General features: G+C 55.7%; 5 protein-coding genes and 1 non-coding gene across 23 annotated transcripts; all 6 read right to left on the bottom strand.

The window, feature by feature from the left end:
• Positions 1 to 8,528: 8,528 nt before the first annotated feature.
• LOC119564251 (cathepsin S-like) lies at positions 8,529 to 17,704 on the bottom strand. Of its 3 annotated transcripts, none has more exons than XM_037883572.2 (8): positions 17,287 to 17,704; positions 16,148 to 16,285; positions 14,830 to 14,952; positions 13,784 to 13,933; positions 13,478 to 13,702; positions 11,920 to 12,085; positions 9,913 to 10,015; positions 8,529 to 9,672 (listed from the first exon to the last, which is right to left on the bottom strand). In XM_037883572.2, exons 2-8 carry the CDS (start codon positions 16,277 to 16,279, stop codon positions 9,573 to 9,575), a joined length of 999 nt encoding a protein of 332 aa, XP_037739500.1. In that variant the 5' UTR covers positions 16,280 to 16,285; positions 17,287 to 17,704; the 3' UTR covers positions 8,529 to 9,572. The 3 variants fall into 3 exon arrangements, with proteins under 3 accessions (XP_037739500.1, XP_037739499.1, XP_037739501.1); XM_037883571.2 differs by having other exon boundaries at positions 16,148 to 16,288; positions 17,287 to 17,699; XM_037883573.2 differs by lacking the exon at positions 16,148 to 16,285.
• A 3,460-nt stretch (positions 17,705 to 21,164) lies between these two features.
• Positions 21,165 to 33,893, bottom strand: LOC102947704 (cathepsin S). Of its 4 annotated transcripts, none has more exons than XM_037883578.2 (8): positions 32,118 to 33,893; positions 29,428 to 29,568; positions 28,097 to 28,219; positions 26,350 to 26,499; positions 26,045 to 26,269; positions 24,443 to 24,608; positions 22,795 to 22,897; positions 21,165 to 22,585 (listed from the first exon to the last, which is right to left on the bottom strand). In XM_037883578.2, exons 2-8 carry the CDS (start codon positions 29,557 to 29,559, stop codon positions 22,486 to 22,488), a joined length of 999 nt encoding a protein of 332 aa, XP_037739506.1. In that variant the 5' UTR covers positions 29,560 to 29,568; positions 32,118 to 33,893; the 3' UTR covers positions 21,165 to 22,485. The 4 variants fall into 4 exon arrangements, with proteins under 4 accessions (XP_037739506.1, XP_037739505.1, XP_037739507.1 ...); XM_037883577.2 differs by having other exon boundaries at positions 29,428 to 29,565; positions 32,118 to 33,892; XM_037883579.2 differs by lacking the exon at positions 29,428 to 29,568 and having other exon boundaries at positions 32,118 to 33,887.
• Positions 33,894 to 43,731: 9,838 nt separating this feature from the next.
• Positions 43,732 to 48,259, bottom strand: LOC119564253 (carcinoembryonic antigen-related cell adhesion molecule 3). Of its 3 annotated transcripts, none has more exons than XM_043534988.1 (6): positions 47,539 to 48,259; positions 46,370 to 46,738; positions 45,563 to 45,577; positions 45,413 to 45,496; positions 45,098 to 45,189; positions 43,732 to 44,498 (listed from the first exon to the last, which is right to left on the bottom strand). In XM_043534988.1, exons 1-6 carry the CDS (start codon positions 47,591 to 47,593, stop codon positions 44,484 to 44,486), a joined length of 630 nt encoding a protein of 209 aa, XP_043390923.1. In that variant the 5' UTR covers positions 47,594 to 48,259; the 3' UTR covers positions 43,732 to 44,483. The 3 variants fall into 3 exon arrangements, with proteins under 3 accessions (XP_043390923.1, XP_037739514.1, XP_037739512.1); XM_037883586.2 differs by having other exon boundaries at positions 45,413 to 45,529; XM_037883584.2 differs by having other exon boundaries at positions 45,413 to 45,577; positions 47,539 to 48,036.
• Positions 48,260 to 51,388: 3,129 nt separating this feature from the next.
• Positions 51,389 to 76,347, bottom strand: LOC119564254 (carcinoembryonic antigen-related cell adhesion molecule 3-like). Of its 7 annotated transcripts, XM_043534983.1 has the most exons (9): positions 76,149 to 76,343; positions 74,979 to 75,347; positions 67,784 to 68,152; positions 60,630 to 60,998; positions 53,476 to 53,844; positions 52,669 to 52,683; positions 52,552 to 52,635; positions 52,238 to 52,329; positions 51,389 to 51,638 (listed from the first exon to the last, which is right to left on the bottom strand). In XM_043534983.1, the coding sequence occupies exons 1-9, from the start codon at positions 76,201 to 76,203 to the stop codon at positions 51,624 to 51,626; spliced, it is 1,737 nt and encodes a 578-aa protein (XP_043390918.1). In that variant the 5' UTR covers positions 76,204 to 76,343; the 3' UTR covers positions 51,389 to 51,623. The 7 variants fall into 7 exon arrangements, with proteins under 7 accessions (XP_043390918.1, XP_043390916.1, XP_043390917.1 ...); XM_043534981.1 differs by lacking the exon at positions 52,238 to 52,329 and having other exon boundaries at positions 76,149 to 76,347; XM_043534982.1 differs by having other exon boundaries at positions 52,552 to 52,683; positions 76,149 to 76,336.
• Positions 72,345 to 74,093, bottom strand: LOC119564252. Its single transcript, XR_006287292.1, has 3 exons — positions 74,021 to 74,093; positions 73,706 to 73,797; positions 72,345 to 73,106 (listed from the first exon to the last, which is right to left on the bottom strand). It is a non-coding gene; the product is annotated as an uncharacterized LOC119564252 (transcript).
• A 1,934-nt stretch (positions 76,348 to 78,281) lies between the features above and the next one.
• On the bottom strand, positions 78,282 to 101,914 carry LOC102947924 (cathepsin S-like). Of its 5 annotated transcripts, XR_006287291.1 has the most exons (10): positions 101,703 to 101,889; positions 100,531 to 100,673; positions 99,213 to 99,335; positions 97,393 to 97,542; positions 97,088 to 97,312; positions 94,878 to 95,043; positions 83,107 to 83,209; positions 79,269 to 82,867; positions 78,946 to 79,037; positions 78,282 to 78,344 (listed from the first exon to the last, which is right to left on the bottom strand). XR_006287291.1 is itself a non-coding variant. In XM_027830327.3 (8 exons), the coding sequence occupies exons 2-8, from the start codon at positions 100,660 to 100,662 to the stop codon at positions 82,768 to 82,770; spliced, it is 999 nt and encodes a 332-aa protein (XP_027686128.2). In that variant the 5' UTR covers positions 100,663 to 100,673; positions 101,703 to 101,914; the 3' UTR covers positions 78,282 to 82,767. The 5 variants fall into 5 exon arrangements, 3 of the variants coding, with proteins under 3 accessions (XP_027686128.2, XP_037739503.1, XP_037739504.1); XR_006287290.1 differs by having other exon boundaries at positions 78,946 to 82,867; XM_027830327.3 differs by having other exon boundaries at positions 78,282 to 82,867; positions 101,703 to 101,914.
• Positions 101,915 to 103,301: the final 1,387 nt, after the last annotated feature.

Raw genomic sequence — 103,301 nt, forward strand, 5'->3', positions numbered from 1 at the left:
CGAATTCTCAGTGAAGAGGCATTTTTAAATGAAATCAAACTAATCTACATTTTGAGGTGATTAATGCAGATAAGTTGATAATTTCACAGATTTCCATTTGCAAGCAGTTTACCGGAGTGGGCAGACGATCCTTAGCAATGCAAGGACGGGGGTAGGAGATTTGCATAGCTCAGTAAACATGGTCATTTCAGTTTTTATTTTCCACCTGCTTTAATTTCCAACTTTGCATTCACAGCATGTATTTTACTTTGGTGACATAACCTTTCCTCTTTTGTTCCAGGCTGGGTGCTGAATAGTTTCTTCAGGTCAATAGTCTGTAAGGTTATTCATTTCTGAGTCAGAGATCTTGAGCCTGATGATCATAGAAGCTACTTCCTCCAAAGTCTACTTAAAAAAGAAAGAAAGAAAAAAAGAAGCGAATACAGAAAAAAATTACCAGTAATTACCAGTGTGCGACGGCAACATGAGTCAATGGATCTGCTTTCTTTTAGTATCCGGAGTTTAAATGTGCTGATTTTAGTGACAAAATGAAAGTGCTTTATTCTCCTATTGGCCCTAAAGATCAAACACAGCTAAGTGAGCCGGATTCTGTTCTGGTTTGTATCAATAGAACTGTTAACTAAGTTCCAGTCGCAGGAACTAAGTTACGTCTGCAATTCCATCAGAGACATGGAGTCAGACTGGGATAGCTGGGGGCATAATTTTAAGACAATGAGGTTGCGGAGGTGTAAGTGAGGGCAGAGTTTGGTGAGCAAGTTCTTTATTCTTGGTGATCAAGAAGTACCCAGCTTGAATTTCAGATCCCAAGTCCAGTGTGCAGTGGCAGCTAGGAAAAAAAATCTTTTTATTTGTAAACTGATCAGATTTGCTCTGTAGTTAACATGGAGAGCCACAATGCCATTTTTAACATGACTTATCAGCCACACTTCAAGCCCTTGATCCTGCAACAAAGGTTGTTGTGTTCCATTGCAAGTCTGAACGGAGGCTATGCATGAGCACAAAGAGGGTTAACTGCTCGACATAGGCCTCCACGGTGAGAGAAAATCAATCTCAAGTTTCTTGCACACCTACTCCCTGAGACCAGGTGTACACTACAGACCTACGCTGGTATAACTACATTGCTCAGAGTGTGAAAAATCCACCCCCCTGAGCAACATAGTTATACCAACCTTAACCCCCACATGCAGACAACACTGTGTCCGTGGGAGAGCTTCTCCGGTCAACATAGCTACCACCTCTCACGAAGGTGGATTAACTCTGCCGACGGGAGATCACTAAAGCACTATAGCAACACAGCAGCATCGGTGCAGCTGCGCCAATGCAGCCTTTTTTGCATAGACCTGCCCTTACTCTGAAGAGTGCAACCTTGAATGAGATTTTAGGGCCTTTTTCGTAGTTACGTTAAGGCTCACTTACATTGCTCTGGCAGCCTAAAGTGCCTTAAAGTGGGTACAAATGTATTTTATACCTACGGTGAACCCTCTTTCAACGGCCAGAGTGGTGCAAAAGGGGCTTAGCAAAACTGAGAATTAGACCCATGGTCTTTTGTTGTCTGATCATGCAAGAAAATTATCTTCACGAACAGGAGAAATGGTTGAGAAACTAAATAGGATGAAATTCAAAAAGAACAAATGCAAAATGCTATACTTAGGAAGGAATAATCAGTTGCACAAATAAAAATGGGAAATGACTGCATAGGAAGGAGTTCTGCAGAAAAGGATTTGGGCATTATAGTGGATCACAACCTAAATATGAGTCAACAATGTAATACTGTTGCAAAAAAAAGCAAACATCATTCTGGGATGTATTAGCAGAAGCGTTGTAAGCAAAAATACGAGAAGTAATTCTTCCACTCTACTCAGCACTAAAGCCTCAACTGAAGGATTGTGTGCAGTTTTAGGCACCAGACTTTGGGAAAGATGTGGGCAAACTGGAGAAAGTTGAGAGGAGAGCAACAAAAATGATTAAAAGTCTAGAAAACATGGCCTAACAGGAAAGATTGGAAAAACTGGGTTTGTTTAGTTGAGAGAAGAGAAGACCCACAGCGAGGCCATGGCTGACCTGAGTTGTCTGACTCAGGCTCATGGGGCTTGGGCTGTGGGGCTATAAAATTGCAGTGTAGACATTCAGGCTCGGGCTGGAGCCCGGGCTCTGAGACTCGGTGCAGTGTGTCTTTTATCACACTGTAGACATACCCTTCGTCACTGCTTCAGCTCTTGCTCACCATTCTCTGCTAGCACAGGCAGGTGAAGGTGCAGACACTATTATCCAAGTCTGCCTGCTCCACGGACTTTATCACTGATTTAGGGCTACCACCTTTTCTTATCTGTCCTGGAGGATAAACTAATCCCATTGTGATGATGCCTTCATGTGATTTCACCGAACTTTGCAGTTCACTTCCCAGTTGCACTGATGGGTTGGTGGGGTTGTTGTGTTGTAATGGAGGGTTGCATTTTGGCGCAAACTAATCCCATTGTGATGATGGCTTCATGTGATTTCACTGAACGTTGCAACGTTTTCACTTTCACAACGGAGGGTTGCATTTTGGCGCAATGGTACCCTGTGTGGAAATCACACAAGCCAGTGGGTGGCTGCTATCTCATGACAGAACATCACATCATAATGCCAAAAGGATACTAGTGACTCAAACTGCCTGCGAATGACAGGGCATCATAAGGCCCCATGAAAAGTAAGGCTAATCCAGTGGATAATTATGAAAATTCAGCACCTATGACTTTCAAATCGACCCCAGCTTTCCCAAAATGTATTCTTGTCATCCCTACTGTTGTTTCATTGTCATGCAAGAGCAAAGAAGTCCTGTTATTTCACATAATTTTGGTTTAGAGTACAGTAAATTTAACTAGATGAGAGCATGATTATTAAAATTTTCAGTTTTAATCCCTTTAAGTTACTTCTAAGCATATTGTTTCCTTCAGATTTAGCAACCGTTAAAACAAACTAATGCTCTGTCCAAACTCACATTTTGCTTATTACTCTCCAGTAATAATTGCCCTTCCACCATCCGACTTTGGCTTACCTCACCTGGTACTGTAGTGGATAGACTGCCGAAGTAGGAGTCAGGAGCTTTGGGTTCTATTCCCACCTCTGACAGTAGCCTGCTGGGTGAGCTTGGGCATGTCACTTCCCCGTTCTGGTTTCAGTTCCCCCAGCTGTAAAATAGGGTTAATGATACTGACGTTTGCAAAGTGCTTTGAGATCTACTGATGAAAAGCAATAAATAAAAGCTAGGGATTATTAGTATTCCCCAATTACTTCTCTCAGAAAAGGCCTGTAGGCATGAGGCCACTGACCTACCAACTTCAGTAATAAGTAATAATACATAATACCCAGTACAATAGTAATAATAATGCATAGCATACTTATAATGCATAGTATTTATATAGTACCATCCATCCAAATACTTCAAAGCACTTTACAAAATTGAGTCGATAGCAGTGTCACCATTTTAGAGGTGAGGAAACTGAGGCACAGAGCATAACCAATTTATCTAAAGTCAGTACAGGCAGGCCTTTTTCTCACTGGCATTAAAGCCATTATAATTATTTCAAAGGCATAAAAAAGACCCGCGGCTCAGCGCCCGAGCCCGAATGTCTACTCCAATATTTTTAATCAGTTGACCTGAGCTCTGAGACTTGCCGCCGTGGGTTTGTTTGGTTTTGGTTTGGTTTTTTTTTGGCTGCGTAGATGTACCCTGAGATGAAAGGTTCTATAGCAGTGCAAAGGCTAATCGGGCCAGATCTTCAGTAGCTATAAATCAGCATAGCTCCTATTATGAATAACCCTCGGAACACAAAAAGAAAAGGAGGACTTGTGGCACCTTAGAGACGAACAAATTTATTTGAACATAAGCTTTCGTGAGCTACAGCTCACTTCATCGGATGCATTCAGTGGAAAATACAGTGAGGAGATTTACATACACAGAGAACATGAAACAATGGGTGTTACCATACACACTTTAATGAGAGTGATCAGGTAAGGTGAGCTATTATCTGCAGGAGAGCGGGGGGTGGGGGGCAGGGACGGACCTTTGGTAGTGATAATCAAGGTGGGCCATTTCCAGCAGTTGACAAGAATGTCTGAGGAACAGTGGTGGGGGGGTGGGGGGGAGAAATAAACATGGGGAAACAGTTTTACCTTGTGTAATGACCCATCCACTCCCAGTCTTTATTCAAGCCTAAATTAATTGTATCCAGTTTACAAATTAATTCCAATTCAGCAGTCTCTCATTGGAGTCTGTTTTTGAAGTTTTTTTGTTGAAGAATTGCCACTTTTAGGTCTGTAATCGAGTGACCAGAGAGATTGAAGTGTTCTCCGACTGGTTTTTGAATGTCATAGTTCTTGACGTCTGATTTGTGTCCATTTATTCTTTTACGTAGAGACTGTCCAGTTTGGCCAATGTACATGGCAGAGGGGCATTGCTGGCACATATCACATTGGTAGATATGCAGGTGAATGAGCCTCTGATAGTGTGGCTGCAAAAGGTTTCCCCCCTGTCCCCGCTCCTGCTGATAATAGCTCACCTTACCTGATCACTCTCGTTACAGTGTGTATGGTAACACCCATTGTTTCATGTTCTCTGTGTATATAAATCTCCCCACTGTATTTTCCACTGAATGCATCTGATGAAGTGAGCTGTAGCCCACGAAAGCTTGTGCTCAGATAAATTTGTTAGTCTCTAAGGTGCCACAAGTCCTCCTTTTCTTTTTGCGGATACAGACTAACATGGCTGCTACTCTGAAACCTCGGAACACAGACTGCATAGCAATTAAATGCTTGCGAGGATGAATATATTTGCCTGCTGCAGCCTCTGAAGTGTCACATATCAGTTTCCTGCATTTTTGTGCCTGCTTATTCACCACAAAACAATGACTGAGCAAGCTGGGAAGTTCAGAGAAATAATAACCCATGTTCTTATGGTAAACGACTGAAGAAATGAAAAGGAAACTTCTGCATTGGGAATTTTGCCAGCTGGATTTCTGGCTTGATAGCGCACCTGGGTTACCCTCGCTACGTCCAGACTCTGTACGCCCAGCATGTGCTCTGCACTCCTGTTGTCCTCAGCCTTAGATAAAGGAAAAAAGTTTCTTGTAGTGCAGCGATACAGTTGTGTCTGGGGATCACGGCACTGGAAAAGGCAATTTTCATCCAGGCTGCTTGGAAACGTCTTTCATCTGATTTTCTCTGCTTCTTTCTCTCCATTCTCCCTCTGCCTGCTTTTGCTGAATGAATGTGGAGGGTGCACAATTCACTGGATAGCCCAGGTTGCTAGTGTTTGCTTTGCAGCCTTTGGGTTAAAAAAAAGATAATCTACACACGTGGACAGGGCAGACACATGTTGATCCATCGACGTGGCCCTTGCTGCCATGCAGCTGCACCAAGGGAGTGAGGTGTTTTTCCCATCATAGGCACCAACTCTGTAGGTGCTTCGGGGCTCAAGCACCTGTAGACAAAAAATTGTGGGTGCTCAGCACCCACCCACCAACCACAGCTGTTTGGCAACACTTCCGATGAGCCGTTCCAGGGTGCCACCGATCGGCTGTTTGGCGACTGGGGGAGGCGCTTGGGGGAGGGCAGAGAGCAGGGAGCAAGCAGGGGCCTTGAGGAGGAGTTGGAGCTGGGGGGCGGGAAGAGGCGGAGCAAGGGTGGGGCCTCAAAGCCGGGCCGGAATGGGGTAGGGCCTTGGGGCAGAACGTGTGTGAAGCACTTCCGGGGAAAAATAAAAGTCAGCACCTATGTTTCACACCCGACACAGCCTTCGTTCCAACCCACTTTGAGACAGCAACAATGCCAATGAGCACCATGATCAAAGCAGTGTAGACAGAAAGCAATTAAGGCTCACAACGTCCTGGGGAGGCTTGTGGATAGCGAACTAAAAATACCCTCCTCCTTGGTGAGGCCTGCTGCAATAAGTTCTAATTTCTGAGGCTTGTCTCAGATCCACAAGATAGATCAGTTGTGGGGATTTTCCCCTCAGAGACTCTACAACGTTCTTACACAAAGCAATTAGATTAAAACGTGCCTAAGGTTAGCATCGTGTGTAGGGCTAGGGTAGAACCCCTTTAAATAGACCAGTGAGTGCTTCTCGAGGGCTCGCAAACTATTTAAAGGCTTGCATAGCTGTTGGTATTTTAACAGGCCACATTTCCAGCTCTCAACAGACCATTCTGGAGTACAGAGATCTATATTTGTGGCTGGCAATGCTGCAGTGGTTCTCTTGTTCTCATTCTGCATATACACTCTTGGTCACTAAAATATGCACCCCAGGCTTTGGAAGGAGAAAGAACCTAGAATTAGTTTTAAGAAAAATAAAATATTGTTAATTATCTTCTGATTTTTACATGAAATTCCAGGGTTCCTGGGGCTCTAGACAGGTGCCTTTGGAGGTGGAAGTCTTCAGAGACCAGCAATGAAAGAAGTAAAATAAAATATCTGTGGTAGACCTGATTCCCCATTGCCATGCCCTTTGTGTGGCCACTTACAACACCTCAAAGTGGGCAGAAAGTGCTACCAGAACATTGCTCCTGAAGAGTTTTTCACCCACTTTGCACTGGTGCAAATGACTGAACAGTTATAGAATCCTCCCTTTGCCCCTCAGATCAGAAAGGACGCTGATGCAGCCATAGCTAGTCTGAATTACCCCTCTCAAACCCCCTGTCCTGGTCTCTCTCCTCCCAATTCTCCCCGTGCTGCGGCCACAGCACCCACTAGAAGGGCCAGGGGCTGTCCATATTAGAGCCATATACTGGGCTGTGGGCCTGCCCCCTCACTTCCCAGCTCAGTTGTCAGCTGGGCTGGCATCCATCCGGGGCTTGATCCTCCCCCCCACAAGTAACAGACTGATCCTCACTGCTCTACCCAGTGCAAAGAGGCCATAATACAAACGGGAGCCAGGCCCGTATTGTGACTGGGTCCACCCTGCAGAGCTCTGCGTGCGTATGTGTGCAAGTGAGAAAGAGAGAGAGATCCCCAGTGATCTTCCAGCAAAACCATGAGATGGCAGCACTGAGGGCCCTTTCTGCACCTCGGCCAGAGGGGCATCATAGCAATTCCACACCCCACCCCACCTTTCAATGGTTGATGGAACTGAAGCTTAAAATCTATGAGCACAGCCCCTGCTCTCCCAGGCCTCCCCCTTCTTGCTCGACCCCCACCCCCATTCCATCTACCCCATCATCCATTTATTTCCTCTGCTTCCTTCCTACCCCCCTCTCCACCACTCCCTTTCACCCCTTCGCTCTGCAAGACAAAGGAGAGAGGGAAATGGTGAGATGGAGCAGTGGAGGGGATCCCATGCTGGGGTAGTGGGAGCTGGGGCACCCCATCTTTTTTGAGGGCTTAGTTGGGATGTGAGTAGGGTTGCCAACTTGGTAATATTTAAAAAACAGACACTCCAGCAGGAGTGCCAGAGCCTCCCCTGCCGCGCCCATTCCCCTGAGGCCCTGACCCATCCACTCCTCTTCCCTCCTTCCCCCGTCGCTTGCTGCTTTTCCCCTTACACTCTCCTCCACCCAGGTCAGGAGGGACTCGCCTGCGGAGCCAGGGCTGGGAGCTGCAGCCACCCAACGAAGGTAGGAGGCGGCCCCAGCTGAGCAGAGGCTGGTGCAGGTGATGACCCGGCGCCTCTCCACTTCCCTCACCCGCAGTAACCAGACTTTGAGTGTCCAATAGATCTGACCGGACACAATCTGGTCCCCTTTAAAACCGGACTTTCCAGTCGAAAACTGGGCACCTGATCACCTTAGAGTGGTGTCTTGACCTTGTGCTGGCCCTCTACACAGGGTGAATTTCACCCTAAAAGTTCAGGTAACATACAGTACAGAATCAGATATTGCCTAGCAACAGGGGCTTCCCAAGATCCATCAGTCACTCACCTGGCGCTCCCCCCAAACGTGGGGAAGCAGTGACACAAAACAGCCTCATGGAACCACCCAAGTACAACTGAAAATTTAGCCCAGGACAAGAAATGCTTTGGTGGTTGTTGCAAATCTCATGAAATTTCACCATGAGGCGATGTTGCTCAGTTGTTCACATTCATCCATTGGTGGGGTTTTTTGTGGGTTTGTCAGGGGTGGTTTTTTTTGTTTTCGGGTTTTTTTTGCAACTGACAGATTATATTTTGCTAAAACAAGCCACAAAAATGAGGAAATAATTGGGGACAACTCCCCAAATGGTTACATTTTCACAAAGATGTGATTTCTCACTCCTGTCCCACTGGTGACCATTTTTCCACCTGGCCCTGCAACACACTAATGGATCCCACAATTTTGCCAGCTTCCCTTTGATTAACTCAGGCCCTAACCTTCTAACCTGATTAATTCAAGTGGACCCATGAGCATATATGGAGCCATCTTGGGGCTTTGCAGAGATTCAGGGCTCCACCCTCATGAATCAGATTTTGCAGCATCAGGGCCTGAGAGTTTGTTTCATCTGTAATCTGTGTGGTTTTGCATTTCTGTCACTCGCTAAGTATCCCACACCTGGCCCCGCTGAACAGACTGAGCCTAAACTTCTCAGACAATTGAATATATTTTTTTCCTTTCAGAAGAGGATGTGTAATTTATTTTACATGCATTGCTTACAGATGAGATTAGATCTGGAGCATCATAGCAACCTCACTGCTGAATTGGAGAGAAGAGAATGCATTTCATGTGCTGTAGAGATGTGTGACGTCACTCTGAAACTGTATCCCGCAAGGATTCGATCAATAGGTGTCTGCAAATCATATCTCGAAGTAGGGCACAGTAGGTCAGATCCAGAAGCAGGGAGGCCCTGGCCCGCAGCCTGTGGAGTAGAGCAGGGCAGCAGATGTGATTCCCGGTGCTGTGCTGGCATTTGCAGCTGGGAGTGTGGATTCCAGGTTCACCCTTTCCCTGCTTTCTTGCTCATGGTTCCATGGCTGGGCTTCTCCACGGCACAAGGCGATCTCAGGTCGTTTCTGATGGCTGGTGTGTAATGGCTTCGCAAAGACTTATGGGAGCAGCATTGCAAGATACCAACCCAATTTTGTGTGGCCATGGGAAACATGTTCCCTCCTCCAAGGAATGTCCATAGTTTGCTTGATCTCCTAGGTTGCTAATGATTGCTTTGTGACCTGTATTGGGGAAAATCCATACATGTGGCTAGGGATGTGCTGATCCATCTACTTCGCCTCTCCACCTCTGACGTGGCTTCGGCAACTCCACCACGTGGAGTAGCTTTATCCGTGCGACATGGCCTTCAGCCAATACATTTTGAGACAGTGGCAGTGACAATACTTAGCACTGAAATAGCACTTCACATGCGCAAAGCAATGTATAGACATTAATCAATTGAAAACACCCCTGTGGGATAGGGAGAGTGAGCTACAAGTGCCCAAATTCTGGACCAGACCAACCACGATCATTCATCATTTTGGCTACTTATCTCAGGTCCGTCAGATGGATCTGATGGGAGGATTTTGCCACTACAGCCCGTACATTGTTCTCAAACAGAGCAGTTAGATTACAGCAAGGCTAAGATTCGCAATTTAACAGACCACATCTCCAGAGTGCATTCTGAAGCAGAGCGTCCCTCTATATTTGTGGATAAGAGCCATAACTGGCAATCCCACAGTGGTTTCCTTTGTTCCTGGACATTCGAATGTACCCTTTGTCACCGAAATATTCACCCCAGCTGTTGGAAGGAGAAAAAGCACAGAATTAAACATTAAGAGAATAAAACACCTTTCTTTATAGGCAGGGTTCCCCTCCCCCATTTTCTCATGTGTTTCAAGCTGTTTAAAAAGAGCATCCAATTCACATCAGTACAGACACATACGTGCACAGCTCTACACAGCTCACTTATACCCCACGCATATCCCAGGAGCATGTTATTCTATAGATAAATACAGCTCAGTGATGGATTTTCTTTTACCTGTTTTTCACAAGCCAAAAGTCCTTCCCATCCAGGGTGCCATAGCCGATAACTAGAACCCCATGATTCACATCATCAGTGCAGCGTGGATCATCGTAGACTCCTGGAAGGAAAGAATACGCAATCACATGGGAGGAAAAAAAGCCAGTAGTGACTTCTCTGCTCAGTAAAGTTGTTGTGAGTAACCCACATGGTACCAACATGCCTCTAACCTGATCCCCTGTAAAGGGGGGGGGGTAATAATAACAATCCCTCACTCTTTTCATCAGTAGATCACAAAGCAGGTCAGTCTTATTATCTCCATTGTGCAGATGGGGAAACTGAGGCACAGAGCAGGCAATGACTTGCCCTGGGAATAGAACTCAGCTCTCGTAAACCCCTGGGCTGAGTTTGAAGCTACACAAATTTGCAGCCAAAATATCTGACAATGCCTGGAATACAACCCAGTGAAAACTAATAAAAAAAAGCACAGGTTAATGTAAGCCTTGCCCACTTTGAGGGGCATTCTGTCCCCCTCTAGTGGTGGCTGGGCCACAGAAAGGTTGATGAGCCTCCCACAGCCTTGGTTAGAAGAGGTTGGGTCTTACAGATCAAGCAGGAAAGGCTCATGTGTTAAGATTCAGAAGTCCCACGTTCCTTCCCCGCTGCTCACCCCGGCGCACTGGCATTACATTAACATGAGTGAAGGGTCCACCCTGGGGTGCTATTTTAATGACACCCTGTAAGACACCAGCAGGAACTGAACCCGGGGTCGTTAACCCTTGAAGCACCTTTCGAGCTAAAGGAGCATCTCCGGTCATTTGTTGTTATTATTAATCTGTGTCACAGGAGCACCTGCCAGCCCCAGACATAGACCAGGGCCCCCTAGGCGCTGTACAAACGCAGAACAAAAGGATCGTCCCTGCCCCAAAGAGCTTCCAATGTAAGAGTACGTCCACACTGCACACTCCTTATTGCAGCGTGTAGACTGTATACACTACACACACACCCCGCATAAACAGCAGGGTAGACGGCTTAGGGGAGTAAAGACTTACTTGAACCCTTAGGGTATATGCCCTACACGGTTTCTACATGGCCAAGCAGGGCCTCCCCCATCTGCACTGCTCATTTTAGCAGTGTCATACGTCGCTACCTCCCCGCTGCTGGGGCCTTTTTCTGCCACAGGGAAAGACTCCAGCAGCGGGAGGTAGTGGGGAAAAACTCTGACAGCTCCCACTGCCTCCAGCGCCAGAACCTTCCAGTGCTGTGGGTAGCTACACAGCGCAGTGCCTTTAACAGCCATGTGTAGCTACATCTACCCTACAGGCCACCACCACCGGTATGCAGTAGAGATATATCCTAGGTGTAAGACAAGAGACATTAGCTTCTAGCAGTAGTAGGCTTTTATCCTCTTGCCAGCTGCTAGAGGGGCTGGAGCACCCATGGGGGAAAAATAGTGGGTGCTCAGCACCCACCAGCCACAGATGATGGGCGGCACCACCAAAGGCACCGCTGATCAGCTGTTCGGCAGCTAGGGGAGGCACTTGGGGAAGGCAGAGAGCAGTGAGCGGGGAGGGGGCTTTGGGGTAGAGGTTGGAGCGGGAAGAGGTGGAGCAAGGGCGGGGCCTCAGGGGAAGGGGTGGAGTGGGGGTGGGGCCTCGGGGCGGAGCGGGGGTGGAGCATCCCTGGGGAAAAGTAAAAGTCAGCTCCTATGAACCAAGGGGTAACAGGATGGTGTCATTCACAAACAGCAAAACATGCATTCAGCTGCCTGTGACCTTTGTTTGATAATGACTGTAACTTATTGCGGGGTCAAAAGATTCCAGGAAATAACAAGAAAACAAAAGCCAGGTCTCCATGGGAAGAGCACAATGTGCACGTCTCCTCAGTAACAAGCTGCAGAACAAATAGCAACTTCCTCCACATTCCCCTTTACATTTAAAGAGACAGTCCACAGAAAGCAAAGGCATCAGTGCTTCAAACTATGTACAGCACCGGGCACGAGGTGTTCTAGCTTAGAGAACGTACCTGATCTGTACAGGAAAAACGAAGGCTGTTTCGCATCTATGGCGACAGACACAGGTCCGATATTGGCTACAGCATCCTTCAGGGCTGCTTCATCGGCATGCGGGAGCTCAACGAACTTGGAGCAGGTGGCGGCTCGTGTGGCAGGGTTATAGTGACATGTTCCGTTCTGGCAGTGGCAAAGAGCAGATGAAACGGACATTTCAGCCTCTGGCATGAACATCTGACCCACTCGCAACATTTGTTTATCTCCCTTCTATTCCCCTCTGTTGTCTGAATTCCTCTGGAGCATTCCTTCTGCCTCTGGGCATCGAGATCAGAGCTGAGGGACTAATTCATTTTTCAGTTCAGTGACTTACCCAGAAAAAAAAAAAAAAAAAAAAATAAGAAAACAAAACAAAAACATAAAAAAACCCACTGGTTTGTTTCAAACCAATATTGCATTTTTCCAGGTTTTTTTGCTGAAACAAAAAATCAAAAAAATTTCATTTGGTTCAAATGAAACATTTCGAATGTTATTTCATTTCCAAATGAGCTGTCAAAATGGTTCCTTTTGACATTTCCGGGGGGAAAAAATCAGGGGAGGTTTTGGCCCAAAAATATTTGCCAAATTTAGGTCAAATTCACAAATAGTTTTGGATGTCCTGAAAAGAGCATTTTCAGCCAATTTTAATTCACTCAGTGTTAATCTCTCTCCTTTCCCATCACTCAGGTAAGGAGAAATATGAGGATTCAGCTTTCAATGACAGCAGTGAACATTTGCAGCACGCATTTCACCGATGGATTTATGAGACTCCATGCCTCTGGGACAGAGGGAAGTGTGATTAGCTGGGTTTCACAGAGAAGTCAGAGGAACAAACAGAGCTAAGATTACAACCCAAGTGACCTGAGCACAAGTCCCTCTGCTCTAGCCATTAGGCACCACTCTCCACCCAACATTGGGAGTGGACGTCAGGAATACTGACGCCAAGTTTTACTGCTCTAACGACTGCCTGCAGACCTCTTCTCTTGTTCTTTGTGCTGACACAAACAGCACAGGAAGACCCAGCAAAACAGGCCACAAAGAACAGAATGCTACACACTCGCCAGAAGAGATGCCAGCAACAGACTACAAAAAGGACTAGGGAGTCTCTGTGTTTTGGGGGGATGTCTACACGGCATTCTTCAACCTGGGTCTCTGGGATCCAGGCTTGCAGACTCAGTGTTTCCAAGACCACTCTTCAGCATCCACACTGCACTGTAAACCTGGGTTTACAATTGCTGGGCCCAGGTCTCACAGCTGTGCTAATGTGTCCATACTGCCCTGCACAGACCTTCTGACTCAGGTCTGCAGCTTTTGCTGCACCCACTCTGCAAAATGACAAGGCTTGGACGCAAGTCAGCAGGACTCGGACTCTGACCTACCCTTCTAGCAGAGTCCTAGGACCTTGGGCCTGAGCGCTTGCTGACCTGAGTCAGGCTGATTTGTGTGTGGATGGAAGGGGAGCCTTAATCAGAACCCGAGCTTTGCGTGCAGTGTAGACAGACCCTCTCTGTGTCTGTCTGAAATCTGGATACCAACCTGAGCTGTGTACGGATAGGAAGCGTCCGAATCAATGCCATCATTATCAATGATGTACTGGAAGGCGTAGGTCATAAATCCACCGCTGCAGCCGTGGTTCCAATACATAGTGGAACAGTCAACTAGGTTCTGTGCGCTAAGAGACACCAGGTTTCCAGTTTTCAGTTTCACCTGGGCTTCTAGGGCACCGACAGCACTGAAAGCCCAGCAGGCGCCACAGGGCCCCTGAAAAAGCCAGAGAGATGCACTGAGCCACTGCTGTGATGGGCACCCATGTCAGCAAAGGGAACAGATTGAGCCTCCCACCTGATTCTTCACATCAGTAACACATCCTTTGTCCCTCCAGTCCATGGAGTCCGGCACTTGGCTGCCCGGGCGTGGCTTGTAGGTGGAATTCCGGTCAGGTCGGTGGGGAATTTTCACTCCAGTTAACAAAGCAGCCACTTCCTCGCTGGTCTAGTTAAAAGAACACACACACCCCTTCAGACTGACATCCCCAAGGAGTTGTGAGATTGCACAAGAATTTCAGCCTTTTTTTTTTTTTTTTTTAAGTTTCCATCTCTCGTGTAGCTGTGGAGACCTGCAGGAAAACATAACCCTTAAAAGCGCAAAACCCAGAGGCAAATAAAAAGAATCCCCAGACTTAGACTTTTTTTTTAATGCCAGGATTTTTAAGCCCCCCATGATTTTAGGGGCCTGACTCCTGAGTTCTGAATGCTTGGCGTTGGCTGTAACGGGATCTGAAGCACAAGCCCCTGCAATTTCAGTTAAAGGAGCAACTTCTTTAACCCGCAATGGCCTAGCAGACAGGTTGTGTGTTATTCCACACGTGACATTCCTCATGGGGCTAAGGGAGGGTGGCAGACACAGTAAGGTAGAGAAGCAGGAACCTGCGGGAATGGGATTCCAAAACTTTTGACCTCACATGCACTGTATGTGCAAGGTCAGACTCACACAGCTTGGAGGATGCCATTTGATACAGAAACATTCTGGGGGGAGGGGAGGGATCACACCAGCAGCGGGCTAGCAGGGGTGGAGTCCCTGCACTTAAAAAATCAGGACTACCCCCCTGATGGCAGATTTCCCACACACACCCCTGACCCAAGCAAGTAGAACAAAGATCTGCACAGCTCTCGGGAGCGGTGATGGGGGCAGGTTTGCTGCTGGAGGACGCACAGGGGTGGTGTGGTTTGTGGACCTACCTCTGCACTGCTCATACTGACACAGGATTGGCTGGAGCTTATTCTGCCCCCGATTCAGTTACATTCTCTGTCCACAGCACTCCCAGGGAAATACAGATAATTCCCAGATGCCCGGTCACTTGGTCTGTAGCGATATTTTTTTAAACTTACCATGTCTGCCAGGTGGTTCATGCCCAACTCATAGGAATGCAGCCCCAGTGAGTGCTCAAGGTTATGCAGCATAACGAGCTTGAGGTTCTTTTCCCAGATCACGCGCCGTTCCCCTTCCTCTTTCTGGAACAAAAGCACAGCCCCCACAATACTATCAATAGCCCAGAGGAAACCATCTGCAGTATAAATGAGTTATAGTTCTACAGTGCTTTTTTATCCCCCACGAACCTGAGTGCTTTGCAAAAATCTTGCCCAGATCCTACAACACTCACTCAAGCAAAACTTCCTAGGAAATCAAGGGGAGTCTTAACAAGTTAAGCGTGGCAAGATTGAGTCCTTCCCCACCCTCGAAATGCAGCCAGTTCTGGAGTAGTGTACAGCAGCTTTTTAACAGCACATAGCAACACTACACAACAGGGTAGGACAATAAGAGAAGAATCACATAGTATCCACTTAAATCATCAGGGGGAATTATAGGGAGGCAGAATGTAATTGCCACCAGGACAGTGATGATACCCTGTAATTTAGGAGGAAAGTACTGTAGGATTCGCTAATGACCCCAAGCAGTCGGGGCCTTCAACTAAGCCAAAGTAATTAAGGAGCGGAACATACAGTTAGGATGCAAAACAATATCAAGAATCAAACATTCACAATACAGCTTACAGCTGTACAAATCACTGACTTTTTGGTTTGGCAGCCAAACCAAACAATGTTTTAAAAATCACTTGAAGATTTTTGGATTTGGGTCAAACGTTTTGCTTCATTTTGGAGCTTTTTAAACCTTTTTATTTAGTTATTGTGAATAGAACAGAGGGAAATTCCAACACGAAATGGCTTTCCAAAAGAAAAGACAAAACAGTTCATTTATTAAACTCTGAAATGAACCATTTTTTCCCACCTTTCCATCTTATTTTTTTTAATTTGATTAAAACAATTTGCCAAAATCGAGCGGAATTCCCCAGTTGTTTCTGTCAACCCAAGTCTGCATTTTTCCACACACACAAAAAAAGAGTTGTGTGAAAAACGTCACCTGGTTCTATATCCCAAATAAAACACGCTTTAAGAAATCAGCTAACCCCCTGGGATGGTTTTGGCAAGGTGGAGGGTACATACAGGGCCCAATGCTCATTGAAGCTGAATGCACTTCTGAAAGCAGAGAGAGCTTTACAGTCTCCAGGAGAGGAGCAGGAGGCACCAATCTCAGTGAGAGCTGCCAGAGGGCTGGCATGCCAAGGTCCTGGATACCTGCTGACCGGAGGGGAGATGGTGATGGAAATCCCCCTCCCCCACTTCGAACCCACAGCTGCACAGACCCCACCTTGTGGCTGTATTGCTTGCCATAGGTTTTCTTCCAGAGCTCCCAGTGGTTGTCCAGCGTCGGGTCTGAGTGTAGATGTGCAGTAGCAGCAGAAGCAAGAGAGGCCAGGAAGATACAAAGCAACAGCTTCATTCTGGTCAGCTAGGAAAAAAAAAAAAAAAAAAAGAGCAGGCTGGTGAAAGATAATATCTGCATGGTTAAGTCAAGTGTCTCAATTTCCTCCACTCAGTGATGGTGCAAAAGATCCAACACTGACTTGCTGAGATTTCTCCGCTCTCTCTGCCAGGAGCAAAGTGTCAAGAAGCAAACCCTGACCCTGCAGCAGCTCTCACACTTGTACCTCTTGGGGGCGAAGGGGCAGGGGAAGGGGCTTCCTGGAACCCCATACGACAACAACGGACTTGAAAGGAAAACAGAGCTAGGTGAATGGATAATATCCCCCGGGTACTTCCACAGCTCCTGAACTGGATCTTGGACCTGGACCTGGGCATCAGAGCCTGGTATAAGGGATACAGCGGGGCGGGAGGGATAGAGCTAGCGAAAGTCAGAGACATTCCCAGCTGGGGTGGGAATTGATGTAGCTTCACTGAGGTCAATGAGTTTGATCCCTAGGTGGTGTAAACTGGTGTCACTCCATTCTGGTCACTGCAGCAAAGCTGATTTACACCTGCTGAGGATCTGGCCCAGAGAGATTTGGGTGAAGAGGGCTTGGATTTTCAAAGGAGCCCAAACAATTTTCAAGGGAGTTAGGCAACCATATCCCATTAACTCTCACCTAACTCCCCTAGGTTCCTTTGAACACTCCAGCCAAGATAGGAAGATGGAGAGGTTTATGGAGCTAGAGAGACAGAGAGAGAGACAGAGCAGGTGTATGAGAATAGATAGATAGATAGAGAGGGTGTATGGCAAGTGAGAGAGAGGGTGTTGAATAGATAGATAGAGGGGGTTATTGGAAGAGAGAGACTTTTATATGGGGATAGAAAGACAAGACTGATACACGCTGGTGTCTGCAGATGCAAACTCTCTACAAGCAAAATACAAAACATCATTTCTTGATTTTACTTCCTCAAACACATTCTTCCAAACATGACGAAGAGGAGATTTAAAGTACAAGGGGAAAAATAAAAAGCCAAACATACCTGACGGGAGTTCGCCCAGTGGAGATTTCTAGGCAGGAATCCTGAACTGATCAGCAGGCAGCAAGAATTCCCGCAAATTCTCCTCCCAAGGTTGGCTCCTGAGTGAACCCTAACACCCTTCCTGCTCTGACTGCATGCCTAGAAGAAGGAGTTCGGTTTGCTCTCCCAGGCTCGTCACATGGGACTGTGAATGAGGAAATGGCAGGACCTCTGCTTTCACTTTTACTGTGACTGTATCAAAATAGGGATGTTCACTATGGCTGCAGGCTGATTTTCAGTCCCCAGCGCCGGAAGACTAAAATCAGATGTTTTTCCTTCCCTTCTCAGACCCTACAGCACATGATTTGGAGAGTTATAAAATAAACTAGTAGGGTCAACATTTTCAAAAGCTCAGACAGGTGCAAACAGTCGCTGGGACCTCCCTTTTGGGGTTTAAGTTATCATCCGTATTATGGTAAAACCTAGAGATCCCGGTTGAGATCAGGACTCAGTTGCACCGGGTTCTTCATGAACACAGAGGGAAACACAGAGCCTGCCTCCCTGAGTTCACAAGCTAAATAGATAAAGACAGACAAAGGGCAGGGGAAAACTGAGGCACAGATCAGGGAAGCAATTTGCCCAAGGTCACACAGCAGGGCAGGGCTAGTGCAGGGACTAGAATGCAGGTCTCCTGAGTTGCAGTCCAGTGCCTGCTTCACTGGGCATTTAGGCACCCAGCACGCTCTCCGAGCCGGTGTTTGGTTTAGCCTCAACTGCCTGAGCACCCAGCATTGACTGGGATTTTCAGAGCACCCAGGCACTTTCCTGAGTGCACAGGGCTGAGCAGAAATGCCCTCTAGGTGCAGATTTTTTATTCCTTACGCCACCCGTTCCTAAACTGAACTTCGCACCCCTTATTCCCTGATAACCAGAAACTTCTATGCTTAAACTCTGTACCGTTTTCTTTTTATTTTAACATCTTAATAAAATTATTAAATCTGAATGCAGGGTGGAGAATGCTGTTATCAATGTGTTGTCATTATGGTATGAATGAAGGGCTTAACCCTGTCCCAAATTAGGGGGGGTCTGGGGATCAGGACTGGTTTAACCTGTTCTTTCCCACTGCTGCACCCACTTCGGGGGCACCTGTTTCCAGGGGGTGGCATCTCTCCCCGGGGCACTCCTGCTCTCAGCGGGTGGGCATAGCAATTCCCCACCCCACGGTCCAATGGTTGATGGAAATGAAGCTTAAAATCTGTGAGCACAGCCCCTGCTCTCCCAGGCCTCCCCCTTCTTGCTCCAACCCCATCCCCATTCCATCTACCCCATCATCCATTTATTTCCTCTGCTTCCTTCTTGCCTTCCAGCCCCCCCTCCCCCACCACTCCCTTTCACCCCTTCACTCTGGAAGGCAAAGGAGAGAGGGAACTGGTGAGATGGAGCAGTGGAGGGGATCCCATGCTGGGGTAGTGGGAGCTGGGGCGCCCCGTCTTTTCTGAGGGCTTAGGTGGGATGTGAGTAGGGTTGCCAACTTGGTAATACAGTAACTCCTCACTTAAAGTCATTCCGGTTAACGTTGTTACGTGACTGATCAATTAGGGAACATGCTTGGTTAAAGTTGTGCAATGCTCCCCTATAAAGTCGTTTGGCAGCCGCCTGCTTTGTCCACTGCTTGCAGTAAGAGCAGCCCGCTGGAGCTAGCTGGTGGGGGCTTGGGACCAGGGTGGGCCGGCAGCCCCCCATCCGCTCCCAGCTCCCCTAAGTTCCCTGTGCGGCAGCCGCCCAGCAGGCTACCAATTGCCGGCAGTTCAGCTGTCCCTCCCCCCACTGCCATGTGCTGCTCCTGCCCTCTGCCTCGGAGCTGCTCCCAGGAGCCTCCTGCTTGCTGTGCAGGGGCGGGAGAGAGGGGGGCTAATGTCAGGGTGTCCCCCTCCCCCCTGCTCCTGCACCCCACTTACCCCATCTCCATGAGAGGAGAGGGGTGGACACAACAGGGCTCAGGATGGAGGGAGCTTCCTGGGAGCAGCTGCTGTCTCAACTTGCTGATCTACTTAAAAGGCAGTGTACTTAGGATGTGGTCAGTGTGCGTCTCTCTCTCACACACAGGGTATGTGTCTCTGTCTCTGTCTGCCATGCTGTCTCCCCTCCCTCCATTCGTGCTGTCTTGTAGAGTGTGAGGCTACATTAACAACAATGGCTTAACCCTTGAGGGCTCAGCCAAAAGCTAGTTCATCATTTAGCAGTAAGGCATTCCCTGGGAAATATCCCACCCTCTGACTTCACCACCTCAACCAAGCTTCACAATCATCATCACTGTGTACAGTATTAAATTGTTTATTTAAAATTTATACTGTGTGTATATATATATATATATATATATATATAGTCTTTTGTCTGGTGAAAAAAATTTCCCTGGAACGTAACCCCCCCCATTTACATTAATTCTTATGGGGAAATTGGATTCGCTTAACATTGTTTTGCTTAAAGTCGCATTTTTCAGGAACAGAACTACAATGTTAAGTGAGGAGTTACTGTATTTAAAAACCGGACACTCCAGCAGGAGTACCAGAACCTGCCCTGCCCCGCCCATACCCCTGAGGCCCCGCCCCATCCACTCCTCTTCCCTCCTCCGCCTGTTGCTTGCTGCTTTTCCCTTTACATCCCCCACCGCCCTGCTCTACCCAGTGCAAATAGGCCATAGTGCAAACAGGAGCCAGGCCCATAATGTGGCTGGGTCCCTCCTACAGAGAGCTCTATATGTGTGTGCGTGTGTGTCTGCATGCCAGAATCTCCCCTTCCCTGCCTATTTCCCCCAAAAGCCCCGCCTCTGCCCCGACTCTTCCCCTGAGGCCCAGCCCCATCCACTCCTCTTCCCTCCTCCCCCTGTTGCTCACTGCTTTTCTCCTTCCATCCCTCGCCACCTGGGTCAGGAGGGATTTGCCTGTGGAACCAGGGCTGGGAGCTACAGCCACTCAACAAAGGTAGGAGGCGGCCCCGGCTGAGTAGAGGTTGGTGTGGGTGATGATCCAGTGTCTCCCTCGCCCGCAGTAACCAGACGTTGAATGTCCGGTCAGTAAATCTGATTGGACACTGTCTGGTCCCTTTTAAAACCGGACTTTCCAGGCAAAAACTGGGCACCTGATCAAATGGCGTCTAGACCTTGTGCTGGCACTCTGCACAGGGTGAATTGCATCCTAAACGTTCAGGTAACAAACAGCACACAGTCAGACATTGCCTAACAACAGGGGCTGCCCAAGATCCATCAGTCACTCACCTGGCGCTCCCCGCAAACGAGGGGAAGCAGTGACCCAAGACAGCCTCATGGAACCACCCAAGTACAACTGAAAATTTAGCTAAGGGCAAGAAATGCTTTGGTGGTTCTTGAAAATCTCATGAAATTTCACCATGAGGCGATGTTGCTCAGTTGTTCACATTCATCCATTGATGGGGTTTTTTGTGGGTTTGTCGGGGATTTTTTTTTTGCAACTGACAGATTATATTTTGCTAAAACCAGCCACAAAGATAAAGAAATAACTGGGGACAAGCTCCCCAAATGGTTACATTTTGACAAAGATGTGATTTCTCACTACTGTCCCACTGGTGATCATTTTTCTACCTGGCCCCTGCAATACACTGATGGATCCCACATTTTTACTGGCTTCCCTTTGATTAACTAAAGCCCTGAGGTTGTAACCTGATTAATTCAAGCAGACCCTTGTGCCCATATGGAGCCGTCTTGGGGCTTTGCAGAGATTCAGGGCTCCACCCTCATGAATTAGATTTTGCAGCATCAGGGCCTGAGAGTTTGTTTCGTCTGTAATCGGTGTGGCTTTGCATTTCTGTCGCTCGCTAAGTAACCCACACCTGGCCCTGCTAAACAGACTGAGCCTAAACTTCTCAGACAATTGAATATTTTTTTTTTCCTTTCAGAAGAGGATATGTAATTTCTATTACATGCATTGTTTACAAATGAGATTACATCTGGATCGTCATAGCAACCTCACGGCTGAATTGGAGAGATGAGAATGCATTTCACGTGCTGTAGAGATGTGTGACGTCACTGTGAAACTGTATCCCGCAAGGATTCGGTCAATAGGTGTCTGCAAATCATATCTCGAAGTAGGGCACAGGAGGTCAGATCCAGAAGCAGGGAGCCCCCGGCCGGCAGCCTGTGGAGTAGAGCAGGGCAGCAGATGTGTGATTCCCGGTGCTGTGCTGGCACTTGCAGCTGGGGGTGTGGATTCCAGGTTCACCCTTTCCCTGCTTTCTTGCTCATTCAATCACTAGCCCTCTACCTGCAGCTAGATTTACAGCCTTTGGGCCTGACTCCCCGCTACTGTGCATCACGTGCAGTCATTTATACCTCGGATGAAAACTGCTGCTATTCTGATTCAGCAACATTATACACCTACTTTGCACAGAGGGGTAAATGGCTGTGCAGTGGCAGAGAGAATCAGGCCCTTCATCTCTGCACCGTGTCCTTGGTCCAAGCGCTGCGGGTGGCAAAGGCTGGCTTCACTCTGTAGGTCACATTTTATAACAGCAGAAGCACTTTGTTCCATGGCTGGGCTTCTCCACGGCACAAGGCGATCTCAGGTCGTTTCTGACAGCTGGTGTGTAATGGCTTCGCATAAGACTTATGGGAGCAGCATTGCAAGATACCAACCCAATTTTGTGTGGCCATGGGAAACACATTCCCCCCTCCAAGGAATGTCCATGGTTTGCTTGATCTCCTAGGTTGCTAATGATTGCTTTGTGGCCTGTATTGGGGAAAATCCATACATGTGGCTAGGGATGTGCTGATCCATCTACTTCGCCTCTCTACCTCTGTCGTGGCTTCGGCAACTCCACCACGTGGAGTAGCTTTATCCGTGCGACATGGCCTTCAGCCAATACGTTTTGAGACAGTGGCAGTGACAATACTTAGCACTGAAATAGCACTTCACATGCGCAAAGGAATGTATAGACATTAATCAATTGAAAACACCCCTGCGGGATAGGGAGAGTGAGCTACAAGTGCCCAAATTCTGGACCAGACCAACCACGATCATTCATCATTTTGGCTACTTATCTCAGGTCCGTCAGATGGATCTGATGGGAGGATTTTGCCACTACAGCCCGTACATTGTTCTCAAACAGAGCAGTTAGATTACAGCAAGGCTAAGATTCGCACTTTAACAGACCACATCTCCAGAGTGCATTCTGAAGCAGAGCGTCCCTCTATATTTGTGGATAAGAGCCATAACTGGCAATCCCACAGTGGTTTCCTTTGTTCCTGGACATTCGAATGTACCCTTTGTCACCGAAATATTCACCCCAGCTGTTGGAAGGAGAAAAAACACAGAATTAAACATTAAGAGAATAAAACACCTTTCTCATGTGTTTCAAGCTGTTTAAAAAGGGCATCCAATTCACATCAGTACAGACACATACATGCACAGCTCTACACAGCTCACTTATACCCCACGCATATCCCAGGAGCACGTTATTCTATAGATAAATAAAGCTTAGTAATGGATTTTCTTTTACCTGTTTTTCACAAGCCAAAAGTCCTTCCCATCCAGGGTGCCATAGCCGATAACTAGAACCCCATGATTCACATCATCAGTGCAAAGTGGATCATCGTAGACTCCTGGAAGGAAAGAATGCGCAATCACAAGGGAGAATAAAAGCCAGCAAAGACTTCTCTGCTCAATAAAATTGTTGTGAGCAACAGCACCCAAATGGTGCCAACATGCCTCTAACCTGGTCCCCTGTAAGGGGGTTAATAATAACAATCCCTCACGCTTTTCATCAGTAGATCACAAAGCGGCTCAGTCTCATTATCTCCATTGCACAGATGGGGAAACTGAGGCACAGTGCAGGCAGTGACTTGCCCTTGGAATCAAACCCAGCTCTCCTAAGCCCCAGTCCAGCGTGCTGTCCACTGGGAAGTTTAATTTCCATGGCCTGTACAAACATTGAAAGGCTCCATTACCTTACACATCCCGTGAGTTATTTCAGTATCCCAATTCCCATAAGCACCGGGAGGGAATCTTCCTCCCACTATGGTCTCCTCACAGTGTTCTCTTAGAAGCCCTACATCCAGAATTCCCCCAGCACAGGAACCGAGTAAGACAGCCACAAGCTGTCTTAGGAGGCGCCCTTCCAAAAGCTCCGGCGTAGGGGGCATGCCAGCCAGGGTTAGGATCTACAGCAATTCTGTGTGGTGCTTGGGAGCTTGCCATAACTTATGCAACATCCAAGTGTGTACCCCAGTGTGGACCCTTCTCTCATGCTATTGTAATGCCAGTGTGCCAGGATGGGCAGCGGGGACCGAACGTGGGACTTCTGAATTAACGCATGAGCCTTTCCTGCTTGCTCTGTAAGACCCAGCCTCTTCTAACCAAGGCTGTGGCAGGCTCCTCAACCTTTCTGTGGCCCAGCCACCACTAGAGGGGGACAGAACACCCCACTGAGTGGGTGTGGCTTACATTAACCTGTGCTTTTTTTTAATTAGTTTTGACTGGGTTGTATTCCAGGCACTGTCAGATATTGTGGCTGCAATTTTGTGCTGCACCAAACTCAGCCCAGGGCGGCTCTAAAATGGCCTTTCAGCCCAGTTCTGGGGTTGAGACGGCTCCTGGGGTAATGTAGGCAGCCACAGATGATGGGCGGCACTGCCAAAGGTGCCACTGATCAGCTGTTTGGAGGCACCGCAGATCAGCTGTTTGGCAGCTAGGAGAGGCGCTTGGGGAAGGCAGAGAGCAGTAAGCAGGGCAGGAGCCTCGGGGGAGCTGGGAGTGGGAAGAGGCGGAGTGAGGGTGGGGCCTCAGGGGAAGGGGTGGAGCACCCCTGGGGAAAAATAAAAGTCAGCTCCTATGAACCAAGGGGTAACAGGATGGTGTCACTCACAAACAGCAAAACATGCATTCAGCTGCCTGTGGCCTTTGTTTGATAATGACTGTAATTTATAGAGGGATCAAAAGATTCCAGGAAATAACAAGAAAACAAAAGCCAGGTCTCCATGGGAAGAGCACAATGTGCACGTCTCCTCAGTAACAAGCTGCAGAACAAATAGCAACTTCCTCCACATTCCCCTTTACATTTAAAGAGACAGTCCACAGAAAGCAAAGGCATCACGGCTTCAAACTATGTACAGCACCGGGCGCGAGGTGTTCTAGATTAGAGAACATACCTGATCTGTACAGGAAAAACGAAGGCTGTTTCGCATCTATGGCGACAGACACAGGTCCGATATTGGCTACAGCATCCTTCAGGGCTGCTTCATTGGCATACGGAAGCTCAGCGAACTTGGAGCAGGTAGCGGCTCGCGTGGCAGGGTTATAGTGACACGTTCCGTTCTGGCAGTGGCAAAGAGCAGATGAAGCAGGGACATTTCAGCCTCTGGCATGAACATCTGACCCACTCACAATATTTTTTTTTATCTCCTTTGTATTCCCCTCCGTTGTCTGAATCCCTCACATTTCTTAAACCACTGCTGCTCCCTCTGGAGCATTCCCTCTGCCTCTGGGCATCGAGATCAGAGCTGAGGGACTAATTGATTTTTCAGTTCAGGGACTTACCCGGAAAAACAAACAAATGAAAGAAAACAAAACAAAACAAAAATCTAAAAAAACCCACTGGTTTGTTTCAAACCAAAATTGCATTTTTTCCAGGGTTTTTTGCTGAAACAAAAAATCGAAAAAAATTTGATTTGGCTCAAATGAAACATTTCGAATGTCATTTCATGTCCGAATGAGCTGTCAAAATGGTTCCTTTTGACATTTCCGGGGGGAAAAAATCAGGGGAGGTTTTGGGCCAAAAATATTCGCCAAATTTAGGTCAAATTCACAAATAGTTTTGGTGCCCTGAAAAGAGCATTTTCAGCCAATTTTAATTCACTCAGTGTTAATCTCTCTCCTTTCCCATCACTCAGGTAAGGAGAAATATGAGGATTCAGCTTTCAATGACAGCAGTGAACATTTGCAGCACGCATTTCACCGATGGATTTATGAGCCTCCATGCCTCTGGGACAGAGGGAAGTGTGATTAGCTGGGTTTCACAGAGAAGTCAGAGGAACAAACAGAGCTAAGATTACAACCCAAGTGACCTGAGCACAAGTCCCTCTGCTCTAGCCATTAGGCACCACTCTCCACCCAACATTGGGAGTGGACGTCAGGAATACTGACGCCAAGTTTTACTGCTCTAACGGCTGCCTGCAGACCTCTTCTCTTGTTCTTTGTGCTGACACAAACAGCACAGGAAGACCCAGCAAAACATGCCACAAAGAACAGAATGCTACACACTCGCCAGAAGAGATGCCAGCAACAGACTACAAAAAGGACTAGGGAGTCTCTGTGTTTTGGGGGGATGTCTACACGGCATTCTTAAACCTGGGTCTCTGGGACCCGGGCTTGTGGACTCAGTGTTTCCAAGCCCACTCTTCAGCATCCACACTGCACTGTAAACCTGGGTTTACAATTGCTGGGCCCAGGTCTCACAGCTGTGCTAATGTGTCCATACTGCCCTGCACAGACCTTCTGACTCAGGTCTGCAGCTTTTGCTGCACCCACTCTGCAAAATGACAAGGCTTGGACGCAAGTCAGCAGGACTCGGACTCTGACCTACCCCTCTAGCAGAGTCCTAGGACCTTGGGCCTGAGCGCTTGCTGTCCTGAGTCAGGCTGATTTGTGTATGGATGGAAGGGGAGCCTGGGATCAAACCTGAGTCAGAACCCGGGCTTAGTGTGCAGTGTAGACAGACACTCTCTGTGTCTATCTCAAACCTGGATACCAACCCGAGCTGTGTACGGATAGGAAGCGTCCGAATCAATGCCGTCATTATCAATGATGTACTGGAAGGCGTAGGTCATAAATCCACCGCTGCAGCCGTGGTTCCCGTACATACTGGTACAGTCGACTAGGTTCTGTGCGCTGAGAGACACCAGGTTTCCAGTTTTCAGTTTCACCTGGGCTTCTAGGGCACCGACAGCACTGAAAGCCCAGCAGGCGCCACAGGGCCCCTGAAAAAGCCAGAGAGATGCACTGAGCCACTGCTGTGATGGGCACCCATGTCAGCAAGGGAACAGATTGAGCCTCCCACCTGATTTTTCACATCAGTAACACATCCTTTGTCCCTCCAGTCCATGGAGTCAGGCACTTGGCTGCCAGGGCTTGGCCTGTAGGTGGAATTCCGGTCAGGTGGGTGGGGAATTTTCACTCCAGTTAACAAAGCAGCCACTTCCTCGCTGGTCTAGTTAAAAGAACACACACACCCCTTCAGACTGACGTCCCCTTCGATGTACAGGCTGGCCCCGAACACTGGGGGAATTCCGATACAAACTCTGCAGCTCAGGTTCAACTCATGTTCATTGACACAGTGTTTTCCTTTATGCACTGAAAAATATGAGCAGGACTGAATGCTGGGGATCAGCCTGGCTGACACAATAGCCTATGCTATAGCTTTGTTTGCCGGGAACTCTGGATTCTGTGATTCTTCATGTGCTAATCCTCCCCCAGGACATTGCTGGGGAGAGAACCCAGAACTAGCGCTGTCGGAAAGTTTTCAGACAAAAACAATATTTTTTTTGGGTTGAAAACTGCATCTTTGGGTGGACCGAAACAATGCGTGAACTCACCTTGAATTTGCAAAATTGTCTCAGCCGGGGGGGAAAAATTCAAAACTCGTCAAAATGACTTTTCAGTTCAAATTTTACTTCCATTTTATTTATTTATTTCTAAAAAATAAATAATCTAGAAAACTAAACAAAATGCGTTGTCCAATCCTAGATGAATTGTTTTCATCTTTTTTTCATTTCACCATTGCTATTTCAGGTCCACCTGAAACTAACTTTTGATTTATTGATTTTTCAGCCACCAAACCAAAAAAATCTCTTCTTCACAAAGCTCTACCCAGGAGCATCAGCATTGCCAAGTCTCTTGATTTTATTGAGAGTGTCAGTATATCTGGTGTTTTCCTTAAAGCACCAATGTGGCGGGGAAGGAGTTGTGAGATTGCACAAGAATTTCAGCCTTTTTTTTTTTTTTAATTTCCATCTCTCGTGTAGCTGTGGAGACCTGCAGGAAAACATAACCCTTAAAAGCGCAAAACCCAGAGGCAAATAAAAAGAGCCCCCAGACTTAGACTTTCTTCAAATCCCAGGATTTTTAAGCCACCATAATTTTAGGGGCCTGACTCCTGAGTTCTGAATGCTTGGCGGTGGCAGTAACGGGATCTGAAGCACAAGCCCCTGCAATTTCAGTTAAAGGAGCAACTTCTTTAACCCGCAATGGCCTAGCAGACAGGCTGTGTGTTATTCCACACGTGGCATTCCTCATGGGGGTAAGGGAGGGTGGCAGACACAATAACGTAGACAAACAGGAACCTGAAGAAATGGGATTCTCTCAGTTTTGATCTCATGTGCACTCTATGTGCAAGGTGACACTGCTTGGAGGATGCCATTTGATACAGAAACATTCGGGGGGGTGGGGGGGGAAGGGAAGGGTCACACCAGCAGCGGGCTAGCAGGGGGTGGAGTACCTGCACTTAAAAAATCAGGACTACCCCACTGATGGCAGATTTCCCACACACACCCCTGACACGAGCATGTAGGACAAAGATTTGCACAGCTCTCGGGAGCGGTAAAGGGGGCAGGTTGCTGCTGGAGGACACATAGGGGTGCTGTGTTTTGTGGGCCTACCTCTGCACTGCTCATACTGACCCTGGATTGGCTGCAGCTTATTCTACCCCGATTCAGTTACATTCTCTGGCCACGGCACCCCCTGAGAAATACAGATAATTCCCAGATGCCCGGTCACTTGGTCTGAAGTGATATTTTTTTTAAACTTACCATGTCTGCCAGGTGGTTCATGCCCAACTCATAGGAATGCAGCCCCAGTGAGTGCTCGAGGTTATGCAGCATAACGAGCTTGAGGTTCTTTTCCCAGGTCACGCGCCGTTCCCCTTCCTCTTTCTGGAACCAAAGCACAGTCCCCACGTTATTATGCAGTAGTCCAGAGGAAACCATCTGCAGTATAAATGAGTTATAGTTCTACAGTGCTTTTTTATCCCCCACGAACCTGAGTGCTTTGCAAAAATCTTGCCCAGATCCTACAACACTCACTCAAGCAAAACGTCCTAGGAAATCAAGGGGAGTCTTAACAAGCTAAGCGTGGCAAGATTGAGTCCTACCGCAGCCCCAAAATGCAGCCAGTTCTGGAGTGGTCTGGTTTAACAGCACACAGCAACACTAAACAACAGGGTGGGACAAGAAGAGAAGAATCACACTGTATCCACTTAAATCATCAGGGGGAACTATAGGAAGGCAGAATGTAATTGCCACCAGGACAGTGATGATACCTTGTAATTTAGGAGGAAAGTACTGTAGGATTCACTAATGACCCCAAGCAGTCGGGGCCTTCAACTAAGCCAAAGTAATTAAGAAGCTGAACATACAGTTAGGATGCAAAACAATATTAAGAATCAAACATTCACAATACAGCTTACAGCTGTCCAAATCACTGACTTTTTGGTTTGGCAGCCAAACCGAACAATGTTTTAAAAATCACTTGAAGACTTTTGGACTTGAGTCAAACATTTTGTTTCAATTTGGGGCTTTTTAAACCTTTTTATTTAGTTATTGTTAATAGAACGGAGGGAAATTCCGAGACAAAATGGCTTTCCAAAAGGAAAAGTCAAAACGGTTCATTTATTAAACGCTGAAATGAATCACTTTTTCCCACCTTCCCATTTTATTTTTTTTAATTTGACAGAAACAATCTGCCAAAATCTAGCCAAATTCCCCAATTGTTTCTGTCAACCCGAATATGCATTTTGCCACCAAAAAAAAAAAAGGAAAGAAAGAAAAAAGAGGTGGGTGAAATATGTCACCTGGCTCTAATATATCCGTAACAAAACACGCTTTAAGAAATCAGCTAACCCCCTGCGATGGTTTCGGCAAGGTGGAGGGTACATACAGGGCCCAATGCTCATTGAAGCTGAATGCACTTCTGAAAGCAGAGAGAGCTTTACAGTCTCCAGGAGAGGAGCAGGAGGCACCGATCTCAGTGAGAGCTGCCGGAGGGCTGGCATGCCAAGGTCCTGGATACCTGCTGACCGGAGGGGAGATGGTGATGGAAATCCCCCTCCCCCACTTCGAACCCATAGCTGCACAGACCCCACCTTGTGGCTGTATTGCTTGCCATAGGTTTTCTTCCAGAGCTCCCAGTGGTTGTCCAGCGTCGGGTCTGAGTGTAGATGTGCAGTAGCAGCAGAAGCAAGAGAGGCCAGGAAGATACAAAGCAACAGCTTCATTCTGGTCTGCTAGAAAAAAAAAAAAAAAAGAGCAGGCTGGTGAAAGATAATATCTGCATGGTTAAGTCAAGTGTCTCAATTTCCTCCACTCAGTGATGGTGCAAAAGATCCAACACTGACTTGCTGAGATTTCTCCGCTCTCTCTGCCAGGAGCAAAGTGTCAAGAAGCAAACCCTGACCCTGCAGCAGCTCTCACACTTGTACCTCTAGGGGGCGAGGGGGCAGGGGAAGGGGCTTCCTGGAACCCCATACGACAACAACAGACGTGAAAGGAAAACAGAGCTAGGTGAATGGATAATATCCCCCGGGTACTTCCACAGCTCCTGAACTGGATCTTGGACCTGGACCTGGGCATCAGAGCCTGGTATAAGGGATACAGCGGGGCGGGAGGGATAGAGCTAGCGAAAGTCAGAGACATTCCCAGCTGGGGTGGGAATTGATGTAGCTTCACTGAGGTCAATGAGTTTGATCCCTAGGTGGTGAAACTGGTGTCGCTCCATTGTGGTCACTGGAGCAAAGCTGATTTACACCGGCTGAGGATCTGGCCCAGAGAGATTTGGGTGAAGAGGGCTTGGATTTTCAAAGAAGCCCAAGCGATTTTCAAGGGAGTTAGGCACCCAAATCCCATTAACTCTCACCTAACTCCCCTAGGTTCCTTTGAACACTCCAGCCTAAATAGGAAGATGGAGGGGTGTACGGGGCTAGAAAGACAGAGAGACAGAGCGGGTGTATGAGAATAGATAGATAGGGTGTATGGCAAGTGAGAGAGACGGTGTTGAATGGATAGATAGAGGCAGTGGTGAGCTGGAGCCGGTTCGCCCGAACCGGTTGTTAAATTTTGAAGCAGATTTAGAACCGGTTGTTAACCCGCTTCCCTGCAGGGGGCGCCGAGGCCTTGATGGGCTCCGGCTGGGAAGTGATGAAATTCCTCCTCCGGCCGCCGGGGGCGCTGCACTGCGGGAGCCATGTGGGCTGCTGCCTGGCCCTGGGCACAAGCCCTGTTGCTGCTGCTCCCCCGACCCCTGGCCCTGGGGCTCCCGCTGCTGCCTGGTGGGTCCCCGGCTGCTCTGCTGGGCCTGGGCTGCGTCCTACTGCTCTCCCCATGAGCGCCCCTCACCCTGCCCTCAGCCAGCCCCTGCCTCCAGCCACCCCCTGCACCCCCTGCCCTGCCTCCAGCCACCCCCGCACCCCTTGCCCTGCCTCCAGCCACCCCCTGCACCCCCTGCCCTGCCTCCAGCCACCCCCGCACACCCTGCCCTGCCTCCAGCCACCCCCGCACACCCTGCCCTGCCTCCAGCCACCCCCGCACCCCTTGCCCTGCCTCCAGCCAGCCCCTGCCGCACCCCCTGCACTGCCTCCAGCCACCCCCGCACCCCCTGCCCTGCCTCCAGCCACCCCCTGCACCCCCTGCCTGCACCAGCCCCTGCCTCCAGCCACCCCCGCACCCCCTGCCCTGCCTCCAGACACCCCCACATCCCCTGCCTCCAGCCACCCCCTGCCTGCAGCCAGCCTCTGCCACACCCCCTGCCCTGCCTCCAGGCACCCCCTGCACCCCCTGCCCGCACCAGCCCCTGCCTCCAGCCACCTCTGCACCCCCTGCCCACACCAGCCTCTCGCATACCCCCTGCCCTGCCCGCAGCCAGCCCCTGTCTCCAGCCAGCCCTGCACCCCCATGCCCTGCCTGCAGCCAGCCCCTACTTCCAGTCAGCTCCTGCCCTGTCTCCAGCCAGCCCCTTGCCTCCAGCCAACCCCGCACCCTCCTGTCTCCAGCCAGCTCCACACCCCCTGCCCTGCCCGCAGCCAGCCCCGCACCCCCTGCTTCCAGCTAGTCCTGCCCCACGCCCCTGTCTGCAGCTGGCCCCACGTCCACTGGTGCCCTGCAGTTCCCAGGGCAGTAACCCTGCACACCTGCTTCAATGAGGGGGGCATGGAGCAGCTGGGACCCACACATGTGCACACCCTAGGGTGACCAAACAGCAAGAGTGAAAAATCAGGACGGGGTGGGGGGTAATAGGAGCCTATATAAGGAAAAAGACCCCAAAATTGGGACTGTCCCTATAAAATCGGGACATCTGGTCCCCCTAGCACACCCCCAGGGCGTGGCGGGGACCCACACATGTGAAACGGAGCTCGTTTCTAGTTCAGGCCCATCTTTTTAAAAAAGAACTTGAGGCAGGGTTAACACACATCCGTATTTTCCCGGACAGGTCAGGCTTTTTGGTTCTTAAATCGCCTTCCGGGAAAATACGGACATATGGTAACCCTGCTGGTACAAAAAATACATACTGGGGCACATCCCTTAAATCAGAACTTTTTATAGGGAACCAGTTGTTAAGATTTTGGCAGCTCATCACTGGATAGAGGGGGTTACTGGAAGAGAGAGAGTTTTATATGGGGATAGAAAGACAAGACTGATACACGCCGGTGTCTGCAGATGCAAACTCTCTACAAGCAAAATACAAAACATCATTTCTTGATTTTACTTCCTCAAACACATGGTTCCAAACATGACGAAGAGGAGATTTAAAGTACAGGGGGGAAAAGAAAACCAAACATACCTGACGGGAGTTCGCCCAGTGGAGATTTCTAGGCAGGAATCCTGAACTGATCAGCAGGCAGCAAGAATTCCCCCAAATTCTCCTCCCAAGGTTGGCTCCTAAGTGAACCCTAACACCCTTCCTGCTGTGACTGCATGCTGAGAACAACAACTTCTGTTGCCCTGCCAGGCTCACCACAGGGGACTGTGAATGGGGAAATGGCAGGACCTCTGGTTTCACTATTACTGTGGCTGTATCAAAATAGGGATGTTCACTACAGCTGCAGGCTGATTTTCAGTCCCCAGCGCCGGAAGACTAAAATCAGATGTTTTTCCTTCCCTTCTCAGACCCTACAACCCATGATTTGGAGAGTTAAAAAATAAACTAGTAGGGTCAACATTTTCAAAAGCTCAGACAGGTGCAAACAGTCGCTGGGACCTCCCTTTTGGGGTTTAAGTTACCATCAGTATTATGGTAAAACCTAGAGATAACAGCTGAAATCAGGACCCAGGTGCACCGGGTTCTTCATGAACACAGAGGGAAAGACAGAGCCTGCCTCCCTGAGCTCACAAGCTAAATAGATAGAGTCAGACGAAGGGCAGGGGGAAACTGAGGCACAGATCAGGGAAGCAATTTGCCCAAGGTCACACAGCAGGGCAGGGCTAGTGCGGGGACTAGAACGCAGGTCTCCTGAGTTGCAGTCCAGTGGCTGCTTCACTGGCATTTGGGCACCCAGCACGCTCTCCGAGCCGGTGTTTGGTTTAGCCTCAACTGCCTGAGCACCCAGCATTGACTGGGATTTTCAGAGCACCCGGGCACTTTCCTGGGTGCACAGGGCTGAGCAGAAATGCCCTCTAGGTGCACATTAGCATATGGATATTGGCACTTTGAATATGCTAATGAGGCCTAGAATCCCAAACACAGGCTGGCAGATGTTCCTCTCCACCCCCTCACCCCTTTCAAACAGCAGGCAGGGCCTTGGGAGGGAAGAGGCCAAGTGCGAGTGGGGCCACGGGGTGGAGCGCGGACGGGGCCTCTGGGGGAAGAGGCCGGGTGGAGCGGGGTGTCGGAATGGAGCAGTGGACAGAGCAGGGGGGCGGAGCGACGGTCCTGGCGCCGTGGCCCACAAAAGATTAATCCAGTCCTGCAGGTGCTGAGATGGACCCTGAGATCCACAGATGAAAGGTTCTATAGCAGTGCAAAGGCTAATCAGGCCAGATCTTCAGCTGCTAGAAATCAGCATAGCTCCTATTCTGAATAACCCTCGGAACACAGACTGCATAGCAATGAAATGCTTTCGGAGATGAATATTTGCCTGCTGCAGCCTCTAAAACAGGTTACACATGTAAGCAGGGTCTGAATGAACTCTGTGAATGAGAGTAAGAGACTTCAGGAGCAAACTGTATTTACATGAACGTACCTACTCTGCTGAGCTATCCAGCAGATAGAGCGGTGTTGCTCAAAATAATCAACTTTGGCTGGTGTTGGGTTACAAATCACTTTGGTACTGAAGTATGTTCCAGTGTGTGATATTTTCATTATAGTACGAAAGATCTATATCTAATTCTGCAATAGGGAACAATGGAAATGAGAATAGAGGGGCTGCGGTTCGTGAGTGAGGGCCACCGGCAGAGCTGTGGGAGGGGAGCTCAGGGCTGGGAGAGCAGGGCCTGAGGGGTGGGATCTGAGATTGGGGGCCCCCACTGTGCCAGGCTGCCCAGATCCCGACCCATAGCAAGGCCCCTTGCTGTCTTGCTCATTTCCTATTCATCCCTCTCTGTCCCGCCCCAGCCGAATGGGGGCACCAGCCCCCCATAACCCACGCTCTGACCCACCCTGTGTCCAGGGATCTCAGAGCCATCTGGGGGGGGTGGGGGGGTTCATGTGTTTGAATCCTCCAGCAGCTTTTGGGAAACCCTGTCTCCATGCAGCCATCGGCAGCACCTGCCTGCCACCCTGCCCTCTGCTCTGCGACTGGGGAGTGACATCCAACGCTGGGTCCCCAGACACCCGCACCCCTGACACAGAACGGAGACACTAGACACACATGTGTGCACAGAGACACACACAAACATGCAATACCCACACAGACACCGCTAATGCACGTACACAGACACACACACAAAGATACACACAGCCGCAGAGATACCGCTGTGCACACACACAGCTAAACACACACACACACACCCCGCCCAGGCTGGGGTCCCTTGGGGAAGGTGACGGTCAATGGGGAGACATTCCTGGGGTGGTGAGATCCTGGGACAGAGAGAACTGTTGTCAGACCCCTGGTGGTGCAGCCTCAGATGCTGAGGGGCTGTGTGAGCTGGGTGAGGGTCCCAGGGACGAAGGCCCTCGCCCTGCCTATGGCCCAGATCCCTGTGCAGACCCAGGAGGGGTGGGGCTGGCTGGCCGGTGGGGTTCTCCGGGATATCGGCTGTGAGACCCTGTTGTGGGGTGACTGTGTCTCTTTGGGACAGGATCCAGGCCCTGCTCCGGTAACTGCCAAGGGTTTGAATTTGAATCCAGGGAACCAATCGGCGGAGAGAAAAATGGTCCATGAAAATGCAAAAAGAAAAGGAGGACTTGTGGCACCTTAGAGACTAACCAATTTATTTGAGCATAAGCTTTCGTGAGCTACAGCAGATGACCTGGCTGGCAGCAGGGAGGAGCTTCTAGGCTCAGGATACCTGCCTGCCTGTAACCAGACCCCTGGGGCTGGGTGGGACAGAGAGACGCTCCCCGCCCCCTTGCACACCAGAGAGGGGGGCTCAGGGGGCTCACGCTGGCTCTGATGCAGTGAGGAAAGCAGCGAGCTCGATGCCTACCCCACTGGGACAGCCAGGGCAGTGCTGAGCACAGTGGGAGCTGAGACCCCAGCTAAGTGGGGGGAGACACAGGCAGGGCAGGGGATCTGTTGGGAGTGGCAAGGTGCTTGGTAAGGAAAGTCTGGATGAGCCTAGGCAGCCTTGTGAGCTGATGGCTGTGTCTAGTCAGCAGAGTGGGAAGGCGAGGAGAGTGGAAGATGAGTGTCCCTGGACCTTACCTGTTACCTGGGTGGAGATTTGTGACAGTGAAGGAAATGTGCCTGTGTCTGTCAGGGGTATTGACTTGCCTGTGGAGTGAGCTACCCCGGTTTTTAAGCAGTTGTCTGTGACCAGCCCTGTGTGCTGGGACAAGGGGAATGAGATCCCAAGCTGTGAGTCTGGGAAAGGAGAAAGTGTGTCCGGCTCTTCTTTGTCTGTGGAGCAGACAGAAGGGGCCTTTCAGCCTGTGATGGTTGAGGGTAGTGCAGTTGTCTCAGAGTTTGTTCTGGATTCAGCTAAAGCCCAGGAAGGGAAGGGCCCTAAGTTTGTGTCTGCTCGGGAGAATGGCCCTGTAACGAGGTCGCATAGACCAGTTACTGTCTATGTAAAATCTCAGAGTCCAGACAATTCTGGTGCTTGTATTTTGCCTGTTGCTACTGTGTTGTTGGGAAAGGGTGGAGCAACTCTGACTAATCAGGGTGAGATCCTAGGCAGGGCACAAGGAGAGCATGAAGGTGATGTGATTGTGTTACCTACTGAGGGTGTGGAAACCTGTAGCAAGAAGGAAAAGATTCCTGAACTTGTGTGTGGCAAAGGGAAGGAGAAGGCTTCTAACCTTTTATCTAGGAAGTCTGTCAGTTTGCCTGAAAGGGGATTGTGTAGGAATCTGCCGGATGGGCCAGAGGTAATTCTGGATGTAAGGGAGACCCAGAAAGAGTCTGTTGTTGCTCAGGAAAGTGTTCCTCTAGAGCAAGCCCTCGGTGAAGAGGGTAAGAGCAGAATTTCTGTGAGGGGTGAATTGTTGCATAGAAAAGCCCCTAGGGAAAGGAATCCTCATGGAGTCTTTGCAAGCAGTTTACTGCAACTGAAGTGTGAAAGTGATTTAATCAAGAAAGTTTCAGTTCCTAACAGCCAGAAATTTTCGGTTGTGAATGGATCCACTGACTTTCCTGTTGAAAGATCCAGTGTAGATAGCTTTGAGAAGGTCTCAGATGGAGTGAAAGCTGTTAAGAAAGTTAAGCAGTCCTATAACCAAGTGGCTGTGTTTGGCCAGCTTGTTGGGGGGAAGACCCAATCCCAGTTTGACCCCCTGGGGTTTTGGGGGTGGCCAAAGGGCATGGGCCGCATAAGCATTCCCACATGCGGCCTGCGAGTGCTATCGACCACCCCCGACCTAAGGGAGGGCGTGAAACTGGAAGGGCCTGGTGTAACTCCTACCGAGGAATGGGAGAGATGCTGGGGCATCCATGGTGGCTTCGAACTTCCCCAGGTCACTGGCTAAAGTGACCCCGCTCAGTTCGGTCTCGAAGGGGGCAGAGATGTGACGAAGTGGGACTGTTCTCAGTGTTTCCTCTGAATAGTGTGGGGGTGCCTCAGTTTCCCCTATGCAGTTCTTAAGTATCTAGGTGGTGGGGTAAGGGTGTATGATTACTGCAGAGCCCTAAAGGGCAGGTGTGTGCAGGGGTCTGGACACAGAGAATGGTTGACGCCCTGTTTCCTGGCAACTGATGGCCTGGGCCCTTCCCCCCTGCAAGGTGAGAGCTAAAGCGTTCGCAAAAAGAAAAGGAGTACTTGTGGCACCTTAGAGACTAACCAATTTATTTGAGCATAAGCTTTCGTGAGCTACAGCTCACTTCATCGGATGCATACCAGTATGTGGCTGTGACCCCCCAGCCAGCGCCCCACTCGGCCCCAGCACGGCCAGGCCTTACAGAGACAACCAGGCTGAGTTTATTGACCGGAGCCCAGAGCTGGAGAAGGAGCCGCTGGAGGCTCCTGTTATTTACTCCTCGTAACTAGGGATTGAGAAATGACAGTAACGGGCAGCAGGTTTAGAACAAACACAAGGAAGTCTTTCTTCCCTCAACGCACCGTCAACCTGTGGAACTCCCTGCCAGAGGATGTTGTGAAGGCCAAGACTATAACAGCGTTCAAAAAAGAACTCGATAAGTTCCTGGAGGATTGGTCCATCAATAGCTATTCGCTAAGATGGACAGGGATGGTGTCCCTAGCCTCTGTTTGCCAGGAGCTGGGAATGGGCGACAGGGGATGATCACGGGCGACTCCCTGTTCTGTTCATTCCCTCTGGGGCACCCGGCACTGGCCACTGTTGGCAGACAGGACACTGGGCTGGATGGGCCTTGGGTCTGACCCACTCTGGCCGCTCTTACGTTCTCATGGAGTTAATGGGACAATGGGTAACTGTTCCTGACCATTAACACTTCATCGGTGGGACGTCCCCGGGCGGCGGGACCCAGGCTTGGGGATGCGCCTTTCCCAGCATGCACCGGGGGGCAGGAGGGGGCAGGGGGGGCATCACTTCTTCAGCTCCTTGTACACGTCCTGCTGTCAGGGCTGCAGTGTCTGGGGGAAACGGGGACGATTCAGCCAGAGACGCCCCAGGGGAGGGCCCAGTCCCCTCCCTCCCCGTGGGACCCCAACAGCCCTCCTACACCAGGGGCCCATCCTCCCCCTCCCAGTGCTGGGCCCCCCATAGCGCCTCCCCTCAGCCCTGAGGCTCCCAGCTGGTCCCCTTCTGGCTCACTCTGCTCCCCCCTGCTCTGGGATGTGTTAACCAGCCCCGTTCTCAGCCATAGGGCTTCTGGGGGGCACCTCCCCCCTCCCCCCACTGGGTCCAAACCCCCTCAGGGGGAGGATACAGCGCAAGGGGCCGGTGCGCACCTGGTATGTGGGGCTGGGGTCAGGGGGGCTCCCGGGCTGGGCCGGGGGAGACAGGCAAGAGGGGCTTTAGCACCGGACCATAGAGACCCCCCCCCAACCCCTCCAGCCAAGCTCGGGGTGGGAGGAGGGACCCTGGGAGAGTCAGTGGGACCCAGGGTTTGTGTAACCCTCCCCCACCCCCGCCCAGAGGGGACAGGGTAAACTGGCTGGGGGCTGCGGGTTGGGACTCAGGAGGGGGCGTGACTGGAATAAGGGACAGGACTGGAGCCTTGTCACTCACCACTGGCCCTGCCCTGGCTGTCAGGGGCAGGTTCTCCTACACCATTCTCCCTGGGGCCTCGTTCCGGCAGCGAGAGTCTGGGAGGAATCATCAGAGATGCTGGAATTGGGGTCCTGGCTCCCAGCCCCCCCCTGCTCTAACCACGAGACCCCACTCCCCTCCCAGAGCCAGGGAGAGAACCCAGGAGTCCTGGCTTCCTCCCCCCAACCACCACTCTAACCACTAGACCCAAGTCCCCTCCCAGAGCTGGGAGAGAACCCAGGAGTCCTGGCTCTCCCAGGGCGGCCGGGTGTTACTCACAGAGGAAATAGGCCCCGACTCCGACCAGCGCCACCCCCACCAGTGACCCGATGACGATCCCAGCGACGGCCCCGGCAGAGAGACCTGGACGAGGGGTGTCTGAAGGAGAGATGTGGGGAGGGTTGGATCAGACGGTCAGTAACAATCCCCCAACGCCGCTCCCTGCAGCCTGGGCCCCTAGTGCTGCTCTGGGGCATTGGTGCCAGAACTGGGATCCCTGTGTCTGCAGCACGTTCTTCCATCTGGGAACAGAGAGAGCGTCACTGGGGGGAGCAGTTGGATCCCTCCCGACCCCAGGGGAGCCCTCGCTCTACGGGGCTCCTGCCCCACAGCCCTGTGGAGGATTCAGACCCAGCTCCCTGGTGGCCGTAGTGAGACTTTATTGTAGGGCTACACAGCAACATGGGAAAGAGTGGGGCTCTGGGATCCAGGACTCCTGGGTTCTCTCCCCAGCTCTGGGAGGGGAGTGGGGGCTGGTGGGTTAGAGCAGGAGGGGCTGGGAGCCAGGACTCCTGGGTTCGATCCGGGCAGGGCAGGGGAGTGGGGTCTGCGTGGGGAGGTCTGTGGAGCCGGCACAATGGGGTTAATACAGATTATACCAACTGCGACAGCAGCAGCTGTTGGGGCTGGGGGGTCACTCCCCATCCATATTCAGTCCTGGCTCCCAGCTCAGGGAGCGGGCGTCTGGGGGCCCAGAGCCCCACATCTCTGTGTATTGGGGGGTCATCATCTCTTGGGGGCAGGGGGGTGGGATGCCACATACAGGGCAGGGTCTGTGTTTGGGGGCAGGTCCCCCCCATGACCCAGCCAGGTTCATCCCCGGGGGAGAGGCCGAGAGCCCATCGCTGGGGCGGGGATGGGGAAGGGGCAGGGCGCGGGGGTGGCACTTACCAGAGATGGGCAGATGCACCGTGGCGAGGACAGGCCTAGTCAGGCTCTGAATCAGCACCGTGTAGTTCCCGGTGTCCTTGAGCGTTAACCCCGCGATGTGCAGGGCGCAGCCCGGCCCTGCTGTCTCCCGCCCCGTGTGGGCCCAGTCCTTGGTCTGGACGGGGGGTGTTTGTGGGTAGTAGGTGAGGATCTGGCTGTTTCCGTCAGTGGCGGTCGCTGATCGGAACCAGCTGCAGAGCACGAAGTCCTGTGGTGGATTCTGCGGGGCCAGGCTGACGCCCCCTCCCACCGCGGGGCTCGGCGGGGTGAGGACGATGGTCACCGGGGTCTGGGCCGGCACCGGCTGCAGGCAGGAGCCCAGGACGGAGGCTGCGGGGGGGGAGACCAGAGAGACAGATACTAACTGGTGCCCCTCACTCCCGACCTGCAGCCCCTCCATTTGCATTTCAACTCTCCCCTGTTACAGTCCTTGGTGTCCGGGACACCTGGGTCCCCCCACCCCGGCTCCACCCTCTCAGCTGCAAGGGACCCCTCGCCAGGTGCCGCCCCGCCGCCTTTTGCTGCAGCCGGACCTGCCTCGACCCAGGGGAGGCGTCTGGGCGGGGACCCTGGAGTCCGGACCCACAGGCAGGGCAGCCCCATGGGGCCCTTCTGGCCTCAGACTTCCCCTCCCAGCCTCCTCCGCTCACTTCCCCTTCGCTTTGGAGGAAGGAACCCGGGGGAGGTGGGGGGGAAAGGGTCTTCTCCCTTCTCCCCCCACCCCCCACGGGGTGCCTGGTCCCTGGGTCTCTGCCTGGCTCTGGTTCCGCCTGCTAGATCTGGGGGGAGGGAGTTCAGTGTGGGGCGGGGGGCCTGGGTGTGTGTCCCCCAGTTCTCTAGCACAGAGAGACACAAGCAAACAGCTGATCCCTGCTGCGGGACACAACGGGGCTTCTGTGCGTGTCCCCGCGGCTTTGGGGCACAGCCTCGGGGGAGGGTGGGGTTGGACCCAGCCTGGGAAAGGAAGCGTCAGAGCCCCCCTCCGGCTACTCCAGCCCTGGGGTGCCCCTAGCCCAGCTCTGCCGGTGCCCCTGAGTCCCGACCCACAGCTCCTCCGCTTTGATTGACACTGGCTCTTATTGCAGCCCTTTTTGCCCCGGACACCTGGGTCCCACATTCTCCCTCTCTGACCTGCCAGGAGAATCCCTGTCCAAGGGCCGCCTGGTCTGTGGGGGATTCGCCCCATCGCCCTTCGCTGCTGCGGGACCCGCCGGGACCTGCCAGGACAGCAGAGACGCCTGGTTCCCAGCTGGGGGCAAAGAGAAGAGACAGGGGAAGTGAGAGGGAGCGGAGCTGGAACGAAGCACCTCCCTTGCCCCCCCCAGCCCTGCCTGCCTCCACTGCCGGGGGGAGGGACTCACCCGCCCTTCTCTCTGCCCCCACCCAGACACAGGCCCCCGCTGCTCCTTCGACAGGGGTCTGGCCCTGGCAGATGTGTGTGTGTGTGGGGGGGGTCACACAGAGCAGAAATCGGCCCCTGGGGGGCTGGTGCATGAAAGGGGGCAGGGCCCCCCAGCCTCCAGGAATCCTACTCCCCCTGTTCCTCCCAGATATTGCCCCCCAGTGGAGGCTGTGTGGAGGGGGGGCTCATCCCTGGAAGTCACCCGTGGGAAGTGGGAGACAAACCCCCTGTTAGGGAGTGGGGGGCACGGGAGACCCCTGCGGGGGGGGGGGGCAGAGCCCAGACTGATGGGAATCTGGGACATTTCTGGGAGCCAAAGCCCCTCCCCGGCAGGATGGGCCGGGGCTGGGGGGGAACAGGACAGAGTGTGAGGCCCCTGGGCACAGACAGACACAGAGCTGGGCTGAGCAGCCTGATCCCGCCCCGCCTGCGGGCCCACGTGTGTCCACCCACCCCCACCCACAGACACACCCACCCACACACACCCGCACACACACCATGCACACACCCATAGACACCCCCACGATACACACCATACACCCCCACACACCCCACCCCCCCATCCACACACGCCTGCACACACACCCATAGACACCCCCACGATACACACCCACACACCTGCACACATCCACACCTACACCCACAAACACTCCCCACACCCGCACAGACACCCCATACACACACACGCCACCCACTCACACACCCATACACCCCCACACACACTATACACACACCCATAGACACCCCCACGGTACATACCATACACACCCACACACACACCCCACACACAGCCATAGACACATCCACTCACCTACCCACCCACCCATCCTCCCAAACACTCCCAAACACCCACACCCATACACACCGCCACACTCATACACACACACAGTCATACACACACACCCCCACCCCACCCCCACAGCAGGGCCCATCCCGTCCAGCAGGGGGCGCAGGGACACACACACACACGGAGCCGGGGGGGGGTCACATCAGTGTCAGCCCGTCCGACTCGCTGCGTCCTGCGGTTCCCAGCGTTGCGGAGCGTTGCCCCGGGGGGTCGGGGAGCCGCCGGCCCATGGTCACTGCCCCCGGGGCTCTTGGGCCGAGCGGGGCTGGGGGTGGCGCCATCGGGTTCCACGTTCTGCGCAGGCGGCTGCAGGGCCAGGCTGAGGCCCCCCCCCCCCAGCCCTTGTGGGGGTCGAGGGGGGGAGTCAGGGGCAGGGGTTGGCTGGACACGGGCCCCAGCCCTCCCTGTGAAGATTGCCAGAAAGGGTCACATGACCCCGCCCCGTGCGGTCAGACAGGGCAGGGCCAGGAGGAAAGTCTGAGTCACTGAGGAGAGGAGCCCAGGGGAGAGACAGGGCCCGTGGGGAGCAGGAAGCAGCAGAAACAGGCAACAGCCGGACACAGACACCCCCAGCCGGACACAGACACCCCTAGCCGGACACAGACACCCCTAGCCGGACACACCCCAGCCAGACACAGACACCCCCAGCGGGACACAGACACCCCCAGCCGGACATCTCCCAGCCAGACACAGACACCCCCAGCCGGACACACCCCCAGGCTGACACAGACACCCCCAGCTGGACACACCGTCTCCTGGGGCACCGTAAGCTGACAGCTCCCTGGGCCTCACCACCCAGCCCGGCCCCCGCCTGCAACGAAGGGGCAAAGCCCAGAGGGTCCCAGCCCAGGGACGCAAATCAGGCCTGGCCCAGCGGGGCCATCCCCCGGCTCCCCAGGAGGGGGGCAGAGAGCTCCCTCCCGGGGCAGCCCCTGTCTGGCTGATCCCTGCGGGGGGCTGGGCCGCTCTTCGCCAGCAGGGGGCAGCAAAGGGCCAGACGCACCCGGGTCCCCTTGGCCCTGCTGGCGCCGGCATCGCGCCAGCGACCCCTGGACTCTGCCCGGAGCCCCCAGCCTGCAGGGACGGCCCGCCGCCTGGGGGGGCCCTGCCCGGAGCCCCCAGCCTGCAGGGATGGCCTGCGCCCAGGGCCTGGGTGTGGGTTGCCAACTTTTTAATTGCACAAAACCACACCCTTGCCCCAGCCCCACCCCTTCCCCGAGGCCCCCACCCCACTCACTCCATCCCCCCTCCCTCCGTCGCTCGCTCTGCCCCACTGTCACCGGGCTGGACAGGGCTTGGGGTGTGGGAGGGGGTTCAGGTTGTGGTCTCCGGGCAGCCCTGACCTCAGCCGGCGCCTGGGAAGAGCCCGGCATGTTCCTGCAGCCCCCTAGGCGTCAGCCCGGCCAGGGCAGGACCGGCTCTCGGCACCAGCAAACAAGCACGTGTTTGGGGCGGCACAATTCCAGGGGCGGCTTCGAGCTCTGCCCCCACCCGCAGGCCCCGCCACCTCGGAGTGTGGAGCCAGCGCTCGGAGAGGGGGCAGTTTGCGGAGCCCCTATGGCCGCCCCTGCACCTAGGAGCCGCACATGCCGGCCACTTCCAGGAGCCGCACGGAGCCAGGGCAGGCAGGGAACCTGCCTTAGCCCCGCAGCGCCGCCGACCAGGCTTTTACTGTCCGGTCGAAAGCCGGACACCTGGGAACCCTACCTGGGGGTACCCTGCCCGGGACCAGGTTATAACACAACAGGGTGCAGAGGGCACGGCCCAGCTGCGGGGCCATAATCACAGGGTCCATGGAGGCCACATGTGGGGCCTTTGCTCTCTCTCTGCTCCCCCTGCACCCCTGGGCTGCGCCGTGTGACGCTTCCTGGGGTGCCAGGCTGGGAGGCCCCCCCGTGACCCCCTGCCCCGCTGTGAGGAGCCTTGTCTGGCCTTGCTGGGGGTCAGACCCCTGACCCCCCCTCCATGGACAGCACAACCCCCTCCCCGCTCAGCCCTCGACAGGTCAGCGATCAGCGCCCCCCAATCGCCCATGATCCCCCTGGGGTGCCCAGCCCCTAGCGCTGCCCACTGGCAGAGTTCCCAGCTCCGCTGCCCCCATGGACTAGGACCCCTCAGCTGAGCAGTGACCCCGCAGCCAGCGCCCCACTCGGCCCCAGCACGGCCAGGCCTTACAGAGACAACCAGGCTGAGTTTATTGACTGGAGCCCAGAGCTGCAGAAGGAGCCGCTGGAGGCTCCTGTTATTTACTCCTCGAAACACAAGGACTAGGGGTCGGGAAATGACAGGAATGGGCGGCAGGCTTAGAACAAACACCAGGAAGTGTGTGGGGGGTGCGGGGGGAAGCCCTGGGCGGGGACCCCTGGCCCTGGTTTGGGCACCAGTCGGGCACTGGGGAGACCCGGGTCTGAGTCCCTGTAGCCCCACAGACTCCCCATGGGACCCAGGCTGGTCACTGAGCTGCCCGGGCCCCTCTGTGCAGTGGGGAGCTCCCGCGGCCTGGGGTGGGACACAGCTCAGCGCGCCAGGCTCAGGTCAGATGGGCAGAAAACAGGGCACGTGCCCCCAGGCTGGGGGGTGTTTGGTCCTGAGACGTCACCAAGCCGGTGGCAGAGGTGGGCTCCCAAATACTGTGCTGGGCACAATGGAGCCAGAGCCACTCACAGGCGCCGAGTTTCTGATTTCTTTGGAGGGGCCCAGACGCTGCGGTGATGGGCGCCAGGGAAGCAGCCTGGACGGACGGACCCCCCGGGCCGGGCGGTGGCTGTTCCTGCCCTTTAACGCTTCATCGGCGGGACGTCCCCGGGCGGCAGGACCCAGGCTTGGGGACGCGCCTTTCCCAGCATGCACCGGGCCCCTCCCAGCATGCACTGGGGGGCAGGAGGGGGCATCACTTCTTCAGCTCCTTGTACACGTCCTGCTGTCAGGGCTGCAGTGTCTGGGCGAAACGGGGATGATTCAGCCAGAAACGCCCCAGGGGAGGGCCCAGTCCCCTCCCCCCCCGTGGGACCCCAACAGCCCTCCTACACCAGGGGCCCATCCTCCCCCTCCCAGTGCTGGGCCCCCCATAGCGCCTCCCCTCAGCCCTGAGGCTCCCGGCTGGTCCCCTTCTGGCTCACTCTGCTCCCCCCTGCTCTGGGATGTGTTAACCAGCCCCGTTCTCAGCCATAGGGCTTCTGGGGGGCACCTCCCCCCTCCCCCCACTGGGTCCGAACCCCCCTCAGGGGGAGGATACAGCGCAAGGGGCCGGTGCGCACCTGGTATGTGGGGCTGGGGTCAGGGGGGCTCCCGGGCTGGGCCGGGGGAGACAGGCAAGAGGGGCTTTAGCACCGGACCATAGAGACCCCCCCTCAAACCCTCCAGCCAAGCTCGGGGTGGGGGGAGGGACCCTGGGAGAGTCAGTGGGACCCAGGGTTTGTGTAACCCTCCCCCACCCCCGCCCAGAGGGGACAGGGTAAACTGGCTGGGGGCTGCGGGTTGGGACTCAGGAGGGGGCGTGACTGGAATAAGGGACAGGACTGGAGCCTTGTCACTCACCACTGGCCCTGCCCTGGCTGCCAGGGGCAGGTTCTCGTACACCAGGACGGGTGCCCCATTCTCCCTGGGGGTCTCGTTCCGGCAGCGAGAGTCTGGGAGGAATCATCAGAGATGCTGGAATTGGGGTCCTGGCTCCCAGCCCCCCCCTGCTCTAACCACGAGACCCCACTCCCCTCCCAGAGCCAGGGAGAGAACCCAGGAGTCCTGGCTTCCTCCCCCCAACCACCACTCTAACCACTAGACCCAAGTCCCCTCCCAGAGCTGGGAGAGAACCCAGGAGTCCTGGCTCTCCCAGGGCGGCCGGGTGTTACTCACAGAGGAAATAGGCCCCGACTCCGACCAGCGCCGACCCCGCCAGTGACCCGATGACGATCCCAGCGACGGCCCCGGCAGAGAGACCTGGACGAGGGGCGACGGCCCCGGCAGAGAGACCTGGACGAGGGGCGACGGCCCCGGCAGAGAGACCTGGACGAGGGGTGTCTGAAGGAGAGATGTGGGGAGGGTTGGATCAGACGGTCAGTAACAATCCCCCAACGCCGCTCCCTGCAGCCTGGGCCCCTAGTGCTGCTCTGGGGCATTGGTGCCAGCACTGGGATCCCTGTGTCTGCAGCACGTTCTTCCATCTGGGAACAGAGAGAGCGTCACTGGGGGGAGCAGTTGGATCCCTCCCGACCCCAGGGGAGCCCTCGCTCTACGGGGCTCCTGCCCCACAGCCCTGTGGAGGATTCAGACCCAGCTCCCTGGTGGCCGTAGTGAGACTTTATTGTAGGGCTACACAGCAACATGGGAAAGAGTGGGGCTCTGGGATCCAGGACTCCTGGGTTCTCTCCCCAGCTTTGGGAGGGGAGTGGGGGCTGGTGGGTTAGAGCAGGAGGGGCTGGGAGCCAGGACTCCTGGGTTCGATCCGGGCAGGGCAGGGGAGTGGGGTCTGCGTGGGGAGGTCTGTGGAGCCGGCACAATGGGGTTAATACAGATTATACCAACTGCGACAGCAGCAGCTGTTGGGGCTGGGGGGTCACTCCCCATCCATATTCAGTCCTGGCTCCCAGCTCAGGGAGCGGGCGTCTGGGGGCCCAGAGCCCCACATCTCTGTGTATTGGGGGGTCATCATCTCTTGGGGGCAGGGGGGTGGGATGCCACATACAGGGCAGGGTCTGTGTTTGGGGGCAGGTCCCCCCCATGACCCAGCCAGGTTCATCCCCGGGGGAGAGGCCGAGAGCCCATCGCTGGGGCGGGGATGGGGAAGGGGCAGGGCGCGGGGGTGGCACTTACCAGAGACGGGCAGATGCACCGTGGCGAGGACAGGCCTAGTCGGGCTCTGAATCAGCACCGTGTAGTTCCCGGTGTCCTTGAGCGTTAACCCCGCGATGTGCAGGGCGCAGCCCGGCCCCGCAGTCTCCCGCCCCGTGTGGGCCCAGTCCTTGGTCTGGACGGGGGGTGTTTGTGAGTAATAGGTGAGGATCTGGCTGTTTCCATCAGTGGCGGTCGCTGATCGGAACCAGCTGCAGAGCACGAAGTCCTGTGGTGGATTCTGCGGGGCCAGGCTGACGCCCCCTCCCACCGTGGGGCTCGGCGGGGTGAGGACGATGGTCACCGGGGTCTGGGCCGGCACCGGCTGCAGGCAGGAGCCCAGGACGGAGGCTGCCGGGGGGAGACCAGAGAGACAGATACTAACTGGTGCCCCTCACTCCCGACCTGCAGCCCCTCCATTTGCATTTCAACTCTCCCCTGTTACAGTCCTTGGTGTCCGGGACACCTGGGTCCCCCCACCCCGGCTCCACCCTCTCAGCTGCAAGGGACCCCTCGCCAGGTGCCGCCCCGCCGCCTTTTGCTGCAGCCGGACCTGCCTCGACCCAGGGGAGGCGTCTGGGCGGGGACCCTGGAGTCCGGACCCACAGGCAGGGCAGCCCCATGGGGCCCTTCTGGCCTCAGACTTCCCCTCCCAGCCTCCTCCGCTCACTTCCCCTTCGCTTTGGAGGAAGGAACCCGGGGGAGGTGGGGGGGAAAGGGTCTTCTCCCTTCTCCCCCCACCCCCCACGGGGTGCCTGGTCCCTGGGTCTCTGCCTGGCTCTGGTTCCGCCTGCTAGATCTGGGGGGAGGGAGTTCAGTGTGGGGCGGGGGGCCTGGGTGTGTGTCCCCCAGTTCTCTAGCACAGAGAGACACAAGCAAACAGCTGATCCCTGCTGCGGGACACAATGGGGCTTCTGTGCGTGTCCCCGCGGCTTTGGGGCACAGCCTCAGGGGAGGGTGGGGTTGGACCCAGCCTGGGAAAGGAAGCGTCAGAGCCCCCCTCCGGCTACTCCAGCCCTGGGGTGCCCCTAGCCCAGCTCTGCCGGTGCCCCTGAGTCCCGACCCACAGCTCCTCCGCTTTCATTGACACTGGCTCTTATTGCAGCCCTTTTTGCCCCGGACACCTGGGTCCCACATTCTCCCTCTCTGACCTGCCAGGAGAATCCCTGTCCAAGGGCCGCCTGGTCTGTGGGGGATTCGCCCCATCGCCCTTCACTGCTGCGGGACCCGCCGGGACCTGCCAGGACAGCAGAGACGCCTGGTTCCCAGCTGGGGGCAAAGAGAAGAGACAGGGGAAGTGAGAGGGAGCGGAGCTGGAACGAAGCACCTCCCTTGCCCCCCCCAGCCCTGCCTGCCTCCACTGCCGGGGGGAGGGACTCACCCGCCCTTCTCTCTGCCCCCACCCAGACACGGGCCCCCGCTGCTCCTTCGACAGGGGTCTGGCCCTGGCAGATGTGTGTGTGTGTGGGGGGGGGGTCACACAGAGCAGAAATCGGCCCCTGGGGGGCTGGTGCATGAAAGGGGGCAGGGCCCCCCAGCCTCCAGGAATCCTACTCCCCCTGTTCCTCCCAGATATTGCCCCCCAGTGGAGGCTGTGTGGAGGGGGGGCTCATCCCTGGAAGTCACCCGTGGGAAGTGGGAGACAAACCCCCTGTTAGGGAGTGGGGGGCACGGGAGACCCCTGTGGGGGGGGGGGGGGCAGAGCCCAGACTGATGGGAATCTGGGACATTTCTGGGAGCCAAAGCCCCTCCCCGGCAGGATGGGCCGGGGCTGGGGGGGAACAGGACAGAGTGTGAGGCCCCTGGGCACAGACAGACACAGAGCTGGGCTGAGCAGCCTGATCCCACCCCGCCTGTGGGCCCACGTGTGTCCACCCACCCCCACCCACAGACACACCCACCCACACACACCCGCACACACACCATGCACACACCCATAGACACCCCCACGATACACACCATACACCCCCACACACCCCACCCCCCCATCCACACACGCCTGCACACACACCCATAGACACCCCCACGATACACACCCACACACCTGCACACATCCACACCTACACCCACAAACACTCCCCACACCCCCACACCCACACCATACACACCCACACAGACACCCCATACACACACACACGCCACCCACTCACACACCCATACACCCCCACACACACTATACACACACCCATAGACACCCCCACGGTACATACCATACACACCCACACACACACCCCACACACAGCCATAGACACATCCACTCACCTACCCACCCACCCATCCTCCCAAACACTCCCAAACACCCACACCCATACACACCGCCACACTCATACACACACACAGTCATACACACACACACCCACCCCACCCCCACAGCAGGGCCCATCCCGTCCAGCAGGGGGCGCAGGGACACACACACACACGGGGCTGGGGGGGGGTCACATCAGTGTCAGCCCCTCCGACTCGCTGCGTCCTGCGGTTCCCAGCGTTGCGGAGCGTTGCCCCGGGGGGTCGGGGAGCCGCCGGCCCATGGTCACTGCCCCCGGGGCTCTTGGGCCGAGCGGGGCTGGGGGTGGCGCCGTCGGGTTCCACGTTCTGCGCAGGCGGCTGCAGGGCCAGGCTGAGGCCCGCCCCCCCAGCCCTTGTGGGGGTCGAGGGGGGGAGTCAGGGGCAGGGGTTGGCTGGACACGGGCCCCAACCCTCCCTGTGAAGATTGCCAGAAAGGGTCACATGACCCCGCCCCGTGCGGTCAGACAGGGCAGGGCCAGGAGGAAAGTCTGAGTCACTGAGGAGAGGAGCCCAGGGGAGAGACAGGGCCCGTGGGGAGCAGGAAGCAGCAGAAACAGGCAACAGCCGGACACAGACACCCCCAGGCTGACACAGACACCCCCAGCCGGACACACCCCCAGGCTGATACAGACACCCCCAGCCGGACACAGACACCCCCAGCCAGACACATCCCCAGCCGGACACACCCCCAGCTGACACAGACACCCCCAGCCGGACACAGACATCCCCAGCCGGACACACCCCCAGGCTGATACAGACACCCCCAGCGTGACACAGACACCCCTAGCCGGACACAGACACCCCCAGCCAGACACCCCCAGCCGGACACACCCCAGCCGGACACAGACACCCCCAGCCGGACACCTCCCAGCCAGACACAGACACCCCCAGCCGGACACACCCCCAGCCGGACACAGACACCCCCAGCTGGACACACCGTCTCCTGGGGCACCGTAAGCTGACAGCTCCCTGGGCCTCACCACCCAGCCCGGCCCCCGCCTGCAACGAAGGGGCAAAGCCCAGAGGGTCCCAGCCCAGGGACGCAAATCAGGCCTGGCCCAGCGGGGCCATCCCCCGGCTCCCCAGGAGGGGGGCAGAGAGCTCCCTCCCGGGGCAGCCCCTGTCCGGCTGATCCCTGCGGGGGGCTGGGCCGCGCTTCGCCAGCAGGGGGCAGCAAAGGGCCAGACGCACCCGGGTCCCCTTGGCCCTGCTGGCGCCGGCATCGCGCCAGCGACCCCTGGACCCCGCCCGGAGCCCCCAGCCTGCAGGGACGGCCCGCCGCCTGGGGGGGCCCTGCCCGGAGCCCCCAGCCTGCAGGGATGGCCTGCGCCCAGGGCCTGGGTGTGGGTTGCCAACTTTTTAATTGCACAAAACCACACCCTTGCCCCAGCCCCACCCCTTCCCCGAGGCCCCCACCCCACTCACTCCATCCCCCCTCCCTCCGTCGCTCGCTCTGCCCCACTGTCACCGGGCTGGACAGGGCTTGGGGTGTGGGAGGGGGTTCAGGTTGTGGTCTCCGGGCAGCCCTGACCTCAGCCGGCGCCTGGGAAGAGCCCGGCGTGTTCCTGCAGCCCCCTAGGCGTCAGCCTGGCCAGGGCAGGACCGGCTCTCGGCACCAGCAAACAAGCACGTGTTTGGGGCGGCACAATTCCAGGGGCGGCTCCGAGCTCTACCCCCACCCGCAGGCCCCGCCACCTCGGAGTGTGGAGCCAGCGCTCGGAGAGGGGGCAGTTCGCGGAGCCCTATGGCCGCCCCTGCACCTAGGAGCCGCACATGCCGGCCACTTCCAGGAGCCGCACGGAGCCAGGGCAGGCAGGGAACCTGCCTTAGCCCCGCAGCGCCGCCGACCAGGCTTTTACTGTCCGGTCGAAAGCCGGACACCTGGGAACCCTACCTGGGGGTACCCTGCCCGGGACCAGGTTATAACACAACAGGGTGCAGAGGGCACGGCCCAGCTGTGGGGCCATAATCACAGGGTCCATGGAGGCCACATGTGGGGCCTTTGCTCTCTCTCTGCTCCCCCTGCACCCCTGGGCTGCGCCGTGTGATGCTTCCTGGGGTGCCAGGCTGGGAGGCCCCCCCGTAACCCCCTGCCCCGCTGTGAGGAGCCTTGTCTGGCCTTGCTGGGGGTCAGACCCCCGACCCCCCCTCCATGCACAGCACAACCCCCCTCCCCGCTCAGCCCTCGACAGGTCAGCGATCAGCGCCCCCCAATCGCCCATGATCCCCCTGGGGTGCCCAGCCCCTAGCGCTGCCCACTGGCAGAGTTCCCAGCTCCGCTGCCCCCATGGACTAGGACCCCTCAGCTGAGCAGTGACCCCCCAGCCAGCGCCCCACTCGGCCCCAGCACGGCCAGGCCTTACAGAGACAACCAGGCTGAGTTTATTGACTGGAGCCCAGAGCTGGAGAAGGAGCCGCTGGAGGCTCCTGTTATTTACTCCTCGAAACACAAGGACTAGGGGTCGGGAAATGACAGGAATGGGCGGCAGGCTTAGAACAAACACCAGGAAGCGTGTGGGGGGTGCGGGGGGAAGCCCTGGGCGGGGACCCCTGGCCCTGGTTTGGGCACCAGTCGGGCACTGGGGAGACCCGGGTCTGAGTCCCTGTAGCCCCACAGACTCCCCATGGGACCCAGGCTGGTCACTGAGCCGCCCGGGCCCCTCTGTGCAGTGGGGACAATGGCCCAGCCCCCCACAGGGGTGGGAACGAGGCCTCGGAGGGGCCCAGACGCTGCGGTGATGGGCGCCAGGGAAGCAGCCTGGACGGACGGACCCCCCGGGCCGGGCGGTGGCTGTTCCTGCCCTTTAACGCTTCATCGGCGGGACGTCCCCGGGCGGCGGGACCCAGGCTCGGGGATGCGCCTTTCCCAGCATGCACCGGGCCCCTCCCAGCATGCACTGGGGGGCAGGAGGGGGCATCACTTCTTCAGCTCCTTGTACACGTCCTGCTGTCAGGGCTGCAGTGTCTGGGGGAAACGGGGACGATTCAGCCAGAAACGCCCCAGGGGAGGGCCCAGTCCCCTCCCCCCCCGTGGGACCCCAACAGCCCTCCTACACCAGGGGCCCATCCTCCCCCTCCCAGTGCTGGGCCCCCCATAGCGCCTCCCCTCAGCCCTGAGGCTCCCGGCTGGTCCCCTTCTGGCTCACTCTGCTCCCCCCTGCTCTGGGATGTGTTAACCAGCCCCGTTCTCAGCCATAGGGCTTCTGGGGGGCACCTCCCCCCTCCCCCCACTGGGTCCGAACCCCCCTCAGGGGGAGGATACAGCGCAAGGGGCCGGTGCGCACCAGGTATGTGGGGCTGGGGTCAGGGGGGCTCACGGGCTGGGCCGGGGGAGACAGGCAAGAGGGGCTTTAGCACCGGACCATAGAGACCCCCCCCCAACCCCTCCAGCCAAGCTCGGGGTTGGGGGAGGGACTTTGGGAGAGTCAGTGGGACCCAGGGTTTGTGTAACCCTCCCCCACCCCCGCCCAGAGGGGACAGGGTAAACTGGCTGGGGGCTGCGGGCTGGGACTCAGGAGGGGGCGTGACTGGAATAAGGGACAGGACTGGAGCCTTGTCACTCACCACTGGCCCTGCCCTGGCTGCCAGGGGCAGGTTCTCGTACACCAGGACGGGTGCCCCATTCTCCCTGGGGGTCTCGTTCCGGCAGCGAGAGTCTGGGAGGAATCATCAGAGATGCTGGAATTGGGGTCCTGGCTCCCAGCCCCCCCTGCTCTAACCACGAGACCCCACTCCCCTCCCAGAGCCAGGGAGAGAACCCAGGAGTCCTGGCTTCCTCCCCCCAACCACCACTCTAACCACTAGACCCAAGTCCCCTCCCAGAGCTGGGAGAGAACCCAGGAGTCCTGGCTCTCCCAGGGCGGCCGGGTGTTACTCACAGAGGAAATAGGCCCCGACTCCGACCAGCGCCGCCCCCGCCAGTGACCCGATGACGATCCCAGCGACGGCCCCGGCAGAGAGACCTGGACGAGGGACGACGGCCCCGGCAGAGAGACCTGGACGAGGGGTGTCTGAAGGAGAGATGTGGGGAGGGTTGGATCAGACGGTCAGTAACAATCCCCCAACGCCGCTCCCTGCAGCCTGGGCCCCTAGTGCTGCTCTGGGGCATTGGTGCCAGCACTGGGATCCCTGTGTCTGCAGCACGTTCTTCCATCTGGGAACAGAGAGAGCGTCACTGGGGGGAGCAGTTGGATCCCTCCCGACCCCAGGGGAGCCCTCGCTCTACGGGGCTCCTGCCCCACAGCCCTGTGGAGGATTCAGACCCAGCTCCCTGGTGGCCGTAGTGAGACTTTATTGTAGGGCTACACAGCAACATGGAAAAGAGTGGGGCTCTGGGATCCAGGACTCCTGGGTTCTCTCCCCAGCTCTGGGAGGGGAGTGGGGGCTGGTGGGTTAGAGCAGGAGGGGCTGGGAGCCGGGACTCCTGGGTTCGATCCGGGCAGGGCAGGGGAGTGGGGTCTGCGTGGGGAGGTCTGTGGAGCCGGCACAATGGGGTTAATACAGATTATACCAACTGCGACAGCAGCAGCTGTTGGGGCTGGGGGGTCACTCCCCATCCATATTCAGTCCTGGCTCCCAGCTCAGGGAGCGGGCGTCTGGGGGCCCAGAGCCCCACATCTCTGTGTATTGGGGGGTCATCATCTCTTGGGGGCAGGGGGGTGGGATGCCACATACAGGGCAGGGTCTGTGTTTGGGGGCAGGTCCCCCCCATGACCCAGCCAGGTTCATCCCCGGGGGAGAGGCCGAGAGCCCATCGCTGGGGCGGGGATGGGGAAGGGGAAGGGCGCGGGGGTGGCACTTACCAGAGACGGGCAGATGCACCGTGGCGAGGACAGGCCTAGTCAGGCTCTGAATCAGCACCGTGTAGTTCCCGGTGTCCTTGAGCGTTAACCCCGCGATGTGCAGGGCGCAGCCCGGCCCCGCTGTCTCCCGCCCCGTGTGGGCCCGGTCCTTGGTCTGGACGGGGGGTGTTTGTGGGTAGTAGGTGAGGATCTGGCTGTTTCCATCAGTGGCGGTCGCTGATCGGAACCAGCTGCAGAGCACGAAGTCCTGTGGTGGATTCTGCGGGGCCAGGCTGACGCCCCCTCCCATCGCGGGGCTCGGCGGGGTGAGGACGATGGTCACCGGGGTCTGGGCCGGCGCCGGCTGCAGGCAGGAGCCCAGGACGGAGGCTGCGGGGGGGGAGACCAGAGAGACAGATACTAACTGGTGCCCCTCACTCCCGACCTGCAGCCCCTCCGTTTGCATTTGCACTGTCCCCTGTTACAGTCCTTGGTGTCCGGGACACCTGGGTACCCCCACCCCGGCTCCACCCTCTCAGCTGCAAGGGACCCCTCGCCAGGTGCCGCCCCGCCGCCTTTTGCTGCAGCCGGACCTGCCTCGACCCAGGGGAGGCATCTCTGGGCGGGGACCCTGGAGTCCGGACCCACAGGCAGGGCAGCCCCATGGGGCCCTTCTGGTCTCAGTCTTCCCCTCCCAGCCTCCTCCGCTCACTTCCCCTTCGCTTTGGAGGAAGGAACCCGGGGGAGGTGGGGGGGAAAGGGTCTTCTCCCTTCTCCCCCCACCCCCCACGGGGTGCCTGGTCCCTGGGTCTCTGCCTGGCTCTGGTTCCGCCTGCTAGATCTGGGGGGAGGGAGTTCAGTGCGGGGCCGGGGGGGCCTGGGTGTGTGTCCCCCAGTTCTCTAGCACAGAGAGACACAAGCAAACAGCTGATCCCTGCTGCGGGACACAACGGGGCTTCTGTGCGTGTCCCCGCGGCTTTGGGGCACAGCCTCGGGGGAGGGTGGGGTTGGACCCAGCCTGGGAAAGGAAGCGTCAGAGCCCCCCTCCGGCTACTCCAGCCCTAGAGTGCCCCTAGCCCAGCTCTGCCGGTGCCCCTGAGTCCCGACCCACAGCCCCTCCGCTTTTATTGACACTGGCTCTTATTGCAGCCCTTTTTGCCCCGGACACCTGGGTCCCACATTCTCCCTCTCTGACCTGCCAGGAGAATCCCTGTCCAAGGGCCGCCTGGTCTGTGGAGGATTCGCCCCATCGCCCTTCACTGCTGCGGGACCCGCCGGGACCTGCCAGGACAGCAGAGACGCCTGGTTCCCAGCTGGGGGCAAAGAGAAGAGACAGGGGAAGTGGGAGGGAGCGGAGCTGGAACGAAGCACCTCCCTTGCCCCCCCCAGCCCTGCCTGCCTCCACAGCCCGGGGAAGGGACTCACCCGCCCTTCTCTCTGCCCCCACCCAGACACAGGGGCGGGGGGGTGCAGCAATCCGGGCCTCCGCTGCTCCTTCGACAGGGGTCTGGCCCTGGCAGATGTGTGTGTGTGTGTGTGGGGGTCACACAGAGCAGAAATCGGCCCCTGGGGGGCTGGTGCATGAAAGGGGGCAGGGCCCCCCAGCCTCCAGGAATCCTACTCCCCCTGTTCCCCCCAGATATTGCCCCCCAGTGGAGGCTGTGTGGAGGGGGGGCTCATCCCTGGAAGTCACCCGTGGGAAGTGGGAGACAAACCCCCTGTTAGGGAGTGGGGGGCACGGGAGACCCCTGCGGGGGGGGGGGCAGAGCCCAGACTGATGGGAATCTGGGACATTTCTGGGAGCCAAAGCCCCTCCCCGGCAGGATGGGCCGGGGCTGGGGGGGAACAGGACAGAGTGTGAGGCCCCTGGGCACAGACAGACACAGAGCTGGGCTGAGCAGCCTGATCCCACCCCGCCTGTGGGCCCACGTGTGTCCACCCACCCCCACCCACAGACACACCCACCCACACACACCCGCACACACCCATAGACACCCCCACGATACACACCATACACCCCCACACACCCCACCCCCCCATCCACACACGCCCACACACACACCCATAGACACCCCCACGATACACACCCACACACCTGCACACATCCACACCTACACCCACAAACACTCCCCACACCCCCACACCCCCACCATACACACCCGCACAGACACCCCATACACACACACGCCACCCACCCACACACCCATACACCCCCACACACACTATACACACACCCATAGACACCCCCACGGTACACACCATACACACCCACACACACACCCCACACACATCCACTCACCTACCCACCCACCCATCCTCCCAAACACCCACACCCATACACACCGCCACACTCATACACACACACAGAGTCATACACACACACCCCCACAGCAGGGCCCATCCCGTCCAGCAGGGGGCGCAGGGACACACACACACACGGGGCCGGGGGGGTCACATCAGTGTCAGCCCGTCCAACTCGCTGCGTCCTGCGGTTCCCAGCGTTGCGGAGCGTTGCCCCGGGGGGTCGGGGAGCCGCCGGCCCATGGTCACTGCCCCCGGGGCTCTTGGGCCGAGCGGGGCTGGGGGTGGCGCCGTCGGGTTCCACGTTCTGCGCAGGCGGCTGCAGGGCCAGGCTGAGGCCCCCCCCCCAGCCCTTGTGGGGGTCGAGGGGGGGAGTCAGGGGCAGGGGTTGGCTGGACACGGGCCCCAACCCTCCCTGTGAAGATTGCCAGAAAGGGTCACATGACCCCGCCCCGTGCGGTCAGACAGGGCAGGGCCAGGAGGAAAGTCTGAGTCACTGAGGAGAGGAGCCCAGGGGAGAGACAGGGCCCGTGGGGAGCAGGAAGCAGCAGAAACAGGCAACAGCCGGACACAGACACCCCCAGCCGGACACAGACACCCCCAGCGTGACACAGACACCCCCAGCCAGACACCCCCAGCCGGACACACCCCAGCCAGACACAGACACCCCCAGCCGGACACAGACACCCCCAGCCGGACACACCCCCAGGCTGACACAGACACCCCCCAGCCAGACACAGACACCCCCAGCCGGACACCTCCCAGCCAGACACAGACACCCCCAGCCGGACACACCCCCAGCTGGACACACCCCCAGCCGGACACAGACACCCCCAGCTGGACACACCGTCTCCTGGGGCACCGTAAGCTGACAGCTCCCTGGGCCTCACCACCCAGCCCGGCCCCCGCCTGCAACGAAGGGGCAAAGCCCAGAGGGTCCCAGCCCAGGGACGCAAATCAGGCCTGGCCCAGCGGGGCCATCCCCTGGCTCCCCAGGAGGGGGGCAGAGAGCTCCCTCCCAGGGCAGCCCCTGTCCGGCTGATCCCTGCGGGGGGCTGGGCCGCGCTTCGCCAGCAGGGGGCAGCAAAGGGCCAGACGCACCCGGGTCCCCTTGGCCCTGCTGGCGCCAGCATCGCGCCAGCGACCCCTGGACTCTGCCCGGAGCCCCCAGCCTGCAGGGACGGCCCGCCGCCTGGGGGGGCCCTGCCCGGAGCCCCCAGCCTGCAGGGATGGCCTGCGCCCAGGGCCTGGGTGTGGGTTGCCAACTTTTTAATTGCACAAAACCACACCCTTGCCCCAGCCCCACCCCTTCCCCGAGGCCCCCACCCCACTCACTCCATCCCCCCTCCCTCCGTCGCTCGCTCTGCCCCACTGTCACAGGGCTGGACAGGGCTTGGGGTGTGGGAGGGGGTTCAGGTTGTGGTCTCCGGGCAGACCTGACCTCAGCCGGCGCCTGGGAAGAGCCCGGCGTGTTCCTGCAGCCCCCTAGGCGTCAGCCCGGCCAGGGCAGGACCGGCTCTCGGCACCAGCAAACAAGCACGTGTTTGGGGCGGCACAATTCCAGGGGCGGCTCCGAGCTCTGCCCCCACCCGCAGGCCCCGCCACCTCGGAGTGTGGAGCCAGCGCTCGGAGAGGGGGCAGTTCGCGGAGCCCTATGGCCGCCCCTGCACCTAGGAGCCGCACATGCCGGCCACTTCCAGGAACCGCACGGAGCCAGGGCAGGCAGGGAACCTGCCTTAGCCCCGCAGCGCCGCCGACCAGGCTTTTACTGTCCGGTCGAAAGCCGGACACCTGGGAACCCTACCTGGGGGTACCCTGCCCGGGACCAGGTTATAACACAACAGGGTGCAGAGGGCACGGCCCAGCTGCGGGGCCATAATCACAGGGTCCATGGAGGCCACATGTGGGGCCTTTGCTCTCTCTCTGCTCCCCCTGCACCCCTGGGCTGCGCCGTGTGACGCTTCCTGGGGTGCCAGGCTGGGAGGCCCCCCCGTGACCCCCTGCCCCGCTGTGAGGAGCCTTGTCTGGCCTTGCTGGGGGTCAGACCCCCGACCCCCCCTCCATGGACAGCACAACCCCCCTCCCCGCTCAGCCCTCGACAGGTCAGCGATCAGCGCCCCCCAATCGCCCATGATCCCCCTGGGGTGCCCAGCCCCTAGCGCTGCCCACTGGCAGAGTTCCCAGCTCCGCTGCCCCCATGGACTAGGATCCCTCAGCTGAGCAGTGACCCCCCAGCCAGCGCCCCACTCGGCCCCAGCACGGCCAGGCCTTACAGAGACAACCAGGCTGAGTTTATTGACTGGAGCCCAGAGCTGGAGAAGGAGCCGCTGGAGGCTCCTGTTATTTACTCCTCGAAACACAAGGACTAGGGGTCGGGAAATGACAGGAATGGGCGGCAGGCTTAGAACAAACACCAGGAAGTGTGTGTGGGGTGCGGGGGGAAGCCCTGGGCGAGGACCCCTGGCCCTGGTTTGGGCACCAGTCGGGCACTGGGGAGACCCGGGTCTGAGTCCCTGTAGCCCCACAGACTCCCCATGGGACCCAGGCTGGTCACTGAGCCGCCCGGGCCCCTCTGTGCAGTGGGGAGCTCCCGCGGCCTGGGGTGGGACACAGCTCAGCGCGCCAGGCTCAGGTCAGATGGGCAGAAAACAGGGCACGTGCCCCCAGGCTGGGGGGTGTTTGGTCCTGAGACGTCACCAAGCCGGTGGCAGAGGTGGGCTCCCAAATACTGTGCTGGGCACAATGGAGCCAGAGCCACTCACAGGCGCCGAGTTTCTGATTTCTTTGGAGGGGCCCAGACGCTGCGGTGATGGGCGCCAGGGAAGCAGCCTGGACGGACGGACCCCCCAGGCCGGGCGGTGGCTGTTCCTGCCCTTTAACGCTTCATCGGCGGGACGTCCCCAGGCGGCGGGACCCAGGCTCGGGGACGCGCCTTTCCCAGCATGCACCGGGCCCCTCCCAGCATGCACTGGGGGGCAGGAGGGGGCATCACTTCTTCAGCTCCTTGTACACGTCCTGCTGTCAGGGCTGCAGTGTCTGGGCGAAACGGGGACGATTCAGCCAGAAACGCCCCAGGGGAGGGCCCAGTCCCCTCCCCCCCCGTGGGACCCCAACAGCCCTCCTACACCAGGGGCCCATCCTCCCCTTCCCAGTGCTGGGCCCCCCATAGCGCCTCCCCTCAGCCCTGAGGCTCCCGGCTGGTCCCCTTCTGGCTCACTCTGCTCCCCCCTGCTCTGGGATGTGTTAACCAGCCCCGTTCTCAGCCATAGGGCTTCTGGGGGGCACCTCCCCCCTCCCCCCACTGGGTCCGAACCCCCCTCAGGGGGAGGATACAGCGCAAGGGGCCGGTGCGCACCTGGTATGTGGGGCTGGGGTCAGGGGGGCTCCCGGGCTGGGCCGGGGGAGACAGGCAAGAGGGGCTTTAGCACCAGACCATAGAGACCCCCCCTCAAACCCTCCAGCCAAGCTCGGGGTGGGGGGAGGGACCCTGGGAGAGTCAGTGGGACCCAGGGTTTGTGTAACCCTCCCCCACCCCCGCCCAGGGGGGACAGGGTAAACTGGCTGGGGGCTGCGGGTTGGGACTCAGGAGGGGGCGTGACTGGAATAAGGGACAGGACTGGAGCCTTGTCACTCACCACTGGCCCTGCCCTGGCTGCCAGGGGCAGGTTCTCGTACACCAGGACGGGTGCCCCATTCTCCCTGGGGGTCTCGTTCCGGCAGCGAGAGTCTGGGAGGAATCATCAGAGATGCTGGAATTGGGGTCCTGGCTCCCAGCCCCCCCCTGCTCTAACCACGAGACCCCACTCCCCTCCCAGAGCCAGGGAGAGAACCCAGGAGTCCTGGCTTCCTCCCCCCAACCACCACTCTAACCACTAGACCCAAGTCCCCTCCCAGAGCTGGGAGAGAACCCAGGAGTCCTGGCTCTCCCAGGGCGGCCGGGTGTTACTCACAGAGGAAATAGGCCCCGACTCCGACCAGCGCCGACCCCGCCAGTGACCCGATGACGATCCCAGCGACGGCCCCGGCAGAGAGACCTGGACGAGGGGCGACGGCCCCGGCAGAGAGACCTGGACGAGGGGTGTCTGAAGGAGAGATGTGGGGAGGGTTGGATCAGACGGTCAGTAACAATCCCCCAACGCCGCTCCCTGCAGCCTGGGCCCCTAGTGCTGCTCTGGGGCATTGGTGCCAGGACTGGGATCCCTGTGTCTGCAGCACGTTCTTCCATCTGGGAACAGAGAGAGCGTCACTGGGGGGAGCAGTTGGATCCCTCCCGACCCCAGGGGAGCCCTCGCTCTACGGGGCTCCTGCCCCACAGCCCTGTGGAGGATTCAGACCCAGCTCCCTGGTGGCCGTAGTGAGACTTTATTGTAGGGCTACACAGCAACATGGGAAAGAGTGGGGCTCTGGGATCCAGGACTCCTGGGTTCTCTCCCCAGCTCTGGGAGGGGAGTGGGGGCTGGTGGGTTAGAGCAGGAGGGGCTGGGAGCCGGGACTCCTGGGTTCGATCCGGGCAGGGCAGGGGAGTGGGGTCTGCGTGGGGAGGTCTGTGGAGCCGGCACAATGGGGTTAATACAGATTATACCAACTGCGACAGCAGCAGCTGTTGGGGCTGGGGGGTCACTCCCCATCCATATTCAGTCCTGGCTCCCAGCTCAGGGAGCGGGCGTCTGGGGGCCCAGAGCCCCACATCTCTGTGTATTGGGGGGTCATCATCTCTTGGGGGCAGGGGGGTGGGATGCCACATACAGGGCAGGGTCTGTGTTTGGGGGCAGGTCCCCCCCATGACCCAGCCAGGCTCATCCCCGGGGGAGAGGCCGAGAGCCCATCGCTGGGGCGGGGATGGGGAAGGGGCAGGGCGCGGGGGTGGCACTTACCAGAGACGGGCAGATGCACCGTGGCGAGGACAGGCCTAGTCGGGCTCTGAATCAGCACCGTGTAGTTCCCGGTGTCCTTGAGCGTTAACCCCGCGATGTGCAGGGCGCAGCCCGGCCCCGCAGTCTCCCGCCCCGTGTGGGCCCAGTCCTTGGTCTGGACGGGGGGTGTTTGTGGGTAGTAGGTGAGGATCTGGCTGTTTCCATCAGTGGCGGTCGCTGATCGGAACCAGCTGCAGAGCACGAAGTCCTGTGGTGGATTCTGCGGGGCCAGGCTGACGCCCCCTCCCATCGCGGGGCTCGGCGGGGTGAGGACGATGGTCACCGGGGTCTGGGCCGGCGCCGGCTGCAGGCAGGAGCCCAGGACGGAGGCTGCCGGGGGGAGACCAGAGAGACAGATACTAACTGGTGCCCCTCACTCCCGACCTGCAGCCCCTCCGTTTGCATTTGCACTGTCCCCTGTTACAGTCCTTGGTGTCCGGGACACCTGGGTACCCCCACCCCGGCTCCACCCTCTCAGCTGCAAGGGACCCCTCGCCAGGTGCCGCCCCGCCGCCTTTTGCTGCAGCCGGACCTGCCTCGACCCAGGGGAGGCATCTCTGGGCGGGGACCCTGGAGTCCGGACCCACAGGCAGGGCAGCCCCATGGGGCCCTTCTGGTCTCAGTCTTCCCCTCCCAGCCTCCTCCGCTCACTTCCCCTTCGCTTTGGAGGAAGGAACCCGGGGGAGGTGGGGGGGAAAGGGTCTTCTCCCTTCTCCCCCCACCCCCCACGGGGTGCCTGGTCCCTGGGTCTCTGCCTGGCTCTGGTTCCGCCTGCTAGATCTGGGGGGAGGGAGTTCAGTGCGGGGCCGGGGGGGCCTGGGTGTGTGTCCCCCAGTTCTCTAGCACAGAGAGACACAAGCAAACAGCTGATCCCTGCTGCGGGACACAACGGGGCTTCTGTGCGTGTCCCCGCGGCTTTGGGGCACAGCCTCGGGGGAGGGTGGGGTTGGACCCAGCCTGGGAAAGGAAGCGTCAGAGCCCCCCTCCGGCTACTCCAGCCCTAGAGTGCCCCTAGCCCAGCTCTGCCGGTGCCCCTGAGTCCCGACCCACAGCCCCTCCGCTTTTATTGACACTGGCTCTTATTGCAGCCCTTTTTGCCCCGGACACCTGGGTCCCACATTCTCCCTCTCTGACCTGCCAGGAGAATCCCTGTCCAAGGGCCGCCTGGTCTGTGGAGGATTCGCCCCATCGCCCTTCACTGCTGCGGGACCCGCCGGGACCTGCCAGGACAGCAGAGACGCCTGGTTCCCAGCTGGGGGCAAAGAGAAGAGACAGGGGAAGTGGGAGGGAGCGGAGCTGGAACGAAGCACCTCCCTTGCCCCCCCCAGCCCTGCCTGCCTCCACAGCCCGGGGAAGGGACTCACCCGCCCTTCTCTCTGCCCCCACCCAGACACAGGGGCGGGGGGGTGCAGCAATCCGGGCCTCCGCTGCTCCTTCGACAGGGGTCTGGCCCTGGCAGATGTGTGTGTGTGTGTGTGGGGGTCACACAGAGCAGAAATCGGCCCCTGGGGGGCTGGTGCATGAAAGGGGGCAGGGCCCCCCAGCCTCCAGGAATCCTACTCCCCCTGTTCCCCCCAGATATTGCCCCCCAGTGGAGGCTGTGTGGAGGGGGGGCTCATCCCTGGAAGTCACCCGTGGGAAGTGGGAGACAAACCCCCTGTTAGGGAGTGGGGGGCACGGGAGACCCCTGCGGGGGGGGGGGGCAGAGCCCAGACTGATGGGAATCTGGGACATTTCTGGGAGCCAAAGCCCCTCCCCGGCAGGATGGGCCGGGGCTGGGGGGGAACAGGACAGAGTGTGAGGCCCCTGGGCGCAGACAGACACAGAGCTGGGCTGAGCAGCCTGATCCCACCCCGCCTGTGGGCCCACGTGTGTCCACCCACCCCCACCCACAGACACACCCACCCACACACACCCGCACACACCCATAGACACCCCCACGATACACACCATACACCCCCACACACCCCACCCCCCCATCCACACACGCCCGCACACACACCCATAGACACCCCCACGATACACACCCACACACCTGCACACATCCACACCTACACCCACAAACACTCCCCACACCCCCACACCCCCACCATACACACCCGCACAGACACCCCATACACACACACGCCACCCACCCACACACCCATACACCCCCACACACACTATACACACACCCATAGACACCCCCACGGTACACACCATACACACCCACACACACACCCCACACACATCCACTCACCTACCCACCCACACATCCTCCCAAACACCCACACCCATACACACCGCCACACTCATACACACACACAGAGTCATACACACACACCCCCACAGCAGGGCCCATCCCGTCCAGCAGGGGGCGCAGGGACACACACACACACGGGGCCGGGGGGGTCACATCAGTGTCAGCCCGTCCGACTCGCTGCGTCCTGCGGTTCCCAGCGTTGCGGAGCGTTGCCCCGGGGGGTCGGGGAGCCGCCGGCCCATGGTCACTGCCCCCGGGGCTCTTGGGCCGAGCGGGGCTGGGGGTGGCGCCGTCGGGTTCCACGTTCTGCGCAGGCGGCTGCAGGGCCAGGCTGAGGCCCCCCCCCCAGCCCTTGTGGGGGTCGAGGGGGGGAGTCAGGGGCAGGGGTTGGCTGGACACGGGCCCCAACCCTCCCTGTGAAGATTGCCAGAAAGGGTCACATGACCCCGCCCCGTGCGGTCAGACAGGGCAGGGCCAGGAGGAAAGTCTGAGTCACTGAGGAGAGGAGCCCAGGGGAGAGACAGGGCCCGTGGGGAGCAGGAAGCAGCAGAAACAGGCAACAGCCGGACACAGACACCCCCAGCCGGACACAGACACCCCCAGCGTGACACAGACACCCCCAGCGTGACACCCCCAGCCGGACACACCCCAGCCAGACACAGACACCCCCAGCCGGACACAGACACCCCCAGCCGGACACACCCCCAGGCTGACACAGACACCCCCCAGCCAGACACAGACACCCCCAGCCGGACACCTCCCAGCCAGACACAGACACCCCCAGCCGGACACACCCCCAGCTGGACACACCCCCAGCCGGACACAGACACCCCCAGCTGGACACACCGTCTCCTGGGGCACCGTAAGCTGACAGCTCCCTGGGCCTCACCACCCAGCCCGGCCCCCGCCTGCAACGAAGGGGCAAAGCCCAGAGGGTCCCAGCCCAGGGACGCAAATCAGGCCTGGCCCAGCGGGGCCATCCCCTGGCTCCCCAGGAGGGGGGCAGAGAGCTCCCTCCCAGGGCAGCCCCTGTCCGGCTGATCCCTGCGGGGGGCTGGGCCGCGCTTCGCCAGCAGGGGGCAGCAAAGGGCCAGACGCACCCGGGTCCCCTTGGCCCTGCTGGCGCCAGCATCGCGCCAGCGACCCCTGGACTCTGCCCGGAGCCCCCAGCCTGCAGGGACGGCCCGCCGCCTGGGGGGGCCCTGCCCGGAGCCCCCAGCCTGCAGGGATGGCCTGCGCCCAGGGCCTGGGTGTGGGTTGCCAACTTTTTAATTGCACAAAACCACACCCTTGCCCCAGCCCCACCCCTTCCCCGAGGCCCCCACCCCACTCACTCCATCCCCCCTCCCTCCGTCGCTCGCTCTGCCCCACTGTCACAGGGCTGGACAGGGCTTGGGGTGTGGGAGGGGGTTCAGGTTGTGGTCTCCGGGCAGACCTGACCTCAGCCGGCGCCTGGGAAGAGCCCGGCGTGTTCCTGCAGCCCCCTAGGCGTCAGCCCGGCCAGGGCAGGACCGGCTCTCGGCACCAGCAAACAAGCACGTGTTTGGGGCGGCACAATTCCAGGGGCGGCTCCGAGCTCTGCCCCCACCCGCAGGCCCCGCCACCTCGGAGTGTGGAGCCAGCGCTCGGAGAGGGGGCAGTTCGCGGAGCCCTATGGCCGCCCCTGCACCTAGGAGCCGCACATGCCGGCCACTTCCAGGAACCGCACGGAGCCAGGGCAGGCAGGGAACCTGCCTTAGCCCCGCAGCGCCGCCGACCAGGCTTTTACTGTCCGGTCGAAAGCCGGACACCTGGGAACCCTACCTGGGGGTACCCTGCCCGGGACCAGGTTATAACACAACAGGGTGCAGAGGGCACGGCCCAGCTGCGGGGCCATAATCACAGGGTCCATGGAGGCCACATGTGGGGCCTTTGCTCTCTCTCTGCTCCCCCTGCACCCCTGGGCTGCGCCGTGTGACGCTTCCTGGGGTGCCAGGCTGGGAGGCCCCCCCGTGACCCCCTGCCCCGCTGTGAGGAGCCTTGTCTGGCCTTGCTGGGGGTCAGACCCCCGACCCCCCCTCCATGGACAGCACAACCCCCCTCCCCGCTCAGCCCTCGACAGGTCAGCGATCAGCGCCCCCCAATCGCCCATGATCCCCCTGGGGTGCCCAGCCCCTAGCGCTGCCCACTGGCAGAGTTCCCAGCTCCGCTGCCCCCATGGACTAGGATCCCTCAGCTGAGCAGTGACCCCCCAGCCAGCGCCCCACTCGGCCCCAGCACGGCCAGGCCTTACAGAGACAACCAGGCTGAGTTTATTGACTGGAGCCCAGAGCTGGAGAAGGAGCCGCTGGAGGCTCCTGTTATTTACTCCTCGAAACACAAGGACTAGGGGTCGGGAAATGACAGGAATGGGCGGCAGGCTTAGAACAAACACCAGGAAGTGTGTGTGGGGTGCGGGGGGAAGCCCTGGGCGAGGACCCCTGGCCCTGGTTTGGGCACCAGTCGGGCACTGGGGAGACCCGGGTCTGAGTCCCTGTAGCCCCACAGACTCCCCATGGGACCCAGGCTGGTCACTGAGCCGCCCGGGCCCCTCTGTGCAGTGGGGAGCTCCCGCGGCCTGGGGTGGGACACAGCTCAGCGCGCCAGGCTCAGGTCAGATGGGCAGAAAACAGGGCACGTGCCCCCAGGCTGGGGGGTGTTTGGTCCTGAGACGTCACCAAGCCGGTGGCAGAGGTGGGCTCCCAAATACTGTGCTGGGCACAATGGAGCCAGAGCCACTCACAGGCGCCGAGTTTCTGATTTCTTTGGAGGGGCCCAGACGCTGCGGTGATGGGCGCCAGGGAAGCAGCCTGGACGGACGGACCCCCCGGGCCGGGCGGTGGCTGTTCCTGCCCTTTAACGCTTCATCGGCGGGACGTCCCCAGGCGGCGGGACCCAGGCTCGGGGACGCGCCTTTCCCAGCATGCACCGGGCCCCTCCCAGCATGCACTGGGGGGCAGGAGGGGGCATCACTTCTTCAGCTCCTTGTACACGTCCTGCTGTCAGGGCTGCAGTGTCTGGGCGAAACGGGGACGATTCAGCCAGAAACGCCCCAGGGGAGGGCCCAGTCCCCTCCCCCCCCGTGGGACCCCAACAGCCCTCCTACACCAGGGGCCCATCCTCCCCCTCCCAGTGCTGGGCCCCCCATAGCGCCTCCCCTCAGCCCTGAGGCTCCCGGCTGGTCCCCTTCTGGCTCACTCTGCTCCCCCCTGCTCTGGGATGTGTTAACCAGCCCCGTTCTCAGCCATAGGGCTTCTGGGGGGCACCTCCCCCCTCCCCCCACTGGGTCCGAACCCCCCTCAGGGGGAGGATACAGCGCAAGGGGCCGGTGCGCACCTGGTATGTGGGGCTGGGGTCAGGGGGGCTCCCGGGCTGGGCCGGGGGAGACAGGCAAGAGGGGCTTTAGCACCAGACCATAGAGACCCCCCCTCAAACCCTCCAGCCAAGCTCGGGGTGGGGGGAGGGACCCTGGGAGAGTCAGTGGGACCCAGGGTTTGTGTAACCCTCCCCCACCCCCGCCCAGGGGGGACAGGGTAAACTGGCTGGGGGCTGCGGGTTGGGACTCAGGAGGGGGCGTGACTGGAATAAGGGACAGGACTGGAGCCTTGTCACTCACCACTGGCCCTGCCCTGGCTGCCAGGGGCAGGTTCTCGTACACCAGGACGGGTGCCCCATTCTCCCTGGGGGTCTCGTTCCGGCAGCGAGAGTCTGGGAGGAATCATCAGAGATGCTGGAATTGGGGTCCTGGCTCCCAGCCCCCCCCTGCTCTAACCACGAGACCCCACTCCCCTCCCAGAGCCAGGGAGAGAACCCAGGAGTCCTGGCTTCCTCCCCCCAACCACCACTCTAACCACTAGACCCAAGTCCCCTCCCAGAGCTGGGAGAGAACCCAGGAGTCCTGGCTCTCCCAGGGCGGCCGGGTGTTACTCACAGAGGAAATAGGCCCCGACTCCGACCAGCGCCGACCCCGCCAGTGACCCGATGACGATCCCAGCGACGGCCCCGGCAGAGAGACCTGGACGAGGGGCGACGGCCCCGGCAGAGAGACCTGGACGAGGGGTGTCTGAAGGAGAGATGTGGGGAGGGTTGGATCAGACGGTCAGTAACAATCCCCCAACGCCGCTCCCTGCAGCCTGGGCCCCTAGTGCTGCTCTGGGGCATTGGTGCCAGGACTGGGATCCCTGTGTCTGCAGCACGTTCTTCCATCTGGGAACAGAGAGAGCGTCACTGGGGGGAGCAGTTGGATCCCTCCCGACCCCAGGGGAGCCCTCGCTCTACGGGGCTCCTGCCCCACAGCCCTGTGGAGGATTCAGACCCAGCTCCCTGGTGGCCGTAGTGAGACTTTATTGTAGGGCTACACAGCAACATGGGAAAGAGTGGGGCTCTGGGATCCAGGACTCCTGGGTTCTCTCCCCAGCTCTGGGAGGGGAGTGGGGGCTGGTGGGTTAGAGCAGGAGGGGCTGGGAGCCGGGACTCCTGGGTTCGATCCGGGCAGGGCAGGGGAGTGGGGTCTGCGTGGGGAGGTCTGTGGAGCCGGCACAATGGGGTTAATACAGATTATACCAACTGCGACAGCAGCAGCTGTTGGGGCTGGGGGGTCACTCCCCATCCATATTCAGTCCTGGCTCCCAGCTCAGGGAGCGGGCGTCTGGGGGCCCAGAGCCCCACATCTCTGTGTATTGGGGGGTCATCATCTCTTGGGGGCAGGGGGGTGGGATGCCACATACAGGGCAGGGTCTGTGTTTGGGGGCAGGTCCCCCCCATGACCCAGCCAGGCTCATCCCCGGGGGAGAGGCCGAGAGCCCATCGCTGGGGCGGGGATGGGGAAGGGGCAGGGCGCGGGGGTGGCACTTACCAGAGACGGGCAGATGCACCGTGGCGAGGACAGGCCTAGTCGGGCTCTGAATCAGCACCGTGTAGTTCCCGGTGTCCTTGAGCGTTAACCCCGCGATGTGCAGGGCGCAGCCCGGCCCCGCAGTCTCCCGCCCCGTGTGGGCCCAGTCCTTGGTCTGGACGGGGGGTGTTTGTGGGTAGTAGGTGAGGATCTGGCTGTTTCCATCAGTGGCGGTCGCTGATCGGAACCAGCTGCAGAGCACGAAGTCCTGTGGTGGATTCTGCGGGGCCAGGCTGACGCCCCCTCCCATCGCGGGGCTCGGCGGGGTGAGGACGATGGTCACCGGGGTCTGGGCCGGCGCCGGCTGCAGGCAGGAGCCCAGGACGGAGGCTGCCGGGGGGAGACCAGAGAGACAGATACTAACTGGTGCCCCTCACTCCCGACCTGCAGCCCCTCCGTTTGCATTTGCACTGTCCCCTGTTACAGTCCTTGGTGTCCGGGACACCTGGGTACCCCCACCCCGGCTCCACCCTCTCAGCTGCAAGGGACCCCTCGCCAGGTGCCGCCCCGCCGCCTTTTGCTGCAGCCGGACCTGCCTCGACCCAGGGGAGGCATCTCTGGGCGGGGACCCTGGAGTCCGGACCCACAGGCAGGGCAGCCCCATGGGGCCCTTCTGGTCTCAGTCTTCCCCTCCCAGCCTCCTCCGCTCACTTCCCCTTCGCTTTGGAGGAAGGAACCCGGGGGAGGTGGGGGGGAAAGGGTCTTCTCCCTTCTCCCCCCACCCCCCACGGGGTGCCTGGTCCCTGGGTCTCTGCCTGGCTCTGGTTCCGCCTGCTAGATCTGGGGGGAGGGAGTTCAGTGCGGGGCCGGGGGGGCCTGGGTGTGTGTCCCCCAGTTCTCTAGCACAGAGAGACACAAGCAAACAGCTGATCCCTGCTGCGGGACACAACGGGGCTTCTGTGCGTGTCCCCGCGGCTTTGGGGCACAGCCTCGGGGGAGGGTGGGGTTGGACCCAGCCTGGGAAAGGAAGCGTCAGAGCCCCCCTCCGGCTACTCCAGCCCTAGAGTGCCCCTAGCCCAGCTCTGCCGGTGCCCCTGAGTCCCGACCCACAGCCCCTCCGCTTTTATTGACACTGGCTCTTATTGCAGCCCTTTTTGCCCCGGACACCTGGGTCCCACATTCTCCCTCTCTGACCTGCCAGGAGAATCCCTGTCCAAGGGCCGCCTGGTCTGTGGAGGATTCGCCCCATCGCCCTTCACTGCTGCGGGACCCGCCGGGACCTGCCAGGACAGCAGAGACGCCTGGTTCCCAGCTGGGGGCAAAGAGAAGAGACAGGGGAAGTGGGAGGGAGCGGAGCTGGAACGAAGCACCTCCCTTGCCCCCCCCAGCCCTGCCTGCCTCCACAGCCCGGGGAAGGGACTCACCCGCCCTTCTCTCTGCCCCCACCCAGACACAGGGGCGGGGGGGTGCAGCAATCCGGGCCTCCGCTGCTCCTTCGACAGGGGTCTGGCCCTGGCAGATGTGTGTGTGTGTGTGTGGGGGTCACACAGAGCAGAAATCGGCCCCTGGGGGGCTGGTGCATGAAAGGGGGCAGGGCCCCCCAGCCTCCAGGAATCCTACTCCCCCTGTTCCCCCCAGATATTGCCCCCCAGTGGAGGCTGTGTGGAGGGGGGGCTCATCCCTGGAAGTCACCCGTGGGAAGTGGGAGACAAACCCCCTGTTAGGGAGTGGGGGGCACGGGAGACCCCTGCGGGGGGGGGGGGCAGAGCCCAGACTGATGGGAATCTGGGACATTTCTGGGAGCCAAAGCCCCTCCCCGGCAGGATGGGCCGGGGCTGGGGGGGAACAGGACAGAGTGTGAGGCCCCTGGGCGCAGACAGACACAGAGCTGGGCTGAGCAGCCTGATCCCACCCCGCCTGTGGGCCCACGTGTGTCCACCCACCCCCACCCACAGACACACCCACCCACACACACCCGCACACACCCATAGACACCCCCACGATACACACCATACACCCCCACACACCCCACCCCCCCATCCACACACGCCCGCACACACACCCATAGACACCCCCACGATACACACCCACACACCTGCACACATCCACACCTACACCCACAAACACTCCCCACACCCCCACACCCCCACCATACACACCCGCACAGACACCCCATACACACACACGCCACCCACCCACACACCCATACACCCCCACACACACTATACACACACCCATAGACACCCCCACGGTACACACCATACACACCCACACACACACCCCACACACATCCACTCACCTACCCACCCACCCATCCTCCCAAACACCCACACCCATACACACCGCCACACTCATACACACACACAGAGTCATACACACACACCCCCACAGCAGGGCCCATCCCGTCCAGCAGGGGGCGCAGGGACACACACACACACGGGGCCGGGGGGGTCACATCAGTGTCAGCCCGTCCAACTCGCTGCGTCCTGCGGTTCCCAGCGTTGCGGAGCGTTGCCCCGGGGGGTCGGGGAGCCGCCGGCCCATGGTCACTGCCCCCGGGGCTCTTGGGCCGAGCGGGGCTGGGGGTGGCGCCGTCGGGTTCCACGTTCTGCGCAGGCGGCTGCAGGGCCAGGCTGAGGCCCCCCCCCCAGCCCTTGTGGGGGTCGAGGGGGGGAGTCAGGGGCAGGGGTTGGCTGGACACGGGCCCCAACCCTCCCTGTGAAGATTGCCAGAAAGGGTCACATGACCCCGCCCCGTGCGGTCAGACAGGGCAGGGCCAGGAGGAAAGTCTGAGTCACTGAGGAGAGGAGCCCAGGGGAGAGACAGGGCCCGTGGGGAGCAGGAAGCAGCAGAAACAGGCAACAGCCGGACACAGACACCCCCAGCCGGACACAGACACCCCCAGCGTGACACAGACACCCCCAGGCGGACACAGACACCCCCAGCCGGACACACCCCCAGCCAGACACAGACAACCCCAGCCGGACACAGACACCCCCAGCCGGACACACCCCCAGGCTGACACAGACACCCCCCAGCCTGACACAGACACCCCCAGCCGGACACCTCCCAGCCAGACACAGACACCCCCAGCCGGACACACCCCCAGCTGGACACACCCCCAGCCGGACACAGACACCCCCAGCTGGACACACCGTCTCCTGGGGCACCGTAAGCTGACAGCTCCCTGGGCCTCACCACCCAGCCCGGCCCCCGCCTGCAACGAAGGGGCAAAGCCCAGAGGGTCCCAGCCCAGGGACGCAAATCAGGCCTGGCCCAGCGGGGCCATCCCCTGGCTCCCCAGGAGGGGGGCAGAGAGCTCCCTCCCAGGGCAGCCCCTGTCCGGCTGATCCCTGCGGGGGGCTGGGCCGCGCTTCGCCAGCAGGGGGCAGCAAAGGGCCAGACGCACCCGGGTCCCCTTGGCCCTGCTGGCGCCAGCATCGCGCCAGCGACCCCTGGACTCTGCCCGGAGCCCCCAGCCTGCAGGGACGGCCCGCCGCCTGGGGGGGCCCTGCCCGGAGCCCCCAGCCTGCAGGGATGGCCTGCGCCCAGGGCCTGGGTGTGGGTTGCCAACTTTTTAATTGCACAAAACCACACCCTTGCCCCAGCCCCACCCCTTCCCCGAGGCCCCCACCCCACTCACTCCATCCCCCCTCCCTCCGTCGCTCGCTCTGCCCCACTGTCACAGGGCTGGACAGGGCTTGGGGTGTGGGAGGGGGTTCAGGTTGTGGTCTCCGGGCAGACCTGACCTCAGCCGGCGCCTGGGAAGAGCCCGGCGTGTTCCTGCAGCCCCCTAGGCGTCAGCCCGGCCAGGGCAGGACCGGCTCTCGGCACCAGCAAACAAGCACGTGTTTGGGGCGGCACAATTCCAGGGGCGGCTCCGAGCTCTGCCCCCACCCGCAGGCCCCGCCACCTCGGAGTGTGGAGCCAGCGCTCGGAGAGGGGGCAGTTCGCGGAGCCCTATGGCCGCCCCTGCACCTAGGAGCCGCACATGCCGGCCACTTCCAGGAACCGCACGGAGCCAGGGCAGGCAGGGAACCTGCCTTAGCCCCGCAGCGCCGCCGACCAGGCTTTTACTGTCCGGTCGAAAGCCGGACACCTGGGAACCCTACCTGGGGGTACCCTGCCCGGGACCAGGTTATAACACAACAGGGTGCAGAGGGCACGGCCCAGCTGCGGGGCCATAATCACAGGGTCCATGGAGGCCACATGTGGGGCCTTTGCTCTCTCTCTGCTCCCCCTGCACCCCTGGGCTGCGCCGTGTGACGCTTCCTGGGGTGCCAGGCTGGGAGGCCCCCCCGTGACCCCCTGCCCCGCTGTGAGGAGCCTTGTCTGGCCTTGCTGGGGGTCAGACCCCCGACCCCCCCTCCATGGACAGCACAACCCCCCTCCCCGCTCAGCCCTCGACAGGTCAGCGATCAGCGCCCCCCAATCGCCCATGATCCCCCTGGGGTGCCCAGCCCCTAGCGCTGCCCACTGGCAGAGTTCCCAGCTCCGCTGCCCCCATGGACTAGGATCCCTCAGCTGAGCAGTGACCCCCCAGCCAGCGCCCCACTCGGCCCCAGCACGGCCAGGCCTTACAGAGACAACCAGGCTGAGTTTATTGACTGGAGCCCAGAGCTGGAGAAGGAGCCGCTGGAGGCTCCTGTTATTTACTCCTCGAAACACAAGGACTAGGGGTCGGGAAATGACAGGAATGGGCGGCAGGCTTAGAACAAACACCAGGAAGTGTGTGTGGGGTGCGGGGGGAAGCCCTGGGCGAGGACCCCTGGCCCTGGTTTGGGCACCAGTCGGGCACTGGGGAGACCCGGGTCTGAGTCCCTGTAGCCCCACAGACTCCCCATGGGACCCAGGCTGGTCACTGAGCCGCCCGGGCCCCTCTGTGCAGTGGGGAGCTCCCGCGGCCTGGGGTGGGACACAGCTCAGCGCGCCAGGCTCAGGTCAGATGGGCAGAAAACAGGGCACGTGCCCCCAGGCTGGGGGGTGTTTGGTCCTGAGACGTCACCAAGCCGGTGGCAGAGGTGGGCTCCCAAATACTGTGCTGGGCACAATGGAGCCAGAGCCACTCACAGGCGCCGAGTTTCTGATTTCTTTGGAGGGGCCCAGACGCTGCGGTGATGGGCGCCAGGGAAGCAGCCTGGACGGACGGACCCCCCGGGCCGGGCGGTGGCTGTTCCTGCCCTTTAACGCTTCATCGGCGGGACGTCCCCAGGCGGCGGGACCCAGGCTCGGGGACGCGCCTTTCCCAGCATGCACCGGGCCCCTCCCAGCATGCACTGGGGGGCAGGAGGGGGCATCACTTCTTCAGCTCCTTGTACACGTCCTGCTGTCAGGGCTGCAGTGTCTGGGCGAAACGGGGACGATTCAGCCAGAAACGCCCCAGGGGAGGGCCCAGTCCCCTCCCCCCCCGTGGGACCCCAACAGCCCTCCTACACCAGGGGCCCATCCTCCCCCTCCCAGTGCTGGGCCCCCCATAGCGCCTCCCCTCAGCCCTGAGGCTCCCGGCTGGTCCCCTTCTGGCTCACTCTGCTCCCCCCTGCTCTGGGATGTGTTAACCAGCCCCGTTCTCAGCCATAGGGCTTCTGGGGGGCACCTCCCCCCTCCCCCCACTGGGTCCGAACCCCCCTCAGGGGGAGGATACAGCGCAAGGGGCCGGTGCGCACCTGGTATGTGGGGCTGGGGTCAGGGGGGCTCCCGGGCTGGGCCGGGGGAGACAGGCAAGAGGGGCTTTAGCACCAGACCATAGAGACCCCCCCTCAAACCCTCCAGCCAAGCTCGGGGTGGGGGGAGGGACCCTGGGAGAGTCAGTGGGACCCAGGGTTTGTGTAACCCTCCCCCACCCCCGCCCAGGGGGGACAGGGTAAACTGGCTGGGGGCTGCGGGTTGGGACTCAGGAGGGGGCGTGACTGGAATAAGGGACAGGACTGGAGCCTTGTCACTCACCACTGGCCCTGCCCTGGCTGCCAGGGGCAGGTTCTCGTACACCAGGACGGGTGCCCCATTCTCCCTGGGGGTCTCGTTCCGGCAGCGAGAGTCTGGGAGGAATCATCAGAGATGCTGGAATTGGGGTCCTGGCTCCCAGCCCCCCCCTGCTCTAACCACGAGACCCCACTCCCCTCCCAGAGCCAGGGAGAGAACCCAGGAGTCCTGGCTTCCTCCCCCCAACCACCACTCTAACCACTAGACCCAAGTCCCCTCCCAGAGCTGGGAGAGAACCCAGGAGTCCTGGCTCTCCCAGGGCGGCCGGGTGTTACTCACAGAGGAAATAGGCCCCGACTCCGACCAGCGCCGACCCCGCCAGTGACCCGATGACGATCCCAGCGACGGCCCCCGGCAGAGAGACCTGGACGAGGGGCGACGGCCCCGGCAGAGAGACCTGGACGAGGGGCGACGGCCCCGGCAGAGAGACCTGGACGAGGGGTGTCTGAAGGAGAGATGTGGGGAGGGTTGGATCAGACGGTCAGTAACAATCCCCCAACGCCGCTCCCTGCAGCCTGGGCCCCTAGTGCTGCTCTGGGGCATTGGTGCCAGGACTGGGATCCCTGTGTCTGCAGCACGTTCTTCCATCTGGGAACAGAGAGAGCGTCACTGGGGGGAGCAGTTGGATCCCTCCCGACCCCAGGGGAGCCCTCGCTCTACGGGGCTCCTGCCCCACAGCCCTGTGGAGGATTCAGACCCAGCTCCCTGGTGGCCGTAGTGAGACTTTATTGTAGGGCTACACAGCAACATGGGAAAGAGTGGGGCTCTGGGATCCAGGACTCCTGGGTTCTCTCCCCAGCTTTGGGAGGGGAGTGGGGGCTGGTGGGTTAGAGCAGGAGGGGCTGGGAGCCGGGACTCCTGGGTTCGATCCGGGCAGGGCAGGGGAGTGGGGTCTGCGTGGGGAGGTCTGTGGAGCCGGCACAATGGGGTTAATACAGATTATACCAACTGCGACAGCAGCAGCTGTTGGGGCTGGGGGGTCACTCCCCATCCATATTCAGTCCTGGCTCCCAGCTCAGGGAGCAGGCGTCTGGGGGCCCAGAGCCCCACATCACTGTGTATTGGGGGGTCATCATCTCTTGGGGGCAGGGGGGTGGGATGCCACATACAGGGCAGGGTCTGTGTTTGGGGGCAGGTCCCCCCCATGACCCAGCCAGGTTCATCCCCGGGGGAGAGGCCGAGAGCCCATCGCTGGGGCGGGGATGGGGAAGGGGCAGGGCGCGGGGGTGGCACTTACCAGAGACGGGCAGATGCACCGTGGCGAGGACAGGCCTAGTCGGGCTCTGAATCAGCACCGTGTAGTTCCCGGTGTCCTTGAGCGTTAACCCCGCGATGTGCAGGGCGCAGCCCGGCCCCGCTGTCTCCCGCCCCGTGTGGGCCCAGTCCTTGGTCTGGACGGGGGGTGTTTGTGGATAGTAGGTGAGGATCTGGCTGTTTCCGTCAGTGGCGGTCGCTGATCGGAACCAGCTGCAGAGCACGAAGTCCTGTGGTGGATTCTGCGGGGCCAGGCTGACGCCCCCTCCCACCGCGGGGCTCGGCGGGGTGAGGACGATGGTCACCGGGGTCTGGGCCGGCACCGGCTGCAGGCAGGAGCCCAGGACGGAGGCTGCCGGGGGGAGACCAGAGAGACAGATACTAACTGGTGCCCCTCACTCCCGACCTGCAGCCCCTCCGTTTGCATTTGCACTGTCCCCTGTTACAGTCCTTGGTGTCCGGGACACCTGGGTCCCCCCACCCCGGCTCCACCCTCTCAGCTGCAAGGGACCCCTTGCCAGGTGCCGCCCCGCCGCCTTTTGCTGCAGCCGGACCTGCCTCGACCCAGGGGAGGCGTCTCTGGGCGGGGACCCTGGAGTCCGGACACACAGGCAGGGCAGCCCCATGGGGCCCTTCTGGTCTCAGTCTTCCCCTCCCAGCCTCCTCCGCTCACTTCCCCTTCGCTTTGGAGGAAGGAACCCGGGGGAGGTGGGGGGGAAAGGGTCTTCTCCCTTCTCCCCACACCCCCCACGGGGTGCCTGGTCCCTGGGTCTCTGCCTGGCTCTGGTTCCGCCTGCTAGATCTGGGGGGAGGGAGTTCAGTGCGGGGGGGGGGCCTGGGTGTGTGTCCCCCAGTTCTCTAGCACAGAGAGACACAAGCAAACAGCTGATCCCTGCTGCGGGACACAACGGGGCTTCTGTGCGTGTCCCCGCGGCTTTGGGGCACAGCCTCGGGGGAGGGTGGGGTTGGACCCAGCCTGGGAAAGGAAGCGTCAGAGCCCCCCTCCGGCTACTCCAGCCCTGGGGTGCCCCTAGCCCAGCTCTGCCAGTGCCCCTGAGTCCCAACCCACAGCCCCTCCGCTTTGATTGACACTGGCTCTTATTGCAGCCCTTTTTGCCCCGGACACCTGGGTCCCACATTCTCCCTCTCTGACCTGCCAGGAGAATCCCTGTCCAAGGGCCGCCTGGTCTGTGGGGGATTCGCCCCATCGCCCTTCACTGCTGCGGGACCCGCCGGGACCTGCCAGGACAGCAGAGACGCCTGGTTCCCAGCTGGGGGCAAAGAGAAGAGACAGGGGAAGTGGGAGGGAGCGGAGCCGGCACGAAGCACCTCCCTTGCCCCCCCCAGCCCTGCCTGCCTCCACTGCCGGGAGGAGGGACTCACCCGCCCCTCTCTCTGCCCCCACCCAGACACGGGCCCCCGCTGCTCCTTCGACAGGGGTCTGGCCCTGGCAGATGTGTGTGTGGGGGGGTCACACAGAGCAGAAATCGGCCCCTGGGGGGCTGGTGCATGAAAGGGGGCAGGGCCCCCCAGCCTCCAGGAATCCTACTCCCCCTGTTCCTCCCAGATATTGCCCCCCAGTGGAGGCTGTGTGGAGGGGGGGCTCATCCCCGGAAGTCACCCGTGGGAAGTGGGAGACAAACCCCCTGTTAGGGATTGGGGGGCACGGGAAACCCCTGCGGGGGTGGGGGGGGAGAGCCCAGACTGATGGGAATCTGGGACATTTCTGGGAGCCAAAGCCCCTCCCCGGCAGGATGGGCCGGGGCTGGGGGGGAACAGGACAGAGTGTGAGGCCCCTGGGCACAGACAGACACAGAGCTGGGCTGAGCAGCCTGATCCCACCCCGCCTGTGGGCCCACGTGTGTCCACCCACCCCCACCCACAGACACACCCACCCACACACACCCGCACACACCCATAGACACCCCCACGATACACACCATACACCCCCACACACCCCACCCCCCATCCACACACGCCTGCACACACACCCATAGACACCCCCACAATACACACCATACACACCCACACACCTGCACACACCCACACCTACACCCACAAACACTCCCCACACCCCCACACCCACACCATACACACCCGCACAGACACCCCATACACACACACGCCACCCACCCACACACCCCCACACACACTATACACACACCCATAGACACCCCCATGGTACACACCATACACACCCACACACACACCCCACACACAGCCATAGACACATCCACTCACCTACCCACCCACCCATCCTCCCAAACACCCACACCCATACACACCGCCACACTCATACACACACACAGAGTCATACACACACACCCCCACCCCACCCCCACAGCAGGGCCCATCCCGTCCAGCAGGGGGCACAGGGACACACACGGGGCCGGGGGGGGGGGTCACATCAGTGTCAGCCCGTCCGACTCGCTGCGTCCTGCGGTTCCCAGCGTTGCGGAGCGTTGCCCCGGGGGGTCGGGGAGCCGCCGGCCCATGGTCACTGCCCCCGAGGCTCTTGAGCCGAGCGGGGCTGGGGGTGGCGCCGTCGGGTTCCACGTTCTGCGCAGGCGGCTGCAGGGCCAGGCTGCGGCCCCCCCCCCCCCCCGCCCTTGTGGGGGTCGAGGGGGGGAGTCAGGGGCAGGGGTTGGCTGGACACAGGGGTTGGCTGGACACGGGCCCCAACCCTCCCTGTGAAGATTGCCAGAAAGCATGCACCGGGGGGGCAGGACGGGGCATCATTTCTTCAGCTCCTCGTACATGTCCAGCTGTCGGGGCTGCAGCGTCTGAGGGAAACGGGGACGATTCAGCCAGAGACACCCCAGGGGAGGGCCAAGTCCCCTCCCCCGTGGGGCCCCAACAGCCCCTCCCACACCAGGGGCCCATTCCTCACCAAGACCAGCAGCCCCTCCCACTACAGGGGGCCCATCCCTCCCCCCCCAGTGCTCGGCCCCCCAGAACCCCTCCCGTCAGCTCTGGGGCTCCCGGCTCATCCCCCTCTGGCTCACTCTGCGCCCCCCTGGGGGAATGTAATAACCAGCCCCGTTCTCAGCCATAGGGCTTGTGGGGGGACAGCTCCCCCCTCCCCTCACTGGGTCCGAACCCCCTCGGGGGGAGGATACAGCGCAAGGGGCCGGCGCTCACCTCGTACATGGGGCTGGGGTCAGGGGGCCTCCCGGGCTGGGCCTGGAGGAGACAGAGGTGTTGCCGGCACCCAGTGCCGAGAGGCTAAACAACAGCAGGGGTTAGTTCGCTACCCGGTGTGCGTCACCCAATCATCAAAACGGGGTGGAGAAGCAGAAAAGTTTATTTGCAGCGGCAAAAAGGTCCAGGGAGAATAAAATCTCCAATCCTGCACCCAGAGTAGGAAGTTACACAGGCTTTTATACATCCTTTTCCCCAGCATACTTATCTAATGGCAAGCTGCCCTAAGTATCCATATAGCCAGCCAATCCAGTTCCCAGCTAGTTCCCTGGTGCTCTGTATCATTTGTTAAACCATACAGAAAGCTGCTTTATTCAGCATTGTTCTTCCATATCTGCCCTGTTTGGCCTTGCTTAGTTTCAGGCAGTCTGGCTCTGCAGCATATTGTTGCAGATCCTCAGCATAACTGCTGCGAGTGCCTCCAGGCGGGGGGGGCCCAAGGACACTTGGGCCTAGTGCGAGGGGGCTTCATCGACACTCGTGGTCTTCCATCCCCTCGAGTTACCTAGTGGCCATGCCCCAGTGTCCCCAACAGAGGCAAGAGGGGCATTAGCACCAGACCCCAGAGACCTCAAGGGGGGGAAACCGGGAGAGTCAGTGGGACCCAGGGTTTGTGTAACCCTCCCCCACCCCTGCCCAAAGGGGACAGGGTAAACTGGCTGGGGGCTGTGGGTCTGGACTGAGGGGCATCCGCAGAGGAGGGGCGAGGCCTGGAATAGAGGGGGGTGGGGGTGGCCCTTGTCACTCACCACTGGCCCCGGCCCGGCTGTAGGGGGCAGGTTCTCGTACACTGGGACAGGTGCCTCGTTCTCCCTGGGGGTCTCGTTCCAGCAGCAAGAGTCTGGGAGGAATCATCAGAGACGCTGGAATTGGGGCCTTGCCTCCCAGCCCCCCCCTGCTCTAACCACGAGACCCCACTCCCCTCCCAGAGCCAGGGAGAGAACCCAGGAGTCCTGGCTCCCAGCCCCTCTCCTCACTCCCACTCTAACCCACTACACCCCACTCCCCTCCCCGTGCCAGGGAGAGAACCCAGGGGTCCTGGCTCTCCTGAGGGGTGGGGGCTGTTACTCACAGAGGAAACAGACCCCGACTCCGACCAGCGCCATCCCCACCAGTGACCCGATGACGATCCTGGGCAATGGCCCCAGCAGAGAGACCTGAATGGGCACCTGGGGGAGGGGCATCAGGAGGAAAAACGTGGGGGGGGGGGCAGTGTTGGATCAGACGTTCAGCCACAATCCCCTCACCCCGCCCCCTGCAGCCCCCAGTAGTGGTAAACACCCATTTTTTCATGGTTTGTATGTATAAGAACATCTTCTGTATTTTCCACAGTATGCATCCGATGAAGTGAGCTGTAGCTCACGAAAGCTCATGCTCAAATAAATTGGTTAGTCTCTAAGGTGCCACAAGTCCTCCTTTTCTTTTTACTTATAAAGTTTGCGGACGATACCAAGCTGGGAGGGGTTGCAAGTGCTTTGGAGGACAGGATTAAAATTTAAAATGATCTGGACAAACCAGAGAAATGGTCTGAAGTAAATAGGATGAAATTCAATAAGGACAAATGCAAAGTACTCCACTTAGGAAGGAACAACCAGTTGCACACACACTAAATGGGAAATGACGGCCTAGGAAGGACTTCTGCGGAAAGGGATCTGGGGGTCATAGTGGACCACAAGCTAAATACGAGTCAACGGTGTAACGCTGTTGCAAAAAAAGCAAACATCATTCTGGGATGTGTTAGCAGGAGTGTTGTAAGCAAGACCCAAGAAGTAATTCTTCTGCTCTACTGCACGCTGATTGGGCCTCAGCTGGAGTATTGTGTCCAGGTCTGGGCGCCACATTTCAGGAAAGATGTGGACAAATTGGAGAAAGTCCAGAGAAGAGCAACACGAATGATCAGAGGTCTAGAAAACGTGACCTATGAGGGAAGATTGAAAATATTGGGTTTGTTTAGTCTGGAGAAGAGAAGACCGAGAGGGGACATGAGAACAGTTTTCAAGTACATAAAAGGAGGGACAAGGAATTGTTACAAGGAGGAGGGACAGGAATTGTTCTTTTTTAACCTCAGAGGACAGGACAAGAAGCAATGGGCTTAAATTGCAGCAAGGGCGATTTAGGTTGGACATTAGGAAAAACTCCAGCAGGGGACTGGACTAGAGACCTCGAGGTCCCTTCCAGTTCTATGATTCTATGACCCCGCTCCCTGCGCCGGGGATGGAACCCAGGCCTCCGGGTGTGGGGCAGTATTTGGGGCTGGGTCCCCCCAGCACTGTGTCTGTGGGATCCCGGCTCCTGGAGGTGTCACAAGGCCCCAGCTCCTTCCCCACCCCACAGCTCCCAGGGCAGGGTCCACTGGCCACTGGGGGAAGTTTCCCAATAGCCAGTGGGGGAGGGGCAGCAAGTTGGGTAAGAAACCCACTAAGCAACAGCCCCAGATTTGGTGTGGCGGGGGGGCGGAGCCCTGAATCCAGGGGCAGTTGGGGGGAATAGAATAGAATAAAATAGAATATCAGGGTTGGAAGGGACCTTAGGAGATCATCTAGTCCAACCCCCTGCTCAAAGCAGGACCAATCCCCAATTTAACCAATCCCCAGGAGGGACTCACCTGCGGAGCCGGGGCTGGGGGCTGCAGCCACCCAACAAAGGTAGGAGGCAGCCTCCCTGCATCCCTTGCCTGCAGTAACCGGACTTTGAGTGTTCAGTCAGTAAGTCTGACCAGACACTGTCTGGTCCCCTTTTCAACAGGACTTTCCAGTCAAAAACTGGGCACCTGATCACCCTAGAGTGGCGTCTAGACCTTGTGCTGGCCCTCTGCACAGGGTGAATTTCATCCTAAACGTTCAGGTAACAAACAGTATAGAGTCAGATATTGCCTAGCAACATGAGCTGCCCAAGATCCATCAGTCACTCACCTGGCGCTCCCCGCAAATAAGGGGAAGCAGTGACACAAGACAGCCTCATGGAACCACCCAAGTACAACTGAAAATTTAGCTGAGGGCAAAAAATACTTTGGTGGTTGTTGCAAATCTCATGAAATTTCACGGTGAGTGGATGTTGCTCAGTTGTTCCACGTTCATCCATTGGTGGGGTTTTTTGTGGGTTTGTCGGGGATTTTTTTTTGCAACTGACAAATTATATTTTGCTAAAACCAGCCACAAAGATAAAGAAATAACTGGGGACAAGCTCCCCAAATGGTTACATTTTGACAAAGATGTGATTTCTCACTACTGTCCCATTGGTGATCGTTTTTCTACCTGGCCCCTGCAATACACTGATGGATCCCACATTTTTGCCGGCTTCCCTTTGATTAGCTAAGGCCCTGAGCTTGTAACCTGATTAATTCAGGCAGACCCTTGTGCCCATATGGAGCCCTCTTGGGGCTTTGCAGAGACTCAGGGCTCCACCCTCATGAATTAGATTTTGCAGCATCAGGGCTTAGAGTTTGTTTCGTCTGTAATCAGTGTGGCTTTGCATTTCTGTCGCTCGCTAAATATCCCACACCTGGCCCTGCTAAACAGACTGACCCTAACCTTCTCAGACAATTGAATATATTTTTTTTCCTTTCAGAAGAGAATGTGTAATTTCTATTACATGCATTGTTTACTGATGAGATTACATCTGGATCGTCATAGCAACCTCACCGCTGAATTGGAGAGAAGAGAATGCATTTCACGTGCTGTAGAGATGTGTGACGTCACTCTGAAACTGTATCCCGCAAGGATTCGGTCAATAGGTGTCTGCAAATCATACCCTAAAGTAGGGCACAGGAGGTCAGATCCAGAAGCAGGGAGCCCCCAGCCTGCAGCCTGTGGAGTAGAGCAGGGCATCTATGCACCGTGTCCTTGGTCCAAGCGCTGCGGGTGGCAAAGGCTGGCTTCACTCTGTAGGTCACATTTTATAACAGCAGCAGCGCTTGGTTCCATGGCTGGGCTTCTCCACGGCACAAGGCGATCTCAGGTCGTTTCTGATGGCTGGTGTGTAATGGCTTCACATAAGACTTATGGGAGCAGCATTGCAAGATACCAACCCAATTTTGTGTGGCCATGGGAAACACATTCCCCCCTCCAAGGAATGTCCATGGTTTGCTTGATCTCCTAGGTTGCTTTGTGACCTGTACTGGGGAAAATCCATACATGTGGCTAGGGATGTGCTGATCCATCTACTTCGCCTCTCCACCTCTGACGTGGCTTCGGCAACTCCACCACGTGGAGTAGCTTTATCCGTGCGACATGGCCTTCAGCCAATACGTTTTGAGACAGTGGCAGTGACAATACTTAGCACTGAAATAGCACTTCACATGCGCAAAGCAATGTATAGACATTAATCAATTGAAAACACCCCTGCGGGATAGGGAGAGTGAGCTACAAGTGCCCAAATTCTGGACCAGACCAACCACGATCATTCATCATTTTGGCTACTTATCTCAGGTCCGTCAGATGGATCTGATGGGAGGATTTTGCCACTACAGCCCGTACATTGTTCTCAAACAGAGCAGTTAGATTACAGCAAGGCTAAGATTCGCACTTTAACAGACCACATCTCCAGAGTGCATTCTGAAGCAGAGCGTCCCTCTATATTTGTGGATAAGAGCCATAACTGGCAATCCCACACTGGTTTCTTTTGTTCCTGGACATTCGAATGTACCCTTTGTCACCGAACTTTACACCCCAGCTGTTGGAAGGAGAAAAACACAGAATTAAACATTAAGAGAATAAAACACCTTTCTTTATAGGCAGGGTTCCCCTCCCCCATTTTCTCATGTGTTTCAAGCTGTTTAAAAAGGGCATCCAATTCACATCAGTACAGACACATACGTGCACAGCTCTACACAGCTCACTTATACCCCACGCATATCCCAGGAGCATGTTATTCTATAGATAAATACAGCTCAGTGATGGACTTTCTTTTACCTGTTTTTCACAAGCCAAAAGTCCTTCCCATCCAGGGTGCCATAGCCGATAACCAGAACCGCATGATTCGTCTCGAGAGTGCATCGTGGATCATCGTAGACTCCTGGAAGGAAAGAATGCGCAATCACAAGGGAGGAAAAAAAGGCCGGCAGGGACTTCTCTGTTCAGTAAAGCTGTTGTAAGCAACAGCACCCACATGGTACCAACATGCCTCTATCCTGGTCCCCTATAAGGGGGGTAAGAATAACAATCCCTCACTCTTTTCATCGTAGATCACAAAGTCTCATTATCTCCATTGTGCAGATGGGGACACGGAGGCACAGAGGGGGAAGTGACTTGCCCTTGGAATAGAACCCAGCTCTCCTAAGCCCCAGTCCAGCGCGCTGTCCACTGGGAAGTTTAGTTTCTGTCCAATCAATGGCTTTCCTACTGAGGCGGCTGTGACGAAGTGGGACTGTTCTTAATGTTTCCTCCGAATATTGTGGGGGTGCCTCAGTTTCCCCTATGCAGTTCTTAAGTATCTAGGTGGTGGGGTAAGGGTGTATGATCACTGCAGAGCCCTAGAGGGCAGGTGTGTACAGGGGTCTGGACACAGAGAATGGCCGACACCCTGTTTCCTGGCAACTGATGGCCTGGGCCCTTCCCCCCTGCAAGGTGAGAGCTAGAGGGTTGGAGAACAAAGGAATCAGGTGACCTCCTGGCCCGGGAAAGGAACAAAGCCGAGAGGAGGAGGGGCTGGAGGGAGTTTCAGTTTGGGGCTGGCTAGGACATGGAGTGAAGTGCAGACGTGGTTGTCTGGCTCACTGCCCCCCAAAATGGACCCAGCTGAGGGGTCCTGTTCTCTGCACCTACAAGCTCAGTGTTAGACCATGTTCCTGTCGTCTAATAAACCTCTGTTTTACTGGCTGGCTGAGAGTCACGTCTGACTGCGAAGTTGGGGTGCAGGACCCTCTGGCTTCCCCAGGAGCCCCGCCTAAGCGGACTCGCTGTGGGAAGCGCACGGAGGGGCAGAGGATGCTGAATGCTCTGAGGTCAGACCCAGGAAGGTGGAAGCTGGGTGAGCTGTGTGCCCTGCGGACAGGCTGCTCACCGGAAGGCGACTGCCCCAGAGTCCTGACTGGCTTCATGGGGAGCAGTTCCAGAGCATCGCCCGGGCACTCCGTGACAGCGGCCAACTTGCCTTGTGTGAGGTGGGCACCTACCCCCAAGAACTGGACTCAGACCCCCTACATGTTGGATCATATTAAAGAAGTTCTGTATTAAAATCACAAATGAGTTTGATTCCCCATAGTTTAAATTCCAGGGTATTAATAATTCAGAGGTCTCTTGGTTTTTGGTACTGTTTCTCTCCCTCTATGTGTGAAACTTGCAAGCTGCTAATTGTGTTAGTACATTCTAAGACAGAGTCTGTTCTCAAAGCAATTCACAGAGAGAGAGACTCAAAGCAATACTCTGTAACAACAGAACCAGCACCCAGAGACTCCCCGCCCTTTTGTTGTATTAACAATTGTGATTAAAATAGAGATAGAGGATGTATGTGGTTGGATGCTTGGTGTGGATAATAACTGAATGATCAGGGAGGTGCCAGCCTAAGAATCCAGTGTCCATCGGCTGAAGAAGGCGATAAGTGGAAATAACCAGAGGACCCCCCGGAGGGCAGACTGGAATCCACCCAACAGCCTCAAGAATGGGAGAACCAAAGAACAAGATAACATCTAGCAGCACGGAGCCGTCAGGAATGTGCCATCTGCTGATTGATTCAGCAACAGCATGATGAAGCAATTCCCATAGACTGGCATAGGAAGAAATTCCTATAAAAATAGACTCTAAAAAGTGAGAACTTTGGGGTCTGATTCTGCAAACCAACTTCCAGGAGCATGAGATGAGCATCTGACAAGGCCCTGCTCCCTCCTCATGTCCAGGCCACCTGGCCAGTGGCTTGGCATGAGCAACTCGAAGGCTGGTAACTATGATAACAACCTTGCAGAACCTGTGTGTCTGTGTTTGTATGAATGAATGTGTGAATAAATAGGAGATTGAATGGAATGTTATAGCTATAACTAACTGCTTACTATGATTCTTTCTGTAGTCACAATAAATGTGGTATTTTGCCTTTTTCCCTTTAATAAGATCCTGCTGGTTTTTATTTTATTGGTATAACATTTTGGTGGAGAAATGCGAAAGGGGGAATATTGGTAAAAAACCTCAGTTATTGTAAATATTGGTGTGCACACCGCCAGCTCTATTGAGCTAGGCATTTCTATTAGGTTAACCAGACCTGCTGGCCTCCGGGAAGGTAGCAGGGGACCTGCTGGCCTCCGAGAAGGTAACAGGGAAAACAGATTAAACCAGACCTGCTGGCCTCTGGGAAGGTAGCAGGGGACCTGCTGGCCTCCGAGAAGGTAGCAGGGAAAACAGAACAAACTAGACCTGCCAGCCTCCGGGAAGGTAGCAGGGGACCTGCTGGCCTCCGAGAAGGTAGCAGGGAAGAACAGGTTAACCGGACCTGCTGGCCTCCGAGAAGGTAGCAGGGAGAAATAGGTTAACCAGACCTGCTGGCCTCCGGGAAGGTAGCAGGGGACCTGCTGGCCTCCGAGAAGGTAGCAGGGAAGAACAGGTTAACCGGACCTGCTGGCCTCCGAGAAGGTAGCAGGGAGAAATAGGTTAACTGGACCTGCTGGCCTCCGGGAAGGTAGCAGGGGAAAAACGCATAGATTAAGCTATGATTTCAGAATCTAGGCTGTGTCACTTGCTAAGTAATACCAGCAGTGACAAAGAGATTGAAATATCCATGTTAAGATGTTTAAAAGAAAACAGGGTAAGCCAGTACCAGAGGGAGGAATGGAGTCAGAAGGAACTCCAACCTCACCTTTTGTTAAAGAAATTACACCTTTTAAACAAATCCTTCAAAAATTTGGGCACAGTCCTTGGACTAAACAAGCCCTAGCTGATGTCTGCACTATTTCGGACCTAGAGGATCGATTGGCTCAGTATATCCTCATATATAAACCTTCTAGTGCTGCCAAAAGAGATGCAGCAGCAATTTGGTTGTTGTGGGAGGCATGTAAGGATTCTTCCCTCCGCTTGTCCTCATGTAAAGAGGAAAAGGCACAAATGGAAAAGGGAGCAGACAATTGGAAGGTGCTGGCTACAAATACCCAAAGCCAGCTGAAAATAGTGAAAGAGGCACTCCAGGAATACAAAAAGAGTGAAAAAGTTAACTCTGCAGAGGCTGGAGGGAGGCAGGTAAAGGGGGAGAAGGTTCTATGTACGGCACCCCCAGGCATAATTACAAAGAGAAAAGAGAGTAAAAAAAAAGTTAACTCTGCAGAGGCTGGAGGGAATTAAGCTGCTAAACTTTGTGAAAATGTTAAAAAGGAAAAGTGTTAGAGAAAGAGCATTCTTGGTTTCTTTGCAGACATTCTGAAAGAAATATGGGCCCTTTTCCAAAGGAATGTCTGTAAATTAGCCAGGCAAAAATAAACTATCTGATTAAAATCATTTGACTGGACAATTTAGTCAAATTTGCTAAAAGAACATAAGGGGGTTCTATTGGAACTTAGCTGCCTCAAATGTATAAAGGGAATATAAGATGTAAAAAAAAAAAAAAAGAGCAGTGTGGAAGGGATGTTAAGGAAAAGAAAACGTGTATGTATCTATCTGTGTGTGTGTAAATATGTAAAGTTCTAAGGACCAGTTGGTTTTGTTTTTGTTTTAAATAATGCCACTAAAAATCCATTTGACTCTTTAATTCAAAGTTGCAAAACTGACAGACCTTTTTGCTAGACACAGGTAATTAGTGTTGTTTGGCTTTGGCATTTAACCCTTAAAAGGTAACTCAATGCTTTACAAAATTTAAAATGTTTTTAAGTTGTGGCTGCAGCAGGGCAGTCAAAATCAGGAGAATATAAAAAAAAAATTCTGGATTCTTTTTGTTTGTTTGTTTTTTGTTTGTTTGTTTTTGTAACAAAATAGCAGATGAGAGTGGTAGTAAAAAAAAAAAATTAAAAAAAGACAGTGCCCCTCTGAAGCAACAGCAGGGGTGAGGTGCACAAAACAAAAAGAAGCAATGTTAGAAACACTGAGTCTTAAAATGGCTCTGAGTAATCAGACTGTCACTTTGATAAAGGTACATGAAACCTCTGTAAGCAAAAAAAGAAACAGTGACACCTTATGTAAAAATGGATCTGGATAATATTATAGAAGTTAAACTATGGAAGGAATGTGCATTTGCCCCAGAACATGTGCAGTTTATATTGTAGAAGGGGCAAAAGAAATTCAAACATACCATGCTACTTAATTAAAATGCTATTAGGGCTCCAAAGGGAGCCACAATAGGTTGGGGGTTTTTTTTCAGATTGCTGTGTGTTTTGGAAGCAAAAGTTAAAAGTAATCAAAACTCTGGTGAAAGTTGATTGTGTCCCTTTTAAGATAAGAGTCTCTGAGCTGCTGATGGCTTTAAATCCAAAAGCAGGAAGCTTCTGGGAAAATGCAAATTATTAATGATAAAGGAAGGAAAGAATTAGCAGCACAAAGGAGCTGCAGATAAAGGACACACCTGGTCAGCAAACAAAATGTCTAAATAAAAAGCATGGGATAACAAGATAATTTTAATAAATTTAATGATAAGAAGTATCCCTGTAACAACATATAGTGTGTATGATTTTTGGAAAAACCCTTTAAGGTTGTATGGTAATGATGCTTCTCAGTTATTACCTGTAAATAAAACTTAAAGCTTAACACAGCAGGAAAAACATTATAAACTCGGTCTGCTGTATAAGAAGGAAAACTCAGGGATTTAATGACTAAACAGTGGGATAATTTCCCCATAACCCTTAAAAGATAAAAGCCATTGAAACCTGGCCTGCCTATAGACCAAACACAGGAAAATGTGGGGGCAATTCCTCTGTTTTGCCTGCAATCAGCAAGGGTATTTGTAAAAGAAATATTTTAAGCAATAAGCTGCCACCCCAAAAGCTGTAGAAACATGTTTTTTGTCTTTCAGAAAAATCAGGAAAAGCTGATGCCAGCTGAAAAGCAAGCACCCAATACCATGAATCTACTGTCACAACAGAAATTGTGTTTTGTGTTCTATGTTTTGTCTTGTGTTTTGTCTTGTTGCTAGCACTGTTGTGTGTTTAAAAAAAAAAATACTGAAGACCTGCAGGAACTTAAAAATAAATTAAGCTTTCTGTCCCAGCTACAGGACAGCCTGATACAAAAACAAGTACATGCCAATGTAGACTTGGTCCAAATTGGTCTGGGTAACCTAAAAGGCCGATGGAATCTTTAGTAATGGCTTAATACTACCACATGGCTTATCCATAAGAAAAAAAAAATATTAGAAATAGGAAACTACACAGCCATAGCTATGGGATGCGCTGAAATGCAGATACTTGCACTAGCTACTTTGGAACACAAAATGTTCTGGGTCATATTGGGAAATATTAAGGGTTTGATGCATTTGTTAAAAAAAAAGAAAGAGATCATTGTTTGACACTTATCAATATGAATGGATGCAATATGTTTCCAGTATTGTAAACCAGACTTGTTAATGGGAGAAATTGTTGTCAAAATTGCACACCAACAGTCCCTGGAGGCAAAGGTATTGAAGGTTAACCCACTCCCCATATTACACATGGGATCCTTCTGGCTATTCTGGACCTTGAGCCAGTGGGCTGGGGAGAGAGGGAAGCTATTGGACACTAGAGGTTGTACTGAATGGACTCCTCAAAAGTCGGTGTGCCTCACCTTGCCTATTGCCCCAGAACCTTGTAGTAAAGATACACCACTAGGATCGTGTATGTGGCATGAATTGGAATCACACACTCAAATTGCCTCACAGTACTTTCTCTTGAATAGGCTACATAGAAAGTGACACTGACGATTATAAATCTTAGTGTCAAAAGGGGGATTATGTTGGATCATATTAAAGAAGTTCTGTATTAAAATCACAAATGAGTTTGATTCCCCATAGTTTAAATTCCAGGGTATTACTAATTAAGAGGTCTCTTGGTTTTTGGTACTGTTTCTCTCCCTCTATGTGTGAAACTTGCAAGCTGCTAATTGTGTTAGTACATTCTAAGACAGAGTCTGTTCTCAAAGCAATTCACAGAGAGAGAGACTCAAAGCAATACTCTGTAACAACAGAACCAGCACCCAGAGACTCCCCGCCCTTTTCTTGTATTAACAATTGTGATTAAAATAGAGATAGAGGATGTATGTGGATGGATGCTTGGTGTGGATAATAACTGAATGATCAGGGAGGTGCCAGCCTAAGAATCCAGTGTCCATCGGCTGAAGAAGGCGATAAGTGGAAATAACCAGAGAACCCCCCGGCGGGCAGACTTGAATCCACCCAACAGCCTCAAGAATGGGAGAACCAAAGAACAAGATAACATCTAGCAGCACGGAGCCGTCAGGAATGTGCCATCTGCTGATTGATTCAGCAACAGCATGATGAAGCAATTCCCATAGACTGGCATAGGAAGAAATTCCTATAAAAATAGACTCTAAAAAGTGAGAACTTTGGGGTCTGATTCTGCAAACCAACTTCCAGGAGCATGAGATGAGCATCTGACAAGGCCCTGCTCCCTCCTCATGTCCAGGCCACCTGGCCAGTGGCTTGGCATGAGCAACTCGAAGGCTGGTAACTATGATAACAACCTTGCAGAACCTGTGTGTCTGTGTTTGTATGAATGAATGTGTGAATAAATAGGAGATTGAATGGAATGTTATAGCTATAACTAACTGCTTACTATGATTCTTTCTGTAGTCACAATAAATGTGGTATTTTGCCTTTTTCCCTTTAATAAGATCCTGCTGGTTATTAATTTATTGGTATAACATTTTGGTGGAGAAATGCGAAAGGGGGAATATTGGTAAAAAACCTCAGTTATTGTAAATATTGGTGTGCACACCGCCAGCTCTATTGAGCTAGGCATTTCTATTAAGTTAACCAGACCTGCTGGCCTCCAGGAAGGTAGCAGGGGACCTGCTGGCCTCCGAGAAGGTAGCAGGGAAAACAGAACAAACTAGACCTGCCGGCCTCCGGGAAGGTAGCAGGGGACCTGCTGGCCTCCGAGAAGGTAGCAGGGAAGAACAGGTTAACCGGACCTGCTGGCCTCCGAGAAGGTAGCAGGGAGAAATAGGTTAACTGGACCTGCTGGCCTCCGGGAAGGTAGCAGGGGAAAAACGCATAGATTAAGCTATGATTTCAGAATCTAGGCTGTGTCACTTGCTAAGTAATACCAGCAGTGACAAAGAGATTGAAATATCCATGTTAAGATGTTTAAAAGAAAACAGGGTAAGCCAGTACCAGAGGGAGGAATGGAGTCAGAAGGAACTCCAACCTCACCTTTTGTTAAAGAAATTACACCTTTTAAACAAATCCTTCAAAAATTTGGGCACAGTCCTTGGACTAAACAAGCCCCAGCTGATGTCTGCACTATTTCGGACCTAGAGGATAGATTGGCTCAGTATATCCTCATATACAAACCTTCTAGTGCTGCCAAAAGAGATGCGGCAGCAATTTGGTTGTTGTGGGAGGCATGTAAGGATTCTTCCCTCCCCTTGTCCTCATGTAAAGAGGAAAAGGCACAAATGGAAAAGGGAGCAGACAATTGGAAGGTGCTGGCTACAAATACCCAAAGCCAGCTGAAAATAGTGAAAGAGGCACTCCAGGAATACAAAAAGAGTGAAAAAGTTAACTCTGCAGAGGCTGGAGGGAGGCAGGTAAAGGGGGAGAAGGTCCTATGTACGGCACCCCCAGGCATAATTACAAAGAGAAAAGAGAGTAAAAAAAAAGTTAACTCTGCAGAGGCTGGAGGGAATTAAGCAGCTAAACTTTGTGAAAATGTTAAAAAGGAAAAGTGTTAGAGAAAGAGCATTCTTGGTTTCTTTGCAGACATTCTGAAAGAAAAATGGGCCCTTTTCCAAAGGAATGTCTGTAAATTAGCCAGGCAAAAATAAACTATCTGATTAAATGACAGGTTTCAGAGTAACAGCCGTGTTAGTCTGTATTCGCAAAAAGAAAAGGAGGACTTGTGGCACCTTAGAGACTAACCAATTTATTTGAGCATGAGCTTTCGTGAGCTACAGCTCACTTCATCGGATGCATGAAGTGAGCTGTAGCTCACGAAAGCTCATGCTCAAATAAATTGGTTAGTCTCTAAGGTGCCACAAGTCCTCCTTTTCTTTTATCTGATTAAAATCATTTGACTGGACAATTTAGTCAAATTTGCTAAAAGAACATAAGGGGGTTCTGTTGGAACTTAGCTGCCTCAAATGTATAAAGGGAATGTAAGATGTAAAAAAAAAAAAAAGAGCAGTGTGGAAGGGATGTTAAGGAAAAGAAAACGTGTATGTATCAATCTGTGTGTGTGTAAATATGTAAAGTTCTAAGGACCAGTTGGTTTTGTTTTTGTTTTAAATAATGCCACTAAAAATCCATTTGACTCTTTAATTCAAAGTTGCAAAACTGACAGACCTTTTTGCTGGACACAGGTAATTAGTGTTGTTTGGCTTTGGCATTTAATCCTTAAAAGGTAACTCAATGCTTTACAAAATTTAAAATGTTTTTAAGTTGTGGCTGCAGCAGGGCAGTCAAAATCAGGAGAATATATAAAAAAATAATTCTGGATTCTTTTTGTTTGTTTGTTTTTGTAACAAAATAGCAGATGAGTGGTAATAAAAAAAAAAATTAAAAAAAGACAGTGCCCCTCTGAAGCAACAGCAGGGGTGAGGTGCACAAAACAAAAAGAAGCAATGTTAGAAACACTGAGTCTTAAAATGGCTCTGAGTAATCAGACTGTCACTTTGATAAAGGTACATGAAACCTCTGTAAGCAAAAAAAGAAATAGTGACACCTTATGTAAAAATGGATCTGGATAATATTATAGAAGTTAAACTATGGAAGGAATGTGCATTTGCCCCAGAACATGTGCAGTTTATATTGTAGAAGGGGCAAAAGAAATTCAAACATACCATGCTACTTAATTAAAATGCTATTAGGGCTCCAAAGGGAGCCACAATAGGTTGGGTTGTTTTTTTTCAGATTGCTGTGTGTTTTGGAAGCAGAAGTTAAAAGTAATCAAAACTCTGGTGAAAGTTGATTGTGTCCCTTTTAAGATAGAGTCTCTGAGCTGCTGATGGCTTTAAATCCAAAAGCAGGAAGCTTCTGGGAAAATGCAAATTATTAATGATAAAGGAAGGAAAGAATTAGCAGCACAAAGGAGCTGCAGATAAAGGACACACCTGGTCAGCAAACAAATTGTCTAAATAAAAAGCATGGGATAACAAGATAATTTTAATAAATTTAATGATAAGAAGTATCCCTGTAACAACGTATAGTGTGTATGATTTTTGGAAAAACCCTTTAAGGTTGTATGGTAATGATGCTTCTCAGTTATTACCTGTAAATAAAACTTAAAGCTTAACACAGCAGGAAAAACATTATAAACTTGGTCTGCTGTATAAGAAGGAAAACTCAGGGATTTAATGACTAAACAGTGGGATAATTTCCCCATAACCCTTAAAAGATAAAAGCCATTGAAACCTGGCCTGCCTATAGACCAAACACAGGAAAATGTGGGGGCAATTCCTCTGTTTTGCCTGCAATCAGCAAGGGTATTTGTAAAAGAAATATTTTAAGCAATAAGCTGCCACCCCAAAAGCTGTAGAAACATGTTTTTTGTCTTTCAGAAAAATCAGGAAAAGCTGATGCCAGCTGAAAAGCACCCAATACCATGAATCTACTGTCACAATAGAAATGGTGTTTTGTGTTCTATGTTTTGTCTTGTGTTTTGTCTTGTTGCTAGCACTGTTGTGTGTTTAAAAAAAAAAAAATACTGAAGACCTGCAGGGACTTAAAAATAAATTAAGCTCTCTGTCCCAGCTACAGGACAGCCTGATACAAAAACAAGTACATGCCAATGTAGACTTGGTCCAAATTGGTCTGGGTAACCTAAAGGGCCAATGGAATCTTTAGTAATGGCTTAATACTACCACATGGCTTATCCATAAGAAAAAAAAATATTAGAAATAGGAAACTACACAGCCATAGCTATGGGATGCGCTGAAATGCAGATACTTGCACTAGCTACTTTGGAACACAAAATGTTCTGGGTCATATTGGGAAATATTAAGGGTTTGATGCATTTGTTAAAAAAAAAGAAAGAGATCATTGTTTGACACTTATCAATATGAATGGATGCAATATGTTTCCAGTATTGTAAACCAGACTTGTTAATGGGAGAAATTGTTGTCAAAATTGCACACCAACAGTCCCTGGAGGCAAAGGTATTGAAGGTTAACCCACTCCCCATATTACACATGGGATCCTTCTGGCTACTCTGGACCTTGAGCCAGTGGGCTGGGGAGGGAGGGAAGCTATTGGACACTAGAGGTTGTACCGAATGGACTCCTCAAAAGTGGGCGTGCACTCATTAGGGAGAAAGTAAATACAACCCACAGAACAAATTTTAAAAAGCACAGGTTAATGTAAGCCATGTCCACTCAGTGGGGTGTTCTGTCCCCATCTAGTGGTGGCCGGGCCACAGAAAGGTTGATGAGCCTGCCACAGCCTTGGCTAAAAGAGGTTGGGTCTTTTAGCTCCAGCAAGAAAGACTGATGCGTTAAGATCCAGAAGTCCCAGTCCCTGCTGCCCACCCCGGCACACTGGCATTGCATGAACATGAGTGAAGGGTCCACGCTGGGGTGCTATTTTAATGACACCCTGTAAGACACCAGCAGGAATTGAACCCAGGGTCATTAGCCCTTGAAGCACCTTTCGACCTAAAGGAGCATCTCTGGTCATTTGTTGTTACCATTAATCTGTGTCACAGGAGCACCTGCCAGCCCCAGACATAGACCAGGGCCCCATGGCGCTGTACAAACGCAGAACAAAAGGATCGTCCCTGCCCCAAAGAGCTTCCAATGTAAGGGTATGTCCACACTGCACACTCCTTATGGCAGCGTGTAGACTGTATACACTACACACACACCCCGCATAAACAGCAGGGTAGACGGCTTAGGGGAGTAAAGACAAACCTGAACCCTTAGGGTATATGCCCTACATGGCTCTCTACACGCCCAAGCAGGGCCTCCCCCATCTGCACTGCTCGTTTTTGCAGTGTCATACGTCGTTACCTCCCCGCTGCTGGGGCCTTTTTCTGCCACAGGGAAAGACTCCAGCAGCGGGAGGTAGTGGGGAAAAACTCTGACAGCTCCCACTGCCTCCAGCGCCAGAACCTTCCAGTGCTGTGGGTAGCTACACAGCGCAGTGCGGATACAGCCCGCTTTTCACTGCTGTGTGTAGCTGCACCTACCCTGCACGCCACCAGCAGTGGTGTGCAGTATAGACATACCATATGTATAGAACAAAAGAGATTAGCTTCCAGCAGTACTAGGCTTTTATCCTCTAACTAGCTGCTAGAGGGGGACATGTAACACACATTGAACCAAGCGATCACGTGATGGTGTCACTCACAAAATGCAAAATGTGCTTTCAGCTGCCTGTGGTTTTTGTTTTCTAATGACTGTAATTTATTGAGGAACCAAAAGATTCCAGGAAATAACAAGAAAACAAAAGCCAGGTCTCCATGGGAAGAGCACAATGTGCACGTCTCCTCAGCAGCAAGCTGCAGAACAAATAGCACCTTCCTCCACATTCCTCTTTCAGTTTAAAGAGGCAGTCCTTAGAAAGCAAGGGCATCACGGCTTCAAACTACGTACAGCACCGGGCGCGAGGTGTTCTAGCTTAGAGAACATACCTGATCTGTACAGGAAAAACGAAGGCTGTTTCGCATCTATGATGACAGACACAGGTCCGATATTGGCTATGGCATCCTTCAGGGCTGCTTCATCGGCATACGGGAGCTCAACGAACTTGGAGCAGGTGGCGGCTCGCGTGGCAGGGTTATAGTGACACGTTCCGTTCTGGCAGTGGCAAAGAGCAGATGAAGCAGGGACATTTCAGCCTCTGGCATGAGCATCTGACCCACTCACAATATTTGTTTTTATCTCCTTTGTATTCCCCTCCGTTGTCTGAATCCCTCACATTTCTTAGACCACTGCTGCTCCCTCTGGAGCATTCCCTCTGCCTCTAGGGATTGAGATCAGAGTTGAGGGACTAATCGGTTTTTCAGTTCGGTGACTTACCCGGAAAAATAAAATTTAAAAAATCTGTTTCAAATCGAAGTGGAATTTTTTTGTTATTATTTTTTCACTGAAACAAAAAAAAAAATCAAAAAAATTTGTTCGGGTCAAATGAAACCTTTCGAATGTCATTTCAGAATGAGCTGTCAAAATGGTTCATGTTGGAAATGCCAAAACAGTGCATTTCAACATTTCCGGGGGAGGAGGGGAAATCAGGTTTTTTCCCCCAAAAAAATATTTGCTGAATTCGGGTCGAATTCATAGTTTCAGTGCCCTGAAAAATGCATTTTTTGGTAAACTATGTGCCAAAAATTTTTTACCCAGCTCTAATTGAGATGCCCCAGTGCTGGTATCTCTCCTTTCCCATCACTCAGGTAAGAAGAAATTTGAGGACTCAATAAATGACAGCAATAAAAATTTGCAGCACTTGTGTAGCATCTTTCATCTGCGGATCTACGAGACTTATGCAAACATTAATTAATTAAAAGCCTCCACACACCCCCGAGATGGAGGGAAGTGTCATTATCTGGGTTTCACGGAGTAGAAGAGTGAGGAACAAGCAGAGCTCAGATTACAACCCAGGAGTCCTGACTCCAAGTTCCACTGTGCTAACCACTAGATGCCATTCTTCGCCAGCGCTGGGATTAGAACCCGGGTGACCTGACTCCCAGTCCCCCCTGCTCTAACCACTAGAGAACACTGCCTTGAAGATCCCTTCTCCTGATCTTTGTGCTTATACAAACAGGAAAGAAGGACCCAGTAAAACAAGCCACAAAGGCTATGTCTGCACTGCAATAAAATACCCGCAGCTGGCTTGTGACACCTAACTCAGGCTCTTGGGGTTCAGGCTGCAGGGCTATAAAATTGCAGTATAGACCTTTGGGCTTAGGCTGGAGCCTGGGCTCTGGGACCTAGTGGGGGAGGGTCTCAAACCCTCTGCGACGCAAGCCCAGAGTTTGTAGAACTAGAATTAGCAGATCCTGGGTTTGGTAACCTACTGTTTGAGCGTCTACACTCATTTGTAACCCTAAGTTAGGAATTGTCGAACCTTGGATCCCAACCTGGGGCTCCAGCGTTGACTCTGCATTATGCAGGGCAGAGTCCAAGCACCGTATCCCACACTTCCTAGTACCCTCACAAAATGTGGCCACTCCAGCCCTTTGTTCACAGTGCACCATGGGAAATCTTGACTGTCCACCAAACTTGACTATCCAGAGGACAAAAAATGTGGGCCTGTGGGATTGTGAGATACTTTGGGTGGACTCCCAGAGCATGAATCCAGTGGGGCTGCATCTATGCTGCAAAGCAATAGGGCTTGAACCCTGAGTCCCAGCTTGACTCAGGCTTGGACCTTCCTGGGTCCGAGCCCTCAGTTAGCACAATTTGTGTGTCGATGGAAGAGGGGTGAGGCTTGAGCCTGAGTTCAAACCCTGGGCTTACATTGCAGTGTAGACATACCCAGTGTTTCCAAGCCTAGGCTTGAGCATCCACATTGCATTGTAAACCTGGGTTTCCAGTTGCTGGATCCAGGTCTCATAGCCATGCTAACTGCACCACGCAGACTTTCTGACTTCAGACTGCGGCTTGAGCTGCGTCCCCACTGCAAAATGACAAGGTTTGGACCCAAGTCACAGCAGGACTCAGACTCTGACCCATTCTCTCAGCAGTGTCATAGGACCTGGGGCCTGAGCACTTGCTGACCTGAGTCAGGCTGATCTGTGTGAGGATGGAAAGGGAGCCTGGGCTCAAACCTGAGTCAGAACCCAGGCTTAGTGTGCAGTGTAGACAGACCCTCTCTGTGTCTGTCTCCAACCTGGATACCAACCTGAGCTGTGTACGGATAGGAAGCGTCCGAATCAATGCCGCCATTATCAATGATGTACTGGAAGGCTTGGGTCATAAATCCACCGCTGCAGCCCTGGTTCCCGTACATACTGGTACAGTCGACTAGGTTCTGTGCACTGAGAGACACCAGGTTTCCAGTTTTCAGTTTCACCTGGGCTTCTAGGGCACCGACAGCACTGAAAGCCCAGCAGGCGCCACAGGGCCCCTGAAAAAGCCAGAGAGATGCACTGAGCCACTGCTGTGATGGGTACCCATGTCAGCAAGGGAACAGATTGAGCCTCCCACCTGATTTTTCACATCAGTAACACATCCTTTGTCCCTCCAGTCCATTGAGTCCGGCACTTGGCTGCCAGGGCGCGGCTTGTAGGTGGAATTCCGGTCAGGTGGGTGGGGAATTTTCACTCCAGTTAACAAAGCAGCCACTTCCTCGCTGGTCTAGTTAAAAGAACACACACACCCCTTCAGACTGACGTCCCCTTCGATGTACAGTGGGGAAATTCAGATACAAACTCTGCGGCTCAGGTTCAACTCATGTTCATTGATACGGTGTTTTCCTTCATGCAGTGAAAAATATGAGCAGGACTGAATGCTGGGGATCAGCCTGGCTGACACAATAGCCTATGCTGTAGCTTTGTTTGCTGGAAACATAACCCTTAAAAGCACAAAACCCAGAGGCAAATAAAAAGAGCCCCCAGATTTAGACTCTTTTTTAATGCCAGGATTTTTAAGTCCCCCATGATTTTAGGGGCCTGACTCCTGAGTTCTGAATGCTTGGCGGTGGCAGTAACGGGATCTGAAGCACAAGCCCCTGCAATTTCAGTTAAAGGAGCAACTTCTTTAACCCGCAATGGCCTAGCAGACAGGTTGTGTGTTATTCCACACGTGACATTCCTCATGGGGCTAAGGGAGGGTGGCAGACACAGTAAGGCAGAGAAGCAGGAACCTGCGGGAATGGGATTCCCACACTTTTGACTTCACATGCACTGTATGTGCAAGGTCACGCTGCTTGGAGGATGCCACTTGTACAGAAACATTCTGGGGGGAGGGGAGGGATCACACCAGCAGCGGGCTAGCAGGGGGTGGAGTCCCTGCACTTAAAAAACCAGGACTACCCCCCGATGGCAGATTTCCCACACACACCCCTGACCCACGCAAGTAGAACAAAGATCTGCACAGCTCTCGGGAGCGGTGATGGGGGCAGGTTTGCTGCTGGAGGACGCACAGGGGTGCTGCGGTTTGTGGCCTCCCTCTGCACTGCTCATACTGACCCTGGATTGGCTGGAGCTTATTCTACCCTGTAGCGGGGTAGACACCCGCTCCTGCCCTAAGGGGCTTAGAACAGCCCCGGAGAGGGTTGTGGCTGGGGACAAGAAGCCTGGGCTGATTGGGGAAGGCAGCAACAACTGGGGCCAGGCCCCAATCAGGCCCAGCTGGCCCCTATAAGAGGCTGCGAGCCAAGAGTCCAAACAGACACCCCCTCTGCCTGTAGAGAGAGAAGGGCCTGGCTGCTGGGGAGCCTAGCCAAGTGCCCAGAGTGGAGCAGGGCTGGGGAAAGGCCAAAGGAGCTGGGGAGCTCTGGCCTGGAAACCCCCAAGGCTGCAGCCTAGTTGAAGGCCAGTTAGGTACTGCGGTTGCAGGGGGCAGCCCACGGGTAGGCAGAGGCAGCAGGTCCAAACCCAACCTTGCCTGTGAGGAGTGGCTTATATACTGCAGTCAGCCTCCATGAACGGGGGCTAGATAGTGACGGGGCAGTAGCCAAAGACTGAGGCGAGTTACGATAGGGGGTGGGGGTTCCCCTGGGTGGGGAGACCCTGCAGGTGAGGGGTTACTGCCAGGGGGCAGCACCCTGGCATACAAAGGGCACCGGGTCTGGGAGGGACACGGGGGCCCAGCGTAAGTGGGACGCTGGCCTGCAGAGGGTGCTCCAAAGCTGGAAATAGAGCTAATTCCCAGGACACCAGCAGGAGGTGCCGTAGGGGTGAGTCCCACACACTTACATGCCCCTGATTCAGTTACATTCTCTGGCCACGGCACCCCAAGGGCAATACAGATAATTCCCAGATCCCCAGTCACTTGGTCTGAAGTGATATTTTTTTTAAACTTACCATGTCTGCCAGGTGGTTCATGCCCAGCTCATAGGAATGCAGCCCCAGTGAGTGCTCGAGGTTATGCAGCATAACGAGCTTGAGGTTCTTTTCCCAGGTCACGCGCCGTTCCCCTTCCTCTTTCTGGAACCAAAGCACAGTCCCCACGTTATTATGCAGTAGCCCAGAGGAAACCATCTGCAGTATAAATGGGTTATAGTTCTACAGTGCTTTTTTATCCCCCAGGAACCTGAGTGCTTTGCAAAAATCTTGCCCAGATCCTACAACACTCACTCAAGCAAAACTTCCTAGGAAATCAAGGGGAGTCTTAACAAGTTAAGCGTGGCAAGATTGAGTCCTACCGCAGCCCCAAAATGCAGCCAGTTCTGGAGTGGTCTGCAGCTGTTTTTTAACAGCACACAGCAACGCTAAACAACAGGGTAGGACAAGAAGAGAAGAATCACATTGTATCCACTTAAATCATCAGGGGGAACTATAGGGAGGCAGAATGTAATTGCCACCAGGACAGTGATGATACCTTGTAATTTAGGAGGAAAGTACTGTAGGATTCGCTAATGACCCCAAGCAGTCGGGGCCTTCAACTAAGCCAAAGTAATTAAGGAGCTGAACATACAGTTAGGATGCAAAACAGTATCAATAATCGAACATTCACAATACAGCTTACAGCTGTGCAAATCACTGACTTTTTGGTTTGGCAGCCAAACCAAACAATGTTTTAAAAATCACTTGAAGATCTTTGGACTTGGGTCAAACATTTTGTTTCAATTTAGGGCTTTTTAAATCCTTTTATTTAGTTATTGTTAATAAAATGGAGGGAAATTCCAAGACAAAATGGCTTTCCAAAAGGAAAAGTCAAAACGGTTCATTTATTAAACGCTGAAATGAATCACTTTTTCCCACCTTCCCATTTTATTGTTTTTATTCGACCAAAACAATTTGCCAGAATCGAGCCGAATTCCCCAATTGTTTCTGTCAACCTAAACCTGCATTTTTCCACCCCGAAAAAAAAGGTTGTGTGAAATATGTCACCTGGCTCTAATATATTCCAAAAAACACGCTTTAAGAAATCAGCTAACCCCCTGGGATGGTTTCGGCAAGGTGGAGGGTACATACAGGGCCCAATGCTCATTGAAGCTGAATGCACTTCTGAAAGCAGAGAGAGCTTTACAGTCTCCAGGAGAGGAGCAGGAGGCACCGATCTCAGTGAGAGCTGCCGGAGGGCTGGCATGCCAAGGTCCTGGATACCTGCTGACCGGAGGGGAGATGGTGATGGAAATCCCCCTCCCCCACTTCGAACCCACAGCTGCACAGACCCCACCTTGTGGCTGTATTGCTTGCCATAGGTTTTCTTCCAGAGCTCCCAGTGGTTGTCCAGCGTCGGGTCTGAGTGTAGATGTGCAGTAGCAGCAGAAGCAAGAGAGGCCAGGAAGATACAAAGCAACAGCTTCATTCTAGCAACGGCTAGAAAAAAAAAAAAAAAAAAGAGCAGGCTGGTGAAAGATAATATCTGCATGGTTAAGTCAAGTGTCTCAATTTCCTCCACTCAGTGATGGTGCAAAAGATCCAACACTGACTTGCTGAGATTTCTCCGCTCTCTCTGCCAGGAGCAAAGCGTCAAGAAGCAAACCCTGACCCTGCAGCAGCTCTCGCACTTGTACCTCTTGGGGCGAGGGGGCAGGGGAAGGGGCTTCCTGGAACCCCATACGACAACAACAGACGTGAAAGGAAAACAGAGCTAGGTGAATGGATAATATCCCCCGGGTACTTCCACAGCTCCTGAACTGGATCTTGGACCTGGACCTGGGCATCAGAGCCTGGTATAAGGGATACAGCGGGGAGGGAGGGACAGAGCTAGCGAAAGTCAGAGACATTCCCAGCTGGGGTGGGAATTGATGTAGCTTCACTGAGGTCAATGAGTTTGATCCCTAGGTGGTATAAACTGGTGTCGTTCCATTGTGATCACTAGAGCAAAGCTGATTTACACCGGCTGAGGATTTGGCCCAGAGAGATTTAGGTGAAGAGGGCTTGGATTTTCAAAGGAGCCCAAGCGATTTTCAAGGGAGTTAGGCACCCAAATCCCACTTAGTAGCTCACGAAAGCTTATGCTGTAATAAATTTGTTAGTCTGTTAGGTGCCACAAGTCCTCCTTTTCTTTTTGCTAACTCCCCTAGGTTCTTTTGAACACTCCAGCCTAGATAGGAAGATGGAGGGGTGTACGGGGCTAGAAAGACAGACTGAGAGAGGGAGACAGAGAGGGTGTATGAGAATAGATAGAGAGGGTGTATGGCAAGTGAGAGAGAGGGTGTTGAACAGATAGATAGAGGGGGTTATTGGAAGAGAGAGAGGTGTATGTGGGGATAGAAAGAGAAGACTGACACATGCGGGTGTCTGCAGATGCAAACTCTCTACTAGCAAAATTCCTCACATGGTTCCAAACACGACGAAGAGGAGATTTAAAGTACAGAGGGGAAAAGAAAAAGCCAAACATACCTGACGGGAGTTCGCCCGGTGGAGATTTCTAGGCAGGAATCCTGAACTGATCAGCAGGCAGCAAGAATTCCCCCAAATTCTCCTCCCAAGGTTGGCTCCTGAGTGAACCCTAACACCCTTCCTGCTCTGACTGCATGCCGAGAAGAAGGAGTTCGGTTTGCCCTGCCAGGCTCATCACAGCGGACTGTGAATGGGGAAATGGCAGGACCTCTGCTTTCACTTTTACTGTGACTGTATCAAAACAGGGATGTTCACTACGGCTGCAGGCTGATTTTCAGTCCCCAGCCCTGGACCACTAAAATCAGGTGTTTTTCCTTCCCTTCCCAGACCCTACAGCACATGATTAGGAGAGTTAAAAAATAAACTAGTAGGGTCAACATTTTCAAAAGCTCAGACAGGTGCAAACAGTTGCTGGGACCTCCCTTTTGGGGTTTAAGTTATCATCAGTATTATGGTAAAACCTAGAGATCCCAGCTGAGATCAGGGCCCTGTTGTGCAGGGTTCTGCATGAACACAGAGGGAAAGACAGAGCCTGCCTCCCTGAGCTCACAAGCTAAATAGACAAGACAGACAAAGGGAAAACTGAGGCACAGATCAGGGAAGCAATTTGCCCAAGGTCACACAGCCAGGCTGTGGTACAGCAGGGACTAGAACCCAGGTGTCCTGAGTCCCAGTCACTGTTCCATCTAAGCTCTGTGCAAGATCCTAAACCGCGCGCACACGGCGAAACACCGCGTGCACTAAAATTTGCACAGAAGAAATTTTTTGCACGCACGGCCTGTCAAAAATTAGAAGGAACAGGACTTCCAGTCCCGGACCAGCTTTACTGGCAATTGGGCACCCAGCATGGTCACTAAGCCAGTTTCTAATTGATCTTCAACTGTCTGAGCACCCAGCATGGAGTGGGATTTTCAGAGGCATCCAGGCAATTCCCTGGGTGCACAGGGCTCAGCAGAAATGTCCTCCAGGTACACAATGCACATTAGCATAGAGATACTGGCACTCTGAATCTGTGAATGAGACCCAAAACCCCCACTATAGGCTCTGACTTTTGTTTTTGCCTGTGGGTGTTCCTCTCTCCCCCCCTCCCCGGTGAGAGCAGCAGGAGGGCCTCAAGGGAAAGATGCCCTGTGGGGTCTCGGTAGGGTGACCAGGTGTCCCGTTTTTAAAGAGACAGTCCTGCTTTTGGGGACTTTTTCTTATATAGGCACCTATTACTCCCCACCCTCTGTCCTGTTTTTTCACAGTTGCTATCTGGTCACCCTAGGTCTCGGGGAGGAATAGGACAAGCGGGGGTGGGGCCTCAGGGCAAAGCACAGGTGGAGCAGAGGGTGGGGCCACAGCCCCGGCGCCAAGGCCCACAAATGATTCATCTGGCTAAGCAGCCCCTGGTTTTGCAGTGGGTGTTTGAGCCCTGGAGCACCCATGGAGTCAGCGCCAATGGCCAGCTGCATCAGAGCAAGGCGTCATTAGGATGGTGTAGTGGTAGCTGCCATGTGGTTAGAGCGGGTTGGAAAATTCTTTGCAGAACAATTTTGCATTGGAAAAGTTTGTTTGGTTGAACTCGAAACATTTTGCGGGACCGTGACAATTTCTATG

This window comes from Chelonia mydas, chromosome 24 (genome assembly GCF_015237465.2).
Source record: "Chelonia mydas isolate rCheMyd1 chromosome 24, rCheMyd1.pri.v2, whole genome shotgun sequence".
Taxonomy (NCBI): domain Eukaryota; kingdom Metazoa; phylum Chordata; order Testudines; family Cheloniidae; genus Chelonia; species Chelonia mydas.

Coding starts and splice junctions, on each gene's coding strand:
- LOC119564251 (XM_037883572.2), bottom strand. CDS start 16,279: ATGAAGCTGTTGCTTTGTATCTTCCTGGCCTCTCTTGCTTCTGCTGCT. Junction 13,934..14,829: donor TGAACCACCTGGCAGACATG/GTAAGTTTAAAA, acceptor TCTTTTAACTAG/ACCAGCGAGGAAGTGGCTGC. Junction 13,703..13,783: donor TTACTGATGTGAAGAATCAG/GTGGGAGGCTCA, acceptor TGGCTTTTTCAG/GGGCCCTGTGGCGCCTGCTG.
- LOC102947704 (XM_037883578.2), bottom strand. CDS start 29,559: ATGAAGCTGTTGCTTTGTATCTTCCTGGCCTCTCTTGCTTCTGCTGCT. Junction 28,220..29,427: donor GCAAGCAATACAGCCACAAG/GTGGGGTCTGTG, acceptor CTTTGGTTCCAG/AAAGAGGAAGGGGAACGGCG. Junction 24,609..26,044: donor CCTATCCGTACACAGCTCGG/GTTGGTATCCAG, acceptor TGCCACTGCCAG/AACGGAACGTGTCACTATAA.
- LOC119564253 (XM_037883584.2), bottom strand. CDS start 47,593: ATGGGGCGAATCCCCCACAGACCAGGCGGCCCTTGGACAGGGATTCTC. Junction 46,739..47,538: donor GACAGGGATTCTCCTGGCAG/GTCAGAGAGGGA, acceptor TCCCCCCGGCAG/CCTCCGTCCTGGGCTCCTGC. Junction 45,190..45,412: donor AGTCGGGGCCTATTTCCTCT/GTGAGTAACACC, acceptor GATTCCTCCCAG/ACTCTCGCTGCCGGAACGAG.
- LOC119564254 (XM_043534980.1), bottom strand. CDS start 76,203: ATGGGGCGAATCCCCCACAGACCAGGCGGCCCTTGGACAGGGATTCTC. Junction 52,684..53,475: donor GGTGCATCTGCCCGTCTCTG/GTAAGTGCCACC, acceptor TCTCTCCTTCAG/ACACCCCTCGTCCAGGTCTC. Junction 51,639..52,551: donor AGTCGGGGCCTATTTCCTCT/GTGAGTAACACC, acceptor CGTTTCCCCCAG/ACACTGCAGCCCTGACAGCA.
- LOC102947924 (XM_027830327.3), bottom strand. CDS start 100,662: ATGAAGCTGTTGCTTTGTATCTTCCTGGCCTCTCTTGCTTCTGCTGCT. Junction 97,543..99,212: donor TGAACCACCTGGCAGACATG/GTAAGTTTAAAA, acceptor TCTTTTAACTAG/ACCAGCGAGGAAGTGGCTGC. Junction 83,210..94,877: donor GTTTTTCCTGTACAGATCAG/GTATGTTCTCTA, acceptor CTTTCCTTCCAG/GAGTCTACGATGATCCACGA.